Source organism: Theropithecus gelada, chromosome 6, assembly GCF_003255815.1.
Source record: "Theropithecus gelada isolate Dixy chromosome 6, Tgel_1.0, whole genome shotgun sequence".
Lineage (NCBI taxonomy): Eukaryota > Metazoa > Chordata > Mammalia > Primates > Cercopithecidae > Theropithecus > Theropithecus gelada.
In genome coordinates this window covers 73,335,111-73,479,289 of record NC_037673.1, presented here as the reverse complement: position 1 = coordinate 73,479,289, position 144,179 = coordinate 73,335,111, and the positions used below count along the sequence as shown (strand labels likewise).

Here is a 144,179-nt window from a genome sequence, read left to right as displayed (position 1 = left end):
TGTTAATATTCAACCACCTGTTGGAGAACTGCTTTTACCTGTGGCCATGTCAGAGAAAGATTTTAAGAAAGAGCAAGGTGAGAGATGTCTACAACTTACTAGAAATTTACACACCAAATAATATGTGCTCATTCCTGTACAGTCTCTAAAACAAATTTTCATGTATACATAGCCATTAACAGATATTAGTGCACAATCTTCCAATTTTTGTTAATGCTTTGCACTTACAATCTTAAAAATAGATGTTTGTCTATATTTCTGGCACACTTGAAAATTGATTAATATGTCTTTAAAATGATAAATTAATTCTTAATCACCTTTTCAATGCTGAGAGTTGTCGCTTGTCAACCCGATGATATACTAAGGGGTTTTGTATTATTGAAAGTGCCAGGAATCGGGGACTTTACCGATGTCCTACCACTATAATTGTTATGTTTGTGTATTTTTTTCATTATAGAACTGTTTATGTCTTACTAATGTATTTGTCCCTGCACACATTAAACTACCTTACCCTTCAAAATAAAGTCCTAATTATGGCATTAAAATACTTCTGGTTTCTTTTGACCTAATTCTATATTAAAGAAATGCTGTGTTGTCAGAACATATTAGAACTGAAACATTTTTAAAATAAGTACTTAAAAAGAAAATATTTTCAGCAAAATGCAAATATTAATATCTGTAGTTTGCCCAGAGTCAAACATACCTTCTAATAAAAGCGAGGTGGTTTTTTTTATATGTGAATAAGGGGAGATAACTGTCTGATTTTATGTGTTTAATTAACGATAACGTTTATAAAACTAAGGCATATTTAAATGCTATAGTCAGCAGTTTTTACAATTTTATGTGAATCTCAGCCATTTTTTTCCTGTGGAGGGTGTTATCAAAGATCCCTTCACTTTGAGGTAGTAAATCATACCCATCAAACTTCCAGAATGTACTAGGCACACACGAATACCTACACCTAAGAAGAGGGGCATGCTTCCTGGCACTCCATTATTATGCTGAAGATACTGTTTTTACTCTAAGCCTTTGCAATTCGCAGTGTCAAAAAGAAAATCTCATACAAGACTGTAAATTAATAGTAATATTTTTGCTCGGGCATTATTTAAGTGATAAAAAAGAACGATGAAATCTTTCTTTGGATTTGCATTTCTTGGAAAGTTGATTATTGCTATAGAGGAAAATTATCTTTGTGATTTTATTTTTCTATTGACAAATTGAATTGATTCTTATATTTGCTATTCTTACCCTTTGCTGGCTAAAGCCTGCCTCTCTGCTTTACATCTGCTCAGCAAACCAAGGTGAGTGGCACATGGTGACTGAATAAGGCGTTGGCACATTTATTGTTAAGGGGATATTCTTTTTTTGAAAAGTGCGGCTAAAGTTATCTGAAGCAGCAGATTATTATATACCCTTTCATTCCCTCAGCTTTTGTTTAGAATACTTAATATTTCGATCAAATTTTTTGTGCTCTGCTGTGACTGAGGGATTTTTCGCTGACTAGCCATACAGAACCGTAAGTGCATGAGAGAGGTGCACTTGGAGAATAGCTGTGGTCCTCTGTGGAGTTGTTGCCAAAATTCCTTTTTCTTCTGCCATTTTACTTCTATGGTTGTTGATTATTTGTCTGAATAAATCTGGCAGCTGTTTGCTATGTTTAATAGAGCAGAAAGGCTACTCTGAATAAAGCTATTTGAAAATTTGTTTATATGAAGTATTTGTAAATCCTTGCAAGTCTCTTGGCATTTCTGTATCATTCTTTCTGTCTTCCTGAATTCATTCTTTGATGTGGAACTTGATGCTGGCAAATTTAGCACAGGTTTAAAGAGTCTTTTCAATAGCATCTTTTTAGTTATAGGTTTCAGCAGGTTTGGTAATAGAGGTCTCAATCCTCAACTTTACACATGTATTTGTTATACTGCTCTAGTAGGAGCGTAGCTTATTTCCACAAAAGATACCTAGAAATCTCTCGCTAACAGAAAATCCTAAATCAGAATAAAAATCTGTTTCCTCAGATTTTATCAATGCAAAATTCTGGAAGGTAAAACGCAAGTAAATTTAAGGGGGGAGTGTGTGTGTGTGGGCGGGGGTACACCAGCTTTAACTGATTTTTCTACCTTGAATAAAAAGGATTTACATAATACCTTATTTCATATGACACATTTTAAAACTCAAGAAGTACGTTAAATGTGTTAATTCAATTTAACTGAAAAAATTATAAATAAGGAACATAAGGAATATGGTTCCATTTTTATTCTAAAGATATACATAACTGAAAAGTATATAGTATTAAATAAAAGTGGTTCTAACAGAGTATTGCATTTTAAGTTAATGTTTTTTAAAAACAAAAGTTTTATTTCTAATATGCAACATGATCTATCACTTTTTCTCAGTTGTTGCATTTAGGGTTTCATGGCTAAACATTTTTTATATATATAATAAGATTGGTAGTCAAAGTAGTAAATGAAAGATTATTCTATATATTGATGGTTATGTATATAAGCCTCCATCAGAAGCATGATTTATTTCATTGCTGTGAGTTTCAAGCATTGCAGAATTAGTTAATGATCTAGCTGTGAGATGCTTTCAATAAGAAAATAATATGGGATCTCTTTTTTACTTAAAAATATTTAATTTGGTTTCTTCACGCAGTTTTAATTTCAAGAGGCCTAAGCCTTATTCTAAGATGCCTCCTCTTGTTTATTTTCTTCTTGTGAATTAAATTGCAGATGTAAAACTTAGAAAAATTTTTTGAATTTTTATTCATTTTCTTCTTGTGAATTAAATTACAAATCTAAAACTTAGAAATTTTTTTTGAATTTTATTTTTTTTACATTATTTGGTTTGCCTTTTAACAGTTAATTACAGCTGATTAGCCTAAAGTAAGTGCTATCTACTGCCTTCACCAAAATTTAGAGAGACTCTAATAAAGCCACAAATTATTTAGCTGACAATTTTAAAATATTTTCCCAGTGATTTTACCTTTATTAATATATGACAGGCTCTATAGTGTTTTAAAGTATTATTTTTTAGGAGAAACTTTTAATGAAACCTTCGCTTGTTTTTCTTTCCTGTTAATTTGAGAATACCTGATATATTTTCATTTAGAAAAATCTCTGGTTTAAGAAACCTAAAATGTTTACTTAATTTTATTATGATTTATGCATCCATCTTATGGGTTCCTAGCTAGCGAGATGCTAATTCTTTAAATGGTCAGACATTTACTATTTTCTGGCCCTTAACTACCATAAGCAATCATATTTGATGCCCCTTAATTAGGGCACCTTTTTTTCTTTCCAGGTTCTTTTTCCACCTCAGCAATCGAGACAATACATTTGCTTACCATGCTGCTCTCCTAAGTGTTCTTTTGCATGTAAATTAATCTTGATTCAGTTTACACTGTCATGCTGAGTGGTACAAATTGCCTATAACAATAAAACAGCATGAGTTAAAAATAAAGGGGGGTGGGAAGGCAGATTGAATGTGTGCCTTACTTGATAGGATGTTACTTTGCTTTATGCCAATACATTAGCTGACGATAATGAATCTTCTGTTCTGAAAAGCATGGTTTAGTTGATTTTTTTAATTTTACTTCAATGGAGCAGTACCTTGTCTTTTATAGAACAAGTTAGACAAACCATTAATGACAAGAGTGTTAAGGTTAAATATGAAGCAATGCATTCACTTCTCTGAGTGCTATCCATCTTTCCATTTACAGGAGCTTGACAAAAGTACTGGCTTTGTACAACATTTCCTTTAATTACATGCTGCGGGAAACAGGCTTTTAACATAAACATAGTTGCATTCATTTATTCAGCAGTTGCTCTTCAATAGAGCTTAATGGAGAAGGTTTAAATCCTAAATGAGTACACACATCTCTCAGCAGTGTTATGTCAGCCACTGTGCTTTACTTAAAAGCAGTGTTTGACTGTTTGTATAGTTTTTAAAGCTTTTGCCTAATATTGAAGTTAAACGGTCTAAGACAGAACATAGTGTTCCCAGAGTTTGAAAGTGGTTAGTAAAAAATGCTTGTTGTTAGAAGCTAGATAGTTTTATTTTCTGACGGCAAAAGTCTTTTCACAGTGTTAGGCTTTAGTGTTTTCATACTGTTAATCGTAGGGATTCTTTTAAATTTTAGGTTTCATTTGCAATAAATAACTAAAAATTAGATATATATGCCTGAAGGCGCAGGGTCTTTTGAAAACATGAAATCAGATTTTTACTATTTTCATCAATTTTGTAAACTACTGTGCACATATCAAATATCTCAAAGAGTTATTGGTTTTAATAGATGCCATTAGATGTCTATGACTTACATCACAGATCCAAATAGATGGCATTTGTTGTAATTAATGTGTTTTTTAACCCGGGTACTAAATTTCAGTATTTGTTTGAAGTGTTTGGTACGTTGTTGAATTTGTTCACTGAACATTTTTACAGGAGATCTGAATATTAATGGCATGTCTTGCATTGACTCTGTATGGTTTTTTTCATGCTTTTGCTTAACTTAATTTCTTTCCTAAATATTATTTGAAACATCCCTGGGATTTAAGAGTTTTCATTCTCATTTTTTCCTTCATTTTCAAGTTTTTACTTCAGAAATTTCAATTTGTGTTTTTGTCAGCAACTATAGTTTCATTCACTAGGCAAGTACTTTTATCTCTAAGTATAGCCTAAATACTTGTACATTTTCAGTGACTTCCAGTCCCTGTTGAGATAACTTCGATCTGTCATACTGAGGCCATTTATCAGGTATTGCTGCTAGTTACACTGGAATTACTTTGATGTGTTCTCATGCAACATTTGGCAATGAGAGATCTTTGAATGAACAGAAAAAAATAGCAATAGTAATAAATACATTTATATATTATTAAGAAGTAAAAGCGTACTAGTTTGCATAAACCCCAGATTGAGTATATTTTAAAGAGACTGAAATTGATATTTCATATTTGTGATTCTAAGTTTTTATCCTATCATACTTAAAATTAGATTTATTGAGTGATTTTTAACTGCATTTTTACACATTTTCCTATACAATGAGGATTTTTAAAAAATCTTTGAAACAATTGCATATTGTTTTAGTTTTATAATTATCTTGTAAATTGCATCCTAAATGGTGTTTCTTTTGTTGAAAAAAGTTAAAATTTTGGCCATGAGCTTAAAATTCTGTAAATGTAATTTTCAAAAAGAAATTAGTAAAAGGGAGCCTTCTTTTGCTTTTACAGGAATGCTAACAGGAATGAATGAAACTTCTGCTGTCATCATTGCTGCACCACAGAATTTCACTCCCTCTGTGATCTTTCAGAAGGTTGTTAATATAGCCAATGTAGGTGCAGTCCCTTCGGGCCAGGATAATATACACAGGTGGGTTCACTAACACACAATGTGGAGGTGGAGATGACTTGAGTACGTATAAATATATAATTTTAAATTCATTGTTTTCTTTGGAAATAATAACCCCTAAACATATATATACACACACACACACACACACACACACTCCTTTTTGTTTTCTGATGGTATAGTTGTTTATTGCTTTGCATTAAGGCTGTCTTTTCCCTCTCAGAGCATCCTTATCATACTGGTCTGGTCTTTCCTGGAAGATATACAGAGCATATTCACATTTTATAATAGCTTGGTAATTTATAAAATTACCCTTTATGAAATGGTTGAGAGTTTATCTTATTTCACTAGATTCAGTAGATGTCCAGGAAGAACTATTCTATAAAGCAATATAGTTGGACTTTTTTAATTGAAAGGGAGGAAGTTTGGGTACTACATACAGATTTCCTTTTTATAGCCATCCCCTAAGACTGCTTCCAGTAAATAAAGCGCTGCTAGATGACCAACATGGGGGTAAATACAGCTTCTGTTTCTTAGACCAGTAATATTTTCCATCACCAGGCATCTGAAATATGAGATCCAAGGTATCTGTCCTGAAAGGCAGCAGAAAATGTGATTAATGTTTGCCCTCTTGTATTTTTATGAATGCCCGTGGCTTTAAATGAATGTAAAGATAAAAATAATTATCTCTTACCCATTTGGTGATTGCATAGTCCTGTGTGAGCTTAAGGGAATTTGTTGTAAAATTCCCTTGGCAATTTTACATACTTGGCAGACATACTTCTGCCATTAAAAATATCTACGCACTGTATATTTAGTGTGCCCTTTCTTATATAATTACGAACCATGGAAAACAAATTTAGCATCAAAGGGAAGGCCCGCGGACCTTAAAAACCATTTTTTTAGTTAGCACAGGAGTAAGAGAGGCCCCATATGAAAAATGCTACAGGTGATTTGGGTTTTAGACCTAACTCTGCCACTAATTGTCTTGGTCATCTTGGGGAAGTTGTAACTTCTTACGCGCTTTACATTCCTCATGTGTTTGGAAATGGGTGGCAGGAAAAAAAAGTTGGGGAGGACTGAAATGAAATTCTGTGATAGCTATGAAAGAACATTAGATTTGACTTCAGAAGAGCTGATCTGCCATTACTGTATTCATAGTTGCCTGACTTCACTGAACTGATCACAGCAGAATAAAAACTGCATGTACTAGTTTAAAAATAGATTTACCTTGTACTGTTTTTTTAAACGAACATAGGGTCCTTAAGTTGCTCAAGAGGTCTCCTGCTTTTGTTTCTTTTAGGGTAGTGATAAAATAAGAAAATGGATGTAAGGCCATGATACAGACCATCACAAAAATACAACTTATTTATCAGTTAATGTTGTTCAATAGGGAAAAGAGTAAACAAAAGCCTTTTCAGTGCAAATAAATATTGTGATTTTGAGTTTTCCTGTTTTAATTTTATTCTGCTTTAAATACTTCTTTTCACTTTCCTAGGTAATTTTCTCTAACAGAAACTGTTTTGTTTTATTTATGGGTCCTTGGAATTATTGAATTTACTAAAACACCTAAATTCCGTATTATCAACTGTAACTTCTTCAGTATGAAATTTTACCTGAAACACCTAGTATCCAGCAATACTGCAGTCTTGTTTTAATATGTTCTTTTGTAATGTACAAAAAGATATAGAGTAGCCACTGTTTATGTTGGAACACTAGTTTTGTTTTGTGTATAGGTTGTTTTGGGTTGTCTTTTTGTTTGTTTGTTTAACTTTTCTGAAAGCAATGGCAGCTGTCTAGATTTTTGTTTCTTAGAAGAAAAAATGTCAAGGCTGGGCAAGGTGGCTTACATCTGTCATCCCAGTACTTTGGGAGGCCAAGGTGGGCAGATCTCTTGAGCCCAGGAGTTCAAGACCAGCCTGGGCAACATAGGGAGACCCTGTCTATACAAAAAATATAAAATTTAGTCCGGCATGGTGGCACATGCCTGTGGTCCCAGTTACTTGGGAAGCTGAGGTGGGAGGGTCACCTGAGCCCATGGAGGTCAAGGCTGTAGTGAGCTGTGATCACACCATTGCACTCCAGCCTGGGTGACAGAGTGAGACCCTGTCTCAAAAAAAGAGAAAAGAAAGAAGAAGAAAAGTGAAGTTACAAAGCCACATAAAATGAAAGCTATCTTCCTATTGGGAGATAGACTTAAAGGGACCCTTAGCACAGTTGTATAATTCTTATTAAAGATAGTTTGCCAGTAACTTGTCTTGCTGGTTTGGAACGTAATACCTGTAATACCTGCTCAAATGATTTAAATTAAAATTACAGTCAATTCTCAATTGTCCATGCTAATGCAGAGGAGACACACAACTAAGAACCATTTATATTTGACTTTGGAATGCAGAGATTGAACCCAAACTTAATGTTCGTGTTCCTCATACTCATCCACAGTGTCTTGAGGCTTTTCTGTTCTAGCCCCATCATCAGTGGCCTGGTGTTTGGCTCTGTAACCTGGGGGAGGGCCCAAGTTACTACAGAGTCAAAAGTCAATAAAATACCTGTAAATACTTAAGAATAGGCTGTGCTGTCTTAACTTGCTTCTCAAGTCCCACCATACTGAATTGAAAAATATTTCATATTTGCTTTTATAGCTAAAGTATGGCTGTAATAATGTTCTAAATTTTAGAAAGCTTCCAGGTGACAAACACGTAAAGTTATTTGTATTTTTTATACAGAAATTGACATAAATTATTATCTTGTGTATGTAACACTTTTTCTCATTCTTTTTGCTAATAGCAATTAAAACAAAAATAAACAATTGTTAATAAAACTGTACTTTTGTACAGTTTTTTTTTGCTTTTCTTAATTTCTGGTTTTTTTTTTTTTTTTTTTTTTTTTTTTTTTTTTTTTTNAAAGGTTTTCAAAAGCACTAAGAAATGTTTGTGTTTTAATAACATTATGTTTTCCTTCAGTATTTCTAGTTTACATGTAATATCTCATCAAGTGGCACATTTTTTTTTTTTTTTTTTTTTTTTTTTTGAGACGGAGTCTCGCTCTGTAGCCCAGGCTGGAGTGCAGTGGCCGGATCTCAGCTCACTGCAAGCTCCGCCTCCCGGGTTCACGCCATTCTCCAGCCTCAGCCTCCTGAGTAGCTGGGACTACAGGCGCCCGCCACCTCGCCCGGCTATTTTTTGTATTTCTTAGTAGAGACAGGGTTTCACCATGTTAGCCAGGATGGTCTCGATCTCCTGACCTCGTGATCCGCCCATCTCGGCCTCCCAAAGTGCTGGGATTACAGGCTTGAGCCACCGCGCCCGGCCTCTTAATTTCATTTAAAATGAAATAGGAATTAGTGTTTACATTATAATAATCTAAATTAACTGTTTACCACTTTATTGAAATAAATGTTTTTAACTAAAGTGTTCCATATTATATTACCCTGTGGAATTAATATGTTTCTATATCTAAGTTTATATATTATTTAATTGCTAATGATAAAATTGAAATCCCTATGAGATTTTGAATGATTCCCTTATTCTTTTGTGATAGTTATGTTTTTGAGTTTATGAAGAGTAAGACCAAAGCCACTCTAATATTTATTAATGGTAATCAGTTTAGGATTATTTTTAAAAACACCAAGTGTGAAAAGCATTTTTACTACTAGTATTTTAAGAGATTAAAATTTCCAGTATGTTAAGTTACTCTTGGCTGGTTTATGTTCTATTTAATTTTTCAGGATCTTTTCTTTCTGGGAGGACTTTTAATAAGAATTAGTGTATTCATTCTAACCCTTTAATGAATAGAGTTTCCATTGCCTAATTTTGGAATACTTTATTTCTACTGCTCTTCAAATTTTATACATTTTTACATTAAATGCCAGGTAAAGAAATACTTAGTATAAGAATTATCTAAGGAAAAGTGAACCTTTTTATTAATGTGTAGAAGTATGTAATGGTATAAAGTACAAATTTTAATTGAAGACTTAATAGAAAATGACTCTTAACACAGCAACAGAAAATGGCCCTCATTGGCCGGGCGCGGTGGCTCAAGCCTGTAATCCCAGCACTTTGGGAGGCCGAGACGGGCGGATCACGAGGTCAGGAGATCGAGACCATCCTGGCTAACACGGTGAAACCCCGTCTCTACTAAAAAATACAAAAAAACTAGCCGGGCGAGGTGGCGGGCGCCTGTAGTCCCAGCTACTCGGGAGGCTGAGGCAGGAGAATGGCGTAAACCCGAGAGGCGGAGCTTGCAGTGAGCTGAGATCCGGCCACTGCACTCCAGCCTGGGCGACAGAGCCAGACTCCGTCTCAAAAAAAAAAAAAAAAAAGAAAATGGCCCTCATTAAGAAAAAGCCAATTAAATGAGCACAGGTTTTATGAAATTCACTTCAAAAACCAGAAACATTTTTTATTTCATTAACACTTTTAAAGATCAGTTGAGAAAGCAGATCCACTATTAGATTATATGATTTTTAGTTGTAATTTTCTAAATGAGTGAGAGGATCAGAGCCAAACAGTATACTATTGAGAGACTCAACTTTATCTTCATTTCTGTTGTACTTACTTGAAAAACTTGCTCTTTGAGAACAAAATCATCTTATTGAGATATACAGAGTGGCCGGGCATGGTGGCCCACGCCCATAATCCCAGCACTTTGGGAGGCCAAGGCAGGCGGATCACTTGAGGTCAGGAGTTCAAGACCAGCCTGCCAACATGGTGAAACCCCGTCTCTACTAAAAATACAAAAAAAATTAGCCAGGCGTGGTGGCAGGCACCTGTAATCCCAGCTACTCGGGAGGCTGAGACAGGGGAATTGCTTGAACCCAAGAGGTAGAGGTTGCAGTCAGCCAAGATGGCACCACTGTACTCCATCCTGGGCAACAGAGGGAGACTCCACCTCAAAAAAAAAAAAAAAAAAAAAAAAAAGAGATACAGAGTTATGGTCATTGTGTCAATCTGCTGTTTTCCAAATTACTGTTAATGCATGATAAGGAGTATTACAAAAATGAGAATTTCCATCATCATCAAAAAGCACTTATTAAATATATAGCTGAATATCTTCATTTCCTGTGTAAGATATTCAAATTTATTTTAATGAGATATACTATACATGGTGAAGGTCTTAATGCATATTACTTAAGACAATACTAGTAAACGAATACATAAATAAAGTGTATCCCAAAGGCAAAATGGACAGTATTAAACCAGTAGATGAATGGACTGCAAAGGGGAAGGGGCAAGACCTCATGTGTTCGAAGGTAGGAGATTAGAGGCGTTAGTTGTGGGGATCCCAGTTCATTCAGGGCCAGGAACACTTTCTGGTGATTCTCTGTGAAATATCCAGAAAGGGTTTAGGAAGGAGGTTTGTGTTCAACGTCGTGGAAACTGAGGTGCCTTGCTTTTATTACATTGCATGTCCTCTGGTAACAGCACTAAGGAGTAAGTGCAGTGGCCAAAAAGCAGAAAACGAAAAACCTGTCGCTCCGAAATCGCTAAGGTTTTTCTGTACCACAAAATCGTGTGAGTTTGTGTAAAACTCAGATTTCTGGAACCCACCCCAAAAACTCAGCTTCAGTAAATCTGAGACAGAGCCCAGGAATCTCTATTTTAGGCAGCACTCCAAGTGGTTAGAAGGCAAATGTTCCGAAGTCCACAGTTTGAGGCTGCCCTGAATTATCAAGCTGTATTGCCACATGACACATTTCAAAATACTTTTTCCTAGGTTTATATGTTTTCTTTTTTCCCGCTTAGTCAGTAAGGGATGCCAGTAGATGAGATGTTTGGTTTAATTTTTCTTACACATATCCCAGAGTGCTCCGGCAAGATAGTGTATTGTCCATTCCGGGAGTACATTAGAGCCGTGTCTATAAAACAGTCTTAGACCATAACTGTGTATGTCTTTCAGCAGTCTCAGCCATCTCACATTTTCACCCGTAGTCAGAAATCCTGATGTTTGCATACAATAATGTTGTTGAAAAGATTGTCACACTTACCTACTCATTTTGTCCTTTCATGAACCACAAATTAACCCTCTGAGGAGAAAATGTGATATTTGATTGAAGACAGAACGCCCTGTCTCTGCCATGATTCTATTTTAGTTCTTACCTTATTATTCAGTAAGATTCTGGAGCAACTTTCATTATTAACTTGTATTCACTACTGATATTCCTTCCCCACTTCCTCACCCCCCGCCCCGTATATCTTAATTAGCAATTTGGATTTTGTTTATCCTGTCACTTTTTAAATTTGCAAGCTTTTACCTATGCAACTTGTGGATAATTACAATCTTAGTCAAATAAATGTTGTTTTACTATTGTCACTAGGTCCTTAACTATTAGGAAAGTCTGGTGCTGTGAGTGGAACAGTGTATCCATTGGCAACCAGGCAGTCAACTTTTTAATTTATCAACACACATGAAGACAGTTTATTTCAAGTTTAAAACAAAAGTCTTATTATTTAATTCAAGTACAGGTAAAGAACAACTTGTTTCATTTCTTTTTTTTTTTTTTTTTCTTTTAAGACAGGGTCTCACTCTGTTCCCCCGGCTGGAGTGCAGTGGCACAGTTATAGCTCACTGCAACCTTGAACTGGGCTCAGGCAATCATCCTGCCTCAGCCTCCTGAGTAGTTATTACTACAAGTGCCTGCTACCATGCCCAGCTAATTTTTTTTTTTTTGTAGAGACAGAGTGTCCCTATGTTGCCCAGGCTGGTCTTGAACTGCCGGGCTCAAGCAATCCTCCCGCTTTGGTTTCCCAAAGTGTTGGGATTACAGGCATGCACCACCATGCCTGGCCAACTTGTTTCATTTCTAGGCCTTAAACTCACCCAGTTAATCACCGTTATTACATACCTGTTTAAAGGTTGTTAATAGGGGAAATACTGGTACACATTAGTTTTGGTATCTTAAAAAGATCTATAATGTGTAACTCCTTCACTTAGTATTTTTTTGGAGACCTTTGTGACAGATTTTGCTAGTGCTAGGGTTGCAAACACAAATGGCAAAGACACTTTTTGATGGGGTCTCTAATATTTCCCTTTCTCTATTCTTAGGTTTATTAACTTTTGAGTTACTGTTTTTGTTTGTTAGTTATTTTCTTCTCTTGTACTAACTATATGGGATTTAAATTCTGGGTAATTTTGGAGAATTTATAATTCTCCAAAGAATTTTTGCTTTTCAAATAACATTGGATGCCTTGTTGCCCTAATTTTATAAGTCCTGATACTACTGTCAACCTTCTTCATTGTATAAACAGAAACAAAATTTTGTATAAACAGTTTTAAGTATAAAACTATCAGGCTTAGGTCTTTTCTACCATATGACAAATTTTGAGTCTCAAACAGGACTGAAATTTGTAGAACCTCTTTAAATCATCAAAACAGTTCTTTCTCAGGTTGGTGGCTGTCCACTAGAGGACAGCACTGCTTTTTATCTGACTGCTTTGAACTCTGCAGGCCCTAAGTATCATTTCATTGACAAACAAATGCGGACCTCAGTTAATTTTCACACAGAAAGCATATTTGGATATTTCGGAAGTAACCAAACTGCACGGCTGAATTTTACTTTAAAACATTCTCTAAGTTCTATTTAAGTTCACCATTTAATGTCCTCTAATGCAACCATTTTACTAATAGGAATCTATAACTGTTTCATGTAAAAATGAAAGAAAGGTATTCTTGATGGTTTTCCTCCTGGGTTGACAATTTTGTAAGGAATCAAAGAGAATGGGGTAAGAACGTATTTGTTTTACTATTAGTTTTCTCTTGTTAACCCCATCTCACCCCACCCCAACCAGACAAACCAGAAATGCTCTGAAATAACTGGGATGTTTTATGTCTTCTTTAAGCAAGGACACTTAGATTTTTTAGCTTTCCTGTATAAAGAAAGAGAATGCATCATTGGCCTGATAGCGTGGGGAATAATTTTTTATACCATCTCTGAAGATTAGAGTAGAAACTAGAGTCCTAAATTATGGTGATTGTTTATTTTTTATTTTAACTTTTCTCATTTGAACGTTAGAGGAAAATACTACAATATTGTTAGGTGATTTTTTAAATAATTGGGAAAAATACATTGCTTTGTGTAAATTCTCTAAACCTAAATCACGTGTAAATGCTTTTTTTGTCCCTCACTATTAATTCAATAGTGTAATGGTTTAACTTTAAAATGCAATTTTATAGTCAACAAAATAGAATTTTTTACAACTTACAAATTCTCTGCCTGCTTAAAATGTTCTACTATATTAACTCAAGGTAATAAAGATTTATAATCTTAAATCCTTTGGCAGATAGCGCTCCAAATCACTATTCTTTGGTATTGATGTTTAGGAGGCTTATTCAAACCAGTATTTCTTACATGTAATGATTGTGCGACTTCATTACACATTTGTCAACTTTGGACTAATTATTTTTATACAGCTAGGGCAGGGCACTGCATCTTGTGATCGTCTTTCTTACTAATAGGATTCTGTCTGCTTCAGCAGGCAGTAATTGAAGGCTTCATGTACGGAGTACAAAAAAAAAAAGTTTTAGCCTGAGTGGGTCATTGTCACAGCTTCTGGTAACCAGTAGAACAGAAAGCACAAGAAAATTGAACTCAGAATAGAAATAGAAAAATCAGAAACCAGGAAGACTATCCAAGAGAAGAAAAAGCATGTCTTAGAGCTGTTGCATTAAGTATAGCAAATCTGATTCTGTGTAAAAAATGTTATGTTTGTGACTACCCTGGAGACTGATGCAGCCTCTCAGATAAATATTTTTAAATTCATTTTGTACTGTTAATTTTAATTGTTAGAACAATTGAGTTATAGGATTTCTTTTCCTTCTAACAAAGAACATTTATGATTTATAGCCAGTTTGTCACAAATCTTAAAAAGTATAGTTTAAGTACATGGGGAATAAATCTGTGTATTATAGATATTAGATTTTTTTCAAATTTGTTGTTGATATTTGGTCCGTTTTTATAATTCCAACTATAGTTAAGACAAAATAACTTTTTAAGAAGAGTGAAACATTTTTTTAATTTAGCTTTGACAACCAGCTTATTCTGTCTTTTTTGTAAATCTTAAGAATTCTTTCTTATAGGCTTCAAAGATTAAATGTCAATTGCTGGAGATAATAGACAAAGAGACATTTAATAAGATGAAATACAGATATAGCCAAACAGTTTTACCTTCTCAGTTGGTGATTACAAACAGCAAGTGGTTGGTGGTATAATCAAATGAAAAATATCTAGGTGGTATCTTTTTAATAACATGGAGCCCGTCATACATAGGCAATACATCTTTAACTGACATCCCACTTATTTGTTCTCATTTGTGGTGTTACTGCTTTTCGAGGTTGATTGGTCTCCCTGTAGTCCCTCCCTGTGTTACAGCTCCATTCAAAAAGGCTTTGTATTTTTCACTGCTGGTGTCTCTTGAGGGAGAGGAGAGTAGGGGATATTTAAAATGTTTTAAATATTTAAAGGCAGATATTTAAAATATGATGAGGAATCAAGTCAGCATGCTTTGAATAACACACTGCAAAGTCAAGTAAACAATTTTTGAAGAGAGGACTCTTCCTTCTTAATGTTTTTGGAACAATAATAGATTGTGTGCATATTAGGTAAATAGGAAAAGCTTTGTTGACTGATAAAAACAAATTATTAAGGGTGCATTTTTGTATATATGAAGAGAATTTGTGTGACTTGAAATCAGAATGCTTAGGTTCAAATTTCTGCTCAACCAGAAATTTGGTGTGTGGCCCTGAGGAAGTTCTTCAACATCTGTGGGCCTCACTTCCCTCATCTATAAAGTGACCTGCCTCATAGGATTAAATGAAATAATTCCAGTGAAGCACTTAGAACCCACTGCCAGAACACAGTGCTTAACAAATGATAGCTGCTATCATCATTATAGCAATCAAAAATTTCTCATGCCTTTTGAAAAAATTTTGTCACAGTGTGATCTTAGTTCAAGGCCAAATACAGAGGTTCTGATGTCAGCCATTAAGTTTAGTATATAAGTATCTGACCCATCCTGACTTTATAATCAATGTTTCTGACATCCCAAAGCTAGCTATTTATTACTTATTAATTAGTACTCTTTCCATAACTATTTTTTGCATGTTTGTTAAAGTATAGCCTGTGCAGGAGTTAAATGATGAATAAATCTGGGGTGGTGGTTTTTGCCTTCCGAGGGCCAAAACAAACCAATTTTGATCATGCTGTGTTCCAATTAAATATATCCTTTCTGAACTGTGAAATGACAATGTCAGAACATCTGATCTTCTACTCTTCTGCTTTAAAACATTGCTTCCACCATTTGTGCCCACGAGAACATAGAGACCTAGTTAATAAAGGCAGTAGCTTTTACACCAGCTAGCAGATTCTGTTGCTAGGATGATTTGCTTAGCGTGTTTCCACTGCAGTGTAAGCAAATGCCTCTTTTCTTTCATACCCCTATTCTGTATAGTACTGAGAATTTTGTGGCAATAGGATTTCAAAAACATGTCCAAGATACTAATTCTAATCTCTGTCAACACACTGACACCAAAATTGACATTTGTCTCTGCCAACTTTATATTAATTGTAACATTAACTCTAAGTTTTTTAATAGAAAAGAGATAAAATGTGCCTTGGGGCTGTGCAACCCTGAAATTCAAACAACAGTGCTTTTGTGTTCCTATTCAGGCATAATCTCCTTCTCTATGGTCCCAAGGCACAAGTGTTAAGTAAATAAAGGGACTAATAAGACTATTGTTTACATAATTATAACCCTGCCAGAAATAGGACCTCTGTTGAAATATTTGTTGAGTGAATTACACATGTGATGACCAAATCTGTGGGAAAAGTTGCATAAATGAATGGGGAAATAGAGCCACCTCATATCCTTTGGTGACTTGGTTTAACAGGAATATAGAAACAGCATTCTCCTATGAAGCAGAAGAGCCTGAAAAATGTAGACAAAAGAAATGCATAAACCTGTGAGGAGCCTTAGAAAAGAGAGATCATTTTGGGGCTGGTGATCTTTATGTTCTCTCAAAGATGAAATTGAGGTACCTAGTTCATAATCTCCCATGTGTACATCTGAAAAGCAGATGGATGTGTGTGTTAAGAGGTTTATAAAAACCTCTTTAAAAACATTGGTACAATTTATATTCCTAAACTGGTTACTTACAATTGCTTCTCTCAGTAGGAACACTGCTCTGTCAGATCCCTTGGAAGTTTTCAGCATGCTTGTAGAGTTCACAAATAAATGACTAGGAAGATTTTCTAACATATTTTATTGATAGCCCATTAGCTCACATTTTAAAACGCAATTTAAAGTGTTCATAATATTTGAAATTTAGTAAAATTAACATATCTGTTTTGGTTTTGATACATTATTCTAATTATTGTTGGAAAACCTAGTTCTTGATTTTATTTGTCCAAAAATGGCTTGTTTGGTTTCAAAAAAATCAATGTGTTATGAGATCTTGATGTTATTTTTTTTAAAACCCAAAAAAGAAATTACTTTTCATTTAAAGAGAATCTGCTTCCTGCTTAAGTGGCTAATATTTTAATTAAGTCGGGAGTGAAGTTTTTCTGAGTGTCTCCTGATAAACTCCCTCTTTTATGTTGATGGTAATTAAACAGATCCCTGTGGACACCGTGGGCTCTGTGCAAGGCCCATGCTAATTGTCAGACATGAGACACTGACCAGTTGGTTTGCTCTTGAATAGTCCGCAGCGTGCTGTTAGCGCGGCAGTTTTATTTTTATGTATTGTGAGCTGTTGTCAGGGCTAACTGGGTGCCATTGTGGCTGAAGATGTTGCGCAAATTGAGGCAGATGGCTCAGATTCAGACACGTGTCATATAGAAAGGGGCAAGGGGATTGGCCCTGCAAAGTGGGGTCACAGCAGGTCACAGACCCGCTCTACACTTGTTAGTGTTTTCAAAAGCTCATGTGCAGCAACTTTGTTTTTCTCCAGTCATCCCTGCAATCAAACCCCCTCCCCCAGAAAGTGTGTGGAACATGCTCCATGTGGAAAATGGAGGCTTGGGAGGTTCCTGTTCTCTTCCTTCACGACCCTGAGGCTCAACTGTGCATGCAGAATGAATTAGCAGGATTGACAGAAGTTCGTTGTGCCTGCAACGGCTTTTCAGTCAATTGCAGTGCTTAAAAGGCTAGTTTTGCTTTTAATTCCATGTAATCAGTAGGTTCTTCATGTCTTGGAATTTAGAAGGAGAGCATGAGACCTCAAGTTTCCTCTATTACACTCTAAAGCAAAAAGAAAAATCTAATGTTCTAAACATTTTAAAACAAAGAAAAAGGGAAGCGTGAGGTTGCACTTAGCTGTCACGTGATTTTGTTTCATGTCATCATTAACATTACAGATTTAATTTGAATATTTTTACATGAGTGAATTCAGTGGAACTTAGTAAGAATTTTATAATGTACATAAAATTATCTAACTTATTACATAATCATTTTCAGATGTGAGGAGTTAAATTTTGAAGCTCTTTGAGAAAGGTACCTTTTCTTAACATGTTTTAAAAATAAAAATACAATGGCTTATTTAAAATGGCTCTATGCATGGTGAAATGTTAAATACCAAGTGGATGAATGATTCTCAAATCTATTGGAGAATTATTCACTTGCATCTGTTGTTTAAACTAATAAGTAAAATAGACTTCCTTTTTCTGTTCTGTTTTAAATGTGCACTAAAATTACCTGCTTGTGGTTAGCATGGGCTGGACAGTTTATTGATTTTTCAGAAGAATGCTTGGCTTTGGGTTTTTGGCAGTAGGGAGCCTGCAGCAAATTATTTCATTTGACAAAAAAGAGTTATTTTAATCCTATTTGAATGTATGCTATCTCCTTTTCCCTCCCCATCTCATGATAAAAGGTCTCTCTTTTTTTTCTTCCAGGTTTGCAGCTAAAACTGTGCACAGTGGGTCACTGATGCTAGTCACAGTGGAACTGAAGGAAGGCTCTACAGCCCAGCTTATCATAAACACTGAGAAAACTGTGATTGGTTCTGTTCTGCTGCGGGAACTGAAGCCTGTCCTGTCTCAGGGGTAACCTGCTTACATCTGGACTTCAGAATCTGGCACACAACAAAAGTGCCTGGCATCCACTACTGCTGCCTTTCATTTATAATAATGGCCCTTCCATCTGGCAGTGGGGGAAGAATACACTCTTGACATTCTTGTCTCCTGCTTTAGAATGCTAGTGTGTATCTATCATGTATGCAATACTTTCCCCCTTTTCGCTTTGCTAACCAAAGAGCATATATTTTACTGTCAGTTATCTCAACTCTTGAATCCATGTGGCGTTTTCTCTGTCCTGCTGCTTCTTTTGGCCTCCTCGTCTTCCTTCTCTTTTTCGACAATGGTAGACATGAATGCGATATTTAAAGTTCATTGGAAATCATCTTCCCTTCAGCAGTAAGCAAAAATGAGCAATGAAATAGTCTAAATGGCCTCTCAGCTTGGTATGTGAAAATGAGATCACGTACTTTTTAAATCCAAATACAAAAAAGATGGTCTCTGCAAGATTTTGTTCTTTGAATTTCTTGATATTGTAATTGATTACTGATAACTGTCGTCATGAAGTGATCTCTCAATAATAAGATAAATAAACTAGCACATGAATCCTATTTGTCTTTGCATTTTTATTGAGAAACTATTAATAATCCTGAAGTTCATATGCTAAAGTTTTCTTATTTTAAAGTGAGTATTTTGAGTGTTACATTATGCAGAGAAGCAATGTGGTTTAGTTAGTGAAAGAAAAACCACTTCCAAACCAAGTAAATTTTCTACTTATAGCATAGTTTACTCCAAGGGGAAAAAAAATTGGTGTACTTAATAACATAAACGAAAATCTTCATGTTGCAAAATAAACATCTCTTTCTAGGTAGTTTTGATCTATTAGTAGTAGATACCTGATTACGTGGCCTGCTGAATAAATTCTTTGAATCATTTTTCCTTATGCCCCACTTTGGAAACTAGCATAAACTTACAGAAATTTTTAAAACTAGTTATATGATCAACATATTAGCATCTTTCCCTAGAGTATTTATTTTATTTGCTAACTTAAGTTACTGTTTTTAAGGTTGTTCTATAATCACAGAACTTTTCTAATACTTTTGTACCTTTTAAAACCAGTTGAAATTTTACTTCCTTTTTGATGCAAGGTAATGGACTTTCAGGTAGTATAAGCTACTCATTTTGTATAGCGCCACATACATAATTATTTTTAAAAACTAAAAAGGAAGTGACTATACACTGCTTGAAGCATTAAAAGGAAAGAATGGAATTTTCTTGGAACCTACATATTGAGAAGAACAAAACAGACTAGAAAAATTATTTAAATTTTCAATCTGGTGAGATGGCAAGAGTCAACAAAATTGTTAAATTTTCCTGCTCCAGAAATACAGCCCTGAATCTCCGGGAAGAGAATGTACAGAAGTGCAACGTACAGAAGCCACCTGGACATTCTGTACCAATTCTGTACCATGTGTACGTTCTGTCCTGTTCTAATGTACAGAAGCCACGCGTTCCACTTCCCTCTGGAGCCTGGGCGCTGTGGTAACACACCCAAACGCCCCTCTGCAGTCGCAGGTCATTGGCATTTCCATATTAGCCTTATTGCTCAGAGCTTCATAACTTTGAATTTTAAGTCAATAACTTTTTGAAATGTTAGAATTTGACAGGTTTAATACCTGTTTTCTGAAGAAAAAAAAATTTTTCCATGCTGTCTTCAGGCAGAGGGAAAGTGTATGTTGTGATTGAGAAGTCTTATTTTTCCTTACATCAGGGCACTCATCTTTAAAAGATAGGTCACACATTTGTATTTTTTTAAACTAAGGAAATTTCATTAGGACTTTACTTTTGGCTAACTTATTTTTGGCTGCTAACTTTTGAAATTATGCTAAATCAATAATATAATGTAGTGTGAACCAGCAAACGGTATGTACCGATGGTTATGTGCACTACCAGCTGAAACCATTTTAACACTAGTAGCTTAATATCATTAAAATATTTTTCACGTAAAACAGAAAAATGACCAAAGCCCCAACCAAGTTAAAGGTTTGGGGTTTTTTTCTTTTGTGGTGTGGTGACTCAGAGTTCCTTGCCTCATAGTTCCTTTAACTTTATCATAATCCATGATTATCTTTAAATTGTTCCATTGAGTCGAGTTAGTCAATGTTGAATTCTTAATTCTAGCTATATTTTTTCATTTTAATGTTCACTTAATGGGACATTTTATGTACACCAATCTTGAAGAATGGCTCTCATAGTATATTTCAGACTAAGCCTCATTTTTGATATCACAATACATTTGCTTTATTTATTATAAGAAGAGTTTTTTATTCCAAAGAGACTGTAACAATGCATTTCTCAAAATACTGTATACTTGTCCTTCTCGATAACTATTTGCAACATATGAATAACTTTATAATAGCTTACAAAAAGTTTGCCCTTATAACTTGTGTTCCTGTTGTTAAGAATTTAGATGTTAGACAAGATAAGAATCCAGAATGACAGAAGATTTCAAAAACAGAAAAGTTGGACCCGCTAAAGGAAAACCTAAGATCTTTTCCCTGACTTATTTCCTCTCTATAGTCTCTTTGACCTTCTAGGGAACTTGGTTTAAAGGGAGAAAGAAATCCTCTTTTCACAAAATGAGAAGGAAAAAAAGAGCACTATGTCTGCCTCGTGAGGTGGCTCATTCCTAGAATCCCAGCACTTTGGGAGGCCAACGTGGGAGGATCATTTGAGGACAAGAGTTCAAGACCAGCCTGGGCAACAGAGCAAGACCCTATCTCTAAAGTAGTTTAAAATCTAGCCAGGTGTAGTGGTGCATGCTTGTACTCCCAGCTGCTGGGGAGGCTGAGGCAGGAGGATAGCTTGAGCCCAGGAGTTGGAGGCTACAGTGAGCCGTGATCATGCCCCTGTACTCCAGCCTGGGTGACAAAGTGAGACCCTATCTCAAAACAAACAAAAAACAGACCCTTACTATTCCATTTTTGCTGAAAGACTATATCTACTGTGAATGTGGAGAACTACAGTAAACCTCATCGGGGTGTGGTAAAATATAAGTTATGCTCTGTACTTACTCAGGAAACCTACAATCTAATTGGCAATAAACAAAGAAATGGCCATGTGGACCTCCCTAAGTTAGTGAGCCCTGGTTTGCAAATAAATGTTGCTTCCATCCTAATACAGGCTTGCCTCCGCCCCACCCGCACTTCCCTCAGGTGCCAAGTCCTGCAGCGTGGCAGCCCCAGAGGCCTGTGGGCCCCGCCTTTTCACCTCCACGCCCCCCTTACACAAGTGACCACACTGGACTGGCCGGCCATGGGGGACACACTTTTGTTCTTCCATCAGTTGGGGTCGATTAACTGAAAGACAATGACTTCTCGACTGTGCTTGTTTATCTTCTTAAGTCCTCTTCCCCACCGGCCCCTGTCCGCCTGCCTTCTAACCTCAGAAAACACTTCCATGATCAATTCACTCTCTTCTATCCTGCTTTGGTAACATGACTTTGTTTTTTCCCTACCACTTTTCAACTGTGTTGTGGAGTAAGCAGAATTTTATGATCTGACCTGGGAAGCTAACCACTATGTGATACTGTTTTCTGAGAAAAATGTGTTAGATTCCCCATGATCACTTGACAAACTTGGAACATAGCTGTTTGAAAGCTGAGATGGTTTGTGAGAAACATTGTGAGGCGGTGTGGCATGATTAATTGTCAAATAACACCAGTAAGTACCTTTGGGTTTAGGGGAAGAAGTGATTAGTGGGCTACAGAGGTCTGAGAAGGTTCCACTGAGGCAATGAAGCTAGCTAGGTCTTAAAAGTGGGGTGGCTAATAGAAGAGAAAACAGAGTTTCTAGGCATGGGAGAAAGGCAAATATGTTATTCTCAGCTGAGGCTGTATCTTTTAAAGTGTTTTGAAAATACCTTTGTACAGAAAGCAGCACTGGCCACACCAGTGACATTTCCCCTCCCCCTCCTCGCCCTCACTTCTCCTCTTTCCCCTCTCACACAGTCCCTCTCTCTCAAAGCCATTCCTCGTGTCTCCATCTCAATGGCCTGTGATAGTTTAGAGCAGGGGTCCCCAACCCCTGGGCCATGGACCACTACCTCGGCCTGTTAGGAACCTGGCCCACAGCCAGAGGTAAGCGACAGACGAGCTCTGCCTCCTTTGATACCAGCAGTGGCATTAGATTCTCACAGGAGCACAAACCCTACTGTGAACTGCACATGCGAGGGATGTAGGTTGCATGCTACTTGTGAGAATCTAAAGATAAATGTAATGCACTTGAATCATACCGAAAACATCCCTCCGTCCCCATCCATGGAAAAATTGTCTTTCGTGAAACCAGTCCCTGGTGCCAGAAAAATTAGGGACCACTGGTTTGGAGGAGAAATAAATGGTTGAAATACCATGGATGGGAATAGCCTGCACTTGTAAATAGTGTAGAGACAGAAAAAAAAGTTGGGAAAACCTTGAACTACATAGAGATCAGGAGAAGCAGGCATTGTTTGTGTTACTCTTCTGCTGGAAGGCCAATTTTAGGTATTTCCTTGGGGATTTTAGTTATTTCCTGTGCCTTTGCAGGTTCTAAAATGATCCTTTTCAGACTTAGAGTCAAAGTAGCTAAAGAATATTAAATTCTGGCTGGTCGCGGTGGCTCACGCCTGTAATCCCAGCACTATAGGAGGCTGAGGCAGGCAGATCACGAGGTCAAGAGATGGAGACCATCTGGCCAACATGGTGAAACTAAAAATACAAAATTTAGTTTTGTATTTCTACTAAACTCTACTAAAAATACAAAAAATTAGCTGGATGTGGTGGTAGGCACCTGTAGTCCCAGCTACTTGGGAGGCTGAGGCAGGAAGATCGCTTGAACCCGAGAGGCAGAGGTTGCAGCGAGCTGAGATCATGCCACTGCACTCCAGCCTGGTGACAGAGTGAGACTCTGTCTCAAAAAAAAAAAAAAAAAAAAAAGAAAATATATATATATTAAATTCTAGCCAGGTGCAGTGGCTCACACCTGTAATCCCAACACTTTGGGAGACCGAGCAGGTGGATCACTTGAGGTCATGAGTGTGAGACCAGCCTGGCCAACATGGTGAAACCCCGTCTCTACTAAAAATACAAAAATTAGCCAGGCATGGTGGCAGGCACCTGTAATCCCAGCTACTCGGGAGGCTGAGGCAGGAGAATTGCTTGAACCTGGGAGACAGAGGTTGCAATAAGTCGAGATTGTGCCACTGCCCTCCAGCCTGGGTGACAGAGCAAGACTCTGTCTCAAAAAAAAAGAATGTTAAATTCCATTACTGTCTATTTACTGGTTCACTGATTGTGAGCTGAGGTGATATTAAAATTTCTAATCTTTTTTCCTTGTGTTTGTCTTTCTCTGGGGCCAGCTTTATGTACACAGTCACTTGTGCATATAATTCCTAGCTGATTCGGTAAATATGTGCCACTGAAGACTCTGAACCCTCAGAAACTGACTTGAACCTGCCTTTAATAACAGTCTAAGACACTGATAACAGTCTAAGACATCTGCAACCTTGAGGGCCAGAGACACCAAAGATCCAGGTGTAACTCTAGAAACATCTTAATCCTGAGATCTAGAGATGTTTAGAAAACCTAACTGGTAGATAATTCTGCCAGTAGACTCGATCATGTCAGGCCTTGGATACTGCAGATGATGCATGGGCAATTGAGGAGAGCAGGGGAATCTCACCTCCACCTTCCTCATTCACTGCCCTGGACAGGAGGGGAGGGAGAGTGGTTGCCAAGGACAAAGTATCAGAACATAGTGGGGAAGAGATGAAGGAGATTAGCTTTCTCAAACAGTGCCCCACCAAGATTCCTGTTTCCCGCCCCCCGCCACCCCAGAAGAGCATTTTCTCACCCCGTGTAAGAACTACATATTTTTTTTCTTTAGTGATGTGATGAATGAGAAGTTTTATTTCATAATAGGGTCAGCCAACTCCATGGATGGTAAGGAATTGTTAAGACCATGACCTATGAAAAGAAAAATGTTAAATTCTGCTTTTGCAAAGTAGTTAAGAAAGGTCGTATGAAGGTAGGCCCTTCAAGCTACATTTAAACGTCATTTCTAATGAGTTCATCTTTTGAATGCTTATTTCATTTCGTCAATAAACCATATATAAAATTAGGAATGGCAACCAAGGGTAAGATATGAACTCAAACATGCTGATAAGGGGGCCCTAATGTAGAAATCTGGGGGACACGAAAAGCCCTTCCAACTTAAGGTTTGATTTTTGAGTCTTAAAAAATGAAGCCAATGTGAAAGGGCCTCTTACTGGCATCACACAGAAATCCTCATCACCCAAGAGCCCTCTTCCTTGACCCCAAAGTCTTCATTTTATTCAGGACTCATCAGAACCATAGGGCCTAAATAAAAATATTTTGTAAACAAAGTCATGGACAGCCCAGTTTTCTAATTGAAAGTAATTATGATTTCTGTGCTGTGGCGTAATTACCTAAAAAAATGTTATTTGATGATTAAGATTCTGGAGTGAATTGTGTTCTTTGGGCTCCTGCACCGTTCCTCCATCAGGGACCTGGTTTCAGCGGTGTGCAGCTGCTGGAGTTGATTTACAGTGCTGCGGCTGTGGCTGGTCATAAATAAATCCTCTTATATAGTTGTTATGAACACCTGTTAGATCATCTGTCAGCAAAGCGCTGTTCACATTTATCATGGTGCGGGAGTTATTTTACCTCAATCCATTTCCAACCGACTCGGCCTCCATCGCTGGATTACTATTACCACACCATAATCGCTTGCTCCCACTCCATGTTACAACTTGCAGATAAAAGATTTCACTACTTGGCCAAATTTCATAAATAAAGGAGCAGTTCAGTGCAGTAAAAGTTTATTTTTGTCATCATTTGTCACCCCATTATTCTATAAATCAAATGGAATAGCACTATTGCCAGCTCAGGCGTTGCTGTCAGCCTTAGGCATGGAAATGGTCCGTTTCTTCCTTTTAGATGAGATGACATGTCTTTCAGACTTAACTGGCTTATGGCTTTGTTTCACCCATTTTATTTTATTACCCCTTCGGAAAAATCCTTGGGGAGCAGAAAGACTTAAGGAGTGAAATGGAAACAGAAAACAGAGTCTAGCATGCTGCTTAGCAGAATGATCTACGCTTGCCCCACGTCCAGTCATTAGAAACCCGGCCACCGCCCTCACTCACACACTGCACCCTTGGCTGAAGATGCTTTTCATAAACTTCCAAGGGGGTGATAGTTTCTATTTTGGAAAGCCCATTACAATGTAGAGTTACAGATAATGAAATACCTGATATATATCCCCAGAGATCCTCTCGATTTGATAGGCTTTATGCAAAGAAAAGACTAACTGGTTTCTTTTCTAAAATGCATTTTAATGGGGCTGAGGTTTTGAATGGGAATGGTCACCCCCAGAGAGTGTCTAACCCTGGGAGGGAGGTTTGTCAGCTGTAGAGCTTTGGAGGAAGAGTCAGGATGTATTAGCAAGTTGCAAACTCTGTCTCAGGCGTAAGTCTGAGGAAGGCAATGTCCCTTGGTTAAAAGAAAGAGGACAGAAAAAGCTAAAGGGATGAGGTATTAGAAAAGCGTTTATAGTTGATATTATACTTCCGAGTTGGCTCTAATTCAAGTTACATTCTTCATAGTCATTATGTAGCTCATAAATTCAATAAAGTGTTTTACTGTTACTATAAAAATGACAGGAGGGGGGTTTTATGTTGTAAGTTTCGTTAGTTGCTCTTCCTGTTTTATGTTGAAGTTCTCAGGCCATTATGTCATTAAACTCCTTGGAGTCTGAAGGGCTCAAGCCCTCCATTTCTTCCCTTTGGCACACTTGGCCAAGGCAAATGTTAGCCCAGGCCAGTTCAGGTCACTAGACACGTGGAGCCAACTGGCTATGATGCCGGGGGACAGGGCTGTTTAAATCTATTATTTCATGAGAAGTACCTTCAACACATGCAGATGTAATCGTGAGGAGTGGAAAAAGGTCTGGAGTGGGAGGGAAGGTTTAGGCAGACTACTCTAAGAGTTCTAACAATTCACCCTAGAAAGAAATGGTCCTCTTGGTCAGGAGGCAGAGGAGGGCTTGCTGGATGGGGTGCAAGTAGCTTGAGGCCCTGTGGACCCAGGAACTGTTCTCTGCATCTCCAAGATTGGTCTTGGCCCTGGACTTTTTGCCTAGTTCTTAACCTTCACATAGCTCTAGGTCCTTGATAAAGTTCATAGCAAATTTAGAGTTGGAATCTTATGAGAAAGGAAATACCACTCTCTCTTGGCTGCTTTCTTTGATTCTAGAAGAAGCAAAAGGCATTTCTGTCCTAGGAAACTTGGCTCTCTCCAGATGTTTGTTTTGAACAGAATATCCACATGGAAACAGCAACTACTAATTCTCTGCCCAGAGTGCATCAAGGCCTTAATCTAAAGCCTCCCATCCATCCAGCTGTCTGGCATTTGCTATTATAGGGCACCAACAGAGAAATGAGGCTGTGGCTTTATCACTGCACCCTGGGTGACAACTTGATTTTCTGCTTTCACCGCAGGCAGCAGCAGCCCAACATGATGGGGCTGTTAATTTGTGCATTTCATGGTGTCTGTCAGGGGGGCTGAGAGAGGAGGGTTTCAGGGGGAAGGGAATGGAGCATGTCCCAGCCGCGGAAGCACCTGTCTGCATTGACGGCACAGAGCACTTCTTATTAGCGTGCAGGTCTCTAAACGCAGCCTGGGGATGACAGCCTGGCATCCCAGCACCCACACACTGTGACAGGCGCCGGCAGCCGGTCCCATTGTTTGCCCTTGATGAGCATGTCATTAATGGAAATGGAAGAAAGTGAGGGCCACATCAGTATTCAAATAGCCTCTATTCTCTCTGCCATTCACCCGGCTGGCTCAGCCTGCTGCAGATTTCCTTCTGCAGGCTCCTCTTAGACTTTTTGAAAAAGCAGATTTATTCCCATTGCATATAAATCCTTTCCATGTTGTTCCTGGTTTCTTCCAGTCCTGTGTTTACATCCACCGCTTTAGACTGCATTTAGTTACGTCAAAGCAGATTTGGGTTCTCGCGTATTGCAAAGGTCTAATTAGCAAGTGTGTGCTGTTTGCAGCCAAGAAAATGCAAGTTGCCGCTCAAGGAACCTATCTCCTGTGACTGCCGAATCCTGCATCTCCTCTGGGAAGATGTTGGCTGTTCTGCTCATCACTCTCAGAAATATCTGATAGAGTTGGGAAGCGTTGAGTGTAGAGAATCTGACTTCTCCAAAACTGGCTTGTTTGGAACACAACACTTCCCTTTCTCAAGCTTAGGAAATTTTTTAAAAGTTACGGAAAAGGCTCCATAGTGCACTTTGGTTGGAAAGAACTGTGTACTGCACGTGATTATTTACAGCCAAGTGGAGAGTGACTGGATCCTAAATACATGTTTCCGTCCCTCAGCCCCTGTGTTGGTCTGTTTGCTTAATAATGTAATTAGTGCTCAGAGGGAGAATATTGATGCTGCTGCCAGCAGGCTTTGCTCTACCGTGCGTTTCCAAACTGTTCCTTTTGCCCACTTGGCTTTTGCATCACCTAGTTTGGTAGCTTCCGCTGTGCACCTAGCCATGCCTACTTCACCCCACACACTCCTCAGGGGCCCCTCTCCTAATAGAAGCCCAACTCCACACTCCCCACCTGCGGGCTGTCTAGTTCTACATTTGCAAGGTTCACATCTTAAACATTCAGATGGAATATTCCTTAAGAGAAGCAGCTATGAAGACCACCTCTAATTTCTTTCTGACCTTTTAGTAAGGAAAGGTCAGAGGAACTGCTTGCTGTGCATTTCCCTAGCAATGTCCCTTATCTGGTATTAATCTGTCAGTGACTTGGGGCCCGACTCACTAAGACACTACCCATCTTTTAATGCAATCTTGCTGGAGGCTGAAAATGGTGCAAACTCCACTATCTGGAAATGGAACTCTGGGCTAATACCTCAGCTCGGCAATGTTTCCTTCTTACCCCAGCTGGAGATGAAGACAGTAACTCTTACTAAGCTATTTTCTCCTGGAAACACAGACGCTCCTTGAGAGAGAATGAGAATGACCAGTGATGCCATCTCCTGTTGGCGGCGCCATGCTGTGGTGCAGCCCAGATGGGCTTCTTGGGATTGCTGCTATCCATGGGATCATGGTCCCTGGGTGGGTTCGGGGAATCTGAGAACACGTTTTCTCAGGTGTTTATCTGGCAACCTACAAAATCCCTCAGCCCTTCTCTGGTAGAAGCCCAGAGGGGTGATTATGGTTTAAAAAGCCAAGTCATAAATCGGGCTTTCTCTACTCACTTGCTTTGTAGCTGAGGAAATCCGCAGAGAGCAATTTAAAAGGAAAAGAAAAAGGCTGAGGAAAAACAAAAAAAAGGAAAAAAAAAAAACCCCAATGCTTTAGCTTTAGTGTCAACAGTGATGGAAAATAATTTTCACATTTGATTAATTATTAAGAGATCTGTTTAATAAAATATAGAAAGAGCATTTTGTCTCTCCACAATCGTTAGCATGACCCAGGACCCCTATTTTGGAAGTGAACAAAAAGCTATTGAGGAATAACAATAAATTTTGTCCCCAAGGGTTTTTGCAGAAGTGGCCACAGGGCCATCCTGACAGATTTAAGACAGAGATCCCAGAGCTGACACTGAAATGTGTCAAATCCAGTGGCTTCCCTTGGCAGGTCACAGTCACCAGCCTCACCCAGACAACTGAATGAAGCAAAATCATTGACCTAGAAAGAAACTATGTAGTGGTAGGAGTTTTTCCTTCTTGTTTTTTTTTTTTTAATTATTTCCCTAAAATATAGGTTTAATGTTTCCTTTTCCTGGTAGCATACTTATTTCAAATGCAGAAAGTTATCAAGGAATTCTGTTCCTTTTTTTTTTTTAATATTTTCAAAAAACCACAATATTTCTGCCATTGACTCTTTATTTTCTTTGAAATTAAAGAAGAATATCTAAAAATATCCCATTTGAAGGAACTGGATTTCTTCCCCCACCCCAGAAAAAAGAAATATAGTTTTATCTGCAAGATTAGCATGTTGAGTCTATTTCATTCAACCTTGTGAGTTGAACATAATTTAAAGGTAGTCTCATTTAATTAGTTATACGAATGTGCATATTAATTAAAATAAAGCACTTGACTAAGCATTTCAAAGTTTGGATTTGTTATGCAGTCTGATTTGTCTGTTATTTCCCACTATTTCTTGTGCTGTCCAGACATGGCAGCAAGAAGTGATCAAAGTCAGATGTAAGGTTCAGCCTGACGTTGCCCCACAAACTGTACCTACTTTCACATTTGCAAGGTTCATGTCTTTTACATTCAGATGGGATGTTCCTCTGGTGAAGGCAGCAATGAAAGACCACCTCTAATTTCTTTCTGACCTTTCAGTGAGAAAGGACAAGTTCTCCCCTGTGTGAGGCCCCCTCCAACCGTGAGGAGTCACCGGCTACACCCGCCCGCCTGGTGGGGCAGAGTGGAGTCGCCTCTGCCTCCCACCCAGGCCTGTGCCAGTGCTGCCTCGGCCTGCAGCTGTGCTTCTAAACCTTCCACCATTGCCCACCTATTTTGAAGACAGATTTTTCAACCACTTTGAAAGGAATTCCAGAGCTATTGGTCTGCAAATATTTTCACTCTCCCAGCAGCGGCCACTCTCAGGGATGGAAAGCACAAACGGGTGGGGTGAGGTGGGTGGGGGAGCAACCCGATCTTTCAGACAGTTACTAATGCCCCTTTCCCCCAACCCCCTGCACTACCCCTGCACCTCAGACATCCGTGGGGAGCATAGTATGAAACGGCCCCAACCCCCAGCACTGTTACCTGTGGCCTTAGAGAAACCTACTTTGAAACAAAACAAGCGCATATTATTCTTCTCTCCGGACCTCCAGAAAGCAGAAAGATTTACAAGAAGATCCAGAAGCCAATAGGGAGAAAATATTTAAAATCTTCGTCTTCATTGTTCATCTCATGCTTTTCCTACTTCTACATTTGTATGTGTTTTATAATGCACTTAATATTTTGGTCCAGAGCAGTAATACATGTATGTGTACAGTAATACGTATGTATAGCTAGAGATCCCTGTATATAACTAGTAATACATGTATATAATGTACAATCAATAGTACATGTATACAATTTACAAATAACGTGCACGTTAGAGTCTCGGTCAAAACCACCTGGAAACCCCAGAACTGCAGTGTGGCTCCCAGCATGCACTACTATGTGCCGCTAAAATACTGACCTCAAAGCACTTTGGGAGGCCTAAGCGGGAGGATCACGAGGTCAGGAGATGGAGACCATCCTGTGAATGGTGAAACCCCGTCTCTACTAAAAAATACAAAAAACTAGCCGGGTGAGGTGGCGGGCGCCTGTAGTCCCAGCTACTCTGGAGGCTGAGGCAGGAGAATGGCGTAAACCCGGGAGGCGGAGCTTGCAGTGAGCTGAGATCCGGCCACTGCACTCCAGCCTGGGCGACACAGAGAGACTCGGTCTCAAAAATTAAAAAATAAAAATAAAAATACTGACCCCAAAATGCCATTCTGAGCACCTGGAGATTTTCTCCATAACTATGCTTTGGGAAGAGTAGGCAGAGAGGCTTCTGTTGAAGTGCGAGGAAGTATTCCTACTTCCCAGACAATAATAAGACTTACCTTGGCCTCTACCATCCCTCACCCCTTTTTCTTCAGGGTCACTTAGAAAAGAACATTCAGTGTTCAGTCACCTTAACGAAGGAGCCGAAGGAGCCAAAGGAGCACAGGAGGCGGGAGATCCACTCCCTGGCAGGTTCCCTGTGCGAGTACTAATTACAGCCCACTTCGGGGAAGTCGGGAGGCAGGGCACCGGCGCCGCACAGCCTCTGCTGGATGGAGGAAGGAGGGGCCAGGCAGCGGGTGGGATGGCATCTGGATCCCTCTCATCCGGAGTGAGGAATGACTCATGATTCACAAAAGGTCATTGCCTACTGAGGTAGATAAATTACCTATAAGCCTTCAGCAGAGTTAGAGGACCTATTTGGTGAGGAAGTTTTCATTAAATCAAAGATTTTATGGCTTCTATTTTGTTGCATGGCAAAAGGGAAATAATTAGTAATTGACAAAGTAAGTGCAGGGAATAAAAAAGTGTAATGTTATTCTAATAGGCCTTGTCTTGGTCTTTAACTTTTCACTTGCAAGCAGCATTATTTTTTAACTCAGATGTATAAAAATCATCCACACTGAGAAAGTGGAACCAATTGCAGTTAAACAATTGAGGGGAGCACTAACCAATAATGGATAGGCTTTAAAATGCCATAAATATTGTTTCTTTTTTATTGTGTTTGATTTTTGATGATTCCCATAACCCACTGGTTAAAATTAAATAGACATGGTCTTAGGTATTACTCAATACATTTTAATACTAAACTATATAAAGCAGAATATATATGTGTGTGTGTACACATATACATATATATGTATTATTTTATATTTTAAAAAATCCAAGGAGTGGGTATTCTCCACTTAAATACTGAGGAAATGAAGGAAGTTGGACAGTACATAAGAAAAATGCAACTATATATATATATATTTGCCCTGAGTTTCTCAGATGAGTCACTGTTTTTCTACTGACATGTCCATCTTGGAAGACCCCCAGATTATAACAATAGTGACACTGAAATTAAAATTTCTCAAGGGTGAATTCAACTTAATCTATTGGGAGTATCACTGTTGCTTATAAATTAAGCAGATTTTCACAGAACAACAAATATTGGCGCCTATCAGTGAAATGTTTACTCCTTCACATAGCCACAGAGATTTCTTTTTCACAGGATTCCTGCCTTTCTCACCCCAATTAAATCTGCTTTGGAGAGGATTTGTGCGCCTATGAGATTCACAGGCAATAAGTAAATGATAAACAAAGTTATATGGAAAATACCAAAGAGGGAGAAGAGATTCACACTAACTATATATATATGTATATAAATGCTATCTTCCATAATGAAGGGCATCCTATACTTGGCCTTAGGCTAATCCTTTTTTTTTTTTTTTTTTTTTTTAGAAACTGATGTTTATTTTCTATCAACCATTTTTCCATGTTGCTTAAGAGCCCGTGCAAGAACAGCTTAAGACCATTCAGTGGTTGCTCCTACCCATTCAGTGGCCTGAGCAGTGGGAGCTGCAGACCAGTCTTCCGTGGCAGGCTGAGCACTCCAGTCTTCAGTAGGGAACTGCTGAATAGGCACAGAGGGCACCTGCACACCTTCAGACCATTCTGCAACCTCAGGCTGAGTAGCAGTGAACTCAGGAGCTGGAGCAGTCCATTCACCCTGAAATTCCTCCTTGGTCACTGCCTTTTCAGCAGCAGCCTGCTCTTCTTTTTCAATCTCTTCAGGATCTCTGTAGAAGTAGAGATCAGGCATGACCTCCCACGGGTGTTCACGGGAAATGGTGCCACGCATGCGCAGAACTTCCCGAGCCAGCATCCACCACATCAAACCCACTGAGTGAGCTCCCTTGTTGTTGCATGGGATGGCAATGTCCACATAGCGCAGAGGAGAATCTGTGTTACACAGAGCAATGGTAGGTAGGTTAACATAAGATGCCTCCGTGAGAGGCTGGTGGTCAGCCCTGGGGTCAGTAACCACAAGAAGCCGTGGCTCCCGGAAGGCTGCCTGGATCTGGTTAGTGAAGGTTCCAGGAGTGAAGCGGCCAGCAATTGGAGTGGCTCCAGTGGCAGCAGCAAACTTCAGCAGGGCCCTCTGGCCAGTATTCCTGGAGGATATAACACTGACATCAGCAGGGTTTTCAATGGCAACAATGGCACGAGCCGCCAGCAGAAGCTTCTCCCAGGTCCTCTTCAGATTTATGATGTAGATGCCATCACTTTTCCTTTTATAGATGTACTGCTCCATCTGGAAGTCAAGATTGGTGCCACCTAAGTGGGTTCCTGCTGCAAGGAACTTAAGGACATCCTCCTCCTTCATTTGCAGGACATCAAGGGCTCCGGACATTGTGAAAGTTTCCCTTTAAGTTACAACGGGAATCTGAAATAAGAGCAATCCAGAACAACGCCGTATGGACCCCTCTGTAGGTAGCGCGGAAAAAGCTAGGCTAATCCTTTTTAAAGTAGGTTTTCTTCTATCCTCACCACAGCCAGATTTGAGAGAGGCTGTCTTCATCTGCATTTTATAGATGAGGGAACTGCTACCTGGAGAAGCTACCAGCTTGCTCAGAGTCAGACAGCCGGAGAGGGCAGCTGGGCATGGCCCAAGATCTGCCTGGCTCCTGAGAACTTACAAGAAATTCTTCTGCTTTCTCTCCTAGCCCTGCAGGGACAGTAAGAGATGAGGAGGGCACCTAAAGATGGGATGAGATAAAGTGCCCGGTACTGTGCCTGGAGCTCATTAAACATTAAATTATGGACATTTTACATTTTAAAAACTCCAAGGAGTGGGTATTCTCCACTTAGAAACTGAGGAAAGGATGAAAGTTAGCTTAGAAAAACGGAAATGCTCTCCTGAAAGGTCTGTGCGGAGAACGCATGTGAGGCTGCCCTGTTTATCGGCCTTTCCAAGCTTCTCCCCAGTTTCCCAAGTTCTTTATCTAATAGCATTTTAATCGTGTCAGATGATGAGATTCTTAACCATTTTCCCACAAAGACTTTCCACTCATTAACAGATTTTGCTGTCCGGGAATGTTTACGGATAATTATTTAGCAGCTTCTCTTCTAGATTTCTTCTGACTGGAATGCCATGAATCCTGAAATGGAACAAACAGGAGGGCGCTCGCATTTGTGACCCTCAAGACTGTCAGGTGGGTTCTGGCAACGTTGCTGGAGGTGGGTGATTTACTGGCTTTACCGCCCAGTGAGTGACAGCCACTGAGTCTCCTGACCGCCCAGGGCCTCGGGTTCTTCTTGTGGTCAGGTGGAACAGCGGAGAGATGTGTGGAAATCAGGGCGAAGCAGCTCCTCCCACAGCATCCCTCTCCCATGAGACACCAGCATCCTTCGGTGGGGCTCTGCGTGCACCCAGGGAGCGGGGCTGGGCCTCTGGGCTTTGGGCTTCTGAGGCAGGGAAACACCCTTGGTAGCCTTTGTCCTCTTCCTATATATTTAAATCCAGGACAATCGTATGTGAGACTTCTCCAGTCACATACATAAACACCCTGATTTCTTTTCCCCTTCACTTCAAGGGTTTGGGCCTACCCTCTGTGACTTCTACCACACAAAAAAAGGTGGGTCCCGGGGGACCCTGGCCAAATTTACCAAGGTAGCAGGGGGTTTCCTGAAGCGCTGAGGACACAGGAATTCTAAAAGGCCTTTTACAGAATGTTAATGACTCTTGGGAAATCTCCTAGTTTAACTATATTGCCTCAGGAAAATTAACATTGCATTAACCTCTCCTCTTCTACTTTGTTTTGAAAAGGTAGCAGGCAGTTTATTCTAAAATGTAACAAACATCCTATTTGTATTTACTTTTTATGCCACCAACAATGCACTGGGTATTGAGTTGAACCAGGCTCCGAGAGAAAATACAATTAATGAATAGTCACAAGGTTGCTAATCTGATCAATGCCGGGTGATAGGACATTTAATCTGATTGTCTGTGACTGCAACTGCACAGAGCTTTGGCAGCCAAGAGGACCGCCCTGGCTGGCAAGAGCGTTTGTAGGCTGGTCACTCCTTGGGGTGGAGGTGGGGCTGGGGAGCCGTGATGTAAACAGATGAGGGGAGGAGAGACGGCACCCAGAATGTGAGAGGAACTGGCTGAAAGGATTGAACACAGGGAGGTGAGCCCACAGAAAGTAGGCGCCTTTCATGCCAGGAATGGGGGAGACAGCCCCTTTTTTTTTTCTTTTTTTTTGAGACAGAGTCTTAAACTGTGGCCCAGGCTGGAGCACAATAGTGTGATAGCTTACTGCAACCTCCACCTGCCCCCAGGTTCAAGTGATTCTCCTGCCTCAGCCTCCCAAGTAGCTGGGATTACAGGCACCTGCCACCACAAACAGCTGATTTTTTTTTTTTTTTTTTTTTTTTGTATTTTTAGTAGAGACAGGGTTTCACTATGTTGGCCAGGCTGGTCTCAAAATCCTGACCTTGTGATCAACCTGCCTCAGTCTCCCAAAGTGCTGGCATTACAGGCGTGAGCCACTGCGCCTGGCTGACAGCCACATATTTAAGAAGATAATAAAAAGAGAATCTTCATGCCCCACATCTCCTTCAGGCGGGTGTCTGGACCCCAGCACGGGAAGCCACGGGCCATGGCAGAGATTCGCACCACTGGATACTCAGGGCTGTGGCAGCAGAGGAGGTTTCTTCCTCCTGTCCAAGGTGCTGTCTTTCCTGAAGTTTCCTGAAGAATCTTCTGACTGAGAGGATGGTCTGCCCTGTTGGCAATATCCATGGTAATCATCAGTACATATTTCCACCTGAAAACATAGTGACCCTTCTGATAGCCATAGATTAAAACTTAGCAAAAGCCTAACCCCCAAGGCAGGACCTGCAGTGGTTGAGGCCAAATAACAGAGGGAGAGGGCTGAGAAATCATCCTCAGCATCTTCTGTAATGCCCCCGGGAGGCCATCTGGAGGGCCAGAAATAGGCCTGAAGGCAAGTCAGCCAGACTCAGCTGACTCCCACACCCTGACCTGCTGGCCCCTTGCCCTCTCAGACCTGGAGGAGCCTCTCTTGTCCTTTGTTCTTTGAGGGGTCAGTGGGAGCAGAGCTTTGTGCGGACACCAGCAGGTGGCTCAGTGTTCTCTTAAAACCATGTTTCCACCTACAGCTGCACCATGAGGTCTCCTCCTCCTGTTCCACTGCCAGCTTATCTTCCTTGCAACAGGAACTGAACACCTTCTCAAGACAGGTGTGTTTTAGCCTAGGTATGCAGCGACGATGATGCAAGGCCCCTGACCTCAAGGGGCTCACATCTCAGTGGGGAACAAGACACACCAAAAAGTGCCAATCCAGGCCCGGCGCCCTGGCTCACATCTGTAATTCCAGCATTTCAGGAAGCTGAGGTGGACGGATGGCTTGAGCCTGGGAGTTCCAGACCAGCCTGGGCAACATGTGCAATCCCATCTCTAAAAAAGCAAAAAACAAAAAAAGCCTGGCATAGTGGCAGATGCCTGTGGTCCAGCTAATCTGGAGGCTGGGGCAGAAGGATCACTTGAGACCGGGAGGTCAAGGCTGCAGTGAGCCATGATTGCATCACTGCACTCCAGCTTGGGTGACAGAGTTGGGACCCCGTCTCAAAAAAAAAAAAAAAAAGAAGTGCCAATCCAGGAAGAATTCAGAAGGTAGCTCTGTGTGGTGACTTTTTTGAAGTCAGAAGCACTAAGGCCCCCCATGATGGGGTCCCCTGTGGCCTTTTCAAAAGGTGTTCCTGGACCTCTCTTGAGGCCATGTGATGTGAGTGGCTCTGGGCCCTTGTACCTTGGCACACCATAGCTTTCAACTGCTCATAGCTCCTCAGCCACATTTTGATCAATGTTTGTGCTAAGTGCACAAACCATCATGCCAATAACTGACAGATCAATGGAGCCCCCTGAATGCCAGGCTGACTATGAGGTCGGTGGGAAGCCACAGAGGGTGTTTGCTCAGAGCCTGCGTGGGGTTCCATTTCTCTCCCTCCATCTCCATCCCCCTGCTGCCACCACCATGCGCATGCCGCCTGCTGCCCCTGGCTGCTGAGGACTCGCTCTCTATTTAAACCGGTGCGGGACCCCAGGGAAACTGGCCAGGGCTCCTAGGAAAGCCCAGGGCAACAACCCCAGGAGAAAGAGCTGTTCTCCAGCTCCCCAGGCTGCTTTGTTGGTTTCTTCCTTTCCCAGGCTGTCCCATTCTCCACTAATGAACAGTTTAAGTGTGCAGATGAAGAGGGAAACAGAGAATGCAAGCCCTGATCATGAAACAATATCAGCAATACAAGAGGTTGCCTGAGTGAAAAAACAGCTCAACCTAAAGGATCTTTTCAAATGCCTAGTTTTGTTCCAAATTTGCCTGTTTGCTTGTCCTCCTCTTTTTTCTTTTCTTTTTAAAACCATTGCAATCAAGCATGCATTGAAATATTGAGGCTGAGGGAAGTACTTCTATGAGCTATTCAAACCCAAAAGCCTCAAAGAAGGAAGATGGGACTCTGATGGTCTAAATGATTTCCTACTAGAATAAAATTAAAAGCAAGGCAGGGAGTAGTAAACAGCACTTGCCTTTCCTGCACGCCTTGGAGCTTCGCAAATAGAGGGCAACCCTTCAATGTTTGGTTTAGGGTGAGGGAGGAGGGTTATTACGAGAAAATGTAAAACAATTAGGTTGAGAACCATGGGTGGGTGATTCATGGGAGTGGCTCAAGGTCACACTTAAGGGGGCCCTGCTTTCCCGCTGGCGTGATGGCTGGGAGCACCGTCTCCTCTCTGAAAAGTGTGCTCCCTCTCTGACTTGCGCTGGCCTCTGCCTCCAGGCCTGCAGAGCTGAGGCTCTACTCTTCTGCAGAGTGTAAACAAACCAGAGTCCTCTCCCTGCGATAACTGTGACATGAGAAGCCATTTCTTCCTTGTTAAGTAGAAAAAGCCCACCCCTGAGAAACCTTGTTCCCAACGCCTGTGCACTGCTAATGGAATTTTTAACTCAACCTAACCGCACCTGAAGGTAATCAGCTCTGGGCCAGTTGTGCATTCGAAGTCCCTGTCAGCCTGACAGGAGGGCAGAATTAGATGGTTTGATAACATTTCTCTCTGTGCACCCTTGCAACAACATTGGGGCAAGTGTCTGAGGGAAGGGTCTTCTCTGGTTGTCCCTGCTCTTGCACCAAAGTAGGACAACAGGCATCTACCGCTCCTCCTGATTGGGGCACCCTCACCCAAGGGATGTGGGGTCTGGCTTTCAGAACATTACTTCCACATTTCTCCCCCCAACCCCCAAGAAGACAGAGGCTGTTGAGGTTCAGGGTGTTAAAATAAGGCTGTAAAAGCTTTTTCAAACAAAGATGTATTTCTAGTAGGAAGCAAATTGTACATTCCAATTTTCAGTATTTTCATCCCAACTCTCAAGTCACAGAAGGTTTTAAAAACAGTGACCAGTCATTGAAAATGCCAGCCAGCTATTTTGAAGTTGCGTTCTATTCTTAGCACGGGACAGAATCTTCTGGTAGGGAACTTTCAAGAAACAAGATTTTCAAGTAGAAGCCTGAGGCAATTTTAAGAGAGATACTCTAGTTATATGTGTAACATTTTCCCCCCTCTCTCCTGTTTCTAATTCCATTTTAGAGACTTGAAAATGCATTTTTTTTCCCTTTACCAATTTTCTGTTTTTCGACTTGGCAAACATTGACTCTTTTCTGTGTCCCAAATGGAGATGAAATTAACTTGTCTGTTTCTTAAACAAAAATAAATAAGCAACTTCAGTATGTATAGATCCAGATCCCACCAAATGCTTTTTTGTGGTATGCCAATGTCACCGAGGAATGTGGGCTCAGCACCATGATTAGTATTTTACAGTTGTTGTAGAGCCAAATGTTGAGAGAATAACAAATGCTGTTTTGGGCCACATGAAAATTACAGCTTCAGAAATGGAATTTTTCAGTCATATAGCTGGAAAATAAAAAGTGGGAGTCTGGGAGTCTGGGATCCAGATGACTTCATTTTCAGGCAACCAACTTTAAGATCAAGATTAGAGTCTAGGCCGGGCGCGGTGGCTCACACCTGTAATCCCAGCACTTTGGGAGGCCTAGGCGGGCGGATCACGAGGTCAGGAGATCGAGACCATCTTGGCTAACACGGTGAAACCCCATCTCTACTAAAAATACAAAAATGAGCCGGGCACAGCGGCGGGGCCTGTAGTCCCAGCTAGTCGGGAGGCTGAGGCAGGAGAATGGCCTGAACCCGGGAGGCAGAGCTTGCAGTGAGCCGAGATCGTGCCACTGCACTCCAGCCTGGGCGACAGAGCGAGACTCCGTCTCAAAAAAAAAAAAAAAAGAAAAAAAGATTAGAGTCTAAAAATGTATGCATGTTGATTTAGTTTTACTTTTATCTTAACTTTTATTTTACATTCGGGGTACATATACAGGTTTGTTATAGAGGTAAACTTGTGTCATGGGGGTTTGTTGTACAGATTATTTTGTCACCCAGGTATTAAGCCTAGTACCAGTAGTTATTTTTCCTGATCCTCTTTCTCCTCCTACCCTTCACCCTCCAATAGGCCCCAGGGTATATTGCTTCCCTCTGTGTGTCCATGCGTGCCTATCACTAGAGTTTCCACTTACAAGTGAGAACATGTGGTATTTGGTTTTCTGTCACTGCATTAGTTTGCTAAGAATAATGGCCTCCAACTTCATCCGTGTTCCTGTAAAGGAGAAGATCTCATTCTTTTTTATGGCTACTAGCATTCTATGATGTATGTATAGTTTTATTTTTAAAACACTTTCATCTCTAAAGTTTTATATTGTGAGTCCACTTCAGGTTTTGTTAACCCTAATTGCCAACTTAAAAAATGTTATTAAGTGGAACGCTACAAGTGAGGGGAAATATTTGCACAGCAAAAATCTGATAAAGAACTTGAATCTAGAATATATAAAAAAAAAACTTTGACAATTTATAAGACCAACAAGCCAATTAAAAATAGGCAAAAAAAAAAAAAAATTGAAAAGACACTTCACCAAAGAAGATAAACAAATAGCTAATTAGCACATGAAAGGATGTTCAAAACCATTGAGTATCAGGGAAACACAAATTAAAACTACCATGAGATCTCAGTACACACCTGTAAGGACTGCTAAAATTAAAAAGAAAGGCTCTGCTAGTAAGAATGCAAAATCATATAGCTACTTTGGAAAACAGATTAGTAGGTTCTTAAAACTGTTCCCAACAGGAAACAACCCAAATATTGTTAACTGGTGAATAAATACACAATTCCGTTCAATGGAGTATCATTCAGCAACAAAAATGAATTAATGAATGACACACAGCTACATGGATAAATCTCAGAAACATCATGCTAAGTGAAAAAAGCCAGACACACAAAACTGGATACATAGGATTCTATTTATATGACATTCTGGAAAAGGCAAAATTACTGGGACAAGAGACAGATCATTACAAAGAGACAGAAGGAAACTTTTTGGGATAATGGAAATGTTCTGTTTCGTAATTGTGATAACAGTTACACAACTGCATACTTTTGTCAAAATTCATCAAACTGTACACTGTATACTTTAATGGAGTGAATTTTATTGTGTGTTAGTTACACCTGACTTTATAAATGTGACTTTAAGAAAGACACCACCACTGGGTGTGATAGGCTGAATAAGGCTCTCAAGGATATCAATGTCCTAATCTCTGCAACCTGTGACAGACTATCATTACCCTGTATGGTAGAAGGCACTTTACAGATGTGATTAAATTAAGAGTTTTGAGATGAGGGAAGGATCTTGGGTTAGACCAGTGGGCCCTCGATGCAATCACAAGCAAGGCAGAGGGAGCTCTGACACAGAAGAGGAGAAGGCTGTGTGACAGGAGCAGAGGGAAGCACCGTTGGAAAGAGGAGATGCTGTGTTGGTGCCCTGAAGATGAAGGAAGGGGCCATGAGCCAAGCAATGCAAGGAATGCAGCTCTAAAAGCAGAGAAAGGCAGGGAACAGATGCTCCCTTAGAGGATGACCCTGCCGACACCTCAACTTCAGTTCAGGGACACTGATTTCAGACTTCTGACCTCTAGAACTGTCCAAAAATAACTTTGTCTTGTTTTAGCCACTAAATTTGTGGTAATTTGTTACAGTGGCCATAGGAAACGGATACACTAGGACAAAGGTCCCCAGCCCCCGTGCCACAGACTGGTATGTGGAACCGGGCGGCACAGCAGGAGGTGAGCGGCAGGGGAGCAAGCATTACCGCCTGAGCTCTGCCTCCTGTCAGATCGGTGGTGGCATTAGATTCTCATAGAAGCCCAAACCCTATTGTGAACTGCATATGTGCGGGCTCTGGGTTGTGTGCTCCTTATGAGAATCTAATACCTGATGATCTAAGGTGAAACAGTTTCATCCTGAAACCATCCCCTCCAACAACATCCATGGAAAAATCATCTTTCACAAAAATGGTTGCTTATGTCAAAAAAGTTGGGGACCACTGCACTAGGGAACAAAATAAAACTGGAACACAGATCGCAAGGGACAGTCTTGCTCTCATTTAACATGAGGACTATGACTTAGATCAGCATCCTTAGACTCAGTATCTGAGATGCCTTTTTAAAACTGTGTGATTCTGACCTTGCCCCTCCTTTCCCACCTTCCTTTCCATCTCACCCTTACCTCCCTCCTTACTCCTGCCAACCTAACTGAGTCTGAGTGGTGGACCCTAGGTAGCTGCTGTGGGTATAAAGCTGCTATTCGAGTGCCCCAAACTTTGAGACACCCTGGTCTAGACAGAGCATTTTCTATTCTCATAATCATAATTCAGTACAATTGCTGCTGCTTTTGTGTAGGCTTTGTTCCATGCTTGGCATCTAGCAGATACTCAGCGAGTATATTTATCTATTTGACAACTCCCTAAACACAAACCTCTCCAATAGCCTCTCAATAGCCTCTGTTTGCTGAGTGAATTCCACATTCTGTGATCCTTGCTATAACCCTATGCTTTTTTTTTTTTTTTTTTTTTTTTTTTTTTTTACCAGGGTCTTGCTCTGTCACCTAGGCTGGAATGCAGTGGTGTGATCACAGCTCACTGCAACCTAGACCTCCCGGGCTCCAGCAATCCTCCCACCTAAACCTCCCCATTAGCTGGGACTATAGGCACATACCACCAAGCCAGGCTAATTCTTTTATTTTTAGTAGAGACAGGGTTTTGCCATGTTGCCCAGGCTTGTCTCAAACTCCTGGGCTCAAGTGATCCACCCACCTTGGCCTTCCAAAGTGCTAGGATTATAGGCATGCACCACCATGCCCAGCCCTAATAATCCTACTCTTAATCGAATTTTACTAAAAGCCATAGATCATTGGCCAAGCATGTCACTCATTTTCACTTTCCTTTATAAATCCCATGGCTTCATTTGTGGCTTATGGATTTTAGAAGCAAACAGGCTTACAGTATCATGAAGGGGAGGCCATGCTCAACAATTGTTAAAAATCACACACACACACACACACAGAGAGAGAGAGAGAGAGAGAGAGAAATTGTACCATTTTGGGTTTTTCTGTATTCTATCCTTGAGATCCAGAGACCAACAAGATAAAATGCTGGCATCTGGCAATCCTCATGGTCAGCCATGCACCTCCCTCTTTGGCATCCCTCTGTCCACCAGATGCCACTTCTCTCTGCCCAGCTGAAGCACCATGTTGATTAAAGGGGCTCCCATAACCTACTGCCAGGGCCAGCCTCCCCCCTGGGGCATGGCAGAGTCAGTTTTCACTGCAGAAGATGGGTATAGACCAACCTGAAGAGTCTTCCATATTGGTGATAAGTTTACTGCACTTGACTTTCAGATTGATGTAAGAAGTGTGTCAATGATGTAAAATCAATAGAGCTTGAGAACCCTCTCTGGTTGCTTCTACTGAATGATAGCTAAGAGAAGCCTGCAAATGTCTAGGCACTAGTGCGAGATCCATTTAATGTGGTTAGCAAAGCTGACAGTTTGCACAGTTTAAATCCCATCCATGAAAGCCCAAGCCCTATCAAATAACAGTTGAAAAGAAAAATGTGAGAGATAGGAGAGAGGGGGGTAATTTTAAAGCCAGAATTACCAAACAGTTCCATTTGTATGCAGGCAAATTTATGTTTCCATGAGAATCTGCCAGGCTACTCTAGCAGTTTTAGCAATGCATTGCTCTACCCATGTTTATCAAATATTTAAACACCCCATTTTTATTGAGCCATAATGTCTGCTGAATATGTAAGCAAAAGAAGAAGGATGAATTTTCTTTTTCACAGCAAGATTACAATGGCAACTCTTTGCTCATCATCTGTTCCCATTTATAGGATAAAGTCACATTTGGATTCTCTTATTTGCTAGAAATAAATAAATAAATCATTGTCTATCTTCCATAAATACATATTATCTAGGTCCAAATCAATTGATTGATCTATCACAACATTAATTGATCAACGTAGCATCTGTCTGTCCATTTATTCATCTGAGAGAGAAGCAGATGACATTTAATTAGTTCCATAATGGAATAACACTTTTCCTTCAATTAGCACAGCCACAAATGCAATAAGAAGGTTCTATTTCTTGAAAGCAAGTAATATTTATTATTTCATTGCATCAGCTCTAACAAATCAGTTTTGAGATTGAATAGCTCCTATTTAAAATGAGTATCATTGGTCAGAAATATCCATTTTGAGTATGGTGCCTATATTATAGTCTGTAAATCTCCATAGCAAATGACTGCAGCTCCTGTAAACTAAACCAATGTCCAAACCACCTTGCTCATTATGAGGGACCATAATCAGAGAACTCATAAAACGATTGGAGCTGAAATCATATTTTGCACTCACAGCAGCAATGGAATAACAAATAAGCCATAGAGATGAATATACATATTCATTTTTCCTGCCTACAAAAGCACACACACCTCACTTTCTCACTTTCTAGCTGTGTGAGAGTCAACACAGTGATGCTCAGAAATACAGTGACAAATCATGTTTGATGAAGGAGATGGCTTCTGCTATAGTGTTTTCCATTCACTGGGGATCAGTGGATGGTTTGTGAAGGTCTCTCTCTAAAAAGTCAGAACTGTAATTCCAAGTCCTGAGGTCAGGAATTTGTTTTCATAGTGTCAAAACCATATTTTAAAGATGTGATGTGTATTCTGGTGTCTCTGTGCTGGGTAGGTGTACTGCTTGTTACAGAGATTACTGAGGTTTTACAACACAGAGTTTAGGTCAAGAAAGGAAAGTTTTGAAGATTTACATTTTTCTCCAGCATTGACCTTTTGGCTTTATTCTTTAATTAAGCAAAGACATGGCAGCAAAAGGGAGTATTATGGGCCTGCTGTATCCCCGGGGTGTTATGAGACACCAGACAGAGTTAAGCTATCTCAAGACAACCATGTTCTCTGGAGTTACTTTATTGCTATTATAAAAAATCTTTATTATGGGAAAAAATATGTATTTTTATGCCAGAAGAAGATGAAGATGACAGTTAAGCTGTTGAAAGGTAGTTTCAGTTGAGCTTCGTGCCCACTGAGATTGTAAAACACCCAAGACTAGGGGAGGCGTCCTGATGGAATCTTAAGAAACCTAAAGGGGTATATTAATCTTTGTGAAATTCATAGTTGGAACAGGGTACCATTAACTGGCACTTTCTAGTTATCAAGATATTTTATGAAACTGAAAAAAGTCCCATTACACTTGCTAACAGGGCCAACTTTGGGGGTGTGGCTAATAAAATAATCTCTTTCCAGATTGTCTTGACTGGAAGAACCTTGAGATTCTGAATCCCCAGTGATGGCTGCTGCTTTTATTACAGGCTGCTTAGCAGGGCACTTCTGCAGACGCTTTTGTGTGAGTTTGCTTTTCTTTTACCAAGGGGGAAAAACATTAATTGAAGGCTTTTTAATTGCTGCATTTTTCTTTTCCATTGAGAATCTGGCACTTTTCAATTCGATTTGCATTGATTTTAAAGCAAATAAACTGCCCTCTCCACTCTGAAAAAGAGTCACCTTGACTTAATCCACTCACACATCTTTCCATTGATGTTTACCAAAGTAAGACTTCTTTTTAAAAGAATATTATTACCGAAACCTTTCATCATGAGGCTCCTTTGCTACCAAGAAAATTTATATGCTTCCTCATCTATTAATCTTTGTGTTTATTACTTATATTTCTGTCCCACTAAATTCTGGAGAAAATTTGAAGTGACTCTTGGATTTCTCTTCCTCTGGCTTTTGCTAATGAATATTCCAGGAACTACTTCCTGAACTCTACCTGTCTCTTATGTGTATGTAGCCTAGGAACAAATAATAGAGTTATGTCCCTTCTTCCCAAGGTAGGAAGAGATGAATTGGTATCTTTAATCCGCACTTTAGCTTCTGAACTGGGGAAATGCAGCCAGCAGAAGCAGGGGATCAGCCAAGCAGAGTGGCTGACACCTGTCCTCCCAACATTTTGGGAGGCCGAAGTGGATGGATCACTTGAGGCCAGGAGTTCAAGACCAGCCTAGCTAACATGGTGAAACCCCATCTCTACTAAAAAATACAAAAATTAGCCGGGTGTGGTGTCATGTGCCTGTAGTCCCAGCTCCTCGAGAAGTTGAGGCATGAGAATCACTTGAACGTGGGAGGTGGAGGTTGCAGTGAGCTGAGATTGTGCTGCTTTACTCCAGCGACAGAATGAGACTCTTGTCTCACCAAAAAAAAAAAAGCAGGGAATCATTTAATTATTAGCATCTTTTGGTTGGCAATAGAGTTGTAGTCTCATCTGGTATGTTCCAAGTCAAGAGGAAGCTAAGGACCCACGTTCAAAAGGGACAGTTCACAAAACAGACTTGCCAGAAGGCAAGACCCTTGTTTCTCCATTTGTGAGGCACCACCTTTAGAGCCAGCTCTATGATAGGTGAGTTATGGAGTGACACTCCTCACCATCCAAGCCAACCATCTGGCCTCCTTCATGAGAATCAAATCCTACCAAGAAGCAAAAGCCAAAACAAAAAAATGCGTGGACAAAAAACCTATGTTCCTATTAAAGAAAGACCAAGCTGAATTTTTAAATCAATTGTTATTTTCCCGTCACATTGCTAAGCAGATTTCACTTGAGAAAGTCTATAGCACTGGTCTCGCTGCAGTTGGCCACCCCAGAATCAGGAGCTCCAAGCCGCCTCCCATCCATCCTCTCTTCTTGCTTCCCCTCAGGAGCTCCACAGGGCAAAGCTCACCAAACACGTTAGTGTGCACTGAAAATCTCTCAACCCAAGGTTATGGCCCACTTTTCAGCTTTTTTTTTTTTTCAGTATAATAAAACTGCCTTCCAGACATTTGGAACAGTCCTTCGAGTCATAATGGGACTTCACTTGTTAATCCCACAAATGATTTGCGCAGAGCCTGTTTTGTGAATTGCACGGTGAAGGAGCAGCAAAGAGAGACAAGATGAGACACCGTCTCTGCTTCTGCCAGGAACATCATGGTGTTGGGGAAGAGGAACATGTTCCTTTTTCCCTCTCACTCTACAAAGGGAACCACTGAGGGTGTGAACTAGCAAGAGAAGTTCCAGCTGGACCTAGAGAGAAATGAAGCTCGAGGGGATTTGGGTGTGGGGCAGCAAGGAGTGGACCTGTAACTTAGAGGAATTCTGTGACTAATTTTACTCTCTGCAGACTTAGATATTCAGAGTCCTTTCCTTATAGTGGAAAATGTTTCCTGGGTACCAGTTTCCTAGAGAGAATACCATTTTAGTTTTCTGTTTTATTATGTTCTTATTTTGGATAGAATTTGTTTCATAGTATAAGTTTATTGGGTCCACCCTAAAGAAAGGTGCTCAAATTATACGTATTGGTTTTTTTTTTTTTTTTTTTGAGACGGAGTCTCGCTCTGCCGCCCAGGCTGGAGTGCAGTGGCCGGATCTCTGCTCACTGCAAGCTCCGCCTCCCGGGTTCACGCCATTCTCCTGCCTCAGCCTTCCGAGTAGCTGGGACTACAGGCGCCCGCCACCGCGCCCGGCTAGTTTTTTGTATTTTTTAGTAGAGACGGGGTTTCACCATGTTAGCCAGGATGGTCTCGATCTCCTGACCTCGTGATCCGCCCGTCTCGGCCTCCCAAAGTGCTGGGATTACAGGCTTGAGCCACCGCGCCCGGCCACAAATTATACGTATTGTAATTCAAACCATTCAATGCACAGCTCCATGTTCCTTTCCAAATACCAGGTGGCATCCAGTTGGCCCTATGAGCCACTCCAAATAGCAGATCTCTCTTTCTGTTGTGAAAGTGGAGTAATCTCAGGAGATTGATGTCACTGAATGTCTCCAAGCATCGCTGTCAAGTATGTACATTCAAAACTTCACCATTTCATTTTATCAATCTTCAGAACTTATTGAGTCACTTGTGTGTTTCTTCTCTTCAGAAATACTATGCACTCTTCCTGCAGTGCTCTTTTATTTCAAAGACCCCATTGCAGGCCACCTAGGAGTCAGGGGAAAAGCCTTCCCATAATGAACCAGTGTGAGCAATGCAGGGAAAATATGGTGCAGAGCCGACCGAAAAGCAAGTTCTAGTTTTCTTACTTCTAAAGGATTATATCAATCAGGTTTAAAATAATGGAAAGTATCTGGTCTCTCTGTGTGTGGAAGCAGAAAGGTGACTGCCACCAATGAGGCAAAGTTATACAGACTAGGTGTATTATGAAACACTTGAAATGCTATGTACATAACAAGGTTAGAGTACTTGGCCCTTAGGAACAAAATGCAACTCATATATTGGCACTGGGATTCCAGGTTTGAATGGAAACAGCCAAGAAACCGTGTCAAACACACAGCCCAACTATTATTTCTTGCTATTATCATGAGCTTTTTCTGATTCTCCTTTTTTTTTTTTTTTTTTTTGCAATGCTACCAAGAAGTAGAAGAGTGAAATTTGAGCAAGGTAGGTGATGATTAGCCAGGGAGACTTCTGGGTAATTATCAGTAAGATTATTCAGCAAGAAGTACCTAAAGACAGAATTGGACCATTATGAGAAAGTAGTACAGAATTGATGTCATACACACACACACACACCCGCCCCCGTCAAATCCAGTTCCCCATCTTCTGCCCAACTCATGAAAATTCCAAAGAGCTTTATTCAATCAATTTATGGACTTGGGGGTCCCAATCAAATCCCACTGTAGGTGATGCTGTTTCACCTAATTAAGGCCCATGGTTCAGTAGAGTCAGTAGAGAAGAAATTCCAAGTCCTTGCACTTGGCAAAGTGTTTGTTATTGAAGGATTCCTGAGTCTGCCAAATTCCACTAGGCATGAAGGGACTCAAAAAGGGAATCATTCTCCTTTCCACTTGCAATTTGTTCATTTTGTAGTGAGCAAGCGCAAAGGCTTTTCTTTCTTTTCCTTTCCTCTTTCTTTTTCTTTCTTTCTTTCTTTCTTTCTTTCTTTCTTTTCTTTCTTTTCTTTCTTTCTCTTTCTTTCTCTTTCTTTCTTTCTCCCTTTTTCCCCTTCTTTCTTTCTTTCTTTTCTTCTCTTTCTTTTCTTTCTTTCTTTCTTTCTTTCTCCCTTTTTCCCTTTCTTTCTTTCTTTTCTTCTCTTTCTTTTCTTTCTTTCTTTCTTTCTTTTCTTCTCTTTCTTTTCTTTCTTTCTCCCTTTCTTTCTTTCTTTCTCCCTTTTTCCCTTTCTTCCTTTCTTTTCTTCTCTTTCTTTTCTTTCTTTCTTTCTTTTCTTCTCTTTCTTTTCCTTCCTTCCTTCCTTCCTTCCTTCCTTCCTTCCTTCCTTCCTTCNTCTCTTTCTTTTCCTTCCTTCCTTCCTTCCTTCCTTCCTTCCTTCCTTCCTTCCTTCCTTCCTTCCTTCCCCTCCCTCCCTCCCTCCCTCCCTCCCTCCCTCTCTCTCTCTCTCTCTCTCTCTCTCTCTCTCTTTCTTTCTTTCTTTCTTTCTTTCTTTCTTTCTTTCTTTCTTTCTTTCTTTCTCTTTCTTTCTTTCTTTCGATGGAGTCTTGCTCTGTCGCCCAGGCTGGAGTGCAGTGGCCGGATCTCAGCTCACTGCAAGCTCCGCCTCCTGGGTTCACGCCATTCTCCTGCCTCAGCCTCCCAAGTAGCTGGGGCTACAGGCGCCCGCCACCTCGCCCGGCTAGTTTTTTTGTATTTTTTAGTAGAGACGGGGTTTCACCAGGTTAGCCAGGATGGTCTCGATCTCCTGACCTTGTGATCCACCCGTCTCGGCCTCCCAAAGTGCTGGGATTACAGGCTTGAGCCACCGCGCCCGGCCTCTCTTTCTTTCTCTCTCTCTCTCTCTCTCTCCTTTTTTTTTAAAGGTTTGTTTTTTCGCCTGAGAATCCAGAACTTAATCATGTAGCCATTTTACAAAAAAACTATGTCTACATCTGACATTACAACAGAATTAGGCCATAGGCAGGCGCCCTGGTGGCTCACACATATAATCCCAGCACTTTGAGAGGCCCAGGGGGGCAGATCACTTGAGGCCAGGCATTCAAGACCAGTTTGGCCAACATAGCAAAACCCTGTCTCTACTAAAACTACAGAAAACTTAGCGGGGTACAGCGACTCGTGGCTATAATCCCAACACTTTGAAAGACCGAGGCAGACGAATCACTTGAGGCCAGGAGTTCAAGACCAGCTTGGCCAACATGGCAAATCGCCTTCTCTACTAAAACTGCAGAAAACTTAGCCAGGTGTGGTGACCAAGGCCTGTAATCCCAGCTACCTAGGAGGCTGAGGCAGGAAAATTGCTTGAACCCAGGAGGCGGAGGTTGCAGTGAGCCGAGATCGTGCCACTGCACTCCAGCCTGGGCAACAGAGTGACACTCCGTCTCAAAAAATAAAATAAAATACAATAAACACAACGTGGTTGGGTCACATAATTCTAACTGGTTTCTGATCCAGAATGTTAGCTTGTGAGCCACTATTTTGTATTGCTGTTCTTCGTATTCGTTAGTGTATTAACACTTGAATCCAATACTTAAAATAATAAAGATAATCACTAACAGCAATGTTGTGCCTGATTTTGTTGCAGTGTCATTAGAATTCTGTTGTGATGTTTACCTTTCATTTTTCCTTAAGAAACTGGGTTACTTCCTCCGAGCCCCACGGGGAAGTCAGAAAGCCAACGTTGGAGATAACGTGGCAATGCATTTTAAGAAGAATCAGCTCCTAAGAAGTGGGAAGAAAATATATTATCGGACTTTGCAGACGTAAACACGCCCCAGCAGGTTGCAGCCTGCGAGGAGTAAGGTTTCCCTGATCGCGGGTCCCCCTCCAGCCCGCCCCTCGCGCTGGCGTCCATTGCACGACGCCCTGTCGCTGCCGCTCCCAGGGGAGCCGGGCCCTCGCGCTCCCTCCAGGATGGGACAGGATATGACAGCCCGGTTTGTGCACCAGCATCCTTAATATTTCCTTCCTTTCAGAAGCAAATAGAGCGTTCCCTTATCTGAATGCTAATTTCCTAGTTAAAAACCCTCCCTTGCTGACAAGGGACTGAAAGAGTTTTAAATCACAGATGTAGAGTATCAAATGCAATAATGCTCTTGCAATAGTGCATTGAAGCCTCAATTAATTAACCCTTGGGCTAAGTAGGCAGGTACATGGCGGTGGCCGCAGGCGGTGGATGGATGAGATTTAAATGTGCATCTCATTTCCCCAGCACGGAGCATGCCGTTTGGTTCAGAAAGGAGTCATTTTGCACACTCGCCTCATTTACTCGCTGCTTTAATCCTCCTAATTCCACCTGAGATCAGGGGAGAATTGAAAAAGGAAGGCGAGGAGCAGGGGTTGCGGGCCGGGCTTTTGTTGCGCGCGGTCCCCGGGGACCGCGCAGCTCCGGGCCGCGCGGGGGCTCTCGCCTTCCGAGCAGGCGTCGGTGGGAAACTCGCGCGGCGAGAGACAGGGGGATGGGGCGCTTTTGACGCGATTACGGGGTGCGGGCTGTCCTGTGGAGGATGTCCGGCCGAGCTCACCCTGCCCAGGTGCCGGATCCCCAGGCCAGGCTGCGGCCTGCGCTGGGCGTCTGGGGCGAGGCCACAGCGCCCTGACGCCGGGTGTGCGTGTGGGTGAAGCGGAGACTTGGGTCCCTCGGCGCTTGGGAGTCCCGCCGCCTAGGGTCGGGAACCGCCTCCCACTCCCGGCCCGGCCCGGCCTGGGAGCCGTGTCCCGCGCTGACTCGGTGTAACTCTCCAGCTCATTTCTCTCCACGCGATTTACCATCTGTGAACTGGTCTTTAACCTAATAAAAATCATCTAGCTTTTGACTAACAAGAAAAGGAAACAGTGCTCATTGTGGGGTTTGGGGAAAATGGCTTCACTAATGTGCAGGATGAGAACGGAGTGATTTATAGGCGGTTTTAACTGTAGGCTATGATTAGGGGGCTGGTAGTAAGTGCATTAGATGTCTAAGTGTGGCAATAGAGTAAATAGGCGTTTTATTTATCGCAGTGCCAGGGGCCTCTTAGCGGAAGAGCGCTTCTCCAAATTGAAATATAGCAGAGTTTACACTCCTGATTAGGGCTTCAAGCGCAGAGCCCAAGGCTATCAGCTAAGCAGAAACAACGCTCGCTGACACCTAATTGTCACTGGATTAATGTGCAAACAGGGACAGCGAACAGCAACAACAAATAACCTAGTGTCAGAGCCGTTGGTGGCAGTGTCCACTCGCAGTGACTTGGGGCCAAATTGGAGTTTATATGTCAAAACAGGCTCAGATCAATGTGTTGGGCTCCTCCTGCAAAGGGCTGGATGGAGTCGTGGCAGTTGTTGATCTATGTGTGTGTGTGGGCATATTATGTGCTGGGGAGTGGAGGAGAGCAGGCAGACGGAGGAGGTGAAATGCCTTTCCATTAATTTTTTTTCTGCTTTATGCGCCCGAATTCACAGCTATTAAGATAAATTTATGTGAATCAGGTCTTTCTCTCCAGGATCTTGTGACTTTCGCCTGTGTCTCCATATAAAATTTAATAACCTTGTTTGTGAATCAAATCATTCCCACAACAACAGATTCAATCTGGGTTGCCACCTGTCTGGCTTTGGACAGGAGCAACCGAATTGGGCAGCTGGGTTCCAGCCTTTCACGGGGGCTGGTGGTTGGTTGGCTGCCTGGCAGGTCCGTTTGCCCTGGGGTTTTCCGAAAGCAGGAGTAGATGCGGCTGACATCTGAAGGGGAAAGGGAGGACAGCCATCCATATTCCCTGAGACCCGCCTTTTCTTCCAGTGACCAAATTGGTGGCAGCCCTATTTAAAAAACACAAGAATTCATGAGAGTCTAAAGCAAATGGGGGAATAGGTTACCATCCAAGAAGTTCTTATGCTCACTCATTTTTCTTCTACAATTAGCCATTTAGGGAGGGAAAAAGTCACAAATACATGAATTATGTTCTTAAATGTATTTCTAAAGTTCTTAAGTTTTATTGAGCATGAAAGTTGGTCTTTCCCTGTGTTAAGAACTGAAGAAGCTATAGAACTAGCTAGTGGCTCAATGGTGCAAAGTCTTATGATTTAAACTTGACATTTGCAATTTTTTGCCGTAAAATATTACTTTCTTTATTTCAAGACTTTAGTTGAAAACCTCGTAATTCCCTTTAAGCTCCATTTGATTGTCAATTGCACAACTCTCTCTAAAGCTTAGGGCTTATGATTTTCATACACACATAATTTATGCTTTTTGTGTCACAATATAATGTACTTTGGTACAGCTCCCACTTATTTCTCTTGCATCAAGAGAGATTTTCCTTTTAGAGGCTGGAAGTTTTACAGTGAAGCTGTGAAAGAGTTGTGATCTGGCTGTACGTCTCGTTGAATTGTCCAAAATTGCCATATTTGCTGCCCTATACAAACTTCCGTGCCACTCCATTTAATATGTTTTCAGAAAATGGGACCTGGATATCTGCATATCTGGATAAAAGAATGAAATTAATTTCACGATTGAAAATTTCAATAGCTGGCTACAGAAAGATCATTCATTGCCTCAAGTATGGGTAGAGAGATAGCAGAGTCAGTGTTGGATGTTGCAAACACAGATTTCCTTTAGTCCATTTGTTGTCAGTAAATCGTAAAGCTGGATTTGCAATGGCAAAATCTCAGATATGTTTTACTGGATCGATTCAATGCATTTTGGTTGTAAAACTCTAAGTTCATCCACGCTGCTGATTAGAGCATAACGTTTAAGTTAATGCTATACACGAACAACAATACTTAAAAACAAAAATGCCACAAAGAGATATTAAGCTTTCTGAAAAACCATATATTGTTATGGCAAATGTTGGAGTTCATGCAGGAATTTTGTTGATCCTAATTATTATACTTTGTAGATTTTACTTTGTTGTCTCCTAGAACTGGAAGGAAATTTAGAGATTATCATACTCTCTTTACAGCCCTCTTTACAGATGGAGGAACTGAGGCCCAGAACAGTTAAATGTTTTGCTTAAAGCCACACACACAATGAAATTTACCAAGTATTCCTCCTATTTGTCATTATTTCAGTCAAGCCATAAGCATTGTAAGTATATGAGAAAAACATCAGATGTTTTTGTTATACCTTGTCAATGTTAATTATTGAGACATTTATAAACATTAACATTTTTCTGGCACAAAAAAAAACTTTTCAAATTCTTGATTTAAGAAGTAATTTTAAATGGGTGTTATTCTTTGATTACATATCTAGGAATTGTGAAACAATTACAAATATAAAGGAGTTTTCAGTATTTGAAAGTGTTGCCATGTCTTGGTTATTTGAGGTTAGGGTTATATTGTTTCTTTTCAAGTTTTCTGCTTCTTTTGTCTCCCACTCTCAGCTCTTTTGGCTTTTTGCCTTCTCCTCTCGGCTCTACAAGGAGAATACTGATTCAAAGAAGTGATTTTTATCATTGCTGATAAAAATTTCATGAAGAAAATAGGACAGAGCTAGCAGATAGAATGGAGTTTGATTATCATACTTCTCCTTGGCTCTCCCTGGCTATCAGTACGATGGGCAAGCAAGAAATAATCTAGCCTATAGAAGAAAAGGTAATATTTGGTAGGTTTTAAAAATAATTCTGCTGGGAAGTTATAGATTTATTTGTGTATGAATCAATCTTGGAATTCCTATGATTGCCTTTGAGGCATAAACTTCAGAACGTGTCTGAATTATTAAGCATCTACCTTGTTGGCGTAGCTAGGTTTTTAAGAGAACTTAAATTATGTTAACCAAGAAAAAATTAGCCCCTCCCTGCCCCAAGTTTAGGTGTGTCTGTTTAAATCCAGATCTAATCTGAAACTTCTGGTAATATGGTCAGACTCTGGGTAGCATTTGGTAGCTCTGGGAATTATAGTCACTCTAGTGAAATTGCTGAAATCTAAGCTGAGGACATCATTGGTGCTATAAATCTGGAGTCTCAGCTACAATGTACACTGACCAGATCCACTCACCTCTCGGCTTCACCCTGAGTTCTTGGGAATTTCTTTTCTTTTTTTTTTTTCTGAGTCGGTGTCTTGTTCTGTTGTCCAGGCTGGAGTGCAGTGGCACAATCTTGGCTCACTGTAACCTCTGCCTCCTGGGTTCAAGCGATTCTCCTGCCTCAGCCTTTTGAGTAGCTGGGACTACAGGCACCCGCCACCAAGCCCAGCTAATTTTTGTATTTTTAGTAGATACGGGGTTTCACCATCTCGGCCAGGCTGGTCTCGAACTCCTGACCTCACGATCCGCCCACCTCAGCCTCCCAAAGTGCTGGGATTACAGGCATGAGCTACTGTGCCCGGCCTTCTTGAGAATTTCATAACCAAACATTATAAAAAAAAAAATAGTACTAGGTCTATAACTGGGTATTTTTGTATAATAAATGTTTTAAACACAATTCTGATTTTATAGACTAAAATGATTGTAAATAACTCTTAAAGGAAGAAAGAGAAGCTATTCAGGAATTATTTCCATGAAGGGAATATCATTTGTCCTGGGTGCACAATTCCAGAAGTATTTGAGAGTGGCCAAAGCCATTTCGGAGAGAAGAACCAGGTGTTGAAGGGAAAAGACGGCTGATGTGGGACAGGTGGGAAGCATGGTTATGGTTGGTGCCCTAGAATCATATAGTGGGGTGGCCTTGAGCAAGTCATTGTCAAACAGCCATGAAGTAGTTTCCTAACCTACAACCAAGGGACTAGGCACAGAATGTCTTAAGGTAACGTCCACAAGCCATTACATCAGCATCTAATAAGCCCTTCCAAGGGATTCTAATGCACTCCAGAGTTTACAACACTTGAATCAAAGAACCTATGCATTTTCTTGTAAATGTGAGATTTTTAATCATTTACGCTTTAGCAATTTAAAGTCTATTACGGTTCATGGAAAAGACTTAAAGAGACACTGATGACTGATTTAAAATATTCCTTCAGGACACAGGAAGACTTCATTAGACAAACTCTTCAAGAACTTTCTTCTTAGATTACACCTACCTCATGGAGAACTGCAATGGTTGTCCCTATTTGCTGTTTTGTTTTGTTTTGTTCTGTTTTTTGAGGTGAAGTCTCAGTCTGTCACCCAGGCTGGAGTGCAGTGGCGTGATCTTGGCTCACTGCAACCTCCACCACCCAGGTTCAAGCGATTCTCCTGCCTCAGCCTCCTGAGTAGCTGGGATTACAGGCGCTTGCCACCACGCCCAGCTGATTTTTGTATTTTTAATAGAGATGGGGTTTCATCATGTTGGCCAGGCTGGTCATGGACTCCTGACCTCAGATGATCCACCCACCTTGGCCTCCCAAAGTGCTAGGATTACAGGCATGAACCACCACGCCCAGCCCCTATTTGCTTTTTAAAGTTCTCTCTAACTTAAAAAACCACAATACTTTTCTGTAGTTAACAAAAAATTGTTTGTGGATTAAAAATACTGTAAGATATCCTCTTCCTAATTTTCTCAACTAGTTAAAGTACCATGTTGCACCTTTGAGAAGTAGCATGATTTCATCTACATAGTAATGCAATTTTATGAACTTTTTGTATTTTAACTTTTGAAATGAAATGAAAACCAAAATATTCCAAATTAATATTCTTTAGGATTGTGCAGGAAGGCCAGTTCTTTTTTTTTTTTTTTTTTTTTTTTTTTTTTTTGAGAAGGAGTCTCACTCTGTTGCCCAGGTTGGAGTGCTGTGGCGCGATCTTGGCTCACTGCAAGCTCTGCCTCCTGAGTTCACCCCATTCTGCCGTCTCAGCCTCCCAAGTAGCTGGGATTACAGACGCCTGCCACCACGTCGGGCTAATTTTTTGTATTTTTAGTAGAGACGGGGTTTCTCCATGTTGGCCAGGCTGGTCTTAAACTCCCAACCTCAGCTGATCTGCCTGCCTTGGCGTCCCAAAGTGCTGGGATTACAGGCGCCCGCCACCATGCCCATCTAATTTTTTTTTTTTTTTTTTTTGGTATTTTTAGTAGAAATGGGGTTTCACAGTGTTAGCCAGGATGGTCTCGATCTCCTGACGTCATGACATGCCCCGGCCTCCCCAGTGCTGGGATTACAGGCGTGAGCCACCATGCCCAGCCAAGAAGCCCAGTTCTTTAACATCATAAAATGATATGCATCTATGTATATTCCGTATATTTAAACATAATTAAAGGCAGACAAGTTATACTATATCCCAAACATGCTGACATGGTTTGGCTCTGTGTCTTCACTCAAACCTCATCTCATATTGTGATCCCCAGGTGTCATGGGAGGGACCTGGTGGAAGGTGATTGGATCATGGGGGTGGTTTCCCCCATGTTGTTCTCATAATAGTGAGGGAGTTCTCATGAGATCTGATGGTTTTTTTGAAAATGACGGTTCCCCCTGCATGCTTTCTCTCTCCTGCCACCTCGTGAAGAAGGTGCCTGCTTCCCCTTTGCCTTCTGCCATGATTGTAAGTTTCCTGAGGCTTCCCCAGCCATGCTTCCTGTATAGCCTGTGGAACTGTGAGCCAATTAAACATCTTTTCTTTGTAAATTACCCAGCTCAGGTAGTATCTTTATAGTAGTGTGAAAATGTACTAACACACATGCATATTATTCTTTGGCAAGCCAATTGTAGAAATCACTTTTTTCCTACCCCAGTGCCCTAGAGCTAATTCCATTTTCATTTTATAAATGAATCCACAGGCATTTCCTGCATGGGGGCTACAAGGTTTTTCAGGCTCAATGTGTGTCAGTTTGTGTTCCTGCATGGTTAAAATAAAAGCAAAAGTACATAGTAAGCAGTAAGTTCCTTCTCCCATCATGTTTAATACTGGTCATGGAGGAACAATATATTGTGTGCTTTCTGTATATATACACTCCTTGTAAGGTAGGATTCTACCCCCTTACTTAAAGGGAAGTTTTTCTGAGAGCACATCTTTTTAATGGTATTCTTTCCTCTTCTTGGTGAGGGACTATTGATTGAGTGGACACCGCTTACTGTAGCTGTTCTGAGCTGCCAGCAGCAGGGTTTCCTGTGATTGATTTTATATAGCACCTTTTCTACTTGAGAAATCCCAAAGCACTTAACAAAGCAGGGAGTGAGTTTGATGCTGATAGTGATGGCGTAGGCAAACACTGGCAGTGGCACGAACCAGTGGCGGCTCACATTGCTTCAGATTCCCGACTCCAGAGAGCTGGCAGCCAGGTCGCCACCATTCCCTCTGGTCTGCCTAGAATCTCCAGACTGGAAAGGACATCTAGCTGTCCTTGAGGATATTCCTTGACCTCCACCCTGACCAGCCCCTAAACCACTCAAGATAGATAAGATTGGCCACTGTTGGTGGCTTCAGAGGAGTCATTTACTCTTGAATCCTTTATTTCCTCATGGGTTCCATATGGTAGGTCGATTTGGTGTCCTGTCCAGTCAGCAGTTCTAAGACTCTATTTCCTGATTTTTAAAAATTTTTTTTCAGAGACAGGGTCTTGCTCTGTCACCCAGTCTGCAGTTCAGTGGCATGATCATAGCTCACTGTAGCCTTGAACTCCTGGACTCAATCCATCCTCCTGCCTCAGCCTCCTGAGTAGCTAGGACTATTGGCATGTGCCCCCACACCTGGCTAATTTAGACAGGATCTTCCTCTGTTGACCAGGCTGGTCTCAAACTCCAGGACTCAAGTAATCCTTCTGCCTCGGCCTCCCAAAGTGCTGAGATTACAGGTGTGAGTCACCACACCCAGCCAATTTCCAGGGTATTTTTTGAGTCTCGAGGAGGTGCAGGCTCAAAAGTAGATTGTGCCGGGCATCTGCTCTGGAGAGAGAATACGCTTTGGCTGACTTTAGTACTAGATAAGTGCAAAAACAAGCAAGAGGGCATCTGCAGAAATGCATGATGTGTTTGCCCTCAGAAGGAGCATACATTGCTTACTTCTTTGACACCTAGCACAGTGCTAACACATAATAACCCCTCAATAAATGTTTGTTGAATAGATGTGTAAAAATGAAAAGTGTCCTTTCAGTGTCAGAGAAGGACAGATTTCAGTCCAGAATTGGGGGGTGCTCAGGGCCTAGCATTGTCTACTTTAGCAATAAGCATGCAAAATTAGCCAGCCCTGTCCCCATAGAGGCAGCAAAAATGGGACAAAAATAATGGTCTTTTTTCTCCGGTCCTTTTCTACCTCGTTTTGATGCCAAAGTGAAGCTGCTTATTTCATCTGCAGGTTGGGGTGAGGAAAGAAGGAGCAAATTGATAAGGTAAAAAGAATGAACGTTAAGCTCAGAAGCGTGATCTGTTAACCTCCAGTAAAAATGAACTGGAGGGAGGAGAGATGGGGAAAGTCTCCCGGCGGGGAAGGAGAGACCTCACCTCTTTGAGTAGGTCTTGAAGCAACAAGGAACCTGTCATTGAAGGAACAGAAAGAAGGCCATATGATTCTTCTTAGGATCTGGACTATTCTTGCCCTCATCTTCATAGATGTGAACTTCCTTAGTGTCTCTAGCAAGGAGCAGCAGGATAACTGGGGAGGGAGAGAAGGAGAAAGTCACGCTGAGACCGCTGAGCTCATACACGCCCTTGTACCCCATGGGAGGAGAGCAGTGGCAGTTGTGAGGTGACTCTGGAGGAAGAGTTGGCAGGTCACATCCTCTGGCTCCAGCTGAATTGATACCCAGACGTCTGGCGTGTCATGCATCTGATCACCCAGTTAGCTTGCTCAAAAGAGGTGAGGAACACCCAAATTAAAATGTGTGCATTCGTCTTCACCTGTGGTTTCTTTTCTTTATATGTATGGCCATAGCTTTTAAATTCATTTTCAAGTAAATAACTTACTTTTGTCTTACACAGTACATTGAACTATCAAGTGTCCTTTGCTCTTCAAATAACCCACAGAGACCCACAGTATTTTTGTCCTCATTTTACAGATGAAAAAGCTGAGGCCCAGAGAGGATAAGTGACTTGCCCAGGGTCACACAGCAAGCAGACGGTGGAGCTGGAATTCAAACCCAGGTTACTACAGGCCACATCTCACTCACTGTCCACTGTGCCTTGCTTTCTCCATCTCAAACAGAAAAAAAAATTATAAATCCTGATTCAAAAGAGAAACTGTATTGTTATGACACTCCAGCATTGGAACAATTAAGTTATGTTTATATTTTCCTTTTGAGCTCAGACCACACAGCCACAGCCAGCTGGCTTACTACCCTAGGCTATTAACTAACACACACCACTTTTTATTTCATGGCCTTCTTTTTAGGAACAGGAATAAACACGTGTGATTTTTGCCCATAACGTTCATGGCTACGTGTATTGACTCTACTTGGGGCATCCTTGACACTTTGGTAACCCCATCTCTGGGATGAGAGGGCTGGGCTGGGCTGAACCAATGTGATCCAAGGCTCCTTTCAGCACCGACAGCCTATGACAGCAAGCTGGTGAGAGTCCACTGACCTGCAGCTAAAGAAAGAGGCAAACTGGGGTGGGCACAGCTGGCGACTCAGTTCAGATCCACGCTGGCTTACTGGGAGAGATGATAGTAGGCACTGGTTTGAAGCTGGGCACACAAACTCACACAGGACATAGTTCTTGCCCTCCAGGGGTATGGAGTCTAGCGAAACCTTCCCAAAGGAGCCTGCATGATTGGCAGTTACTGCTCACATGTTTACCTTGTATTGGTGAATTTTGCGATGTGTCCCTTGCACAATATGAGTAATTTAAAATATATCTACATGCGATTAATTCTTCCTTCTATCCATTGGGGAAAAAGCCCTATTTAAATAGATGGATGGACATTGAGTGGGTGTCTCTGTGTCCCAGTAGGGTGAGCACATTCTGCCCTTAAACAGATGCACATTGCATCCTTGGGAAGCTGTAACGGACAACTCCAGAGGTTTGCACTGTTAGGAAGCACACCTTGGAAATACCACACAAAGAGAGTAGGGCCTCTGGTGTTTCTGACTGACATGAGTGAGCTGAAGAAGAACCTGATTAAGGGAAACAGGGCCCTCCTCGAGAGATTGAGGGGAGCATGGATCACACGGCAGTTTTGTTTGGAAGAAAAGCCGGTCAAAGCCACAGGGAGTCCTTATAAGGCCAAAGGAGAGAAAGTTGTTCCCTTGGAGAGAGTGGCATTTTGGAAAACTGAAAATCACTTCAGTAATATTGTATATGAGAATCTTTGTAACCAAAAAGAAATGCAATAAATCTCTCAGTTTGAAGGCTTCTTCAATATTTTACAAATCACACAATCATCTCCAGCTTTTGGCACAAAGAAAAATCCACATGACAAACCTTACGGAACATTAGCAATATCAAGATAAGCTACATCTGCAGAATACCAATGAAATTATCCCTACCTGCTGCTGGTGTTTTCAAAACTGTGAGGCGGAGGGTCCATCTCTTTTTTCCTGTTAAAAATGGAAATCGGTGCTTGAGTATTCCACGAAGTTCTTCAGGTTCATTAACAAGGTCAAAATCAATGTTATTTTACTGTTTGGAATCATTTTTGGCGGAACAATGAAAAGAAACCATAGTAGAAGTAGTCTTAATATAATCATTTTCTTTTCATTGTTCTTTATGGGAAAATAATTTGGCCCGAAATTTAGTGGTCCCATCAGGGAGGTGATATCTTTAAAAAGGTGGTCTGAAGGACAGGTTTTACTGTACTTTAATAGGCTTATAGATTAGTATAAATCTTAATATTCATAATCTTTACCATTTCTTTTCTCAATATCTGCTCCATCTATACATCTATTTATAATGTATGTTTCAAACACAAGATATACTTGATTTTTATTAAATATACTGATGGTGCTATGGGGACAGCCACTTGACCTAGTTAAAGAAAGAAAAAAGAGCCAGGGGGTCAAATTTATGGATAGTCTGCTGCTGAAAACAGATTTTTGCAGATAATACAATGGCCTGAAAGCAGGGCTGTCTTTGCAAATTTGCCATGTGCTATTATTTGTGTATGGCCAGGTAGGTAAAATAAATATATTGGGTGCCAAATGTGAGCTGCAGATGATCATGATGAAATGTGGACTTCTCACCTGACAGCTTGATTTTTCTAATCTAAACATGGAACATTTTCAACCTACATATGCTCACAAAAGAACATCACAGTGATAACAACACAGGAAATACTTACTGGACAGAAAAGAAAATATGTAGATATGCAATGCTTGGCAAGAATAAAGAAACATGTGCTAATTTATTTTAATGTGGTTATTTAAAGGGAACATTATATAAGCAATTTTGATTTTATTTTGATTCTGAGATTCCTTGTTTGCCTGTCAGCTTATTATGTTATAAACACTGAAGAAATTAATGAATTGTAGATGTGTACAACATTGATATATTATGTACAAATATGTACACATGCATATATATATATATTTTACTGATTATTAAAAGTAATACATCCTTAATATAGAAAATCTACAAAATATGAGGCAAAAACCAAAATACTCACCTCCCAGAGATAATCATGTTAACATTTTCTCTCCTCTGTTTTGTTTTACATAGTTTAGAGGATCCTGTATGTATAAAATTGAATACGGGTTTATTAAATTCCATTGTAGGATCCTAGAACTTACTTCACTATTTCCTATAATTGGATGTTTGTATGGTTTCCTGTTTTTTCCTATTATAAATATAAAAGATACACATCTTTTATATAAACCTTTGTTGGCATTTCACATAACTGCCCCAGGAGCTAGTCCCAGAGACGGAATTAATGAATTAAGTAGAATAACATTTTTAAGGCTTTTGATACCTATTGCCAACCACTTTCCACAAAGCTTAGGCCAATTTACAGTGTAAGCTTATTTTAATCAGAGTTGATGTACTTTGCCCACATGAAGAAAAGGCTGTGGTTTCAGGTTTCCAAAGCAGTGATGTCCTGTGGTTGGTAATGATATTCCTTTGTGGTTGCCCTGAGGAAGATGTGAAGAAGTGCTGCAGAGGCCTATTTGTCTGCTGTTACGGAGTGCTAGTTCTTCTGGTTCATTCACATAAAGGCTTTCTTCTTCTTCTTCTTCTTCTTCTTCTTCTTCTTCTTTCTTTCTTTCTTTCTTTCTTTCTTTCTTTCTTTCTTTCTTTCTTTCTTTCTTTCTTTTTTTAGAGTATGTTGTCCTCAGAAATAGTATTTAATGTTTTAAACATTAATATTAATTGAAAAAGGAGAGAACTTAAATAATGGCCTATATATTTTCTTTGCCTTTGTATGTGTATATTTGTGGTAATGAGAAAAAAACCTGGAATTTATTATTAGAAAAATGGGTCTATAAAAGTATTTATGCTTTTTTGCCCACTCAACTTCCAGCTTTACTGACTTTAAATATTTTGTCCTCAGTACCTCAGTCCTCTGAGGTATTTGGCTGTGTGCAGAATGTCACATTCCTGTCCACTCTGTTGATAAGGATGTGGCTTTGTGCCTGTGGATGCCTGTGTGCAGAGGCTGGGCTCTCTGAAGGCAAAAAGCAGTCACTGACTCTGGCTGCTCCCTCGTGATCCCTGTATCCTATACACACTGGTTTCCCACCACCAGCTGTCTGGTGACAATGTGTCTACTGTGCTTGAACTGTTTAAATCCAGGGTATCATTAGGACACTGTCAGTTACTCCAAGATTCAACAGTATGGGTATGCGTGCTTTGGACATAGTAGGAATCATGTAAAGGAAGGAAAGCAAGAAGGCAGGGTAGACACACAGCCCCATTCACACTTAAATGCAAGGCCAAGGAGTGGGGGTTGTTTTCCGATGAATCTTTCAGTTTCTGCTAGTGTATGGCTATCTATCATCATTCTAAGTGGCAGTGCAGGGATCTTCTTTGCTTTCCGGCTTTCTAATTGGCAAGTAAATCCTATTTCTGAAAAGCAAAAATAGATGTTGCAAACAGGTATCTTTCTTTGGGTTGCCTTGGTCACCTTTAGAGTGCCTTTTCACAGGAAGAAGGAGAGAATGAAAGTTCTTTTGCTGAAGAGGAGCTTCCTTCTCAGAACTTCTCAGAACGTTGACCATGACTGCTCATGGCTAATCCTGGCTCCTTTGCCCTACAGGGAAACGCTGAGAAAAGCCTGAGAACTCAGGACTGGGGACAGGCTCTAGAGGAAACTAACCCACCTTCAATGAGGCTTGCTTTTGTCCAGACACTGCCTATTTAGTACATTAGTAACCTTATTTTATTCAAAATAGAGCGTCTCACTATATTTCAAAGTGGTTTACAACTCTGTATAAAATAGAACATCTTTACTGGGGGATGGTGGAACATAAACAGTAGAAACACAAATATTAATACTACCTTCACAATGCATGCCTTACAAAAGATGTTTGCTTAGTTTTGTTATATATAAAAACATATTTAGCTACCAACTTTACTGTCACTGTGGAAAATTGCATAAACCAATATATGTAAGTGAATAATTTTACATATAGTTAGTGTCTTTTCTGATTAAGAGAGTCTTTTAAAGAATATATTAATTATGCATCTTATGTATCCTATGTGGTTAAAGCAGCTCTGTGAATAGAGACCTGCCAGTTGTTTTGTTAAAATAACAGAGTGTAGCTGTGATTAAAAAAAAAAAAAAAAAAAGAATGAATACAGCCTATCTGGAAGAGCTATTTTTATTTTTAAAAGGTCGGGGAGGCCGGGCGCGGTGGCTCACGCCTGTAATCCCAGCACTTTGGGAGGCCGAGGCGGGCGGATCACAAGGTCAGGAGATCGAGACCACGGTGAAACCTCGTCTCTACTAAAAATACAAAAAATTAGCTGGGCGCGGTTGTGGGCGCCTGTAGTCCCAGCTACTTGGGAGGCTGAGGCAGGAGAATGGCGGGAACCCGGGAGGCGGAGCTTGCAGTGAGCTGAGATCCGGCCACTGCACTCCAGCCTGGGGGACAGAGCAAGACTCCGTCTCAAAAAAAAAAAAAAAAAAAGGTCGGGGAGGAGGAATCAAGAGTTAATGTTTAGTTTGCAAATATAAGAGTTTTGGGGGAGAATATCAGGTCAGGCAAATGTGTGAGCCACAATGGAATGAAGGTTACCTATTTGCTAAAATGTTTCCAAACTCGGACTTTCCAAGTGAGTGGTAGATATGCGTGGGAAAGTCACCCTTGAAACCAAAGAGGGGAGGATGCACACCAAAAGAGAATCTGGTTTTTACATTGTAGTTGTAATGGCAACGATCACTGTTGCCAAATGTAAACTTCTTAGGTTTGTAAAACTCCAATTAACACCACTCTCCATAGATAAAAATGTACATTTGAAGGAAATAGTTTTACAATCGAACTAGAGATTGTCCTTGCCTCTCAGAAACAAAACGGAATGCTATCTGTCCAAGAAAAAACACTCTTTGAAAGTGCTTTCCTGAATCGTGTTGAGTCTTCAGTGTGTCAGTGGGCAGGTCCCGGCTGTGTTCTCAGCTTTGTGGTCTCCTCCCGGCCTCTGGGGGTGGCTTTGAATGGGACGGCTTCACAAAATCTGCATGAAAATTGGGAATTGTCAAAGTAATTTGCCATTTACTGACTTGCTCTCTATGCCTTTTGTGTTTTGATCAATAAAAACTTAAATCCTTTACCCAGTTTAGTAACAACCTATTCTAAAGCATTATATTCCCCCTAATGTTTTTCGAGTTCTGGTTGTACAGTTATCCATTTTCAATGATATTCATTTTAAAAGGTTAACAAACGAGAAACTAAACCAACCATACAAATAACAGCCCAAAGAACACTTTCCAAAATGTGTTGCTGTAGTGCCATTTCAAATTTAATATTCATGCAGAGGAAAGCTAAAGGCCACCAAACCAGGTGGATAAAATAGTACTGCATTTTATGACTCATTCTTAAATGAAATCTCTTAAATATTGCTAATGAAGCCGGCTCCCCCGCCACAGCCTTGGCGGGCGCCCTTTCGAGCTGCTTCAGTTCCATTTCCCTGTCTAGCAATTTGCCCCAGGCCCCTATTAAATGAATTATCACGGCCCCTAAATCATCTCTGCAGGGGTTTCCTCTAATCCCATCAAGACACTTACACTCCCTTTCTTCCCTCCTGGTGACATAATGAATGATTATTTCATGGGGAGCCGTTAAAGAGGCCCCTCTGGAAGAGGGGAATGCGCGCGGCCCGGGGCGGAGGCGCGGGCTGGGCCACGGGGAGGCCGGGTGGGCACCAGCGCCGCCTCGGGCTGACGGGGACAAAGAGGCCACGCGGCCACCAACTGCCCTCCTGGCCGCCCGAGGTGGGGGTCCCCGCGAGCGGCGGGCCGAGAGCCTCCCGCTCCAGGCCTCCCGGTGCGCCCGGCCCGGGTAGCGACTCCGGGAGCCCAGGAACGCAGGGCAAGGAGAGAGAATATAAATGTTTTCCTTAACCAGAGGAAACACTGCACTCACAAACCACTTGCGGAATAGATTAAGCTAATTTATTAAACACAGTTTGCCTGGTGACTCAGCTGAGCTGAGTAATGATTTACAGTTTAAAAAAAAATTAGTAAGAGAAAGTCAGGGGCCACCGTGGCCCTAATCATGGGGCCATGGCAGCTCCGACGAGGCTGGGGCGCGCGTCCTGGCCCTGGGTTTGGGACCAAGGGTGGCCTTAGGCCTGCGGCATTGGTGAAGCTTCGCAGCCGTTGTGGAGCCCAGACCCCCAGCTCCGGGCAAGTGGCGTCCAGAAGAGAGCTGGGCCCTGGGCGGGGAGCCACCTCCAGGGAGTCAGGCAGAAGGACCCTCTTCCCCAGAGGAAGGGGTGGTTTGGGGTGTGTGTGTGTGTGTGTGTGTGTGTGTGTGTGTGTGTGTGTGTTTTATAAGTTGTTTCTGAGGCTCTCAGACCTCCCTTCGCATACCAGTGCTGGGTCTTCTGACAGTGAAGTAACGTAGAACAGTTTCCAGGAAATTTTGGATATTAAACTCTAGGACACGAGTCTTGAGCAGCGATTCTCAACAGCGTTGGGTGCCAGCAACCCTGGTTTCATAATAAATCCTTCCTAATGCCCAGCGCGGTGGCTCACGCCTGTAATCCCAACTCTTTGGGAGGCTAAGGTGGGAGGATCTCTTGAGCCCAGGGGTTCCAGACCAGCCTGGGCAAAACAGTGAGATCCCGTCTCTACCCAAAAAATACAAAAATTAGCTGGGCATAGTGACGCAAGCCTGTAGTCCCTGCTACTCAGGAGGCTGAGTCAGGAGGATCACTTGAGCCTGAGAGGTCAAGGCTGCAGTGAGACGTGATTATGCCATTGCACTCCAGCCTGAGCAACACAGTGAGATAGTGTCAAAAAAAAAAAAAAAAAGAAAGTTGTAATATCTTTTACTATTCCAAATAAAAATATGGAATAATATATCCTACATGTGACTTAGAAAAAGAGAAGATAGAAGGAAGAAAACAAAGAAAGGCAAAAACATAAGGGCCTAACTATAAACAAGAACACATAAGGTATAATATAACAAAAATATAGTATAATACATGTTTCAGTGGGTACATGCTCCATCACAACAACTAAGGAATGAAGTAATCAAACAATCTCACGCCTTTTTTTTTTTTTTTTTTTTTGACAGGCTCTCACTCTACTGCTCAGGCTGGAGTGCAGTGGTGTCATCTTGGCTCACTGCAGCCTCGATCTTTGTGGGCTCAAGTGATCCTTCCACCTGAGCCTCCTGAGTAGCTGGGACTACAGGCACGTGCCACCATGCCCAGTTAATTTTTGTATTTTTTTTGTAAAGATGGGGTTTTGCAATGTTGCCCAGGCTAATCTTGAACTCCTGAGCTCAAGTGATCCTCCTGCTCAGCCTCCCAAAGTGCTGGGATTATAGATGATCACATCACTTTATAACAAATGTTGATTTAAGAGAAAGCTTTCAGTTGATTGTTGTTGACTCTTTTTCTTTATAAGCAACATTATGAAATAAGGGCTAAATAAGGCTATTTACTCACACATGTAAAATCATCCAAATGTGACAGCTATGGTTGGGAGAACACAAAGCCCAAGAGCTACATTGCATTGTTGTCCATAACATGGTTTTCCAAAATGGTGAGCAACTCTCGGTCAGGTTCCAGACAAAACTGTGTACGTGGTAGTTGTATTCCTGGAAAATTTAATGTACATTAAAACTAGGTAAAAACACTTTGTGCTCATATGAAAAATGGAGCTAGAGATAATTATCAAAGGCTTTTTCACTTACATGAATATCTGATGGAACATTGGAATGTGTTCTGAAGGACCTGGAACAATTGTTTGAGTGCCAATGCACCGCCTTTTTGGGGTGGACCTACCCCCTTTGAAACTCGCTGGTCTAGAACATTGGTTTCTAAATTCTTTGCTTTAGAATTTCATGGAGAGCAGAACATTTTACATATGACATTAGAGGGTTTGCAGGCCTCTTAAAACCCATTCATAGACCCCCTATCAAGTCTATGTATTCTGAATTCTAAACCCTTTTGTACAGCAGAAATTGAAGGGCTAGAATCATAGAATAGGATAGAACCTTACCTGGATCCTCTGAGGAAAATCAGCTCATCCAGAGTCTGAAGAAGACTATATTCAAATTTTGAGTTTATTTGGTTATTGCAGGAAATTAGTCACTTTCCTGGTTCTGGAAGTGGAAACTAAATTACTTTAGTCTTTAAGGCGGTCCTAACACATTGTTTACTTCTACTCAACTTGTAATCAATAAAAATCCTAAATCTATTCTACTTGTTCTGGCTAAAAATGTTTGACCTTTGTACTTAGGCAGATAATTTTTTATATTGAAGTGTAGGGCTTTACATTAGTACCTATTAAATGCCTTCTTGTTGAAGATGACCCTTTATCCCGGCCTTGTCTAGATGTTTTTAGATACCAATTTTGTCTTTGAATTCATAAGCTTTCCTTTCTAGTTCTCTGTCACCTGCATGTCAAAATGTTATAATTAATTATAAAAAGGAAAACTGAGATAGAGGCCTCTTTTGCCAATGCTATGTCACTAGTAATAATAGGAATATGTTAACTTTCTAGTGTATATAGGAAAAGTCCCATTAGTTTGGTGTGTATATCATTGCATATTTAGAGCTGAAAAAATAAGGCAGTGTGCATTGTAATGGCACTTCCTTTTATGTTGTCAGAAATGTTTGATTTTTATTTAATTAATTTATTTATTTTGAGATGGAATCTCACGCTGTTGCTAAGGCTGGAGTGCAGTGGTGTGATCTTGGCTCACTGCAACCTTCACTACCTGAGTTCAAATGATTCTCCTGCCTCAGCCTCCTGAGTAGCTGGGATTACAGGTGTGTGCCACTACACCCAGCTAATTTTTGTATTTTTTTGGTAGAGATAGGGTTTTATCATGTTGGCCAGGCTGGTCTTGAACTCCTGACCTCAAGTGATCCACCCACCTAGGCCTCCCAACGTGTTAGAATTACAGGTGCGAGACACCATGCCCAGCCTGATTTTTATTTTAAAAGTCTTTTTTTAGAAGATTGCTCTTCCCCACTCTCAATGCTGGGATTTTGTCAATTCTAAAAATAATATTGTACCAAATTTAAGTATGTTTTATAAGAAGTTTTCCACAACCCTGCCATTTTAACATAACTGTTTTTATTTCTCCATGTTTCCTTCCACAGCTTCTACTTTTTGTTTAGGCTTTTACGTATTGCATGCCCAATTTTCTACGACTCTTTCTAGTTCTCTGTTAGAAATGGGTGTTAGCCTGGATTTATTCTTAAGCACATGCAATTGAACTAAAACAAGCAACCGAGCATCTTCCATACAGCTTTGCCTAAGTGGGCTGACAAGCGGGCTGAAATCTTTGTAGGCCTTACAGAAAGTGATCACTATAGAAAGGAGGTAGAACTGTCACGTGAACTTAGCAGCTCACTTTTTAAAGAATCATCAAACATCGACGTAAGTCAGAAGTGTACGGGAGGCAATGGGGTCTTGAGCTGCGATTTAGAAAGCCCTGAAATTGTGATTTGGAACATTTTTGTTTAGGGAGCACAGTCGAAAGTCTGTGTCTTCAGTTCTGCTCAAGAACAGGGTGAGGGGGTAGGAAAGGGTGGTAGAGAGGGCGTTTTGATTCATTTTTGGTTTTGGAGGGTGCTGGGACAGTTGAGGAAATCACCTCCTCATTAGAGGCCCTTTACAGGCAGAGCACAGTGGCTCATGCCTGTAATCCCAGTACTTTGGGAGGTTGAGGTGGGCGGATCGCCTGAGTTCAGGAGTTCGAGACCAGACTGGCCAACATGGTGAAAACCCGTCTCTATTAAAAAATATATATATACAAAAATTAGCCAGGCATGGGGGCGTGTGCCTGTAATCCCAGCTACTCAGGAGGCTGAGGCAGGAGAATCACTTGAACCTGGGAAGCAGAGGTTGCAGTGAGCCGAGATCGCACCATTGCACTACAGCCTGGGTGACAGAGGGAAACTCCGTCTCAAAAAAAAAAAAAAGCCTTTTACTTCTATTCATCTCCCCTTGGAACTTTCTTCAGGACCCAGGTGGGTGGCTACAGCCTAGAGATGCTTGTCCACAGCCCAAGGAAGTCTAAGCTAAAAGTTTCATTTACAATTTATACCTGCTTTTCTATCCTCTTATGCTGAGTGTTTTATAGAACATCTTCTCTGCAAATATCCTTTATCTTTTAGAAAATTGATAATAATGGTGGCTATTATTTATTGGGCATCTAGTATATGCCAGGCAGTGTATACTTATATTATTATGCTTCACAACAATACTACGAGATAGGAGTCATTATGTCATTTTCACAGTCCAAGGTCATGTCACTACATAACATTCTGTGTCTGTTTAAGGCTATATAAATTTGAACAATATAAAATAACATCACATGCTGGGCACAGTCATGCCTGTAATCCTGGCACTTTGGAAGGCTGAGGTGGGCGGATCACCTGAGGTCAGGAATTCAAGAACAGCCTGGCCAACATGATGAAACCCTGTCTCTACTAAAAATACAAAAAAAATTAGCTGGGTATGGTGGTGGGAGCCTGTAATCCCAGCTACTTGGGAGGCTGAGGCAGGAGAATCGCTGGAACTTGGGAGGTGGAGGCTGCAGTGAGCTGAGATCGCGCCACTTCATGCCAGCCTGGGTGACAGAGTGATACTCTGTCTAAACAGAGAGACCTGGGGTTTTTCCAAAGCAGGAAGGATACTGTGACTGCTCTTACTGACTTCTTTCTGCATAAAGCACAGGATGTTTCTGGAGTAAGCAAAGGGCAGACGCTTGAAACTTAGCAACAGGAAATGATCTTGAAACAATGAAGCTTAAGAGACAGAGCTGGCATATTTTCAAGATGTAAAATATTGGACTCTGAATATATAAGTTGTAGCACAGAATGTCTTACCAAACCACTGGATGACTACAAATCAGTTACCGAAGTAAATTCCTCCAGCCTTGGGTTGCATCAATGTTTGATGAATAAATACATGATGATTTTTCAGAGTTGTTAAGGATCCCTTATAAGAGAGGAATAGGAAAAGCTGACCTTGTTTAGCATATGCAATGCTTCTCAGGCTTTGAATGGAAACCGTCAAGCCATAAAATGTAATTCTGTTTTCTCTCACCACTTAAGTTTTTGACCAAGAGTTACCCTTGTCAAGCTCAGAAATCATTCTGGGTGATGTAAAGCAGGTTATAGGGCAACCCAGTTCCATAATTGAATAAATTATAAGTTTTCAAATATTTCTTGCTCCAGAAATAAAAATAACTGGCCAGGGTCTTTTTGAGGTTGGCCTCATCCATAATCTGAGTCCCTGCCTGAGGCAGCTCTAATCCCATGAATGCATGACTAACACAGTCATGTTGTTGCTGTGGCCCCTGGAAACATCAAGAGTCTTCCTAAAAATCAATCCCAGACTTTATAGTATTATCAGGTCTTCTCTGTAGGTGGCTGGGACTGCTGTCATTGTTCCAGCTTACAATGACTTCAGAGCTCCAGGACAAATTAGGCCCTGATTCAGCCGATCCCCAGAAACCCCATTCAAGGGAACCTGGGCATCCAAAATGTATTCTTTAGCAAGCTAGGTCAGTGTGCTTAGTTCTGCCATCCGCACCAGAAAAGACTGTGGGTCTGGTCACAAAACCTAGGACATTTCCACATCCTGATGATTTATTACCAGGGCAAATAGAATTATTGCAGACCACAATATCATTTATCATTTAATTATGTATCTTTCTGGAAGACAACATACACAACCAAAGAGGCAATTTAGAGCTGGCTTGTCTTTTGCTCTGGGCCTCAGTTTCCTTGCCTGCAGTAGGAGAGACCTGGGTAGAATGGTCTCTGGATCTTGAAGGGCTCTTTAGCCCTACCCTTCCAGAGTCTATAGATGCATAGGGAGATGAAGCTCTTACACAGAAGTGGCCTTCTTGAGCTACAGTTTCGTTGGTACCACCTCCTATCTGTGCTACACAACTGCTTAGCCTCATCAAGCCTCAGCTTTCTCATCAGCAAAAATGGAGATAAGGACAGTACCAACTTCATAGAGTTAATTGCTTGAATTATTTAAGGTAATGCATGTGCACCTGAGAGAAGGAAATCTCAGAGAGCACTCAACTTATATGAGCTATTATAATGATTATTGGGCCATCTCATTGTAATCACTTTTCTTTGCTTATTTTCCTCCTTGCTCCCTATCTCTCCTTCTTTGCCTCCACCTACTTTTCATCACTTATCTTTTCAAATTTACTTTTACCGCACAAACCATCTTCAAGAGATAAACTTTAAAGAAACCAAAAATGAGGGATTCCAATATCAAGTTCAAGGATGATTGATTCCAGGACCCAATCCTAGATCTTTCAAGGTGTACTAGTTCATTCTATGCTGCTATAGCCAAATACCTAAGGCTGGGTGATTTATAATAAACAGAAATTTATCTGCTCACAATTGTGGAGGCCAGGAAATCCAGTATCAAGGTGCCAGTATCTGGCGAGGGCTTTCTTGCTGTGCTATAACATGGTGGAAGACATCACATGACAGAAGCAAGGAGGGTAGAGAGAGAGAGAGTGCAAGAGGGGCCAAACCCACTCTCATGATAACAAACTGCCTCTCGTGATAACAGTTTCAGTCCATTCATGAAGGTGGAGTCCTTGTGACCTAAACACCTCTTTAAGGTTCCAATACCATCACAATGGCAATTACATTTCAGCATGAGTTTTAGAGGGGACAAACATTGAAATCGCACCACAAGAATTGTAAACAATTCCCTGCACTTTTTTTTGCCATATAGTATTTGCATATCTACTGCCACCATATCTACTGCCACATGTTTGTAACCATTTATATGGTTACAAACATGTAGGTTGGGATGTTAATGTTGTGGAGATGTTTAGGAACAGATATTTCTTTTGTGTACCTTCATTTTTCTATGTGTTAGAACAGTAAGGGTTGGGTTCTCCTTAAAAGACTCTCTGGACGAGGACTACTGTTACTTTGTTTGTTTGTTTGTTTGAGACGGGAGTCTCGCTCTGTTGCCCAGGCTGGAGTGCAGTGGGTGATCTCGGCTCACTGCAAGCTCTGCCTCCCAGGTTCACGCCATTCTCCTGCCTCAGCCTCCCAAGTAGCTGGGGCTACAGGCACCCGCCACCACGCCCGGCTAATTTTTTGCATATTTAGTAGAGACAGGGTTTCACCGTGTTAGCCAGGATGGTCTCGATCTCCTGACCTAGTGATCCATCTGCCTCAGCCTTCCAAAGTGCTGGGATTACAGGCGTGAGCCACTGTGCCCGGCCAAGGAGGACTACTGTTTTGGCAATGTTTGTGTAATCTTATTTTCTTTGTGGTGGATTAGGAATACATAACATGTGAAGCATTTTCCTTTTAAGATTTAAGTGTTTTCTACTTAGGCTACCACAGGTTAAATAAACATTCCTGTGAACAAGCTCTTTAAAACATTTATATTTTCTCCTTCCCACATACCTAAGCAAATCTTAATTAGTGTCATTTGCTTCAGAATATGCCCAGTTCATTTCCAGGCTGCCAAGGCAAAGTCAGAGTTCAAGTTACCATATGTTGATGGGAACAGGTCGACAATCCTCTTCCCTGTCCAGAAGATATCCTCCTTGGTCCCTGAGCATTTGATAAAACCCACTTTCCCCATTTGCTCTGTAAATTCACTTCATATGTACTATCTCCTCTTGGAACCAGGTATCTTTGGAACAGAAAACCGGGAAAACAATCATGAGTGGCTGATGTCCTCCAGTCTTGCCTTACTGACCAAAATATCAACTACTTTATGGGATTCATCTATGAGCCTTACTATGTCATGCACTATAGAAAATTACACTTAATAGTCTCCAGGCCCCTTCTTAGGATGTTGTTAATTATTTCTATGATACAAATGCAAGAAATAACCGGACCACTGGCAATGCAGTATGAGAGAATCAAGCAAATTTGGAACAAAATCTCAGATTTTTAGTGTAAGACAACCGGTAAGTCATTCTCTTTCTTGCTTCCTTGATAACAACGGAATGGGTTTTTTCCTCTTCTACTTTTAGCCTCCTTTATGAAAAATGCCTTGGAATTATGGTCCTTTCATGGTTTTCCACAAGGAATGTTGCTCCCTTCTGCCCTTTGTTTAGGAGAGATATTCCAGCCACAACTGAAAGAATATTGTTCTTTGTGACTGGAAATGCAGAAAGTGAGATCTGGAAGCTTGGTGTGGTGGATACGGGGTGCACCACTCTGAGCCCCTCTTTAAGACCAAGGCATTTATTCCTAGAACTGCTGGAAGTGTTGTTTGCTGAAAGCTCTTAACAAAATATCTCTCCAGGAATTGTCCTATGCCAAAGAGAGCTGCCTTGCCAAAAGTGGCACTCCCTTCCAGGAGTCAGCCTGCATCCAGTGGCTGTCAAAGGGGGAACAGCTCTGCAAGATCTTCTGGGCCCCTGAGCTCTCTGCAGACCAGCTGAAGCGACCACATGGCCTCAACTTCTCCTTCTACCCATTGCTGTTTCCTGCCCTCCCTGCTCAGAGGTAACTCCAAGAGCACCCTCCAGTAAGCCTCTTGCAAGAAATCTTCATGTCATTTCCTGGGGAGCCTGACCTCCAACACTCAGACTAAAAGTGTTAGAGATAATATGAAGCAGCTTAAAGTGAGTCTTAAGTCCCCATATTTACTTTTTTTTCTCCCAGTAATATTACACTCATTGGGCTAAAATACAATGAAGAACTTTGAAGTGTTGAAGTGTTGAAGGACTTTGCGATATCAGTTGCCAAATAGAAAAAAGATATTAAAGTGTATGAAATGATGTCAACAAATGAGAAATTCATTTTAGAACGTTTTTTTAACAAAAACACCAAACTATCACTTTCGAAATCAGAGTTGTGAAAAACATAAATTTTATCAATTAGAATATTATTATAAGAAATTCTGAAACAAAGAGCTGTCTCAGTACCTTGATGTTTTTAGTGCTGTTTTAAAGGAGTGAATTGCCTATTATAATAAATGCTTGATGATTAAAGCAGCTACCTACCATGGTCAGAGAGGGTGGGGGATGAAGGGAAGAAATCAGCTTCTAATGAGAAAACTAAGGCACCAAGAGACGTTTGTTTTAACAGTTTGCTCTACATGCACACCTTATCAGGACTGTAATTTTAAAACTTTTTTTCAAGTAGTTTATTATAACAACATTCAGTGATGACTATCTCATTCATCACATAGTTATAACAAAAATAATCATGACTGATTTCTTTTCAGGCACAATGTATGTATCAAAATAGGGAATAGTCGTCTTTTTTCCTAAAAGACAAGCCTTTACTGGAACTCTTTTTTTTTTTTTTTTTTTTTGAGATGGAGTCCCACTGTGTTGCCAGGCTAGAGTACAGTGGCGCAATCTCAGCTCACTGCAACCTCTGCCTCCCAGGTTCAAGTGATTCTTCAGTCTCAGCCTCCCGAGTAGTTGGGATTACAGGCACACGCCACTGTGCCTGGCTAATTTTTGTATTTTTAGTAGAGACGGGATTTCACCATGTTGGCCAGGATGGTCTCAATCTCCTGACCTCGTGATCTGCCCGCCTTGGCGTCCCAAAGTGTTGGGATTACAGGGGTGAGCCACCACGCCCGGCTACTGGAACTCTTTGAAAATTAATTTACATAAGTTGTATCTCAAAACATTATAATAATGTTATATTATTATCATTATTATAATAATAAAAATCATACAACACCAAAGTATACAGAGTAAACAGTGAAAATCCCCTCCTCACAGGTAATCACTGTTCTGTTCATTTTCAGATCCTTTTTTATGGGGGTCATGGTTATTCTAGGATCTATATACATACACAGCATGCCTTTCATTGTGTTTTCTCTTGTATTCTTACATTAATAGAATCATTCTATTGTATTGTAACTTGTACTTGTTAACTTAAGGTTTTATTAAAATTCTTTTTAACCTATTAAATTCAAACTCACACCGTGGTATTCTCAACTACTATATTAAAATTAAATTTGATGCTACATTGACCCTAGGGATGTTAACTATTTTGAGGAATCAAACTGCTTATGTAAGTGAACAAATTAACTATTTCAGTTTTCTAATATAAATTCTAATTTTTCTCAAAATGCAGAGAATTACATTTTCCCTTTTCTTTTCAGAAGGGTTCAGTTGAGCCTGACACCAGAACTATTTTTAAAAAAAAAATCCAAGCAAAATTAAATCCAGTTCTAATCTGATTCTCAAAATGAACTTAACATTTTCTTTTTGCCTTGGTATTACCCTGCCTCCTGCATAGACATGTGTTAAAAGAAGGCTGGAAGGGAAAAAACTAATTTCAGCCATTAAATTTTGCTTATATTTGTTTTCAAATCCAAGTAGCCTTTCCTTTTCAGTAGCAAAGGTCCTCTCTCCTGCTCCATCACTGGTCTGTAAAGTAAATTGCAAAAAGCTACCAAAGTCTGGCTACATCCTCATAGTGACTGTTTAAACCCATTACTTTCTCTTTTAATCAAATCACTGTTGTGTCAAAATATACGATTCTCGCCATGAATCTCCCCAGCTTGTTACAGGTCACCGGTTGCACCTTGAAAATGTTTGCTCTCCTAAGCGTCTTCTCTCCAGCCTCCAGCTAAATTGCTCCACACCAAGCCTGATCATTTTTCTATACACATAGACCTCTAATTAATATAAACATAATGGCAACGAGAACCTGTACTTTACGAAGAGAGGAAAGGAAAATGCCTGGTCAGTAAGTATGTGAAGCATCATTTGGATGATGGCAAATGGGCATTTAGGCAGATATAAGCATTCAAATCATACTAAGAAAAAAAAAGCAACCCCTGAAAATTCCTTGTCCCTGAATTACTGAGAGATTTCAGCCTTTATTCTTTTCTGCTTTAAGAAATGTTCTATATAAAGCCGCCAGAGGGCCAGTAAGGAAAATAGTAATTATGTTTAAACAGCCAACACTTCACTAACATAAAATATTTGTACAGGCTCTTAAACATGAAGTTAAGTGCCAGAGGCTATTTTCATTGTTTAATGTATTAAGTAAATAAAAATGTATCTAAGATGTGGACACACAATTAGTTTTGAGTTATTTATCCTGGAGTTTGTATGGTTTAGAAAAACTCCATCTTCTTGGCTGCTGCTGTCCTAATGCATTTAACTTCAGCCATCAGCTATGATTAAACACCTGCTGTTGTGGGGAAACAAAGCACACTAATCCAATATGTATTTCTGACATCTTAAATATCACCCAGTCCCCTGACATCAGGCACAGCTTTTCAGCGGGATGGAATTCCAGAGCATATTTTTCTAATTTATGGATGGACAATAAATCAAAATTAAGCCCTGGGCAATGAAATATACATCAGTGCAGAATGAACTGACTGCAAACGAGGACCCTGCACAACCGAGGGGAAAAGGATATATTAATGGAATCCTAAGCTGCAAACACTGAAGTGAAAATTAAGGAAGTTTATTTCACATTTTATCCTCATGAAAACAAAAGACAGAAAATGAAAAGTTTTCTATTTTGTCATGCACAGCACCAGAGGAGCACATTTACATTTTTTAAAAAAAGTGACTGCTTCCAAATACTGGTATGTGAGTGATTAAAAAATCTCCTCTGCTGTTTTTCGTATTTTCAATATTTAGGAGAGTTTGAAGGGCTTAGCATGGTTTCGGTGTTGCTTTTCTGGAAGAATGAACAAAGGCCATTGTTGACAGTCGTCAGCTGCTTCTGGGAATCATCAAGAAGGACTGGCTGGGCTGGGAGCTGTCCAGTGCTGAATGAATCTTCCGTGGGCTGACCTCCAGCTATCCTGGAACCTGGAGACAAGAGGTGACCTGAGAGCTTTGTTCTCATCGATGGCCTTCAGGAACCTCATGTGTAGGGCCACTGCCCTGCTCTGGCTACCTGGCTGTGTCCACCCCAGACCCTGGGCTGAGGTCACGTTGGAGCTGCAGAGGTGGCTTATCCTTCTCACCCTTGATGCTACCAATCCACCATATGTCTTCAATAGAGCCTGCCAGGGCAACAACCATCATCTTTATCAGGGATAATGCTTTATGTTTATGAGCATGTCATGGCTCTTAAATATTACCTCTTGAATCCTCACAGCATCTCTATTATTGGAATAAGTGGCAAATATTTATTTAATTATTAGAGACAAGGATACACAGCCATAGCAAAATTGAGAGCTTTGTCTTGGGCCACATGAAAAATGGTGCAATTGGTGAAAGGATCCCTACTGACTGGCTTACAGTTCTAGGTCTCACTTAGACAGCAACCCCACCCCCAGTTGACAGAAGTATCTTCAGGTTATTCTTCCTAAGGCACTTGCATCTATAGAACAATTATTTCTGTAGATTCATATGTTACTGACTTACTGACATATGGTATCTATTTATGAATAATTATTTACATGGACTTATGTTATTGAGAACATTTTAAATTATTGAAATTAATATTAAAGGAAACAACGTCATTTGGGAATTTTTTCCTGTATCTCAGAAAGAATATAAGGTTCTGGATCTTATACTAAAAAATTCTAAGTGGAAGAATGAGTGATTTTAAAAATTGGTATCCTTTGGGGTCAGTAATTATTGGGGCTGATATCCGTGGTTGTTATGAAGCATAAACATGAAGAATATATTCCCTCCACCATTCCACCATTGTGATTTTCATTTTTGCATTAAAACCTCTTTCGTTTACTTTTCTTTTCTTTTTTCTTTCTCTCTTTCTTTCTTTTTCTTTCTTTTCTTTCTCTTTCTTTTTTCTCTTTCTTCTCTTTTTTCTTTTCTTCTTTCTTCTCTTTTTCTTTCTTTCTTTCTCTCTTTCTTTTTTCTCTTTCTCTTTCTCTTCTTTCTCCTTCCTTTCTTCCTCTCTTCCTTCCTTTCTCTTTTTCTTTCTTTCGTTCTTTCTTTCCTTCCTTCCTTCCTTCCTTCCTTCCTTCCTTCCTTCCTTCCTTCCTTCCTTCCTNTTCCTTCCTTCCTTCCTTCCTTCCTTCCTTCCTTCCTTCCTTCCTTCCTTCCTTCCTCTCTGTTTTCTTTCTTTCTTTTTTCTTTGTCTTTCAATCCAGGGTCTTGCTATGCTGCTCTGGCTGGAGTGCAGAATCTATTCACGGGTATGATCATAGTGCACTATAGCCTCAAACTCCTGGGCTCAAACAATCCTTCTTCTTCAGCTTCCCAAGTAACTGAGACTGACTTTTCTTTCTAGTTCAAATCCTTGAAATGATTCCTTACGGGAAATATTCGTAAGCCTGGCAGGAAATTCTTTGTGTAAAAATATAGCTTAGTATTAATCAACTTAACAGTTTTTGAGGAAAACTTTGTGCTTGAAAGATCTCTGCTCACTGCAACCTATGCCCCTTGGGTTCAAGTAATTCTCCTGCCTCAGCCTTCCAAGTAGCTGAGAAAATAGGCGCCCACCACTATGCCCAGCTAATTTTTGTATTTTTAGTAGAGACGAGGTTTTGCCATGTTGGCCAGGCTGGCCTCGAACTCCTGACCTCAGGTGATCCACCTGCCTTGGTCTCCCAAAGTGTTAGGATTACAGGCGTAAGCCACAGTGCCCAGCCAAGAAATACTTTTTAAAATACCTCCTTTCCATTTAATTATCAGAAAGCTACAAAGTAATCTTGTTAATAGTAATAGAAATGGATGATGTTAGTTGACAGCCCTGTTTTGGATGCCTTAGATGAATTATTTCTAGTAGTCCTTATGAACAGCCTGTGGTTCAGTACTGTTGTCATCCTTCTTGAAGGCTTAGGACATGAGTCTAGAGGATCAGACACTTGCCAGAAGTCACACGGTGATGAATGGAGAAGAGAAGCAAAATCTGGCAGTCTGTTTGCAGAGCCTGCCTTCCAAGTACATTGTTACTCTAAAAATATTTAAAAGCCACAACTTAATGCTATCTTTAGTCTCTCTTTGAAAACAGGCATAGACATAAAGGAAAGTGTGATTTTTATATGTTTTAACTTTTAAACTCTCCAGGCTAGTTTAACCTATCTCCTCTAGATGCAGTGTTTTTCTATAAATCACTAAAATGGGATCACTGGCTACTGTTTATAGTCACTGCCACATAATGGCAAGTAGAATTATAATATTAAAAATTGCATCCTCAAGGTTCAGGTAGTACTCTATCCACGTTGTAATCTAAATTTTTTTTTATTTAAAAATTCTAACTACTATATCAGTAAATATGGACAAAAACCTATGAATGCTAATAAGGGATATGGAATTTCAACAGTATGAGTAAATGAGTTTAAAAACTAATGATTTTTCCCAGGCTGAAATTAAATAAAATCCTATAGTTTGGTTTACAAAAGTTTTAAAAACATTTATGAAAACCTTGCCATAGCATTAGAAGACTTCATTGTTATTTTATTTTATTTTATTTTATTTTCGAGATGGAGTCTCGCTCTATCGCCCAGGCTGGAGTGCAGTGGCACGATCTCGGCTCACTGCAAGCTCTGCCTCCCGGGTTCTCGCCATTCTCCTGCCTCAGCCTTCCCAGCAGCTGAGACTACAGGCGCCCGCCACCACGCCTGGCTAATTTTTTGTATTTTCAGTAGAGACAGGGTTTCACTGTGTTAGCCAGGATGGTCTCAATCTTCTGACCTCGTGATCTGCCCCCCTCGGCCTCCCAAAGTGCTGGGATTACAGGCGTGAGCCACCGCGCCCGGCCTTCATTGTAATTTTAAAATGTGTATATTGATGAACAAAAACACATTAATTATTGCAGCCACAACGTTTATTTTTAAAGTTACTAAAATAAAATAGAGTATTTTCTCATTAGTATCGTCCATGTTTTTCAAAATTAATATATTTAACCAACTTTTATTGATGGTCCACCATGTACTAGGCATTAAGGTAGGCCCTAAGAGATCAGTACAAAAAAAGGTATGGTTTCCCTTATGGAGTTTATCTTCTAGGTGTGTATAATTCTGTTCTTCATCATTGGAAAACTATGTCATGAGAAAAGTTGGAGAGCATGAAGAATGAAGAAATGTTCCTGACTTAAATAAGAACTTTATTTTGGCATTGCAATCCACATAAAATATCCTAGAAAAATGGTCTTACATTCTTTGATATCTGCGTTTCTAAATGTCAGCATTTTTATTTCCTAGGTCTACAGACTCCTAGGTCCTGCTCATTATAGTTTCTTGTTAAGGATGTGCCTGGCGGATAGTTACTCTAGATCTGTTTTTTCCTTCCCTGTTTCTTGGCTGAGACTCTCGTCAAACCTAACATTTAGGTAACATTCCCCCCCTTTTTTTTTGACAGGGTCTTGCTTTATTGCCCAGGCTGGAGTGCAGTGGCACAATCTCAGCTCACTGCAGCCTCGACATCCCAGGCGCAGATGATCCTCCCACCTCAGCCTCCTGAGTAGCGGGGACTACAGGCACGCACCACCATGCCTGCTGATTTTTTGTAGAGATGGAGTCTTGCCATGTTGCACAGATTAGTCTTGAGCTCCTAAAGCTCAAGTCATCTGCCCACCTCAGCCTCCCAAATTGCTGGGATTTCAGATGTGAGCCACCATGCCCAGCCATATCCTTTTTTTTTTTTTTTTTTTTTCCAATTGAGGTGAAATTCACATAACATAAAATTAACTATTTAAAGTGAACAATTCAGTGGCATTTAATACATTTACAATGCTGTACTACTACAACCTCTATCTAGTTCCAAAACATTTTTATTATCCCCACAAAAAAGCCCATACATTTTAAGCAGTAACTTCCCCTTTTTCCCCTCCTCCCAGCCCTTGACAACCACCAATTTGCTTTCTATATGGAATGATCTATTCTAATATTTCATATAAATGGAGTTATATAATATGTGACTTTGTGTATCTGACTCCTTTCATTTAGCATAATGTTTTCTAGATTCATTCACAGTATAGAATGTATCAATACTTCATTCCTTTTTATGACTGAATAATATTCTATTGTATAGAAAAACCACATTTTGCTCATCCATTTATCCATCGATGGACATCTGAGTTGTTTTAACCTTTGGTTATCATGAATACAGATGTTACGAACATTCACATATAAGTATTTATTTGAATACCTGTTTTCAATTATTTGGATCATGTTTTTTTAAATATTCTTTTTATTTTGGAATAGTGTTAGATTTAAAGAAAATCTGCAAAGATAACACAGAGAAGATATACCCATCACCCAGTTTCCCCTATTCTTATTTTACATACCCATGGTACAATTGCCACAACTAAGAAACCAATATTAGCACAACATTATTTGCTAAACACCAGACTTCATTTGGATTTCAATAGCTTTTCCAATAGTACCTTTTTTCCTTTTTTTCTTTTCTTTTTTTTTTATTCCAAGATCCCATCCAGGAGTCCACATTTAGCATTTAATCTCCTTAGTCTCCTCTGATCTGTCACAGTTTCTTGGTCTTGGTCTTTCCTTGTTTTTCAAGATCTTGAGAGTTTTAAAAACTACTGGTTGGGTATTTTGTAGGATGTCCCTCAATTTAGGTTCATCCAGTGTTTTTCTCATGACTAAACTGGAGTCTGGGGAAGGATACCATGGAGGAGATGTGCCCTTTTCATCACATTACATCAGGCGGTACCTGCTACCACCATGATTCATCACTGGAGATGTTAACCTTGATCGCCCGGCTGAGGTGGTGATCGTGTTTTCCCCCCTGCAAAGGTCCTTTCCACTGCCCTTTGTCTGTTCTGTTCTATGGAAGCAAGTCACTAAGTTCAGCCACAGCCAAGATGGGGGTAGGTGGGAGATGCTAGAATTGATCTCTGCCTCCTGGAGGGAGGAATATCTACATAAGTTATTTGGAATGCTTCTATAAGGAAATTTATCTCTTTCCCCCATTTATTAATTTATTTTTACTTTAATAGATTCAGAGGGTAAAAGTGCAGTTTTGTTACATGGCGATATTGTGTAGTGGTGAAATCTTGCTCTTTTAGCATATTCATCACCCGAATAGTGAACACTGTAGCCAGTAGGTAATTTTTCAACCCTCACCACCCTCCTATCCTCCCATTTATTCAATGTTGTATTTACATCAGTGTGAACTCATGGATATTTATTTTATAGCTCATATCCTTTTAAAATCTTGTCACCAATATCTGTCAGAAAAGTGATAGATGCAGAGTGAGTGCAGTTTAGAATGCTTCAAAGGCAGGGAGACTTTGAGTTTACTAAAAGATACAGTAGCCACAGAACAAGATGAGGTGACTCATGTACAATTCCTATAGGATGGAGCTTTGAAGACTTTTACTAAGTACACAGATAACACATTTCGGTGCAAGCCCTTTAATGGAGGCTGTTTATTTTGACAGGGCTTGTTTAGGTAGGACCTAAGTTTTCTGATTCCTTGTTCTGTGCCACTTTCATAAATAGGTCGGCCCATAGAGACAGAAAGAAAAACTCTATTACTGTTTTCAAGAATTGAGATGCCTACTATAAAATTAGGTCTCAAACAGGAGGCATTTAAGACCTTTAGACATTTAAGACCTTTAGATTCATTGTAATGAAACTGTGAAACACCAAAGTCAAAGAGAAAATATTTACCACATTCAGAGAAAAGAGGATAGGTGATTTATAAAGGAACTACATTTAGACTTGCTGACTTCTTTATAGCAACAATAAAAACCATAAGAAAATGAATAATATAGTCAAAGTGCTCAGAAAAATAACTGCCAACCAAGAACTGTGCATTCAGCTAAGTTATCATATGATAGTGAGAGAAAAATAAAAATGTTTTTAGGCAAACCCTGAGAGCATATTTTACCAATAGATCCTCGGTGAATAAAAAAATTGAATCCAGAAGGAAGAATTGAGAAGAAAGAATAGGAAGCAGGGCCAGGCACAGTGGTTCACGCCTGTAATCTCAGCACTTTGGGAGGCTGAGACGAGAGAGTATCACCTGAGGCCAGGAGTTCAAGACCAGCCTGGCTAACGTGGTGAAATACCATTTCTACTAAAAATAGAAAAAATTAGCCAGGCATGGCGGTGCTCGCCTGTAATTCCAGCTACTCTGGAGGCTGAGGCAGGAGAATTGCTTGGACCTGTGGAGTGGAGGTTGCAGTGAGTTGAGATCACCCCATTGCACTCCAGCCTGGGCAACAAGAGCGAAACTCTGTCTCAAAAAAAAAAAAAAAAGGAAGCAAATAAATATGTGAATGAATCCAAAGAAAAACTGACATAAAGCAACAACAACAATAGTAATTCACTGGGGATTAAAAAATAAAAACCTAAATCTAAACTATTGAACAATAGGCATATGGAAAGCAGGAGGGGATTATTTGAAGTTAAAGTGTCCCTTTTTTTTTTTTTTGTGAGACGGAGTCTCCTTCTGTCGCCCAGGCTGGAGTGCAGTGGCGCCATCTCAGCTCACTGCAACCTCTGCCTTTCGGGTTTCTTGGGTCAAGTCATTCTCCTACCTCAGCCTCCCAAGTAGCTGGGACTACAGGCGCATGCGCCGCCACGCCCAGCTAAGTTTTGTTATTTTTAGTAGAGATGGGGTTTCCATGTTGGCCAGGCCTGAAGGTAAAGGGTTCTAAGCTCCACGACTTGTTGAGGAGGCAGAATAGATAGTGATTAACTTTAGATTTTGGTAAGCACATGGGCCAAATTTTTAAGAATAATAACTATTCTTAAAGTTAACTATTCTTAAAGTTTAAGTTGAGATTTTGTTACATATTCATGTTATTCAACATTTTAAAAAAGTAACCTCTATAAATGCCTCCTGACACTGATACAACTTCCAAAACCAGGGCAGTTGGGGAAGAGAAGGAGGGAGAGGGAAGGAAGGCAAAGAAAATTCAATCAATCTGCCAGAATGCAGTAAAGAAAAAGAGAGAAAAACAGGATAAAAGAGAGTGTAGAATAAGATGGTAGAAATAATTTCAAACATGTTAGTAATATGTGTATGTAATTTGCCTAAACTTGCCAGTTCAAATAAATTATTAGACTGAATTTAAAAAATCTAGCTGTATTTTGCTTATAAGAGACAAAGCAAAATTATTATGAAACAGTAAGACTAAAAGTAAAAGACTGGGAAAAAAAGTTGGTAGCTTCATTATTGCCAAACAAAATAGACTTCAAGGCAAAAAGTATTATTAGAAAGAAGACATGTGGACCCAGTGTGTGGAACCAGACATTTGAAAAGCTGTCGTATCATGTGAAACAGAGATCCTACATCAAAAACACACTCATATGATTTTGTATGGCCCAAAAGGACAGAACAAAAGGTAGAGAGAGGCAGGTATTGACTCAATGTGTTGGAAAGAACTTTCTGACAATTAGCTCTCTGCAATGAAAGTTCTGTTTCTGAAGGTATTTAGGCTGTGGCTGTGGATGCATGAGCAGAGCTAGACAGATTGTGTCCAGATTTTTGCATTAGAATCACCTGGAGAGCTTTTTAAAAACATCTTTCATGGGTTCTTTCCAGACTTAATGAGAAGATGCTACATTCTAGGGATCTGCCTTTGAAATGCACCCCAGGTGATTTTGATGTAGCTAACTCAGAACTGATCCGTGGAATAGCGTTTGGGAACGCTGGCCAGATGACTCCTAAAGTTCCCAGTAACTGTGATGTTTAGTAATTTAATAATGCCTTGCTAGACATTTAGCTGTGAACTAGAGGGATTACTAGAAACTGGAGAGGTAGCATCATGGTTTTCAGGGTAAGAATATCTGTGCAATTTGTTGTAACTGGGTGAACAGCCCATGTGCTTTCTCCACCATTCATAAGCTTTTCAGGGATGTTGGTAAAGATGATGGAAATTAACATTCTACTCAGAACAAATGGCCTAAGAGGCCCAACATGACTTATTGTTTACATATCCGACACCCTCATATTTCATTATGGAGAGACTCTGTTACATGTCTAGTGGCCCAGAGCACTGTGTCTCAAACTTTTCCTAAGCACACGGATCACCTGAGAATCTCGGTAAAATGCAGATTCTGCTTCGGTTGGACTAGGGAGAGATAGGCATCTCTAACAAAGCTTTCTTTTCTTTCTTTCTTTTTTTTTTTAAATTTCATTCCCTTTTATTCTAACAAAGCTTTCTATCTTCTCAATTTATCATTCAGTATTCAGGAATCTTCTTTTTCTTTAGACAAGGTAAAGAGAGAAGTTCTCTGGTCTTCCAAAGACCCTTTACCTCCTTATTCCAAATGATCATTTTGTCTTCCTTTTGCTGTGAACTGATGAGTAGAAGAGGCTGGAAACAGTGCTATGGGGATTGGGTTTTGCAAGAGATATGGGAGTCAGAACGAAAGTTCAGAGCTGAGAATGGTGACATCTTAAGAGCTTAGACTTCTATTCCTACCCAGAGCAGGATAGACGCCCTTCCCGGCCTGTCAAAAGACCAGCATTCTCCCCTCAGAATGAGCTTCTTTGTTTCATTTTGAAAGTTTTGTTCTTTCGTAAGTCGCTTAATCTTCCTGAGGCTGTTTTGTCCCTGAGAAATGCTAATTAGGATTTTCACATGCTTTATAATTTATTATTATTTTTCATTAAGGTAAAATTCATATAACAAAATATACCACTTTAAAGTGTACAATTCAGTGGCATTTAGTACATTTACAATGTTGGGCAAGGGACACCTCTATCTAGTTCCAAAACATTTTTATCACCCCAACAGAAAACCCTGTACTAAGCAGTCACTCCCTCTTCCTGCTTCTTCCTAGCCCCTGGCAAACTCCAATCTGCTTTCTGCCTCTTTGGATTGACCTACTTCGAGTATTTTATATAAATGAGATCATATAATATGTGATCTTGTGTGTCTTGCTTCTTTCACTTAGCATTATGTTTTCTGGGTTCATCCGCACTGTAGCATGTTTCAATACTTTGTTCTTTTTTTTTTTTTTTTTTTTTTTTTTTGAGACGGAGTCTCACTTTGTTGCCCAGGCTGGCGTGCAGTGGCATAATCTTGGCTCACTGCAACCTCCACCTTTCGGGTGCAAATGACTCTCCTGCCTCAGCCTCCAAATAGCTGGGACTGCAGGTGCACACCACCACATCCGGCTAATTTTTATATTTTTTAGTAGAGACAGGGTTTCGCCATGTTGGCCAGGCTAGTCTTGAACTCCTAACCACAAGTCATCTGCCAGTCTCAGCCTCCCAAAATGCTGAAATTGCAGGCATGAGCCACTGTGCCTGACCCATTCCTCTTTATGGTTGACAAATATCCTATTGTCTGGGTATACCACATTTTGTTTATCCATTCATCTGTTGCTAGACATTTTGGTTGTTTTCACCTTTTGGCTATTGTGAATAGTGCTGATAGAAACATTCAAGTACAAGTATTAGTTTGAATAACTATCTTCATAATTTATTATTTTTAAATTTACTACCTCATTTTTTTTTCAAATTGGGTTGAGAAGAAGTATTTTACTGACAAAGAACAAGCTCAGAGTGATTTGCTCAAGATTTCAAAGGTAGTAAGCAGCCAAGAAAGTCAAAACTCCCAACAGAAAGTCCAGTGCCCTTTCAACTTATACCACGGCTGTCTCAGCTGGCTTGAGAGTCAAAAAGGAGAATGTCTGCAAAAATGATTAGCAGGTGGCAAAGCACTGTGTATGTAAGGTGATGTTGGTAGTTAGTCTTTGATATGCCAACTGACGCTACGGGAGCAGTTTCCCAAGCGGGAGGTCAGCACGTGCTGTCTCTCTTATGGCCAGAAGAGAGATTTTAGAATTGCAAAAGGTATAACAGAGTGGTTGGACACCAGCAAAGGAGTTTGACAAGGCTGTCACATCTGTTCAATATTTCTACTGAAATAATCATGGGTATTGCTGTTGATGGTTACCATAGTGGTATTAAGGTTGGCAGAAGGAGATGATGTAATCTCGAGTATGCTGATGACATCCTGGCTGCTGAGTCTGTGGTTTCTGCACCAGAAGAGCTGGCACCTTGGACTGGGGATGATTTAGACACTGATAGTGGCAGCTGAGAAGCAGAATATTTTAGCAGCAGCACAAACTGGAGGTGAATAAGAAAAGCAAGTGAAGGGTTATGCTGCAGTCGTTTACGATAGGTAGTGAGAGCCACAACCCTCTTGCCTATAAAAGGGAGAGCAAACAGCCTCGTCAGCATTCATGCGGGGTGATCCAGAGCATAAAGTGTCTGCCGTAGCCTCACCCTATCTCACCAGAGGCCTTTTCTTGGTTCTAATTTAGTCCCAGTGTCTGATTAGTATGAAATAGCTGTTAGCTGAGCCTCAATTTGCAGACTTTTACCAAAAGAAGGGATGAAGAGCAACACAGAAATGTGGCTACTGTCAAGCTGAGTTAAACCCAGAGTGATGACGACAATATCTTCATGAAGGAGAAGAATGACAACAGGCTGAAAGAAAGCATCATCTGTTTCCAGAATCCTGGAACACTTCCTGCTGAAATAACTCGTTCTGTGTGTCTTGATTTTCTGACAAGTAAATCTTGAAGAACAGAACTGGCATTCATCAGGGCACACACTAGAAGTATGCGGGTCTCCAGAAGGATCTGTGACAGGGCTTGTGAAAACTGTGTTTTTGAAGAATTCATCGCCATGTGAATTCTTAGAATCTTCTTTGAAATAAAAATGGATCTTTATATCAAAATGTTCGTATGATTTTGAAAACAACACCCACTCATTGCGGAAACATACTGAAATATGGAAAAGATAAGAGGAAAAAATCCCACATATTTTCACAGTTAAGAAATAATTAATGTTATGCCTTATTTTTTCCAGTATTTTATCTGTCTACATTTATTTTCTATGTATTTTAGACCTTACTTTATATTCAATTGGTTTTCTGCTTTTAAAAATTACATGTTTGTACAGGGTATATTTCTGGCTGCTTCTCTGGATCCAAGGGTCATTCTGGGCATTGGGGTTTCCTGTAGAATGGCTGTAATATTCCCAGTTAGAGCCGAGGAAACTCGAGGCCTAGAATTGTCCATTCTTTTAAGATAGGCTATGAGGCCCAGCGTGGTGGCTCACGCCTGTAATTTCTGCACTTTGGGAGGCCGAGGTGGGTGGATCACTTGAGATCAGGAGTTCGAGACCAGCCTGGCCAACATGGTAAAACCCCATCTCTACTAAAAATACACAAATTAGCCAGGCATGGTGGTGGGTGCCTGTAATCCCAGCTACTCAGGAGGCTGAGACAGAGGAATGGCTGGAACCTGAGAGGTGGACTTTGCAGTGAGCTGAGATGTCCTCACTGCACTCCAGCCTGGGCAACAGATGAGACTCCATCTCAAAAACAAAACAAAACAAAAGATAGGACATGACAGAATCAAGAAAACCACTCTCTCTGGTATAGATGCAAATTGTTGATTTTCCTTGAATACCTCATATGGTGGTGAGCCTGTGGGAAATTTTTCAGAAACTTCCATCGGAAAGGCAGTTTCTGCTTTGCAAATGTACACTCGAGATTACCATGGGAAGATTAAAATGTCGGTGTCCTCATAGTGTGGTGGAAACCTAATGTCCAGGGTGGAGAGGGATAAGGAAATAGGCCACAAAACCAGACTGGGGTTAGGCCTAGAAATTGCTCTTGAATGCCTTTCCATTTCTTTCTGCTTATCCAGCCCCTATTCAGGCTTCCAGGTTCAATTTGAGTCCTATCTCCTGTAAAGCCTTTTCCAGTTAATCTCCCTTTTTCTCACCTCAGATACTATTATTATTTTCTTTTTCAGTTCAAAGGTATTAATCCTACCATGAAGATACCTGATCACATTTTCTGGAGTCCATACATTGAAAAATTAAAATTAAATTAGCCAACATTTAGTTAACAAATCAAAATTAACAAATTTTATTGAGTACCTACTGTGTATAAACAACTGTTTTAAATACAAGTGAGGTACAGCAGAGTAGGAGGAGGCATAAAGACAGGTAACAGCAGGCTCCTAACTTCAAGCATCTTACAGATTGAGCTATTTGTAGTTAATTCAGTTCCATTCTGGGAGAAAAACGTGTGTGGTGTATGAGTGGTGTTGGTGGTGCATGTATGTGTGGTGTGTTCATGTATGTGTGTGTGTGGTGGTGGTAGTGGTGGTGTGTGTATGTATGGTGTGTTTGTGTGTGTATGTGTATGTATGTGTGTGGTGGTGGTAGTGGTGGTGTGCGTATGTATGGTGTGTTTGTGTGTGTGTGCATATGTGTGGGGTGGTAGTGGTGGTGTGTGTATGTATGGTGTGTTTGTGTGTGTGTGCATATGTGTGGGGTGGTGGTAGTGGTGGTGTGTGTATGTATGGTGTGTTTGTGTGTGTGTGCATATGTGTTTGTGTGGGGTGGTGGTAGTGGTGGTGTGTGTATGTATGGTGTGTTTGTGTGTGTATGTGTGTGTGGTGGTGGTAGTGATGGGGTGTGTGTGTGTAATTGTGGTGGTGGGGTGTATGCGTGTGTATGTGTGTGTGGTGGTGGTAGTGGTGGTGTGTGTGTGTAACTGTGGTGGTGGAGTGTGTGTGTGTGTGTGGTGGTGGTAGTGCTGGTGTGTGTGTGTAATTGTGGTGGTGGGGTGTGTGCATGTGTATGTGTGTGTGGTGGTGGTAGTGGTGGTGTGTGTGTGTGTGTATTTATGGTGGTAGTGGTGGTGTGTGTGTGTAATTGTGGTGGTGGGGTGTGTGTGTGTGTTTATGGTGGTAGTGGTGGTGTGTGTGTGTAATTGTGGTGGTGGGGTGTGTGTGTGTGTTTATGGTGGTAGTGGTGGTGTGTCTCACCTCAAATATTATTTATGATGAAGCCCTCCCAGTTTGGTTTTCTGACCATGGACTGGCTTGAAGTGCTTCACAAACCTACCCATTTGCCATGCACAGTTAATAAGCTCTGTGTCTAATTAGAGATGGCCACAAATTCACCCTCCATTGAAAATTGGGGTCCATGTTCCCTGCCCATGAATTTGGGCAGGCTCTGTGATTCCATGAACAAGGATCTGTGGAGGAAGTGATGTGCCAGTTTCTGAGCCCAGGTTTTTTTTTTTTTGTTTTTTTTTTTGAGACGGAGTCTCGCTCTGTCGCCCAGGCTGGAGTGCGGTGGCCGGATCTCAGCTCACTGCAAGCTCCGCCTCCCGAGTTTACGCCATTCTCCTGCCTCAGCCTCCCGAGTAGCTGGGACTACAGGCGCCCGCCACCGCGCCCGGCTAGTTTTTTGTATTTTTAGTAGAGACGGGGTTTCACCGTGTTCGCCAGGATGGTCTCGATCTCCTGACCTCGTGATCCGCCCGTCTCGGCCTCCCAAAATGCTGGGATTACAGGCTTGAGCCACCGCGCCCGGCCCTGAGCCCAGGTTTTAAGAGATTGGTGGCCTCCACTTCCTGTCTCTTGAACCCCTCAATGAGGGAAAAGTCAGCCACCATGTACCACTTTGCATGGAAATAGAGTGATGCTGACCAGTCCCCAGCTGTTCCACTCATCCCAGATCAGACACCAGCCATGTGAATGGAAGCACCATATTGGACATTTCAGTTCCAGCACATGCCATGTTGAGAAGAACCAAAGACGCAGACACATGAATTTAGCTGAGCTGGCCCATCCATCTCCAGATGTTTGAGTCACCCCAGCTGACATCGTAGGACAGAAGAAGTCACTCAGGTGAGTACTGACCTAATTCTTGACCCATCAAATCATGAGATAGAACAATGTCATTGTTTATATATAGCACAAGCTTTTGTGGTAGTTTATAATAAAGCAATAGATAAGAACAAGTTGGGGCGAGGGGTGGACCTTTTATCAGAGCTCCTCAAATTTTGCTGTGCATTCAGATCACCTAAAGGTCTTGTTAAAATATAAGCTTTGATTTAGTAGGTCTGGGGAGAGGCTTGAGATCCCGTATTTAGACGGAGTTTCGCTCTGTCACCCAGGCTGGAGCACAGTGGTGCGATCTCGGCTCACTGCAACCTCCACCTCCCAGGTTCAAGAAATTCTCCTGCCTCAGCCTCCCGAGGAGCTGGGACTACCGGCGTGTGCCACCACGCCCAGCTTATTTTTTGTATTTTTAGCGGAGACAGGGTTTCACCATGTTAGCCAGGATGGTCTTGAACTCCTGACCTCATGATCAGCCCGCCTCGGCCTCCCAAAGTGCTAGGATTACAGGCTTGAGCCACCGTGCCCAGCTGAGATCCTGTATTTCTAACAAGCTCCCAGGTGATAATGATGCTCCTTCTCCATGGATCATACTGTGAGTAGAGAAGTACGCTGAGGAGTAAAGGTGTACCAGTTAGGACACAGTGGAGGTACATTTATACAACTTTTCAAAGGGTTTTCACGTCTGGGTCAGTTACTTGAATAGCTTAATTAACTGAAAATCATAAGCCATAAGACACTTGAATAAAGCAGGATTTCTTGAAGTGTGCTCTCTGGATTTACTTGATTCACATTTCCTGAATTCGTTAAAAATGTAACTACACTCCAGTCCTATCAGATTAGAATAGAAGGGGTTAGGAATCACCACATTGAACGAGGTCCCTAGGTAATTCTTAAGCATTTTAAAGTTTAAGAACAGCTAGTAAAGAAGAAAGAGCATTGAATTAAAATAACTGAGTTCTAGTCTTTATATTTGCCCCAACTAAAGACGAGCAAATCACTTCACCTTTCTGAGTCTCAGTTTCCTCATCTATCACATGGGAGGGAGACTGCTGGGCTATATGCCTTCTATCTCTGATGTAGGGTGTATCCTACAATTCCTATACCAGGCCAACTTGACCTCTCTTTCACTTGTCCTCTCTGTACATTGAAGCCTGGGTGGCACCATGCACTCTGCCTTAAGGCTGTCCACAGTATCTTTGTGTTTCCCATTGTCTTCATTGGCTCACAAAGAAGTAGGTACAATCAGAGACACATAATACAAAAAGTGCCATTTCATTTTTTAAAACAAATATTAGTGTCAAGGCCAATGTGTCCTCAGAATAACATATACCTGTATTTGATATTGTAATTAAACTAAATCATTTTTGAAATTATATGTTTCTAATGGTAATTGTGCAGCCTTTAAGATTTCCCCTTACCTTGAGCACCATTGTGTAAATGTGTTCATGACTGAATTAGCAGACCTTTGATTTTTAAAAGGACTTTTTAGTGATCTTTTATGGTAGATTAAAAAGCAATTTACTAATTTACAGTTCATAGGAATTCTGTGCCCTCCTTGAGTTTTATAAATCAATTCTGTGCTAATAAATGCAACTATTGCTCCAAATGTTTCATTTGGGGACAGCTGGTGTCATATACAACTCTAAACTCACAATTACATAACCAATAAAACTGTATTTTGTGCACTCTTTTTGCCCAGCATAAGCCCCTCTTAGGAATTCCTAAATTCCTGTCAACTTCTAGTTTTTAGGTAGGAAAAGTTTAACCAACAGGGCTGGAAAGTACTGATTTAATTATTTGCTCACCTTTTTTTCTAATCTGTCCTCTTTACTGTAGTGAGTAATCACAGTTGAAATACAATTGGAAAAAGAAGTGGTTTACCCAGGGCTCTTCCTCCTGGACACAGTTCTCTTAGCAACTGGGAAGACTAGTTTCATACTGGAGACTCTTGTTTCAAAGAATGTATAATAATAATAATCATAGTAGTAGTAGTAATGGTTAATTCAAGTGGAGTGTACTGTGTGCCAGCTAATTATCACTTACTTTATCCTCCCAACTCTATGAAATTCATACCTTTGCTAACACTTGCATTTTGAGGTTGAAGAAACTGAGACATAGATTAAATAACTTTCCCAGGGTCCCGGAAGTAGTAAATGGTGGACCTGAGATTTGAACTCAAGGAGTCTGGCTCCAAAGCTTGTGCTCATACTAATATACCATACTGACTTTATCCTTCATGTCAGATGGGCTCTTTCCACACAAATCTGCTCAGTTTCAACCAGATGACTGGTTTTCCTAAAGGAGATGTCTATTATTTCTACTTGGGGCAGGTGTAAGAAATCGGCAGAGAAAGCTTTTAAAACTCAGTGCACATGGAGAGAATATCTGACAACTTGTTTTATTATTTTTCTTTTTTCCTTTCAAATTCAACTATAAACTATAACTCAGTCTTTGACAAGTCAACTCAGGTCTGTCGAAAATGGAACTGAAAGGTTCAAGCCACTGATGGAGAGTTGAGCATTTTTCCTTGGTTGGTTCCTGGGAATGAGTCTGGCGGGTTTGGAAATGGGGAAAGGCACTTTGCCCTCTGACAGCCCTTCTGTAGGAGGAAGGTGGCCGATGAAAGCTGGCACCGAGTTTGCCTTTTTTTGTGGTAGCAAAGCTGGGACTGGGGCTGAAGACAAGGTTTTCTCCTGGCTTTCTTAGTGTTTTACTAAGATGAAGGGAGTTTGGATCACAATACGAAAGTAGAAGAGGGGACTGGAAAATAGGCATTTGGCCGGTAGTAGTTTAAAGAATAGGTATTGGAAGGGTGGAGAAGAGAAGCCACACAGCTCAAGTGTGGACACCAGGGCCCTGTGGTGCACCCAGACATTATCCAAAGCTATTCATCCAGAGCCTTTCACAAAAATTATAATTCTGTTAAATTGGATAAAAGAGCTCAACGTACTTACTTCAATGTTAATACTCTCCTGTTCTAGGTCTTGTTGGACCCAAAAGATTTGCTGAAAAATAAATTGCTTATTCCAAAAGCAGTTACTTTATACTTGCTGAGACAGAACTGGTTGGAGACATAGCTAGAAATTAGAGTTCAGATTTTACAACCTGTTGTCATCCATTGTTTATCTAGTCCGTTTTCCTTCCCAAATTTTGCATTCCTTTTTACCCTTCTCCTAGTCAACCAACCCCTGCTTTTTGTATGGGAGTGGAGCAGCGCCCTGGGTGGCAGGCTGTTGTGTATAGAGGCAGAGACTCCACGTAAGGGAGGAAGCCAACAGGCAGGAAGCCCTACTGTTCTATATGTCAGGAACAGCATGAGGGCCCCACCTGCAGTACCTCCTTTGGAGGGCCAGCACGCCACCTAGACCCCCAGTACCTCCCTTATTTAAACCCATCTTTAGGTCCTTACCGTTTCAGTGTGGCTACACCCTGTGGGGGATGGGTTGGAATTTAAGGTTTGAGAGTTGGAGTCTGGCCTTTCCGGAGTTACTCATAGATGCAGAGATGTTGGCGGTAACTTATCACCGGAAGCAGGAATGAGGGCATGAGGGGAGATACGTGCCTTAATATTGATACAAATAGCACTCTCCAATGTTCAAGGTGCTAAAAAGAGTCTAGACTGAGATTTGACTCCTTCATTAGTTTGGAGATTATCACTATATTTCTTCTCCCATCATCCTTATCTCACCGCCAGAGAGAGAAAACGGAAATGATTCCTCTTCTTCATGTGTCTGACTTCCCCCCTTTTCTCTGAACAGTCTCCTTCTCCCCAAACTGCGTTGCCCTTCCCTCTGCCCCTGCCCTTCTCTCCCATCTTCTCCCCCTTCTCTCTGGCATCTCCTCCTCCTTTGCTAGCCTGGCCCTACCCTCCCTCCCTGGCTCTCCCCAAGCCCTCCTCTCCTTGTCCTCCCCTTTATTCTCTATTTTCACAAATTAACATATTATAAGCATTAACTAGCAGCCACCCTGAAAAGAGATGAGGCAGCGAGGGAAAAGGAAACGTTCCTGCCAGGTTTTACTAATTCACGCTGCCAGCCCCGAGTTCTGTGGCATTTGCCACAGCTGTGAAATTGCAATAAACAAGGGGCCGCGCTTATATTTCTAACCTTTCCTCTGTTGGTGCTGAAGACACGAATTGAATGTTGAACAGTCATACCACGCTATCGCTTGCTAAATGTATTACATACCTTTCGAAAGAGAATTGAGAAACGCTCAGACTTGGGGACGTGTGGAGGATGGGGAGGGAAGTTTCTAGTAATATAGCAGAAAAATAGTAATTTCTTTTACTGAAAGGAATTTATCATCCTAGTAACCCAGTAATGAGCCAGTCTCAAAATGAGGTATTCATAATTTTCTAAGAATTAACCTGATATATATACACACACATGCATATACATACATGCACATATATATACACACATACACACATACATACCCTCCCAACAACAAAAGAAAGTTTGTGTCTTTTGTTTTTTTAAAAAAGAAATCCTTTATTTCTTTCTCTTTTTAACTTTTATTTAGATTTAGGGGTATATGTGCAGGGTTGTCATGTAGGTAAACTGCATGTTGTGGGATTTAGTGTACAAATTATTTAGTCACCCAGGTAATAAGTATAGTACACAATAGTAATTTTTTTTTATCCTCCTCCTCCTCCCTACCTCTACCCTCAAGTGGGCCCTCTTTGTGTCCATGTGTTCTTGTTGTTTACCTTCATTCTTTTAAGACAGATGAGTTGAGAATGCTGAGAAAGAAGGGTTGTCAAATGAAGATTAAAACACAGCCTATGCCATCATTACCTTCTGTCCTAGAAACAATAGGTTCTCTGTCTCCACTCAGAGGTTGATGGCATTTATGAAGCAGATACTCTCTTCACAATGTGAGGGCACTTAGTACTCAAAGGGAAAGGCTTTGTCTGTATTCAATTCTTCCATAGCATCTAGCCCAGTGACACAATAAATACAATGTGTATTGGGCTCTTGCTCTCTGCCAACCAAGTGCAGTGCTAATGTTTATATACAACGTCTTACTCCATTCTCAGGCAAGCCCTATGAAGAAGTAAAGGATCACTCCATCTTAGAGATGGGAAAACAGAAGCATAGAGAAATTAAGTGGAATCCCAAAGTCACAGAGAGATAGATGGTCATACATCCAGGTGTCCAATACATGTCTTTAGCCTTCCTTCTCTCCTTCCCTTCCTTCCTTCCTTCCTTCCTTCCTTCCTTCCTTCCTTCCTTCCTTCCTTCCTTCCTTCCTTCCTTCCTTCCTTCTTTCCTCTCTTTCTCTTTCTTTTTCTTTCTTCCTTTCTCTTTCTTTTTTCTTTCTTTCTCTTTCTTTTTCTTTTTTTCTTTCTGTCTCTCTTTCTTTCTTTCTTTCTTTCTTTCTTTCTTTCTTTCTTTCTTTCTTTCTTTCTTTCCTTCCTTCCTTCCTTCCTCCTTCCTTCCTTCCTTCCTTCCTTCCTTCCTTCCTTCCTTCCTTCCTTCCTTCCTCTTTCTTTCTTTCTTTCCCTGGTAGACAGATGGGCTCTGCTGCCTTTTAACATGTGGCTCCCATCTCCAGGTCCAAAGCAGAGGCTCATGTTTCCATTTTTCCAGCCCTCAGGAAAAGGAGGATAGGGAGTCTAAGCCAAGTGTATTTTTCTTTATGAATTTGACCAGAAGTTGAACTCTGATCATACCGATGTCTACTCATAGTTTGGATTTGCCCAAACTTGGTCATGTTGCCATACCTAGCTTCAAGGGAGGCTGGGAAACATAGTCTCTAGTTGAGCAGCTATGAGCGCAGCTAAAACAGCAGTCAATGTTGTGTTTGGGGGCTGTTGAGGGTGCTCTTTATTGCTAAAGGAAGGAGGGTGTGGGTTGTGGGAGAGGGCAGGCAGTGAACGGCAATTAACGGATGCTACCAGAGTGCTAAACTGAAAGTTTGCCTTTACAATGAAAAACGACTTAGCTACTCCAATAGTGGAGTTAAGTCTTTACACTGTAGGTTCTCTGTCTCCACTCATAGGTCAATGGCATTCATGAAGCACATACTAATATCTCACACTAAGTGTAGTGTAAGATCTTAGAAGAGGTCCATAAGATCTTAGTCCATTTTCAAGCTATATGTAAGCGTCCATATAATATTATTCAAACAGGTAAAGAACCACTACTTGGACCTGATTCTAGCACTTACTAGCTGTATGACTTTGGACAGATGACTGGTAATTAGTTTCTCTCGGTTTATTTTCTGTTAAGCTTTTCCTGATAATACCATCCCTAATTATTGATAAGAATAAGGATTAAATGTAATAGCCGTGAAAGGATTCTAGAAGAATACTTGCTCAAAATAACAGTTTTTAAATTACTGTTCCATCAGTCGACTGTCAGTGTTCCTTGGTACATAGGAGGAGAAGAGAGGCAGAAGTGGGGTTAGGCAAGTGGCAAAATTGTGCACAGATTAAAGCAGCTGAAGTGAAATGAAGTAGCAGAAAATTTGGGAATATTAAAAGAGCAAAGTAAGTTTATATCTTAAACACTGTTAATCAGTTCAGTTGCAATTAACAAGATATTATATTTCATAAGGTATTGCATTTCTTAGTGTTCCATTGTGTTTTTCTGAAAACGCCTTTATTTTGTCTTCATTCTTGAAGGATATTTTTGCTGGATATAAAATTCTGCAGTTAAAGTGGTGTTTTTCTTTCACCACTTTTATTTATTTATTTATTTATTTTTGAGACAGAGTCTCACTTTGTTGCCCAGGCTGGAGTGCAGTGGTGCAGTCTCATCACACTGCAACCTCTGCCACCACATCCAGCTAATTTTTGGACTTTTTTTGTAAAGACAAGGTTTTGCCATGTTTCCCAGGTTGGTCTTGAACTCCTATGCTCAAGCAATCTGCCTGCCTTAGCTTCCCAAATTGCTGATACTACAGGGGTGAGCCACTGTGCCTTCACCACTTTGAAGATTTCTCTTGGTCTCTGTTGTTTCTTTTCTTTTTTCTTTTTTTGAGATGGAATCTTACCCTGTTTCCCAGGCTGGAGTGCAGTGGTGGCATCTCAGCTCACTGCAGCCTCCATCTCCTGGGTTCGAGCAATTTTCCTGCCTCAAGCTCCTGAGTAGCTGGGACTACAGGTGCCTGCCACCATACCAAGCTAATTTTTGTATTTTTGGTAGAGACAGGGTTTCACCATGTTGGCCAGGCTGGTCTTGAACTCCTGGACTCAAGTAATCCACCTGCCTTGGCCTCCAAAAGTGCTAGGATTACAGGCATGAGACACTGCACCTGACTGGTCTCTGTTGTTTCTGACAAGAAGGCAGCTTTAATTCTTACTGGGTTTTTGGTTTGTTTGTTTTTTATTTTTGTAGGTAATCTGTTATTTTTCTCTAGTTGCTTTCAAGATTTTCCCCTTTTCTTTGTTCTCAGCAGTTTGACTATGATGTATATAGATGTGATTTTCTTTGTATGTACTCTTCTTGTGGTTTGCTTAGCTTCTTGAATCTGTAGATTTGTTTCTTCAACCAGATTTTGGAAAATTTGGTCGTTATTTCTTCAAAGACTCCCCTCGTACTTCCACTCTCTTTAATTCTTAAGACTCAAATTTCACATGCGTTACACTTTCTAATATCATTTTACAGATCTCTGAAGTTCTGTTCAAATTTTTCAGTTTTTTTCTCTCTGTTCTTCAGAATGAATAATTTCTCCTGGTGAATCTTCAAGCTTACAGACACTTTCCTTTGTCACTTCTATTCTTTTTATATTAAGCCCAAATTTTTGTTTTAGATATTTTCTTTTTCATTAAGTTTCCATTTGATTGTTTTTTATAGTTTTCATTTCTCTGCTGAGATTTCCTATTTGTTCATTCATTAAAAGCATATTTTCTTTTATACCCTTAAGCATGGTTAAAACAGCTGTTTTAAACTCCTTCTATGCTAATTTCAATATGTGGGTCACGATTGCAATTGACTTCACTTTCTCTTGAGTCTGGGTCACATTTTCTAACGTGTTTATATATCTGGATTGTATCCAGAACATTGAATGATACATTGCTAATACTCTGGATTCTGTTTCGTCCTTCTGAACATTGTTGTTTTAAAAAAAATAAAACAGTCAGCTAATTTCACTAAAAAGAAGGTGAAATCTCACTTAACACTTTTGTCTTACCTGGGCTGCTTGGAGTCTGTCCTATATTTGAATAGTTCAGTGTTCAACTAGAGATTTGGGCAGAGTTCAGAATTTGAGACTGTCTCTTTCTTTTGCTTGCTGTCTTTTGGGGCATTTTACCTGCACTTTTAGGCTACTGTGGCTGCTCTGAACTATTTTTTCTTATTTTTCAAGCCAGTAAGACATAAGACTTTCTATCTTAGTATTAGTTACACTGCTTGGCATAGATTAGGGCCTACTGTAAGGTAGAAAGCCATAAAAGTGAAAATTTTAACCAATGCCATTTCCCTGTCCAAGTATCAACACTCCTCTAGTGTCTGCTTTTGGCTGATTTTCAGTACTTTCAGGTATTTATTTATGTTTTGTCCAGTATTTATATTGTTATCTTTGGGAGAGTTGGTCCAATAAGTGCTTGTCTTAGTCCATTTTATGTTGTTATAAAGGAAAATCTGAAACTGGGTAATTCATAAAGAAAAAAAGGTTGGTTTGGTTCACGATTCTGCGGACTGGAAGGCTGGGCATCTGGTGACGGCAGAAGGTGAAGCAGAGCTGGCATGTGCAGAGACCACATGGCTGGAGAGGAATCAAGGGTGGTGCTGGGCTCTTTTAAACAACCAGCTTTTGTGGGAACTAAATGAGGAAGAACTCGCTCTCTATCACCAGGACGGCACCAAGCCATTCATGAGGGATCCACTCCCATGACCCAAACACCTCCCGTTAGGTCTCACCTCCAACATCAGGATCAAATTTCAACATGAAATTTGATTTGTGGGGTTGGGGGAACAAACATTCAAACCATAGCAGGGCTTCTCTTCCACCATCAGAAACTCGAGTGTCTGCAACATCGTAAGGCATGCCAGGATATAATTAACTGTGGTGGGTTAAAGATGCCTCAGAGTCTTCAAACTTTCTCCTATTGAGTCACGGGATCTATATTCCTTCCCCTTGAATCGAAGTAGACTCTTTTTTGACCAATAGAATGCAGTAGAAGTAACACTGTGCCACTTGGGGCCAACGTCTTAAAAGTCTTACACCTTGTTTCTGTTTATGGGAACAAGTTCTTGGACTCTTCCGTTGCCATGTAAGAAATATGTCTACCTGGAGGCTTCCACGCTGTGAGCAAACCCAAACCAGTCGTGTGGAGATGCTATGGGGAGAAATAGATTCGGGTTTTTATCTTGAAGGAGCGAGGGAAGAAAAGAGAGACAGAGACAGAGAGATGCAGCTTTTCAGCTCCAAGTTATTCCAGCCGTGGTCCCAGGCATCATAAGGCAGAGATGAGCTGCCCATACTGGTTCGGTTTGCATTCTTGATCCACAAAATAATGATGTATGTAATACTACTAATAAAGTACTGTTTTGAGCCACTAAATTTTGGAGTGGTTTGTCACACAGTAATAGGTAACCAGAATATTAACAAAGTCATATTATTTTAAATAACAAATAGAGTTTTAAAAATGTAAATGACACAACTGCCTATATTATACCTGAGACATCAAGTGTTCACACTCAGTAAATCTACATGTTGTAACTACACTACCTTTCTCTCTCTTAGCTGCTTCTGGAATTATAGGCACAGAGTCTCTGGAGAAAACAATTAGACATTAGGGGTTACACTTTGTTAATCAACTTATTTTTGTGATGGCAAAATCAGTAGTGCCATTATTGATAGATGAAAAATCTGAGATATGGTTTAACTAAGGATAAGTGGCTGGAGTGGGGTCACTATGCTGGTGCTATGATTTCAATTGAATGTTCCCAAATTCACTGCTTAGTTCAGAGAACAAATTGATTGATTATTGATTGATTTCTGACAAGTTAGATCAATGAGCACAGATGAGTTCAAAAATAGCTACTATTATCCAATTGTGGGTCTTAAAAGGAAAATCAAATAGAAGACTTTGGGTCTCCTTTTTTTCACTGATCCCTGTTAACATCAATTAGACTGTGCCCTGCTGTGATATTCTAATTTTTAGCACACGGAGAAAAATGAATTGATTTCAGGGTTGATATCTCTTAACATTTAAAAGGAAATACTTCCATTGACAATATGGGCACCTTAGCAATAGAATAAATGGCTTGACATTTGTGAGGGCAAAATAGTCAATATAAAGAGAATTTTCCTATTGGAAAATAAATCATTAACCTCGCTATTTCTAAGTTCGATTTAAAGAGCTTGAATATGCCATTAATATATTTTTTCTTGTTCTTTCTAGATTAAGGCAGCATCTATGGGGGGAGGAATTGGCTGCTTTCTCTGATACCCCTGACTCTTGGATGTTCTAACAGTCCCAGTTCTTTTCTTCCTCCTTCCTGCTTTAGTACCAAGGTAGGAATCTCCCCCAGAGTAAGCAGGAGGGATTTGGGGAGACAGATTTGGTCATGTAGCTTGACGTGGTGGGTAAAGGTAAGACCCTCACAGAAACTTTCTGCAAGAAGTTATGTTCTCTCTTTCTAGTGTCTCGACAATGGAAATGAAATCAGGCTAGGAATTCGTTTCCAGAGTCCTCCAAAAGCATGTTACCACGTCAAATTCTTCAACACTTCTCCTGTCCACACATAGAGTCTCATTTTCCTCCTCTTAAATATGGGTTGGCCTTAGTGACTGTGTTAGTCTATTTTGTGTTGCTGTAAAGAAGTACCCAAGGCTGGGTAATTTATAAAGAAAAGAGTTTATTTGGCTTACAGTTCTGCAGGCTGTACAAGCATGGCACCAGTATCTGCTCAGCTTCTCAAGAAGCTCTTCCTCATGGTATAAGGTGAAGGGGGAGCAGGCAGGTCATATGGCAAGACAGGGAGCGAGGTGAAGGGGAAGGTCTCAGACTCTGATTAAAAACCAGATCTTTTGATAACTCATTGCCATGGGGAAGGAACCAAGCCATTCATGAGGGACCCATTCCCGTGACCCAAAGACCTCCCACCAGGCCCCACCTCCTATGCTGGGGACTGTATTTCAACATGAGATTTGGAGGGGACACGCACATCCAAACTATATCAAGAACTCATTTTATTTATTGATGTATTGAGTTGGAGTCTTGCTCTCTCACCCTGGCTGGAGTGCAGTGGCACAATCTTGGCTTACTGCAACCTCTGCCTCCCAGGCTCAAGCAATTCCCCTGCCTCAGCCTTTCAAGTATCTGGGACGCGTGCCACCACACCCAGCTAATTTTTGTATTTTTTTAGTAGAGACAGGGTTTCACCATGTTGGCCAGGCTGGTTTTGACCCACCTGCCTTGGCGTCCCAAAGTGCTGGGATTACAGGCGTGAGCCACCATGACTGGCCCAGTGACTCACTTAAATTAACAGAATGCAGCATAAATGGTGCTGTGTGACTTCTGCGGCTAAGGTTAGAAAAGACAGCACATCTTCTTCTCGGTACTCTCTTGTGGGTTGCTTGCTCTAGGAACCCAGTCATCATACTGTGAGGAGGCCCAGGCCACATGGAGAAGCCAAGTATAGATATCTTAGCTGACAGCCTAGGTGGAGGTCTCAGCTGGCAGCCAGCATCAAATTCCAGACACAGAAGTCAGGAAGCCTTAGTCATGATCTATCCTATGGCTCCTCTGTATCTGCAATCAGGTGAGTGAGTCCAAGCACAAACTGCCTAGCTGAGCCCAGTCAGCCACTAGATATGTGAGAGAACATAATAACAAAATCATTGTTGTTTTAAACCACTGTGTTTGGGGATGATTTATTACATAGCAATAGATTACTGGAACATCATGTAAAATGATGTAAATTTTGTTCGGGTCTTCATTTTATGAGTAGATTCACAGCTGGCTCTTTAAAATTGCAGTTCCACCCAGTTAGCACTCTCTTAGTCAAGATTTCCCCAAAAGCAGACCTAAGATAAGGGCTTGGATGCAGTTGATTTAGGAGGTGATCACATGAAGCCGAAGTAAAGTAGAAGAGAAAGTGAGAAGTGCAGGAAGAAAGCCAACAAATGTTTGCAGATATGTTGCTTACTACAGTGGGAAGCTGGGGCCCAGTCCCACTGGGGATCCTCAGAATTGTCACACTGGAGGGTAGGGAGATTGGAGCATCTATCACTCACTCACCCTCGTCCTCATTGATTGAGATTGCTGGTAGGGGCATTAGCTCCTCTGCATTGCTGGGCTATGCTTTCTTACAGATGGGAACCCTTTTGCAGCTCAGGAGAAGACAGAGCGTAGGCACCCTGCTGCACATGCTCAATGTGGGACTCCGGCCAAGGTGCATGGAACTGTCCACAATAGCTGTGCTGAAGTCAGGTGGGTCCAGTAAATGTTGCTTTAAATCCCAGGTTTCTGCCACACCTTCTGATCCATTCTCCATACACCAGTTAGAAAGAACTTTTCAAAACACAAATATGCTTTCAGAACACTCCCCTAATTTTGATCCTTCAGTGATTCCTCAGCGTTCGTAGGGAAACAGTGAAAATCCTTACTGTGAGTCTGCGTGGTCTGGCCCTGCTTACTCCCAACTACTTTCATATCAATCTCCTTCACTCTGCACTCCAACCATGTCAGCGTTGTTTCATTTCCCCCCAGAAGCCACAGGGCCTTTGGACATGTGGTTCACTCTGCCCAGTCCTCACCCATCTCCAAGCTAGCTAGATAACTTCTACTCCTTCCTTTCATTTCAGTTCAAGCAACACTTCCTTCCGTTGGAAAAGAGCTTTCCTGACACCCTCACCCCCAGGCACCAGATTGAATAAGGCTTCTCTAGGAGCTGATTTCAGTTTGTAATTATGTACTCCTTTAGGTGTTCATTTTATTAAAGTTTGTATCCCCCACTACATTGAAGCCCTGGGATTATGTTTTACATCGAATAGCTGGGATATAAAAGGTGTGTGTGTGTGTTTATGTGTGTACCCATGTGCACAGGTGTGCATGTTTCAGATTAGATGCAAAACTATTTGAAACATCCGCATTCTTTGGGTCCTAGAGATTTTTCCAAAGACCCAAGTTCACCAAACTTTATTTTCAAGAATGCATTTTTGGGTAGCTTCTGCTGTTTCTCCTTCTCAGCTGAAAACCCCCCTTCTCCTCTGAAGGAAGTTCTGGGGAAGAGTAAGTGATGATGTCCCTGTAAAACAAATCCATTGTTAATCTCCCAAAGGATAGATCTCCTTTTAGTTATTGGCCTCCTGAAGAAACAGCCAGGATTGCCTGCACCTGCTCTTTAAAGTGAACCTGACTAAATACACTTTACACTCCAGAATCCTTGAACAAAAATATGTGTTTAGCCACCAAAATGGTCCAGAATTTCTCAGTGTTTGGAAACTAGAAATTTGGATGAATAAAAGGGAAGGAGACGAAAACCTAACATTTTAAACTTTCAGAGTTTGAAAGCAATAAAGACAGCATAAACACTCCCATTTAGAAATGCTTAAGAAGATGGATTGAATATAAATCCAGAAAATTATCCCAGTTATCTGTAAGGGTTGGTGAGGCCACATTTGGAATATTATGCACAGCTCCAGTCACCTTACTGTAAAAGGGTATTCTAGAAATGGAGAAGGCACAGCAGAGGGCAACGAGAACCACACGGGGATTTAAGGATCTTAGTTATTCAGCGTGGTATTCTTTGGCAAAGAAGAGATTAAGTGGGAACTCATTAAAGTGTAGACAATTCTGAAGGGAGTAGAGAGGATAATTGTTTCAAGGCTATTTGAGTTAGTGTCAAATACAAGAACAAGGGTTTAGTAACTTAAGCTAAGAAAGTGAATTTAGACTGTCATTTTCTGAAACAAAAGTAAATGATATAAAACAAAGAACCAAGGATGGTAAAAATAAGAGATGTAGATTTTCTGAGGAGGAAATATGTAATTTTTCCAATTTGGTTCATCTGCATTAAATAAGAAAGAGTGATTTTTTTTTCTTTTCCACCTTGAACAATTACGTCTTATCAGTGGGGTTAAATTAAAAAAGGTTAGTCCATTTTCACACTGCTATAAAGAACTGCCTGAGACTGGGTAATTTATGAAGAAAAGGGGGTCTAATTGACTCACAGTTCTGCCTGGGTGGGGAGGCCTCAGGAAACTTACAATCATGGTGGAAGGAGAAACAGGCATCTTCTTCACAAGGCAGCAAGAGAGAGAAGAATGAAGGAGGAACTTGCAAACACTTATAAAACCATCGGATATCCTGAGAATTCACTATCACAAGAACAGCATGGGGGAAACCACCCCCATAATCCAATCACTTTCCTTCACTGACACGTGGGGATTACATGTCCCTCCCTTGATATGTGGGGATTACAATATGAGATGAGAATTGGGTGGGGACACAGAGCCAAACCATATCAAAGGGCTAGAGTGGCTATGTACGATCTTAAAGAATCTAGAGGGGAAGTTGCCAAATTCAGATAAAGAACACATGGTTAAGAACTTACTGTTTTTTCTATGCCTCAAAATGTCATAGGTTTCTGAGCTGAACTTGCCAAAATGCACATTATCATTCATGGTTTTGTACCAACAGCCAGTCCTGATGAAACTACACTTTTCTTCAGGCTATAACACATCCAAACAATGATTTCCAATGTGCTAGATACTATTTTACTTGATAAAAATGAAGGGGGAATAATTATATAGTGTATTAAAAAATATTGACTGTAAGCAGTGGTTTGTTTCACCTTGATCTTAATAAATGTGATGCAGTTCAGGCAACATTTATGAAGCATCAGCTGTGTGCTGGGCACTGCAGAAGATTCAGTGGATATTGTTAACACATATGCTCAGATAATGTTGGTAGACGTCTACATGTGGCCCACTATGGCCCCCAATACTTCTCCCTTCCAACCGTGGTTTCATCTGGTCTCAAATTTCTACTCTTAAAGTCACATAGACCAGTGGTTCTCAATAATGATCTTTCGCAAAGTTTCCACCAATCTGCAGCACAATGGAACAAAAAAATAAGAAAAATTATGGATTTACCAAGTGGGTTCTCATGGAAAGCATCCTTCCAACTTCATTCTGAAAACCTGTGCTTTGTATTGTGGGGAGATTTTGTTGTTGTTAAATGTTTTTTCTCATATGAAATGATGAGATGACAATTTTTGGTGTTTTTATTAAGTTGGCAAATCATTATTTCACAAATCTGTCTTTTGGAATATAAATGGTCTGGGAAATCTAAAATGGTGAGACCCATCGGGGCATTATCTGAAATGTTCCTGCCACCTGGGAAAGAAGGGAGTGCACTGGTTGGAGAAGATAAAGGTGAGATTCTCCTCGGGTTTGAGAGGACAAAATATACATTGGAGTGTGGAGGATGAAGGTGAGAAGATGGGAAGGGGTTAAGCTTAGGCTGAACAGAAGCTGGCAAAGGGCCCTACACCAAACCGCAGGCCCAGGAGACGGCCAGGAGGAGGCTAGCTGGGGAAGGAAGCCTGGGAACAACCAGACCACCTCAGGCTGCCCTCAATCAGCTCAATCCAGCTGAAAAGCGTTTATCTGGAACCCAAGAGCTGGGGCTGTAGAATGAGTGTGATACAGTTCTGTTCTCAAGGAGGTCACATAGAAGGCTGCTGTGAGAGCCTGCATGACGGGCATGGCATGGGTATACCATGGTACTTAGGACAGGGGAGACCCTTCCATTCCCTCCCCCTCCATTTCTGTGCCCATTCTCCACCCTGCTCCCTTATTGCACCCTCCCCCGCCTCACCCTAGAGAGAATGGTGCTGTAGTAATTGGGCATAAAGTAGATAAACTGACAAACAATTTAAAACAACTTTACTGTCCTCCATGTTGTCTTACAAGCTACACTGGTGCAAAAGTAATTGCAGTTTTTGCCATTACTTTTCCTTTTTTTTTTTTTTTTGAGATGGAGTCTCGCTCTGTGGCCCAGGCTGGAGTGCAGTGGCATGATCTCAGCTCACTGCAACCTCTGCCTCCCAGGTTCAGGCGATTCTCCTGCTTCTGCCTCCTGAGTAGCTGGGATTACAGGTATGTGCCATTATGCCAGGCTAATTTTTGTATTTTTAGTAGAGATGGGGTTTCGCCATGTTGGCCAGGCTGGTCTTGAACTCCTGACCTCAAGTAGTCCACCTGCCTTGGCCTCCCAAAGTGCTGGAATTACAGGTGTAAGACATTGTGCCCGGCCTGCCATTACTTTTAATGTAATGGCAAAAACTGCAATTACTTTTGCACCAACCTAATACATTCTTAGATGGGTGTATTAGGCCATTTCTGGCTTGCTATAAAGAAATACCTGAAACTGGGTAATTTATAAGAAAACAGGCTTAATTGACTCATGGTTCTTTAGGCTGCACAGGAAGTATAACACGACCTTAGGAAGCTTCCAATCTGGTGGAAGGTGAAGGGAGAACAAGCATATCACATGATGAAAATAAGAGCAAGAGTGAGAGAGACTTGGGGGGCAGGTGCCACACACTTTTTTTTTTTTTTTTGGACGCAGTCTCGTACAGTCACCCAGGCTGGAGTGCAGTGGCGCTATCTCGGCTCACTGCAACCTCCGCCTACCAGGTTCAAGTGATTCTCCTGCCTCAGCCTCCTGAGTAGCTGGGACTATAGGCACGTGCCACTATGCACAGCTGATTTTTTGGTAATTTTAGGAGAAACGGGGTTTCACCGTGTTAGCCAGGATGGTCTCGATCTGCTGACCTCATGATCCATCTGCCTTGGCCTTCCAAAGTGCTGGGATAACAGGTGTGGGGACAGCACCAAGCCATAAGGGATCTGCCCCTGTTACACAAACACCTCTCCCTAGACCCCTCCTCAGCATTGGGGATTACAATTCAATATGAGATTTGGGCAGGGACAAATGTCCAAACTATGTGAATGGGAGTGTTTCCTGAGAGCAGGCTGGCACTGGGATTACGCGGCTGTGGCCGGCACCCTTCTGGGGCCCACAGATTGCTGGTGGATGGATACATGAAAGGGAAACAAAAGGGCTCCATTGGAGGTGAGCAGAGATATAATGGGATCACGGCGGGCTGCAGGAGGTGGGGAACGTTCTCCAAGTCAGCTTGGAACCTGGAGAATTTGTCCCAGAGCAGGCCAGGCTCCTGTTGAGTGAGGCCCGTTTCACCTTCCTCAAGCCTCTGACCTTGCCACCTCCCCAACTCTCAGCAGGCAGAAGACACCCCAGCTTCATGTCAGCAGCTGTATCCCTCCTTTCTCAAGCCCACCCACTCCCCTGCATCCTCCCCCAACCTCTGGCCTCCCCTCCCAGGTGAGACTGGAGGACAGTAGTCTCCTGGCCCCTGCATCTGTGCTCTGCATTGCTTACCAGCCTTGGCCAATCTTCCTCCTCAAAGAACAAGCCAACCCTCCTGGTACGACACATGCACGCCTCTCTGCATCTTGGAATTTTGGCGCTTTCTAGGCCGCACCTGCTCCCTGGCCCACAGAAGGCCACTCTGCCCCGGCAATGGAAATCCTGAAGAGAGAGTTCACACTGTGGGGACAGACCTTGACCAGTGACTCCAGAGTTGGTGTATAAATACCCCAGCTTTCTTGCCTGGGCAGGACAATTTTGAGGTGTGTGCTCACACCCACATTCCAGAGTCCCTTGAGGGATTCAGCTCTGGTTGACAGCTCGCCTAGTGGTAAACAAATGCACTCTTTATCTCAGAATCTGTTTCTGGAGAACCCAAACTAAGACGGCTCCCTGCAGTCCATGTTAGTCTTGCAAAGTCGCTGAGTACCTTCCTGCTTGTAGCTCTGCTGGGCACTTTTTGGTTCTGTCTTACTTGCTCTCTGACTGAATTGGCCACTGATGACTACTTCCTCCTTCATGAAACACTGTGACACACTGTGCTCTGTATATCTCTGGCCATTCCTTTCCAATCACCTTTATGGGGCTTTTCTTTTTTTCCCAAGATCAGCTTATTGACATGTAATTCACATACCATAGAGTTCACCCATTTAAAGCAGACTATTCAATGTTCTTTAGTATATTCACATGGTTGTACAACCATCACCACAGTCAATTTTGACACTCTTATCACCCCAGAGAGAAACCTGAGACCCTTCCTTATTTCCCCGTCCTCCAAGTCCTAAGCAAGTACTGGTCTATTCTCTGTTTGTTTATTTTGGCCTATTCTGGACACTTTATATGAGTGAAGTCTAACAATGTGGGTTTTTTTGTTTGTGTGTGTGTGTGTGCATGTGTGTGACTGGCTTCTTTTACTTAGGATAATGTTAAAGTTTATTCATGAACCTCACATCAGCACTTCATTTCTTTTCATAGCCAAATAGTAATCCATTTTCTGGATATACCACATTCATTTTATTTATCCATTTATCAGTTGATAGACTTTTGGGCTGTTTCTACTCTTTGGCTATGGTGAATGAAAACTCTTTAAACATTCAAGTACAAATTTTGTGTGGGTATATGTTTTCATTTCCCTTGGGGATGTAGCTTGGGGTACAATTGCTGGGTCATGTGGTAACTCTGTTAAACATTTTGAGGAACTATCAGACCATTTTCCATGAAGGATACGCCATTTTCCATTCCCACTAGCCATATATGGAGATTCCAATTTCTTCACATCCTCTGCAACACTTGTGATGATCTGTCTTTCTAATTCTAGCCATCCTAGTGGGTGTGAACTGGTGTCTCATTGTGGTTTTGGTTTACTTTCTCTAGTGGCTAATGGTGAGCATCTCTTTATGTGCTTATTGGTCATTTGTATATCTGCTTTGTAGAAACGTCTCTTCAAATCATTTACCTATTGGCTCATTTGTGAATTTGGTATAATTCTGGGTTTAGTCTTGACCCCTTTTCTCTTCTCCCTCACACATACACACGAATGTCCATTTCCTTCTCATTCCCCACTCATTTATCCAATCATATTTTCATTCAACAAATATTCATTAAGCTTCTAAATGTCCCAGGCGCTGTGCTCGGTGTTGAAGTCAAACACTGTAAGTAAACAGATGAGGTCCTTGCTACTGGGAAGCTTGCATTCTTACAGGGAATGAAGACAGTAAATAAAGAGGCAAACGGGTAAGATAATGCAACCATTTGCTTCTTTATTTAATATCTTCATCCCCCACAAGAATCATGACATCCATATGATAGGGTGAATGGTTGGGCAAGCAGGTTGGCGTCACTTTAGAGTGGGTGGTCAAGGAAGACTTCTCTTGCGAGGTGACATTTGAGCCGAGACTGACATGATAAGAAAAAGCAAAGCCATAGGATGGCTAGGAATGAGCCTCCCATGGAGAGGGAAGCAAGTGAGAGGAATGAGCTCTGTGTGTTCCAGGAGGAATGAGAAAGGCAATGAGAAAGGCCAGCATGGCTGGAGCAATGGGGGCAAAGGGGAGCTTGCGGGAGCTGAGGTCAGAGAGGCAGGCAGGGCCTTTCTTCCCAAGAACCATCAGGAGAAACTGGACTAGCCCTGCGGTTCTTGGGGTTATCCCTGATATGAGTTTGGAGGGAACAGCCAATAAAACACAAGCATTCGGGCATCCTCAAAACTAGAAATTAAAGCTTCTCTGTGCTTCCTCCACACCTAATTATAACTCTTCCCGCATAGAAACCAAAAGAAATGATATCTGAGAACAGCTAATAAATTAAAAAACTGGCACGAACCATTATTTAGTTTAAAATAGAAAAATAAAACTCAAACCAGCACTGCAAGGTGGCAATTTATGGTGTTGGAAATGCCTTCGGAAGTCTTTTTAGAGTTCTGTGTTGAATGTTTATAGAAGGTGTAAAATTCTTATAATGTCAGCATTTTATGAACAGTGCAGTTGGCAATTCCTTTTAGCTTGATCTCTGCTTTCAAGAAATGTGGATTTTCCTTCATTTATTCATATTGTTTCCAGTCCATCAAAAATAGACAAGATGTAACAGGACAGTCCATTTGTACCGTTCTTTTTGGAAATAATTGCCAGAAGCGCTTTACGGTTGTCAAAGCCCCACCGATGTGACTCCCTAGCGGTCCTCTGTGTTAAAAAGCACACGCTTCCCACTCATCTTTGTATTCCTCTCCCATTTCCACCACCGGGAGGATAATCAGGCTGGGAGAAGCAGCCCTTTAAAATTCAGTGCTATGCAAAGGGCAAGAAAAGGGGTGAAACAGAAACCTCCAAAGAAAAGGGAGGCATGGACTCCCTCTGTTTAAGAAAGGGCTTTATGAAAGAGTCAGGAAGACTCGGGTTCACCAGATATGCAGAACCATATGCATGCATTAATTAAAGGAATGTGAAGGAGGAGGAGGGGATCTGAGAAAATAACAAAGCTGCAGTGTATGCGTGCAATGATTTTTCATTCTGTTTCGCTTCAGCTCTGCCCCTGCAACAGAGGATCTAATCAATCTGCCGGCTATTAAGTTTGTTAATTGATAATGCATACTAATTAGGCTGTGCGCAGTTACTTAAGAGACTTTGCTAAGGTGATTGTAGGCACAAGTCCAAATGGAGTTTAAAGTATTCTGTGTGAGGTTAAAACCCATCAACCAGAATAGATGGATTTTATATTATAACAGAAGGCACAACATACCCATAAGTATTTAATGTATTGCACAGTTATCCATTATTACATATTTTAACACTACAAAATAATTAAAAGTGTAAAAACAGCTACTAAAAACTATAACTAAATCACATTGGTGAGGGTGTGAGGAAGTGTCAATGAGAGAGCACTATTTTCTCATCAAGGTAAATGTTTAATCTTCTCATTTATATTTGGGAACAGTCAGGGTTAGCAGGGGAGGCGGCTCTGTCAGAAGCAGGACTTACTGAGCTATGTGGACACCAGAGGCACTAAACCGTCTCATGTATCAGGTTGTGATGCCCACATTTCAAAGGTCAGTACTCCCGAGGCTGCCCAGTTGACCCATAGAAACACATTATCTAGGAGCTCAAGGTTGAAACATGTTTATCAACCATAGAATTAGCTGCCGGTTGTACAGTTGGTACCCTTCCTTGGGAGCAGTCACTTTGGGAATGAACTGAAGAGGACATCTGGGCATCCTGGAAATGTCTCTTGGGTAAATGTTCTCAAGGAGGATGGCTTATTCTTCTCTATATCTTAGGGAATGAATCAGTTCCAGTTTAGCCCCAAAAGATATGTGTAGGTTGGAGTAAATAGATTTCTCCAGGTCAGGGTGATGTCTCCTTCTTCTCTGACGAATTTCTTAGAAGTTCAGATGGGTCAAGGACCTGCTACTAGCTCAGAAATCAAATCACAGGGCAAACCTTGAGGAGGTCACAATTCTCCATGAGGTCCTGGAATCTTTTCTATTCTTCTGAAAGGTTTAGAGATTAGCTTCACGGACTCTTTATTTATTCATTCAGTGGATATAACTCGAGTAGTTCCGATGTTCCAGGCACTGTGTTCAGTACTGGGGATCCCACAATGAAGAAGACAGACAGTGTCCCCTCCCCTACATAGTTTAGGGTCCAGTGCATCTAGCAGATGCTGCCAAAGGAAGCTCTCTAGAGATGAACATTTGTTTGTGTACCTCCCTTACTTAAAATTACTAATTTCTCCAGGATGAAGTCCAAGTTTTCTACATGGTATAGAAAGTTTTCCAGCCTTATCTCTTGATACTTCCCTCTTTCAACAAAACATTTTTTGAGACATTTTTGTGTTCTAGGGACTGTACCAGGTGCTGTTATACATCAAATAGATAGAGTCCCTGGCTTTGAAGAGCTCACTATTGCACAGACTTGAGTCATATCCAGGACAAAATCTGTCTCCAAGTTTGTGTTCAAAGTAGGCTGATATCTGCAGGTTCTGGGTAGAACCATAAAGTGGTAGTTGGTGGTTGCTATCACTAGACTGGTGTTACTATCAAATGAAATTATTGATTTAATGTTTTTAATTTTTTTTGGAAACAAATGGAGGAGTTGACATTCAGAAAAATTCCACTAGATTAATTTACAAACAAACATTTAAAAAGTAGGCATGGGAGAAAAGCTCCAAGGAAGACTATTTAGCAAGAGCAGAGGGAGGTGTGTTTTATTTCCATTCCTTAGACAAGCCGAGTGTTCCCACAAACAGAAATTTGAAGCTAGCAGGAGGCAGTGGTGTAGCTAGTGTGCATTTAATTAACAAATGAATTGTGTTCCTACAGTGTGACCATTGAACCTGGAGCTGATCCATACTGCTTTGTTTTAGCTATTTTGAGATTACTGAGTTCAATGACTCTGTGTGGGGAAAACTAATCTCTGAATAGTATATTGAAAGCATCTAAGAGAAAAATAACTGGAGGCTATGCTTACGAGCTAAACATTCTTAATTTGGTCAAATAGAATAATGCAGGATTGGGGTGACTAAAGACACTTTGAAATGGAATAAGCCATTTCCAAGGGCAAATTATGCAAGTGAGAGTTTATCTGAATATACTGAGCATATATTTTAAAAGCAGGATATTCATGATAGTATTGCATAAATGCCATAATTAGTGTTTAACATCAGAAAAGCATTTCTTGTGGGCATGTGCCAATGGCACAAGCATTTATTCTTATTGTAACAAAAGGTAAGAATAGATTTAAAAAATTAAAATACTCCATATGCAATTTTCTTTTTCCTCCTTAAGGAGGAGTGACAGGGCACCCCTCCTTGTATTCTGACACATTGATGTGATCATTTGGTCAGTGAAAAACTTTCTGAAAACTGAAAGGTTTTCAAAAATGGATTCCAGGTGAAGGAAACAAATGAAATAAATACTTAGCCCTAAGTTTTTATGACATTTATCCACCAAAAATGAAGTCTACTATTTATAAGACTATAAAACTAAATGCTAACATCTGTTAAAGTCATTAGGGAACAGGCATTTTCTAGACTTTTCCTGTAATGATCAGCACATCTCTTGTGCCTTTGTTTTTATTTGTATGTATAAATTAAGAAGATAATTATAATAGTATTCTTTTCATATAAAGATCATAAGCTGTATTAATCAAGGTGAGGTAATTGCTGTAACAAATAGTCCTAAAATCTTAGTGGTGTAACACATCTATGGGTTTTGTTGTTTGTTTTTCTAGTTCACATCAGAGCTCAGTGAGGGTTAACAGGGAGACTCTGCTCCACAGGGTCTTTCAGAGACCCAGGCTCCTTGCAGCTGGCGGCTCCATTTCAGAGTCCTCTGTTTGATCCTCATGTTGGGCTGACATACAAAGAAAATAGAGGGAAGGGAGGATTGTTATGATCCAGGCCTAACGTAGTACACATGGCTTCTGCTCACATTCCACTGGGCAAAGTTTATCACCTGGCTGCACCTAACTCCAAGGGAAGCTGGGAACAATAGTCTAGCTGGGCGTGGAGGAAGAAAAATAAATAGACAAACAGCTAGTCAGTCTTTCCTGTATAACCTTGGCCCAAACAATATCTCTAAGAGAAAGATTGGTGATATGGTTTTGCTGTTTCCCCAGCCAAACTCTCTTCTTGAATTGTTATTCCCATTATCCACATATTCCCTATGTGACAAGAGAGAGACCAGATGGAGGTAATTGGATCATGAGGGTGGTTTCCCCCATGCCATTCTCATGATAGTGAGTTCTCATGAGATCTGATGGTTTTGTAAGTGCTTGATAGTTTCTCCTGCATTCATTCTCCCTCCGATCACCTTGTAAAAAAGGTGCCTTGCTTCCCCTTTGCCTTCTGCCAGGATTGTAAGTTTCCTGAGGCCTCCCCAGACATGTGGGACTATGTGTCAATTAAACCTGTTTCCTTTCTAAATTACCCAATCTCAGGCAGTTCTTTATAGCAGTGTGAGAATGGACTAATACAATTGGTGACCAAAGATAATGTCTTTTCCACACGTGGCTACATTGAAACGGCAACAAAAGCTACATTGTTTGCTAGATATCCCTTAAGAGACATTTTATGAAGTGAAATCCAATCTGCCTAACAAGGTTTGCACAAAATAATACAATAAGAATTCCAGGGGAAATTTCGTGTTGTTAAACTGTAGTGGTAGGTCAACCCAGTTTCATCAGTTTCTGAGGCCAAGGGCCGTGGACATGGGGAGTCTTTCTGTCTGCACCTCCCTTGAATGCCCCTGACACAGGCAGATCCTGCCCCTGCCCCACCATCTGAAGTGCTGTCACCCCATCCATACCTCATTTTTCTGAGCATAGACAGCCACAGTTTAGAGTTTAAAGATGCAATTAAATAGGCCCCTGGTGACTATGAGACTGACAGATGCTAACTGGTCTATAAAGAGGTATGAAGTCTTTCACAGTCCTCTAACTAAGGGCTCCGATTGGTCACAAACCACAGGTTTATCCCTGGACAGTTGCTCCGTAAGAAGTTCATAAAAAGAAGTCAATTTTATAAAGCAATTACATTCAAAGTTAATTATTTTTGTGCTCAAAATTTCACCAGTAGAATTCCTTTAAGTGGTAAACTTCTCTAGTATAGTCAAAATATTAATATTTAAACATTTTAGATGGTGCTGAAAAGTTGTATGGCTTTTCAGTAATATCTAATGTATCATACTAATAGAAACATAAATAGATACCTATGTAACCTGTTATATGCTATCTTTTCTTGTTTTCCCAGCTATGAGAAAGCTGTTTCATTTTGTCTTTGAGACAGACTTGACTTAATCACAAGAGTAATTGTGGTGTTATTCTGTTTCTTGCCATATTTTTGTAATTATTTTTCAGGTATCAAATCTTTTTACAAATTGGTACATTAGAAATCATTTTTTTATTTGAAAAGTATATCTTTTAAGTGATAGTCTTTTACAAATTTGACCTTATTTATTCACAAACTGAACTATCATAAATGGGCCAGAAAAATGAAGAAAAACTTTGGGTTGTCATCAAATAATATGCAGATAAAAGAAAAATTATTGACTTTTAGGCTGGGCATGTTGGCTCATGCCTGTAATCCCTGCACTTTGGGGAGCCAAGCTGGGAGGGTCACTTGTGCCCAGAAATTTGAGACCAGCCTAGGCAACATAGCAAGAACCCCTCTCTACAAAAATAAAAATAAAAATAAAAATAAATAAAAAGCTGAGTATGGTGGCATGCACCTGTGGTCTCAGCTACTCAGGAGGCTGAGGTGGAAGGATCGCTTGAGCTCAGGAAGTCAAGGCTACAGTGAACTGTGATCATGCCATTGTACTCCAGTCTGGGCAACAGAGCAAGACCCCATCTGAAAAAAAAAAAAAGGAAGGAAAGAAAAAGTATTGAATTTCAGCTTGTTTCTACTGTGTCAATTAAATTATGATAATTTTAAATTTTAAAAATGAATCTGAATGAATTTCTTTTAAGATGTATCTAACATTAATTCAAATTATTCCAAAAAAGTTTAGTATTATGAAAGGAGCAGAAAAGTACTTAATAATTCAGTATATCTGATTGGAGACTGGCAGTGTGTCTGAATTGCACTTGGCTGCATGTAACAGAAGCCTGACATTAAACAAGTAAAGGTTTGTTTGATTTTCGAAGAAGAGAAAAAATGGTGAAAAGTCAGTCTCCCTTTCTTTCTTTATTTTGAGACGAGGTCTCACCCTGTGGCCCAAGCTGGAGTGGGAGTGCAGTGGCGCAACCTTGGCTCACTGCAACTTCCGCCTCCCAGACTCAAGTGATTCTCCCGCTTCAGCCTCCTGAGTACCTGGGATTACAGGTGCACGCCGCCATGCCCGGCTAATTTTTGTAGTTTTGAATAGAGACGGGGTTTCACCATGTTGGCCAGGCTGGTCTTGAACTCCTGACCTCAAGTGATCTGCTTGCTTTGGCCTCCCAAAGTGCTGGGATTACAGGCATGAGCCACTGTGTCCAGCCCAGTCTCCCTCTCAAAAGTGTCCTCAGAAGTCTTCTCGGCCGGGCGCGGTGGCTCACGCCTGTAATCCCAGCACTTTGGGAGGCCGAGGCGGGCGGATCACAAGGTCAGGAGATCGAGACTACGGTGAAACCCCGTCTCTACTAAAAATACAAAAAAATTAGCTGGGCGCGGTGGCGGGCGCCTGTAGTCCCAGCTACTCAGGAGGCTGAGGCAGGAGAATGGCGTGAACCCGGGAGGCGGAGCTTGCAGTGAGCCGAGATCGCGCCACTGCACTCCAGCCTGGGCGACAGCGTGAGACTCCGTCTCAAAAAAAAAAAAAAAAAAAAAGTCTTCTCAGAAGCCTCGTTCCTATCTCCTTGTTGATGTTCTACTTGTCTCTCCAGGCCGACTCCTGCTGTCCCGCATCCTGCTCTGTGCCTGCGGAGGCTGACCTGTGTGGCTGCTCCAGTGGATTCCTTTGCCATCCCACTTCCACAGGAGGCTGCAGCATCATTTGCTTTGTGAGATCAATGAGAGGATGGGAAGACGTGAAGGTGGAAGGAGAGTGAAGTTGAGCAATTTATTTCCGTAGCTCTTCCCTGCTGACTCATTAAAGGCTGACTACATCCCTCTCCTAAGGCCTCCGCCCTCATCAGTGAGCCAAGAGTTGGTCATGATAGGGACTGGACTGGGGCTGGGGAGGCCTGGGAAAGAGCTCGCCCTACAGTTGACAGCCTCACAGCCAGCTTGCTCTTGAACCTGAGAGAAGCGAAGGTATCTGTTGCTCTGTGAAAGTAAGCATTGGACCTGCTTACCATCAACCCAGCCCCGGGCTTCCACTTTGGGATATAGTCTGCCAGCGGTTCTGAGGGAATCAGATGTCTGCAATTCTGGCCAAAAATGTGCTTCACAATACAATCAGACAGCAAGAGCCTGGGATTTTCTACACCAACCGATTCTCCAACTCTCCAGATACCAACCGGTTGTCTGACAATTCAATTCTGACACTACCTGGAGTTAATGGGGACTCCATAGGTAGAGGGCTCAGTCCCACAAGACTGCTACCACTTCAGGGGTCAATCACAAGCAGTGGGTCCCCCAGTTGCTCATACTTCTGTCCAACTTGGCTACAAATTAGAGGTTCCCATGACCCCCTCCTTAGGTTTGATAATTTGCTATAACAGCTCATGGAACTCAGAGAAACACTTATATTTACTGGTTTATTATTCTAAGAGATATAAGAAAGGATACAAACAGCCAGATGAAGAGGAACGTAGGATGAGGTGTGGAAGGATCCCAACCACAAGAGCGTCTGTTCCTGTGGAGTTGAATTATGCCACACTCGTGGCACGTGAATGCCTTCACCAATCTGGAAGCTCCCCAAACACCACCTTTTAGAAATTTTAGTGGAGGCTTCATCACATAAGCACAATCGATTATCAACACAGTCTCTAGCTTCTCTCCCCTTCCCTGAGGATGGGGAATGCAGCTGTAGGTTTCAAGCTTCTAATCATGGTTTGGATTTTCTAGCGACCAGTCTCCATCCTGAAACTTTCCAGGAGCCCACCAAGAGTTACCTCATTCGACAAAAGGCACTCCTATCACCCAGGAGATTCCAAGGGCTGTAGAAGCTCAAAGACCAAAATGTCAAAGAGCGAATATTAGAATAAAAAATGTTCGTAATAACCATGTTACTTAGGAAAAAACATGGCTTTAAGGGCTCTCTGCCAGGAACCAGGGGCTGAGATCAAATATATATTGTTTATAATGTCACACTGCGCCAATGGAGACTCCACTTGACTCTCAAAACCATCATCTCCCATAAACCTAGAAAGAGGAAAGATTGTAATGATAGTATTTCTTTTTAAGACCAAGTAGAAATCAACCTTCAGAAACAACTTCTCGCCTAAAATTTCTGAGAGAGGCTATGATAATGTCAATTCCCACCCGCAGCTTCTGCTTTGCCTGGTGCAATAAGGGAGGGAAGGCATTCACTGTACAATAACCTGCCCGTTCCCTGTCCCTTACCATTCCAAAATACACAGGGGTTTTCACTGCAGTGTTGATTTGAAAGAGTTTTTCAGATATGAGTCCCAGCTATCACCATTTTAAGTTTGAAGAAAACAGCCCAAATTCTACCCTTTTTTCATATGGCCACACAGCTTACATTTTATCAAGACTTTATGCAGGAGTGGCTCATTAGTCAGATCTCTTTTAAATGACAGAAAATCCATTTTCTCCTGCTACATAAACCTAGATTTTTGCCCAACTTGTATTTCCCTTAAGGTAGGCAACAGCGACAAAAAATAACCTACAAGAAGCAGAACAGAAGATGATAGCTCCATGGTCATTGGTGTCTACTACACAGGCAAGAGCCATCTAGACAGAGGTGGGCTTACCATGAGGCTACCAACGCTTACTCTGTAGTAAGCTGCAGCTGTTGGAGTCCCAACAATTTTAAATTTCTGATTTTGTATTCTTTTTCTAAAGGAGAGACTTCCAAATTGTATGAGCTTAAGGACCCACCAAACTTGGATCTTCCTTTGAACATGGACATTGTCAAAATACATAAAACCTGAATCAATTTCATAGTAAGTAAACTATGGACACAGGGCCAAGTTCTAGAAGAAATCCTAGGCTGCCCTCAGCCTGGGGTTAGGAGCAGTCAGACTGACTTGGGGTTTGGAAATCAAAACAAGTGATTTCAGCTACATTTAATAACCAATTATTTTGTTGCAGACTTTTTAAAAGGTGCCAAAATAAAATTTATGAAGGTTAAATTCTAGGTTTCTCTGCAAAATGGGTTAGTACTGAGCACATTTAGGCACTCAGTTTTACCTTAGAACCAGAATATGTTATAGACTGTCTCCGTTTCCACTCCCATTTGGTTATGAACTCTGAGCCAAAAAGCCCAACGAGAACCTTAATCAGATCACACATCAGCTTAGAATAGTGATTTTAGTGATTTAGACATCTAGGTATTTGGAACTGGAAAAAGGCCACCAATTCACTTGTCAAAAGCCATTGAGCATCTGTCGGTATGGAATCAGATTTCAACAGCCAACCTTACAATGAAAAGGCATCTCTTCTCCTATTATCCAGATACGTTGGTGCATCCAGAAATATACTATCAAGTAATCATGCTTTCTAAAATATATTTATTTGATACAAGTGCGCACAGTGTTAATGCATTTTCTCTTTCACCTGTGCTTGTCTGCTTTGCTATAAGACATGTACAAGGATGATATAAAAAATATTGAACTCAGGCACTGAAGCAGAGTGCTGGAGAGAGTCTGTGTGGAGTTCTTGGGAAGGGGTTTTAGGGAAGGAAGGAGGGGATACTTGGAGGTGGGAGACACTCTTGGAGTTTAGGACAACTACTGTTTAACAAATATGGAGGTATTTCAATGCTTTAACAGTATGGCAGCATCTATGTGAGCCTGCTGAACCAGCCTTGGACATAGATAGAGGATGACTTGAGCTATAGTCTAGCTCAAACAGGAAAGTATGTAGGGGACAATTTCACAGTCTATGAGGCAGTGTTATTAGTTGGTGTGAAAGCAACATTTATTAAACTCCTTCTGTGTGTGTGCATCACATGCTGTGCTGCACATAGAGCCAGGCAAGAGGTGGCCTTGTTCTGGGGCCTGTACTTTAGAGGGCCCTACAATGAAACACATATGCATGTGAACAAACACACTAAGTTAAGGAACACTTGGGATCTGTGCACAGTGCTGACATAGGGCACCCGAATCCCTAAACATCAGTTCATGTGACATACATTTTTGACCTCAGGACACAGTTTCCTTTTCTTTTCTTTTCTTTTCTTTTTTTGACAGGGTCTTGCTCTTTCATCCAGGCTGGAGTGCAGTGGTGCCATCTTGGCTGGCTGTAGCCTCAACTTCCTGGGCTCACGCGATCCTCCCATCACAGCCTCCCAAAGTGCTGGGATTACAGGAACGCAACACCATGCCTGGCAATTTTTTTGTGTAAATTTGTAGAGATGGGGTTTTGCCATGTTACCCAGTCTGGTCTTGAACTCCAGGGCTCAAGCAATCCACCCGCCTTGGGCTCCCAAATTGCTAGGATTATAGGCGTGAGCCACCACGCCCAGCCCAAGACGCATTTTTCTATATGGTTTGCCCTATGTCCTCAAAACAAAACTTGACTGCATCCCAAAGCTGAGAAAACTTGTGGGTTGTGCCACTGCTAGATTCAGAGATGGACTCTGCTTTTGAGTGCAGAGGAACTTAAGTGGCTGAAGCGCTTAGTAAGAGAAAAGACAAATTAATTAACTTGTTAAATCCTTCCTGTCAGCATGAATGCAATAGACTCTTATATTATGAAATATTGTTTCCAGTAGTGCTAAGCATCCACTTTCTTACTTCTTTTCGTGTTCCAGTTGAGTTCCAAGCCCTGGTTCACAAGGTACTGCAGTAGTTCTAATAGTTGCACATGGTAGCTTAGAATGTTTTGCAATATTAAATAGTTTATATTATTCTTTAATTTATACATATATATACAAGCACATACATACATACAGATATTTGTCTAGACATATATGTGGAAGCGTGATGCCTGTTCTTTAAATTGGCAACCAAATGGAGGTTGAATTCTATAACTAGAAATAGTCTTATCTTTATAAAATACTCAGTAAAATTTAATTAAAATTTCAAAATATTAAAGTTTTCTGGGTGGGAATGGTGGTTCATGTCTGTAATCTTAGCACTTTGGGAGGCCAAGGTGGGAGGATCACTTGAAGCTAGGAGTTTGAGGCCAGCCATATGGTGGAATCCCATCTCTACAAAAAAAGAAAGAAAAAAAATTAGCTAGCCTTGGCGGCACACACCTGTAGTCTCACCTACTCAAGAGGCTGAGGTAGGGGATCGCTTGAGCCTGGGCAGTCAAGGCTGCAGTAACCCATGATTTTGCTGTTGCACTCTGGCTTGGGTGACAGAGTAGATCCTGTCTCAAAGAAAAAGAAAAAAACACCAAATTTTCAGCATTGCTTAAGTAGAGAGACTAACAATTTTTGTATTTACTGTTTATAGTTTTCAGTCTGCCTTTTAAGTTTAACAAATAATTCTGAGTATTTTAGAAGAAAAATAATTTTTAGAAAAAATATACAAAAATAATATTTTAATATTTAACTTGTTATAAAAATATATTAGACTTTCCTTGCTATATACTTTCTATTTTTTATTCATTTAGGTCACTGCTATTAATAGAATATAAATTATGTTAAAATGTTTATTACAACATCTTTAATAATTCTGTTGAAACAAAAAAAGAAATTTTACTGGCTAAATTTTACTTTTTAATGAATTATGTATGTTTTTATCTTGTTACTCCATTCAAATTTTACCAGCCCAACAATGGGACACTCCCACACACAATAATCGAAGACAATCATTCGGTTGTCTTTCGTATTTGATATAACTTTAAGTCATATAAAAAAACAAAGCTTTTTACATATTTTTCCATTTTGCCATTACGGAATATTTGTCAAGGTAGAAAAGATCCTATTTTATTTACTAGTTTGTTAGTTTCACTTATAACTTTCAACTATGTAAACATATGGTGTATGGGCCTCCAATTGCACTCTTCCCTCAGGCCTTGCAAATGATAAGCATGGCTCCAATCATAAGGTTTTAAGAACTGTACAAAGATGCAAAAAAACAGTCCCTGAGTGTGATGAAATTTTGAGGAGTCTGTCAATAGCAAGCATTTGGCTTCTGTTTCCTCATATTTTCTTCATGCTTGATCATGAACAAATCTGACTTTTCTGTGTCTGGCTTCCCTCTCTGCCATCTCAGATGCCCCCTCAGCCATGGAAGAACAGGATGGCTAACATCAAATGGCACAAGAGCTTTGAGCAGCAGTTGAAATGCGAGTCCACAAGTGCAAGCAAAGTTCTGCACTTTTTGTCAAAAATGGACTGTAATTTGGAGAATGAATTTGAAATACATCATAACCAAGCTGTTCTAAAGACTGATTTAATATTTTATATAATATCACATATGTTTTTGAAATCAGTAAAGACACCTGGAATCATAATGCTTTTGCAGTGGCAAATGTCATACTACGTTTTTAGGGCATTACGTCAATTTAGTATTTCACGTATTATTAATAATGCCTCATTACATAAAATTATTACTAAACTGGCAATTAAGTGGATGTGAAGGATCCATATGCTAAACTGCTCATAACATTTCAATTATGAACTTCACATCAGATGTCTTCTAGTGTACATTAACAACATTCATGAACAACCTCTCGCCAGAACCACCCAAATGAACTCTGCTTTGTAGCATGTGATATTGGCATAAAGTCATTTTGCACATTTTCCTGAATTTAAGAAAATTAGAAATGGAATCAGCAGATGAAGCAGCTAGTCCTCTCTCCCGGTAGTAGTAAAGCATTTGCTAATGCTGGAATTTGCTCTCACTTGAATATATAAAGCCTTGGAGGTGACATTTGTGCTTCTTGGTTGACTAAAGAGTTGTCTTCCTGTTCTTTGATTTGCATTTTCTCTTCCAAATAAACAATCAAACAAACAACAGTGATTCCATTGTTTCTAGATGCATGTTCTATGCTCACTTTTGTCCCTAACTGACTCAGTCTTCTGGTTGTTTATGAGTCTGAGTGGTGTAACAATAGAGTGTTTCTGCTTGGGGGCTGTCCTTGAACACAAAACCCAATGATGCCTTAAAGAATAGTTTGGTGCACATCACCCCTAAGTGTGATGATCCTGGATTCAGTCAGTCCCTTTGTTCTCCTGCAACAGTGGAAAAGGCCTCAATCAGAGTCTGATTCTAGGGCCTCTTCCAAGAATTGGGGGTAGGTGACTCTAGCTATTAGCACAGTGGTCAGGGATTTGCCCTCTGATTTCGTTAGCACACCCTGCTGATGTGCAGTTTCACAAGGCAAATAAACCTTAGTCTCTTCTATCCTCACAGAGCCCTGCCTAGTAATATAATGAGTAAGATCAGCCAGCTCCAACACCACATCTTCCAAGGATATGCGGCATCTTTTTTTTTTTTCGAGATGAAGTTTCTCTCTTTCGACCAGGCTGGAGTGAAGTGGCATCATCTTGGCTCACTGCAACCTCTGCCCCCCAGGTTCAAGTGATTCTCATACCTTAGCCTCTCGAGTATCTGGGATTGTAGGTGCCTGCCACCATGCCTGGCTAACTTTTGTATTTTTAGTAGAGTCAGCATTTCACCATGTTGGCCAGGCTGGTCTAGAACTCCTGATCTCAGGTGATTGACCTGCCTCAGCCTCAGCCTCCCAAAGTGCCAGGATTACAGGCGTAAGCCACTGCGCCCAGCCGATATGCAGCATCTTATTGGTGGCTCCATGATTCAATGTTTGGATCCCCACCCTAACTCAAATGAAAATGATCAGATTCTAAGCCAGATAAATATTTTAGCAGAATATTGATGTATTAATTTACAACTAGAGGGCTGGGTGTGGTGGCTCATGCCTGTAATCCCAGCAATTTGGGAGGCTGAGGTGGGCAGATCACTTGAGGTCAGGAGTTTGAGGGCAGCTTGGCTAACATAGGGAAACCCTGTCTCTACCAAAAGTACAAAAATTAGTCGGGCATGGTGGCACACACCTGTAGTCCCAGCTACTCGGGAGACTGAGGCAGGAGAATTGCTTGAACCAAGGAGGCGGAGGTTGCAGCGAGCCGATATTGTATCACTGCACTCCAGCCTGGGTGACAGAGCAAGATCCTGTCTCAAAACAAACAAACAAAAATTTAGATCTAGCATTTCACTTGTCTTGGAAACTGGACTATTTAGTCTCTTCTGTTCACAGTATACCTTTCTTAGTTTCTGAGAACTAGGAAAGTTTAATCAATAGTCAAAAGGTTGCATTTAATTTGACAAACATTTATGGAGACTCAATAAAGTACTAAGTACCAAAGATGCAAATATGATAAAATATATTTTCCGCCCTGGAAGGATTCATAGTCTAGAAAGAGTGGTGCTGAGTTTCCATATTGTGTATTCAAGAAGCAATGAAGACAAAGACAGAGGAGGTGTGGTCGATTCTGCTGGGATGAAGATGGAAGCTGAAAATTGATCCACGTGAGAAAGAGTTGATCAAGAAGATCTGAGTTAAGGCCATGAACAATAAGTGGGTGTTTGCCTGGTGAAGACAGAGGGAATAACATATGCAAAGGCAGAGGGACAAGAAACAGCAGAACACGTGCAGATAGTTCAGAATGGCGGGAGCATAAGGAATAAAGGATGTGGCAACAGAAATGAGGTTGGACAGCTGACTCAGGATGCCTGCAGAGTACTGTGTGAGCCTTGCTAAGGAAGGACATTTGTCCTTAAATGCTAGGGTCTATGGAAGATTGTGCTATCAGCCCCAAATTTTCACTCCTCTGTGCAGCCATACCCTTTGCCGTGTGACTTTGTAGTTTTTACCACTAAAGAAATGGAATATGTTGCCCTGCTTCTTGACTTTGGGGTTTGGGGTTTTGTTTGTTTGTTTGTTTTTTGAGACAGGGTCTTGCTCTGTCACCCAGGCTGAAGTGCAGTGGTGTGATCATGGCTCACTGCAACCTCCGCCTCCTGGGTTCAAGCAATCCTCCCACATCAGCCTCCAGAGTAACTGGGACTACAGACGCACACCACCACGCCTGACTGATTTTTGTAATTTTTGTAGAGATGGGGTTTCACCATGTTGTCCAGGCTGGTCTCGAACTCTTGGCCTCAAGTGATCCACCTGTCTCGGCATCCCAAAGTGCTGGGATTACAGGCGTGAACCACTGCGCCTGGCCTCCATACATGATTTTTAGTTTTTAGACGCAGTATGTATCCACAAACAAAATACACTACTCTTCTGTATATTTAGAATTTTACATATCATCCCATGTATGCTTTTGAAACTTGCTGTCTTTGTATTATGTTTTTGAGATTTATCCATGTTGATATACATAGGTCTAATGCATAGAGGAATTTAGAGATAATAAAAAAGTAAAACTTAACAATGTAAAATATAAGAGAGAGGAAAAAAATCTCAGATCACCACCCTATTTCTGGCTAGGATGAACATGTAAATTACAGACAAAGATGAGGAATATAGTAGAAGGAGTAGGTTTGAAATGAGGAGGCCTGAAAGATATTGAGCTCAATCTGAGTGTGGAGGTGTGCTTGCTTCTTGGGGCCATACTGATGGAACATGCTCTGTGGGCAATTGCATTTGAGGAGTGCTCAGGAGCATGATCTGTATGGAGACAGAGCCTTACCCTTTTATCATAGTGAAGCAGTCACAACTATAAAAATTGATGAGAGTACCTAGGAAATGCAAGCTGGGTGAGAAGAAAAGAAGACCAGGCCGGGCGCGGTGGCTCAAGCCTGTAATCCCAGCACTTTGGGAGGCCGAGACGGGCGGATCACGAGGTCAGGAGATCAAGACCATCCTGGCTAACACAGTGAAACCCCGTCTCTACTAAAAAATACAAAAAACTAGCCGGGCAAGGTGGCGGGTGCCTGTAGTCCCAGCTACTCGGGAGGCTGAGGCAGGAGAATGGCGCAAACCCGGGAGGTGGAGGTTGCAGTGAGCTGAGATCCGGCCACTGCACTCCAGCCTGGGCGACAGAGCCAGACTCCGTCTCAAAAAATAAAAAATAAAAATAAAAAAGAAGACCAAAAGCAGGACTCCCTGCCACATATACCAACAGTTGAGGGCAAACAGAGGACCAACAGACAGAGCTTTCCTTACATCTTTACAGGGAATATTCTCTCCTTTAGATTTAAAGCAACAGCCATAGCAATTCGCCATAAGATATTCAAAGGCAATTTCGCCTTGCTCTAAATAATAATAATAATACAGATATTTAAAGGAAAAAATCTTAAATTTTCTTTTCCTTTTTTTTTTTTTTTTTGAGACCAAGTTTCACTCTTGTCACCCAGGCTGGAGTGCAATGGGGCGATCTCGGCTCACTGCACCTCTGCCTCCCAGGTTCAAGCCATTCTCCTGCCTCAGCCTCCCAAGTAGCTGGGATTACAGGCACCTGCCACCATGCCCAGTTAACTTTGTATTTTTAGTAGAGATGGGGTTCTACCATGTTGGCCAGGTTGGTCTCAAACTCCTGACCTCAGGTGATCCACCCGCCTTGGCCTCCCAAAGTTCTAGGATTACAGGCGTGAGCCACTGTGCTTGTCCAAATGTTGAATTTTCTAATGAAAGAAATGATGCTTTCTTATCTGTAAATAAATTAGTAAGAGACGGTTGACTATTTAGATGTCAGAAACAACATCTGTTTCTCTTCCACTTGGAGGGTCTCCGGGGTGAGTTGGAGATAAAGAATATAGACCCAGTTGTCTTACATTTTCCAAACACATTGCTACCCATTTTAACTTACATGTACAGTTTCCCTCCAGATAAAAAAAAAAAGCAATCTACATTCTACCAGAGAATATTTGAAAAGGCTTAAGCTATCAAATGCTGACCATACACATCAAAAAATGAGATGGTTGAGCTAGATCCTATGGGCTGATGGCTGGCATTAGGCACACCACTCCCTGGCTCACACATTCCCATCAGGAAAACATTTTTGAGCTTGTATCCCCATATTCACATGTGTCAATGTTATCCTGGTACTATAAAGCTAACAAATCATATATATTATAAAACACACTCTGAGATGTGTGTGTGTGTGTGTATATATATTATTTATTTATTTGTTTATTTATTTTGAGACAGAGTTTCACTCTGCCACCCAGGCTGGAGTGCAGTGGAGTGATCTCGGCTCACTGCAACCTCTGCCTCCCAAATTCAAGTGATTCTCCTGCCTTAGCCTTCAAGTAACTGGGATTACAGGCCTCACCACCATGCCCAGCTTTGTTCTTAATAGAGAACAAAGTTTCACCTTGTTGATCAGGTTGGTCTCGAACTCCTGACCTTAGGTGATCCGCCTGCCTCGGCCTCCCAAAGTGCTGGAATTATGGGCCTGAGCAACTGCACCCGGCCGACTCTGAGATATTTTAAACACAAAGGATATGCAATAAATAGAAACAGGCATTCTACTATTTCTCTCCCACTCTCCAACAGATTGTCTTATTTATCCTTGGGAGTGTCTGTCTCACTTTTGAATTCCCCAAATAAAAGAGATAATTTGACTACTCCTTCACATAGGAAAAAATGTTTTGCATTGCTATTATTCTGAAAATGATGTTGGTTACTCTTTTTTTTTTTTTTTTTTTTTTAGACAGGATCTCACTCTATTGCCCAGGCTGGAGTGCAGTGGTGCAATCTCGGCTCACTGCAAGCTCCGTCTCCTGGGCTCAAGTGATCCTTCCACCTCAGCCTCCAGAGTAGCTGGGACCACAGGCATGGGCCACCATGCCCAGGTAATTTTGGTATTTTTTGTAGAGGCAAGGTTTCGCCCAAGCTGGTCTCAAACTCATGAACTCAAGCGATCCACCCACCTCGGCCTCTCAAAGTGCTGGGACTATAGGCGTGAGCCACTGTGCCCAGCTGGTTACTCTTTTTCAAAGACATTTATCACACATGAAAATGCAGAGTTAGAAATAATTAAGAGTTTAATTTAAAAATTACCTGTGGCATGTGAAATGGAAATTAGGAACTCATTTTTTTCTGCAAGTTTACCCCATCCCCCAACATCCCTAACCCCTAGAATGACTAGTTTATTCTTAATCTGTATAATTTTGTCATTCTGAGAATGTTATATGCATGGAATCATACAGTATTCATACAGCAAATTCGTACAATAACATTGACTTTCAAGATTGACTTTTTTCACTCAGTATAACGTCCTTGAGATTCATCTGAGTTGTGTCATGTATCAATAGTTGGTTCTCTTTTTATTACTGAGTAGTATTCCATGGTAGGGGCGTACCACAGTCTGTTTAATCATTTGCCTATTATAGGACATTTTAGTTGTTTCCTGCTTTTAGCTATTGCAAGTAAAGCTGCTGTGAACCATTGTATACAGGTTGTTGTGTGGACATCAGTTTTTATTTATTTGGGATAAATGCTCAAAGTACAATTGTTGAGTAATATGATAAGTATATACTTTTTTTAGAAACTGCCAAACTTACATTTCCACCAGCAATGTTACAAGATACCCAGAAGAAACTCAATTTTAACTGGATTATGTATCTAGAGGGAGCTGACTTTTCTGTAGGAGCAGACTGCCTCTCTCCTTACTTTCTAACTTCTAATCAACAACTGCGGAGTTTGGAAAAACTCTAAAATGAGCAACAATGAGTTTGAGTAAAACACTTTCTTCTTAAATGATGATTTTTATCGTACGTGTATCCTCTCTATATTGCCTGTTAACGAGTCTGATTCTTTCAAATCATAGTATATATTTTTTCTTTCAAAGAAAACAGCCCTATCTACTTGAAATACAGGTGGTTTTTCTTTGAACTTAACATTGATGGAAGTGCACAATATCCTATTTGTCCTATTCTTGATGCTAATTAGATTTCCTAAATCTCATCTCATGATGCCAGTATTTTGGTCATGAGACTGTTAATATTATCTATTTCTTTTTCTTTTTTAAAATGTAATGCCTGGCATCTTCAAAGATAAATATAATGGGAGACAAAATTTTTATTTTTATTTTATTTTATTTTTTTGAAATGGAGTCTTGCACTGTCTCCAGGATAGAGTTCAGTGGCGTGATCTCGGCTCACTGCAACCTCCGCCTCCCAGGCTCAAGTGATTCGCCTGCCTCAGCCTCCTCAGTAGCTGGGACTACAGGCCTGTGCCACCACACCTTGCTAATTTTTGTATTTTTAGTAGAGACAGGGTTTCACCATGTTGGCCAGGCTGGTCTTGAACTCCTGACCTCAGGTGATCCACCTGCCTTGGCCTCCCAAAGTGCTGGGATTACAGGCATGAGCCACCATGCCCAGCCAATTTTTGTTCCTTTTTATCAAATTTATTTAAACAATTGAAGTCTGGAAATTAAATTAGACACTCCTCAAAAAACAAACTTCAAGTGACAAGGACTCGTTGCAGTGAAAGCAAGAGCCCACAGACCCTCATTCTCCTAAATTTGATTTGAAGTGAAAAGTTGCGGTGCTTTTCCATCTTTCCAGAAGTGAGTAGGATGCATGCAGATTTCTTCTCAGCCCCAGTTCCTGTAAAGAGTCATTACTTCTCTCCATCAGTCTTAGTGGGCTTACTCATAGGCCTGAGTCATGTATGACTCAGCAGAGCCTACGGCCAAAAAGGACTGTCCTCTGAATGGAGAACCCTCAGAGCCAGCCCGCCAAGAACCAAAGTACTCATATCCAGGAAGGGTCACTGTGGACAGAGACTTACTAGAATAGAGGCCCCTTGTCATCAGGGAGATGCTAAAGCCCAGAGTGCAAAAATTTCTGTTGGGCTCAGAAGCCCTGGTCACCTTGGCCTCTCTTCCTTTTCTCCTGACCTGTGTCCTGGGATTGGTGGTCTGGAGGTAGAGCCCACAGAAGGTCAGGAGACCGACGCGTTTTGAGCCTGTATGGTTAGGGTAGGTCAACCTGAAGTAATAAATAGACCCAAACATATAGTTTCTCAGCACGATGGAAGTTTATTTCTTGCTCACCTCACATTATAGCGGAATTGAAAAATCATGTAGACAAACAGAGATGTGGCTGGGAGGGAGGGCTCTACTCCAGACAGTCACCCTGGGACTCAGGCTGATGGGGACCTTTAAAATCTGTCTTCCAGGAGAACACTTGGAGGAGGGCAGAGAAGGGGAGGCATTTCCATCTCAGTTAGACAGAAAGGGGGAAAGCACATGGATGAGTATGTCCAGGAGGACTTTATGAGCCCAAGCCAGAGGTGGTACACATCACTCGTGCTCACACTCTACCGGGAAAACCTAGTTTCATGTCATCTTATTTCCCTCCAACTACAAGGAAATCTGGGAGACAAGGCCTACTAGTGTGGCCAAAGAAGGGAAGATTTCTGGTGGCCAGAAGTGACCAATTATGCAGCAGTCTCCACCACAGAGCCCTTAGCACTCTGCTAGTACCTGTGAGGGCTTCTCATAAAGTGGGAAGGGGACCCCAGGGCCTGAGCACAGTGAATCTGCAGCCCAGGGGAGGTGTGTTTTCAGAGCTCAGACTCTGCCATGTCCCTCCCACAAGGTGTGAGAGAAGTAAGCAGCAGCCTCACCAGGCTGACTCCGCAGACAGAATCGCTGCTCTCTGGAAGGAAATTTCCTATCCCTAGGAAGCTAGGTAACTTTTCTATCAGAACAGAGGATCAATGGCAAAAATGAGTTCCAGGGAGATTGTAGAGCATTTGTTCATTCAGTCTGACTGCAGGGGTGGGTGATGGGAAGTCAGTTTAGTTGTACAAACAAAGGAGAATGAAACAGAGTCATGTCTGTCTTCAAAGGAGCCCAAGCACCTAACTCCAAAAGTGTAGGATGCCCTTGAAGTAAGTTCTTGCTGACAGATCACAGAAGCCGGGCGGGGGAAGGCTCTGATTGCTCCAACGTCAGAACAGGAACACTTGCATAGGTGCTTTCCTTTATTACAGCCCCACCCCCTGTAAAGGTAAAGAGCTGATGCGGAACCAGCGTGTGTAGACTCCCTTCCCCTCTGCCCTTGGCCCAAGGGCAACGGCACAAAATGGGATTAATTGGGATTATGGGGGCTTTGGCTGCTTGGCTGCTACTCAAGGATGAATGCTTAATTTATGTCTCAGTGGTCTTGACTCCTGCCTGATTAAACTGGCTCACTCAGGCCATCGTTTGCCAAGGACTTTCCTTTCAAAGGAGTGGCTACAGGTGGTGCTTTTATGTGACAGCTTTTTAGCTTTGATGTGGTACGTGGCATTAATGGATTGCTGCAATGCCGCCTTTCTCTCAGAAATAACTAAAAGCACAAACAAATTCAATGGCTTCTCCTTCCATCTTTCAGGGTTTTTCTTGTGACTATCGAAGTGTCAACAGGTGTGATTGTTCACAAGTATATACAAGGGCTGTGGAATTATTACTGGACAAGAGAATAGAGCATTTATTTGGAAAACATTCACCAAACAGAGATGTTAAGATTCAGAAATGCCTCCCCTCCTTTCAGCAACCCACTCCTCTGAATCAAAAGGTGCCCTTAGGCAGGCCTGAGGTTGATGGTGCCCTGAAGCTAATAGAGACAGGGACCCTCCTCCAGCTCTCCTGCACTGTTCCTTGCCAGGGCGCTTAGGATCCTCTCCTATGTTAGACCCCGTGTTAGACGGGAAGCTTCGTCTCTGAAGTTTGCTGCAGCTTGGGCCAAGCTTTGTTGTTATTTGCAGTGATGGGGAATGATGAGCAGCTTCTCTTCTATTGGGATTTAAACAGAGACTGTCCACAAACCTAAACTGGCTTATGGTTTTAGCCCATTTGATTGTTAACTTGGTTTACAAATATATTAAGCAGTTTTTTGGTTGACTTGATATTTCCTTATTGACTTGACCCTTGAAGTCAGTCAAAAGAGCCAAATGGATTTGGGTAAATCTTCCCTGCAGCATAAAGATTCTCATCCTTTTTCCAGCAGCCATATACACATCTTCATCAGCAAATAAGCTCTCGGACTGCATAAACGGAGTAGTTTTCTGTCTAAAAGGGATGTGTTTTGAGAAATTGTTGCCTATGACTTTCATGCTAGTTAAAACTAAAGGTTGTGGTTTTGAACTAAACTAACAGGACAGAGACCTGTACCTTAACTATATGATATTTCGTTAATTGAATTAATTAGTGTAATCCTAGAAACTTGTTTCCCAATATCAAATATTGCATACAAATTACTACAGAAATTATGACTCCCCTTGTTCTGTATTTGCGTGGTGTTATCTGGGATATACTTGGGAAATGCTAAAATGTATCAATATTATTTCTCCTAGTTTCATAGAAAAAGCAGCTACAGAACATACCTCATTAATGGGAGAGGTCTATCATATTAGAATCTGGAAAAAGTACAACAAAAAGTGTCCAAACTCTGCTTTTGATTAGGATTTCATAAGCTTAACAAACTTTATGGAAAATAGAATTATGAGCATAGTATGGTGTTAATGAAAAACGACTTTAACTTGGCCGGGCACGGTGGCTCACACCTGTAATCCCAGCACTTTGGGAGGCCAAGGCAGGCAGATTATAACATCAGGAGTTCGAGACCAGGCTGGCCGACATGGTGAAACCTGGTCTCTACTAAAAATACAAAAATTAGCCAGGAGTGGTGGCGGGTGCCTGTAATCCCAGCTATTCTGGAGGCTGAGGCAGGAGAATCGATTGAACTCGGGAGGCAGAGGTTGCAGTGAGCCGAGATCATGCCACCGCACTCCAGCCTGGGAGACAGAGCAAGACTCTGCCTCGAAAAAAAAAATGACTTTAACTTTTATAACATATTATAATATATATATAACATATTATATGTTATAATATAATAATATAATATATTATAACATATATATTATAATATGTTATAACGTATTATAATATATGTGTTATAATATAACATATTATTAATATCTCCCAGAAATACTTTGATTATAAAATTTAGGTTTTAGTCGAGTGGAGAGTGGAGGATAATAAAACTGATTGTGTAACTCAATCTGAATTTGAGAGACAGAGATCCTAGGGAAATAGATAAATGAGATCATATGAGTTTAGAAAGAAAATTAGGCAACTCCATCAAATCCAACTTAAAAGTCAGAGAGAACGTAAAGATGTTGCTAGGATTTCAAATTAGCAAAAGTGAGGGATGCCATCTGTCCTGAAATTTGATGAAGCCCCTCAGGGAAGATGTACCAAGGGAAGGAAAGGTTGCTGTAAGCATTATATGAAAATAACCCCAGGAAGTTTGGCTGAAAAATGTCCTTATCACTTGCCTGTCAGGGCGTAGTCAGTGTACACCCTCTTCTGCAGAGTAGATTCTTCCAAAAACGGGACCAGTTTGCAGACCTGGCCTACTGCTGTGCATGGAGACACAGCCAGAGTACCTGTCCTCAGGATGGCAGAGGTGGCGAAACCCACAAAATTTTCCAGTTGAAACCCATCTTTTACCGATGAGGAAACTGAGGCCCAGAGGGGAAATGAGCTTGCCTTGAGTACATGGTAAATCATTCCCAGTGCCCTTAGCTGATTTACAAAGAGCCAATTCACCCTGTCCACACTCTTCCCAAATGTAGGAAGTAAAACTACTCAGCTTTCTTGCTAAAGATAGATATTTAGTATAATCATCCAGAAATTATATCCCTGTCTTTAAGCAACTTTCATGCCTAAAGTACTCTAACCCTGAATCCACTAAAAGCCAGAACCAAACACTCTTAATCATATATGTTGTTTTGGAATTGTTCTCTAGTTAGGCCACAAAAGCCTACCTTGTGTTCCCATCTACTGCCTGTAGGCAGGAACCAGGTCCTTGCTTTTCTCTGGATCTCTCCCAGCAGAACCAATGTTACTAAATGAATAGTGTATGGATAGTTCTAGGTACCTCAATGCATAGCCCTTCACTGCCCAAGAAGCCCTCACTTGTCTAGATGTTGGCAGCCAGGGGATATAGAAGAAGACCCTGTGAAGCATTTTTAAAAGAGGGATTGATAGCTAGCTATCAGGAGCCCTTTCTACAAAATTTTGTTCTGAACTTGCAGCAAAGCTATGAATTTGCCTTACAGTAAAAAGAGGCATATTCATAGAAGGTAATAAAATTTCTGTTCTAGTTAATTGGCTGGGCGCAGTGGCTCACACCTGTAATACCAGCAGTTTGGGAAGCCAAGGCAGGTGGATCACCTGAGGTTAGGAGTTCAAGACCAGCCTGGCCAAAGTGGCCAAACCCCGTCTGTACTAAAAATTAGCCAGGGATGGTGGTGTGCCCCTGTAGTCCTAGCTACTCGGGAAGCTGAGACAGGAGAATGGTGTGAACCCGGGAGGCGGGGGTTGCCATGAACTGAGATTGCGCCAATGCACTCCAGCCTGGATGACAGAGTGTGACTCCATAAAAAAAAAGAAAAAGAAAAAAAAAAACTACCAAAAAAACTTCTGTTCTAGTTAATATTCTACTTCAAGATACTTTGCATATAAGAAAATTTCTTATATGTTCTTAAATGAGATTTTTTGCTTCGGTTTTGTTTTGCTTTATGAAATCATACTAGAAAGTTGAATATAAATTTCGAGTTTTGCGTTCATGCCTGGCCCTGGGTTAAAGATGTGAAATTGGCAAAACTGAATTATAGGCCCTTTAGGGTCTCGCAACCCCAGCCAAGCCCCCTCAGCAGCATCTCTTGCTGATCCCTTGGCTGTCCCTCACACCAACAGCTAAATATTTGCTAAATGAAATAGTGAAGGTGCTCGTCCCTGGCCCCAAATCCTGTAGCCAGGGCAGGAAGTGAGGTGTTGGGTCCTGTGAGTATGTTGAGGCCTTCAATAACCACATTAGGGATGTGTGGAGAGAGGAGTGCATTTTGTCTCCAGGAGGAGAACCTGCTAGGAACACAGACATTCAGTAGGCAGAACTGGGAAATTTGTCTACAAATCTGGCTTTGCAATTATTTGTAACTATCAACCTCTTTAGCCATGTAATTTCAATATTCTCCATGTGTCACCAGTAATTTCTCAGGTTATTCCTCCATTCCAGCACAGATCTGTCATGGAGGCAGTGCTGGGGATCAGTCAAGATGAGCCTGGGCTCTGAAGGCAATATCGTGCTACAACCTTGGACAACTTGCTTACCATCTCCGAGCTTGGTTCCCTCATCTAACCATCGGGGGCTACTAATATTTACTACTTCATGAAGTTATCATGAGGATAAAACTAGTGCATCAAAGCATTTAGGGCAATGCCTGGTATAGTAAGCCCTCAACAAACATTAGAAGAACAAACGCCATTATTTTGACATTTGAGAAGTGTTGTGTGAATGGCTGGATATGTTGATTCCAGTCACTGGAAGCAAGGGAGACTCCAATGTAAGGTTTGCTTTGCCTCATGCTGGCACTTAGACATTAATTTCATAAGCTGAAACACAGAATGGATCTTAAACATTAACCTAATATGCCAAGAAATAAAAATACTAATCAAAGTGGCAGAAATAGCATAAACCATAGATATTATCTTCGTGTAATTTTTAAAAATGGTTACAACAAAATTGATTCTTTTCATTACACATTTATGAAACTGAGCTGATTTCATGTGACCATACTGATTTTAATGTCTTCTTAGTATTTAGAAAATGTGAAACAACCTTCAATATGAACTATGACGTATAAGTTTATATCTTCACTCAGCATGAAGAAAAAGCAATTTTCTTTTTTTTTCTTCTTCTTCTTTCTTTTTTTTTTGCCAGGCTCTGATGTGGCACTTGGTTCTAGAGAAGGTTCTGGCTGTTGATACAACTCGAAAATCTGAGTTGATAGCGACAGAGGTTAAGTCTTCACATTGTGAGGTTCTATTGACTTTTCCTGCAGCCTTGCCCTTTATCCTTGTCTACACATTAGTTTGTGAGAAGCCTTCAAAAGGTAGAGCACTCATTAGTGGTTCCATAGTGGATGGTTATGTTCAGTTGTTATTTCTTTGTATGCCGCTATTGTCTAGGTTATATTATGCAGTGTGACAAGTGCTGTGGAGAGCAAATGAAAGGCAAGGTTTCAGCACGAGCAAAGCTTATGTTACAAAGAGAGGGTGTTTTGAAATGGCCTTATGACAGAGCAAAGCACTATGCCAGGTGTAGTTGAACAACGAGGAACAAAGCCGTCCTAACAAACAGCACCGGTCCATCTGGGAGGGGGCAGGAAGGGAGCAGAGGGAGCCCACTCTTCTAAAGTGACTCCTTGATAACAATTTAAAAGATATTATACTGGATAATGGTTTTTACAACTCTAATGGATATTACAAGAAGCAGTGACAGGTGGGATGTTAAAGCTCTGGAGAAGGAGATCCGGGGTGCCTCCTGCTTTTGAACTTCAAGATTGCCCCTCTTCCGACCGACAGTTTTAGATACTGACCCCAAGCTCCCTGCCTCCTAACGTTTGAAAATGGTCATGCCTGGCCGGGCACAGTGGCTCACGCCTATAATGCCAGCACCTTGGGAGGGCGAGGTGGGCAGATCACGAGGTCAAGAGTTTGAGACCAGCCTGGCCAACATGGTGAAACCCCGTCTCTACTAAACATACAAAAATTAGCTGGGCTTGGTGGCAGGTGCCTGTAATCCCAGCTCCTCGGGAGGCTGAGGAAGGAGAATCACTTGAAACTGGAAGGCAGAGGTTGCAGTGAGCTGAGATTGCACCACTGCACTGTAGCCTGGGCAAAAAGAGCAAAACTTCATCTGAAAAAAAAGAAAAGAAAAGAAAAAAGAAGAAAGAAAGAAAATGGTCATACCTTTAGACAATGGAACTCAAGCCTAAAAGAAGTTAGATTTCTTTCTAGTCTACCAGTAAGTTTGGAAAAAGTTGAGAAAGATGTGTAAAGTAATAAGCATATTAACCAGGGATGGTTGTTGTTTTTATTTGTAATATCCCCTTTAGAACAATGAGCCAAGAATGGCAATCACAATAGAAAAGACATCTCATGCACAGAAGACTAACTGGAGTTTTACGTGGGAGACTGGAGAGTCATTGCTAGCTTGTTGTATGAAGTAAGCAGGTGCTTTAATGAACTGTAGTATTTACTTCCAAAAATCTGGAATTTTCTTTGTTCTTATGCTTTATATTTCAAGCAAAGCTTTATTGCTATAGAGGAAGCAACAACATTCAGTAGCATGAAGTCAGCCTGTGGCATTCCCTACCTCTAGGGGTCAAAGAGCCTAACACTGTAGATGGATTTAAAAGAGGGCTAGATAATTCTGTGGCAAATATTAGCATTTACTGTCATGCATGTTAAAAAGACTGGTAATCAAATATCATGCCTCAGAGAGTGAATGAATACTGCCAGGGCAAGCCTTCTTTCTCCCGCTCCTCCCTCCCCATGCTCACATCTCCACTACAGGAAACACGACTGAGTTGATGGGAAGGGAAAATGCTCTTGCCATAGCTCATTGAAATCACACAATCCCCTGTGACTCAGGAACTAGGTGGGGAATTGGGAGGTACAAAGAGAGGAAAGTCAGGTTTCTCAGCCCTAGGATTCTGGCTGCTGCCCTTGAAGTTTCTCTGGACTGACAAGACTTTGAGGTCTGCTGGAAAGACAAGGCTTGATGACAACCTCCTAAGTCTGGGTAAGTCTTAGGCTTTTCCTGGAGGAGATGGCCCTCCTGAGAGGCTGCAGCACCCCCATATCATCTGGGATTCAGCCTCACTGTTATCCCGACCACCTGAGGAGGGGAGAAAACTGGCCGTCTTTGTTTTCTACTTTCTCCTTCCTTCCTGCTCTCTTCCCTTTTTCATCTTTTTCTTCCCTCTTCCTCCCTCTACAGTGAAGAAAGAACATCTGTTTCTCTTGCCGCTTCCCCTTAGAGGCGCCATAGGACCCCAGTGCCCATGAAGTCACTGGAAAATTCAGCTCTTTATTCCCCAGGCAAGAGGCTTGCTTAGAAAGTGTCTGGGCTGCAGGTCCTGGGTAGTGTCAAGATCAGTGGCCTCAGGGCCTTGGCTCTCCTCACTCCAGCATCTTCTCCCTTGCCCTCTCTACTTGACCCTTCCCTAACACACAGAAGAGCTCTGATATTTTCCAACAGTAAACACAACCAGTCAGACACCCCCCCGTACCCATGCGCTCCCCTAGCTGTTCTCTCTGTGCTCTCTGAGAGCCACGTTTCTCACCAGGCTGACCACAGAACGCTGTTTCTTTCCTGTATTCCATTCTCAGCTCAGTGGCTCGCTTCCATTTCCACTCCCTGCCCTCTGCTCTCATTAGCATCAACAATTACCTCCATGTGGTCCCAGCTGCTTTTATCTCTCTTCGTGAGACAGACCCCTCTCCTTCCCAAGCATCCAATTTTTCTTTGCCTGTGACACCTCACTCTTCTGGGTTTCTCCATGACTCCATCTTCTGTTCAGAGGTCTGGGCTCAGCCCTGGGACTCCTCTCCGTGTTTTCTCTCCCTAGGCAATCTCACCAGCCCACCACTTTCATACCACCTGTGCCGAGTTCTCCCAAGTGTGTATCTAAGCTCCTAACTCCTGTATCCAATGATGTCCTCCTATTGGATGCCTCAGACGCAACTCAATTGCAAACTGGCCGGACCTGAACTCTTCTGATCCCCCCAAATATCAGTAAACCAATTCAGACACCCTGAAACATGAGAGTCCCATTTCCCTTTCTCACTCTGTATATACACTTGATCCGCACGTCCTATCAATTCTACTCCTAAAACATCTCACAGTTTCACTCAGGTCTCTCAATTTGCTGCCACCACCTAAGTCCAAGTCACCCACATCCTACACCAGGACCACTGCAATAGCCTCACAGCTGGTCTCCTCACTTCTACTTTTGCCCTCGTTACACTGAATCCGTTCTTAAGTGGCACCCATTCTTCTATTTAGCAGTAGAGAGATGTGTTAGGACCTAAGTTCGACCATATGATTTGTCTGCCAAAAACTTACAAATTGCAATTGCAAATGGAATGCCTATGGGAAGTTGGTCCTGGCCAAGCTCCCATCACTTATGTGTCTCCAGTTTCCCTGCGGTGGCCCCTAACATCATTTCAATTCTACGCTCTCTCCCACCACGGGGCCTCCACAAGTTTGATCCCTCTGTCTGACATGCTCCTTCTCCCACTTTTGGCCTGACTTCTACCGATTTTTCTCAGGTTTCAGTGTAGATAACACTTCTCCATGGAGACTTTCCCCAGCCTCCCAACCTAAATGAGATTCTCCAATTAGGCTGTCTCTTAGTTCCTCGTCTTTTCCTTTGTTTAATTTATTGTAAATTATAAATATTGTGTGTATTTAACTGTTGACTGCCTTGTCCCCATAGGTTCCATGAGCAGGGATTATGCCTGTCTCACCATTACGGCCTGGGGCGTAGGTCTGTGTCTGCCGCCTAGCAGTGCTCTGTCTCTAGCTGTTAAAGAATGTGTACTAGTCAGGTCAGAACCGCCTGCTGGACATCACATGAGAGAAAAATAGGAGGCTGTCCCTACAAATAAGAACACTTAATTAATCATCTGAGCATTTGAGGTAGTGTTATTCTTTTCCTACCATACCATAAAATGAATTCTTATACCCTTTGTAATTATCAAACTCAGATGATAAAGTTCCTGAAAACCAAGTTTTCTCTTAATTATTAAATGTGCTACTATGTCCTCTCTGGGTGGACAGATTTGCAAGAACTTGAAAATGGGCGGCAGGGCAAGGTGGCTCACATCTGTAATCTCAGCACTATGGGAGGCTGAGGCGGGTGGGTCATGAGGTCAGGAGTTCGAGACCAGCCTGGCCAACATGATGAAATTTCACCTCTATGCCTCTACTGAAAATACAAAAATTAGCTGAGCATGGTGGCGTGCACCTGTAATCTCAGCTACTTAGGAGGCTGAGGCAGGAGAATCGCTTGAACCCGGGAGGCAGAGGTTGCAATGAGCTGAGGTCTCACCATTGCACTCCAACCTGGGCCACAGAGTGAGATTCTGTCAAAAAAAAAAAAAAAAGAAAGAAAGAAGAAAGAAAGAAAGAAAGAAAGAAAGAAAGAAAGAAAGAGAGAGAGAGAGAGAGAGAGAGAAAGAAAGAAAGAAAGAAAGAAAGAAAGAAAGAAAGAAAGAAAGAAAGAAAGAAAGAAAGAAAAGGAGGGAGGGAGAGAGGGAGGGAGGAAGGAAAGAAAGAAGGGAGGGAGAGAGGGAGGGAGGAAGGAAGGAAGGAAAGAAGGAAGGGAGGGAGGAAGGAAGGAAAGAAGGAAAGAAGGAAGGAAGGAAAGAGGGAAGGAAGGAAGGAAAGAAGGAAGGAAGGAAAGAAGGAAGGAAGGAAGGAAGGAAAGAAGGAAGGAAGGAAAGAAGGAAGGAAGGAAGGAAATGGGCTAGTGGATCAGCACTTGCTGAGCAACTACCACTGAGCTGCAGAGGCAGATTCTGCAAGGGCACAAGGCCTGACCCCAGTTCTCGGGACATGGTCAGCACAGGCAGAAAGCAGAGTAGTTACATAAAACAATATGTGCAAGACAAGTTGTGTCAGCCCTAAGTCATATAATATACTCATCCTGTACAAATATCTGCAGTGCACGGTCGTTGCCTTCCTGTGTGGGCTGGTGAGGTAGCGTGTTAAAGAGCTAGGCACAAGTTGGGGCTCCAATCCTGTATTTGTGAGACTTTGGGCAAGCCACTTTATCTCCCTGAGCCTCAGCTTTCTCTTCTGTACAATGAATATAATAATAGCTCCCCTTCCTGCTTCATAGAAAAGGGAAGGACAATCATCTTTTATTAAGTCTCTTCTTCATGTCAGGTCCTGTAATAGACATGTTAACGTAAGGCTCCGGGCAGGGTGCAGTGGCTCATGCCTGAAATCCTAGCACTTTGGGAGGCTGAGACAGGAGGATCGTCTGAAGTCAGGAGTTTGAGACCAGCCTGGGCAACAAAGCGGGAAGCCATTTCTAAAAAGAAGAAAAAAAGAAAAGAAAAAACCCATAAGGCTCTCATCACACTCTTTCAACAATCCTGAGAAGCTAGCATCACTCATATTTTACAAATAAAATGATGGATGCTCCAGGAGGTGAAGTAATGTGTCTAAGCTCACAGCTGCTAAGAAACAGACCCACAATGAGAACGCCAGTCTGACACCAAAGTTTATGCTCTTTCTTCTCCTGTAAATATGAGGCTTGTTAACTAGAAAGTGTGATACAGATATAAGTATCATTCTATGAAAATGCAGCTCAATCACAGTTAGAAAACTGAGTTTTATCCATTCATTCACAAATATCATTGAATGCCTTTACTGTGCTTTGTGTACTGTGCCAGATAACTCTCGGTATTATCAGAAGCAACGACTTAAGAGAAAAGGTAAAACAACAATGATCTTTTCATCCTTTCTCAAAAACTTTTGTCATTGGATTCCTGTAACTAATGTGATTCTCCATAAACTTGAGCAGTGATTTTCTGGTTTTAAAATTTCCACCCTGTTTTTTTTAAAGGAACATATCTATTATATGAAGTGGGAAACACCTGTATGGGAGGCACATTTACGAGTAAACTGTGAGCTGCTGTCACAAGCAGTTAAAAGTAAAATGCCTTTGTCAAAGCGAGTTAACAAAGTCCATTGTGTGACATGGAATCTTTGACACATTCATCGTGCTGGTGTGGACTATCTCAAAACTCAGAGCTGGTGGACTCTAGCCAGCTTCCTTATCATGTGTACAAAGGAGTCTGTTTCCACGAGGACCCGCATCATCCTCTCTGCGCTGTTGGCTTTCACTGGAGATGACCTCACAGACCTGCTCCCAAGCATGTGGGACCTGAAATCTAGCAAAGGTAATAGATTTGTTCTGGTGCAGAATCGGAGAGGTAACCATCTATCTCAAGCCATTATTAGCAGAGCAGGATGCAGGAGCCACGGGGTTAAGAGAGAGGACAAGGCCATGGAGTTTATACAGCGGCACAGCCAGTTTTAGGATAAAGGCCCTGTGACTCTCAACTCAGTGCTCCTTCCTCCTTGTGATCAAGAGTACTATTGTAGACATGACTGCAGCTCTCTAAGATTTCCGGTTCACTTCTTCCTCCAGGCATATGGGAGGGCTGGCTTTAAGTCAGGTGTGGCCATATGACTCACCTTGGCCAGTGAAAGGTGAGGGGGGCCTGTAATCCCGGCGCTTTGGGAGGCCTAGGTGGGGAGATCACTTGAGGCCAGGAGTTCAAGACCAGCCTGGCCAACATGGCGAAACCCTATCTCTACTAAAAAAACAAAACTTAGCCGAGCGTGGTGGTGCGTGCTTGTAGTCCCAGTGACTCGGGAGGCTGAGGCACAAGAATCACTTGAACTCAGGAGGTGGAGGTTGCAGTGAGTCAAGATCATGCCACTGCACTACTCCAGCCTGGGTGACAGAGCAAGACAAGACTCTGTCTCAAAAAAAAAAAAAAAAAAAGAAAAGAAAGTTAAGAGGATTTATGTCACTTCTGAGCAAGCACATTTAAGAGCCATATTGTAACTTTTCATGCCCTCTTTCTGTGCGATGGTGGATCCTGAAGCATTGTACTGTGATGTTAACTTAAGATCTAATAATGAGGTGGTGGAGTCTCTGTCTGCCTGAGTCCCTGAGTGACTAGGATTAGTAGAGCCTCCTAGCCAATCTGCTTTGGGTGTGTCATATGAATAAGACTTATTTCATGGTGTAACTAGTTAACTAGTTCATCCTGACTATTGCTAGCGCCCATTGTGACAGGATGGACCAAGGTGCAGAGTAGTGTTTGTGACTATGGCAAAGAGGAGAGCTAAATAACTCACTCCGAATAAGCTGGCCCAGCACAGTGGTTCACGCCTGTAATCCCAGCACTTTGGGAGGCCAAGGTGGACGGATAACTTGAGGTCAGGAGTTTGACACCAGGCTGACCAACATGATGAAACTCCATGTTTACTAAAAATACAAAAATCAGCCAGGCATGGTGGTGCATGCTTGTAATCCCAGCTACTTGGGAGGCTGAGGCAGGAGGATTGCTTGATCCTGGGAGGTGGAGGTTGCAGTGAGCTGAGATCATGCCACTTCATTGCAGCTTGGGCAACAGAGCAAGACTCTGTCTCAAAAAAAAAAAGGCAGGACCTCTTTCCTGTCCCCCAGGCAGCCCCCGGCAGAGTGGACTTGGAGTCAGAGAGAGTGGGGTTTCCCTCACTGACCTCTCTGAGCTGGTGATGCGATCCCGGCTGCATCAGTGAATCCTCCTGTGAGGCAGCCCCTTTATCTGTGAAGCAGGGATAACAAGTTCATACTCGCAGGCCTGTTGTGAGCGTCAGTTTTCTGACAGAGGTCACAGTAGAACTCAAAAATGTCTGTTGGGGGAGTAACGTTGGTTGGTTTATCCCACATGCAGAGTCCTGCCCAAAGACATAAAAAAAAAAAAAAAAAAAAAGGAAAAGAAAACCCTAAAATTCCTGTACAGCCTTTACTCAGCCCCTCAGGCCATCTTTGAAGGAATTATGTTAAAATCTCACGGGGGCCA

At 41.3% G+C, this 144,179-nt stretch overlaps 3 protein-coding genes and 1 long non-coding RNA gene across 5 annotated transcripts in view; 1 reads left to right on the top strand and 3 right to left on the bottom strand.

Annotated features, from left to right (window-relative positions):
- AP3B1 (adaptor related protein complex 3 subunit beta 1) overlaps positions 1-18,954 on the top strand; it is a 303,905-nt gene extending 284,951 nt beyond the window's left edge. For both annotated transcript variants that reach the window (XM_025387269.1, XM_025387270.1), the window contains exons 25-27: positions 1-77; positions 5,226-5,364; positions 18,227-18,954. The exon at positions 1-77 is cut by the window's left edge and continues 21 nt beyond it. In XM_025387269.1, the coding sequence (XP_025243054.1) occupies positions 1-77; positions 5,226-5,364; positions 18,227-18,380 (370 nt within the window). In that variant the 3' untranslated portion in view covers positions 18,381-18,954. The remainder of the gene's footprint in view (positions 78-5,225; positions 5,365-18,226) is intronic.
- Positions 18,955-32,382: 13,428 nt separating this feature from the next.
- Positions 32,383-33,446, bottom strand: LOC112625853 (40S ribosomal protein SA-like). The gene has a single exon (XM_025387271.1). It carries the CDS (start codon positions 33,356-33,358, stop codon positions 32,471-32,473), a length of 888 nt encoding a protein of 295 aa, XP_025243056.1. The 5' UTR covers positions 33,359-33,446; the 3' UTR covers positions 32,383-32,470.
- A 17,250-nt stretch (positions 33,447-50,696) lies between these two features.
- On the bottom strand, positions 50,697-51,215 carry LOC112626029 (skin secretory protein xP2-like). The gene has a single exon (XM_025387733.1). The coding sequence runs from the start codon at positions 51,213-51,215 to the stop codon at positions 50,697-50,699; it is 519 nt and encodes a 172-aa protein (XP_025243518.1).
- Positions 51,216-64,592: 13,377 nt separating this feature from the next.
- LOC112626825 lies at positions 64,593-139,150 on the bottom strand. The gene is made up of 2 exons (XR_003119963.1): positions 138,976-139,150; positions 64,593-64,829 (listed from the first exon to the last, which is right to left on the bottom strand). It is a non-coding gene; the product is annotated as an uncharacterized LOC112626825 (long non-coding RNA).
- Between the last annotated feature and the right edge of the window lie 5,029 nt (positions 139,151-144,179).

Excerpts from the sequence above, each read along its gene's own strand:
- LOC112625853 (XM_025387271.1), bottom strand. The coding sequence starts at position 33,358 with ATGTCCGGAGCCCTTGATGTCCTGCAAATGAAGGAGGAGGATGTCCTT.
- LOC112626029 (XM_025387733.1), bottom strand. The coding sequence starts at position 51,215 with ATGATTTTTATTAGGTTAAAGACCAGTTCACAGATGGTAAATCGCGTG.